This window comes from Homo sapiens, chromosome 5 (assembly GCF_000001405.40).
Source record: "Homo sapiens chromosome 5, GRCh38.p14 Primary Assembly".
Taxonomy (NCBI): Eukaryota; Metazoa; Chordata; class Mammalia; order Primates; family Hominidae; genus Homo; species Homo sapiens.
Genome location: NC_000005.10, coordinates 132,853,687 through 132,986,213, shown reverse-complemented (window position 1 = coordinate 132,986,213; position 132,527 = coordinate 132,853,687). Strand labels below are relative to the sequence as shown.

The 132,527-nt window shown below is 41.8% G+C and overlaps 4 protein-coding genes, 1 long non-coding RNA gene and 2 pseudogenes across 20 annotated transcripts, besides 5 other annotated features; 2 read left to right on the top strand and 5 right to left on the bottom strand.

The window, feature by feature from the left end:
• AFF4-DT (AFF4 divergent transcript) lies at positions 21,524-22,402 on the bottom strand. The gene is made up of 2 exons (NR_186175.1): positions 22,080-22,402; positions 21,524-21,973 (listed from the first exon to the last, which is right to left on the bottom strand). It is a non-coding gene; the product is annotated as an AFF4 divergent transcript (long non-coding RNA).
• Positions 22,286-23,125: a silencer, noted in NCBI's record as "silent region_16344". NCBI's record gives its function as "represses an Ori minimal core promoter by ATAC-STARR-seq in GM12878 lymphoblastoid cells {active_cell/tissue: GM12878}" and the evidence as "EXISTENCE:reporter gene assay evidence [ECO:0000049][PMID:35858748]".
• AFF4 (ALF transcription elongation factor 4) lies at positions 22,580-110,819 on the top strand. Of its 5 annotated transcripts, XM_005271963.6 has the most exons (22): positions 22,580-22,955; positions 48,474-48,565; positions 49,021-49,147; positions 51,273-52,067; positions 53,992-54,036; positions 59,007-59,093; positions 81,810-81,846; positions 83,727-83,772; positions 86,573-86,627; positions 87,073-87,110; positions 87,822-87,984; positions 88,974-89,891; positions 93,096-93,184; positions 93,810-94,050; positions 97,041-97,135; positions 98,054-98,117; positions 98,232-98,368; positions 98,622-98,693; positions 99,811-99,904; positions 101,095-101,138; positions 102,654-102,874; positions 105,028-110,819. In XM_005271963.6, the coding sequence occupies exons 3-22, from the start codon at positions 49,025-49,027 to the stop codon at positions 105,153-105,155; spliced, it is 3,492 nt and encodes a 1,163-aa protein (XP_005272020.1). In that variant the 5' UTR covers positions 22,580-22,955; positions 48,474-48,565; positions 49,021-49,024; the 3' UTR covers positions 105,156-110,819. The 5 variants fall into 5 exon arrangements, with proteins under 5 accessions (XP_005272020.1, NP_055238.1, XP_047273059.1 ...); NM_014423.4 differs by lacking the exon at positions 48,474-48,565; XM_047417103.1 differs by lacking the exon at positions 59,007-59,093.
• Positions 25,052-25,553: an enhancer, noted in NCBI's record as "H3K4me1 hESC enhancer chr5:132296353-132296854 (GRCh37/hg19 assembly coordinates)". NCBI's record gives its function as "activates a minimal SCP1, AML or CMV promoter by ChIP-STARR-seq in naive H9 embryonic stem cells {active_cell/tissue: H9 hESC(naive)}" and the evidence as "EXISTENCE:reporter gene assay evidence [ECO:0000049][PMID:30033119]".
• Positions 37,499-37,721, bottom strand: ATP6V0E1P1 (ATPase H+ transporting V0 subunit e1 pseudogene 1; annotated as a pseudogene).
• Positions 42,138-43,285, bottom strand: EEF1A1P50 (eukaryotic translation elongation factor 1 alpha 1 pseudogene 50; annotated as a pseudogene).
• LEAP2 (liver enriched antimicrobial peptide 2) lies at positions 111,168-112,546 on the bottom strand. The gene is made up of 3 exons (NM_052971.3): positions 112,463-112,546; positions 112,125-112,264; positions 111,168-111,804 (listed from the first exon to the last, which is right to left on the bottom strand). Exons 1-3 carry the CDS (start codon positions 112,517-112,519, stop codon positions 111,768-111,770), a joined length of 234 nt encoding a protein of 77 aa, NP_443203.1. The 5' UTR covers positions 112,520-112,546; the 3' UTR covers positions 111,168-111,767.
• Positions 117,367-119,572, bottom strand: UQCRQ (ubiquinol-cytochrome c reductase complex III subunit VII). Its single transcript, NM_014402.5, has 3 exons — positions 119,527-119,572; positions 119,179-119,345; positions 117,367-118,726 (listed from the first exon to the last, which is right to left on the bottom strand). The coding sequence occupies exons 2-3, from the start codon at positions 119,330-119,332 to the stop codon at positions 118,632-118,634; spliced, it is 249 nt and encodes an 82-aa protein (NP_055217.2). The 5' UTR covers positions 119,333-119,345; positions 119,527-119,572; the 3' UTR covers positions 117,367-118,631.
• Positions 119,094-120,293: an enhancer, noted in NCBI's record as "BRD4-independent group 4 enhancer chr5:132201613-132202812 (GRCh37/hg19 assembly coordinates)". NCBI's record gives its function as "activates an origin of replication core promoter dependent on BRD2, P300/CBP, MED14 and CDK7 cofactors, and independent of BRD4, by STARR-seq in HCT116 cells {active_cell/tissue: HCT116}" and the evidence as "EXISTENCE:reporter gene assay evidence [ECO:0000049][PMID:35650434]".
• Positions 119,234-119,734: an enhancer, noted in NCBI's record as "NANOG-H3K27ac-H3K4me1 hESC enhancer chr5:132202172-132202672 (GRCh37/hg19 assembly coordinates)". NCBI's record gives its function as "activates a minimal SCP1, AML or CMV promoter by ChIP-STARR-seq in primed H9 embryonic stem cells {active_cell/tissue: H9 hESC(primed)}" and the evidence as "EXISTENCE:reporter gene assay evidence [ECO:0000049][PMID:30033119]".
• GDF9 (growth differentiation factor 9) lies at positions 119,563-125,029 on the top strand. Of its 12 annotated transcripts, none has more exons than NM_001288825.4 (4): positions 119,563-119,615; positions 120,742-120,777; positions 121,834-122,077; positions 123,658-125,029. In NM_001288825.4, the coding sequence occupies exons 3-4, from the start codon at positions 121,945-121,947 to the stop codon at positions 124,623-124,625; spliced, it is 1,101 nt and encodes a 366-aa protein (NP_001275754.1). In that variant the 5' UTR covers positions 119,563-119,615; positions 120,742-120,777; positions 121,834-121,944; the 3' UTR covers positions 124,626-125,029. The 12 variants fall into 12 exon arrangements, with proteins under 12 accessions (NP_001275754.1, NP_001275753.1, XP_011541612.1 ...); XM_011543310.2 differs by lacking the exon at positions 119,563-119,615 and adding an exon at positions 119,635-119,700 and having other exon boundaries at positions 121,901-122,077; NM_001288828.3 differs by lacking the exon at positions 119,563-119,615 and adding an exon at positions 119,635-119,700.
• Positions 119,735-120,235: an enhancer, noted in NCBI's record as "NANOG-H3K27ac-H3K4me1 hESC enhancer chr5:132201671-132202171 (GRCh37/hg19 assembly coordinates)". NCBI's record gives its function as "activates a minimal SCP1, AML or CMV promoter by ChIP-STARR-seq in naive H9 embryonic stem cells {active_cell/tissue: H9 hESC(naive)}" and the evidence as "EXISTENCE:reporter gene assay evidence [ECO:0000049][PMID:30033119]".

The window sequence follows — 132,527 nt, the reverse complement described above, 5'->3', positions numbered from 1 at the left end:
GGAGGAGGAGCTTGCAGTGAGCCAAGATTGCGCCACTGCACTCCGGCCTGGGCGAAAGAGCAAGACTCCGTCTCAAAAAAAAACAAAAACAAAAACAAAAAACTGTGACTACTATCTATCTCCATTAAAAAAAAAAGAAAGAGTACTAACAAGGATAAAAAAAGTCATTTTGTATGATAATGTGGCAATTCATAATTTTTGTATCATTCATATATTTTGCATTATTCACATTTCACATTCATATTTTCATTTATATTCATATTTCATATTCATATTATTTTTGTATTATTACTATTTCATAATTTTGTATGGTAATGTGACAATTCATATATTAGGATATAATAATCCTAAACATGAATACACCTAATAACAGAGCTTGAAAGCATAAAGCAAAACTGATAGAAATAAAATGAGAAATAGACAAATTCACAATTATAGTGAGAGATCTCAATACTCATACTCAATAACTAATAGAACAATAGACAAAAAAAATCAGTGAAGACACAGCAGATTTGAACAACACAATAAACCCACTTGACATAATTGCCACTTACAGAACTACTCCACCCAACAATAGCAGAATATACATTCTTTTTAAAGTGTACCCAGAATATTTAGTAATGTATATTTACCAAGGTAGTCCACATTCTATGCTATAAAACAAGTCTCAATAAATATGAAAATGTTCAAGTCATACAAGATATATTCTTCGACCATGGTGGAATTAAATTAGAAATCAATAACAGAAACATCTCTGGAAAGTCCCCCACTATATGGAACTAAACAAGACACTTCTTTTTTTTTTTTGAGATGGGGTCTTGCTCTGTCACCAGGCTGGAGTGCAATGGCGCAATCTTGGTTCACTGCAACCTCTGCCTCCTGGGTTCAAGCGATTCCCCTGCCTCAGCCTCCTGAGTAGCTAGGACTACAGGTGTTCGCCACCACACCTGGCTAATTTTTTTGTATTTTAGTGGAGATGAGGTTTCACCATGTTGGACAGGACGGTCTCGATTTCCTGACCTCGTGATCCACCTGCCTTGGCCTCCCAAAGTGCTGGGATTACAGGCGTGAGCCACTGTGCCCGGCCACAAGATGCTTCCATATAATCCATGCTCAAAGAGGAAATCAAAAGGAAAATTAGAAGACATTTTAACTGAATGAAGATGAAAACAAAACATATTAATATTTGCGAAATGCTGCTGAAGTAATACGTAGGGGAAATTTATATTAGGGGAAAAGTCTCAAATCAATGACTTCAGCTTTCATCTTAAGAAACTAGGAAAACAAGAGCAAAAAATCCCAAAATAAGCAGAAGAAAGAAATATAAGAAAGGAAAGAAAAATAAAGATCAGAGCAGAAATCAATGTAATAGAAAATGAAAAAACAATACATTCAGTGAATCCAAAAGATGGTTCTATGAGAAGATTAATAAAATTGATAAACCTCTAACCAGACTGCCCAGGATAAAAAAGAGGACACAAATTACCAACATTAGGAATGAGAGAGGTGCTATTACAACACATTCCCAGATATTAAAAGAACACTAAGAGTACAGTATGAACAACTTTACTCATTTAATAAATTAGATAGGCAGAGTGCTGTGGCTTACACCTATAATCCCAGCACTTTGGAAGGCTGAGGCTGGAGAATTGCTTTAGGCCAGCAATTGGAGACTAGCCTGCACAACATAGTGAGACCCTTGTCTCTAGAAAAAAATTTTTTTAAATTAGCCGGGCTTAGTGGTGCATAGTCCCAGCTACTTGGGAGGCTGAGGTGGGAGGATTGCTTGAGCCAAGGAGTCTGAGGCTGAAGTGAACTGTGTTTGCACCACTGCACTCCAGCCTGAACAACAGAGCAAGACCCTGTCTCTTTAAAAATTAAATAAATAAATTAGATGAATGGACAAATTCCTTGAAAGACAAACTACCAAGGTTCACTTAAGAATAAACAGATGGGGGTGGGCGCCATGGCTCACGCATATAATCCCGGCACTTTGGGAGGCTGAGATTTTGCCCAGTCTGGGCAAAAAGGTGAAAGAAACCCCATCTCTACAAAAAATGCAAAAATTAGCCAGATATGGTGGCGCATGCCTGTAGTCCCAGCTACTCTGGAGGCTGAGGTGGGAGGATTCCTTGAGCCCAGGAGGTTAAAGTGGCAGTGAGTGGAGATTGTGCCACTGCACACCAGCCTGGGTGACAGCGTGAGACTCTGTCTTAAAAAACGTCCCTCTCCCGCTCCCTCTTCCCCTCCCCCTCTCCCCCCCCCCCCCACGGTCTCCCTCTCCCTCTCTTTCCACGGTCTCCCTCTGATGCTGAGCCGAAGCTGGACTGTACTGCTGCCATCTCGGCTCACTGCACCCTCCCTGCCTGATTCTCCTGCCTCAGCCTGCCCAGTGCCTGCGATTGCAGGCGCGCGCCGCCACGCCTGACTGGTTTTCGTATTTTTTTGGTGGAGATGGAGTTTTGCTGTGTTGGCCGGGCTGGTCTCCAGCTCCTAACCGCGAGTGGTCCGCCAGCCTCGGCCTCCCGAGGTGCCGGGATTGCAGACAGAGTCTCGTTCACTCAGTGCTCAATGGTGCCCAGGCTGGAGTGCAGTGGCGTGATCTCGGCTCGCTACAACCTCCACCTCCCAGCCGCCTGCCTTGGCCTCCCAAAGTGCCGAGATTGCAGCCTCTGCCCGGCTGCCACCCCATCTGGGAAGTGAGGAGCGTCTCTGCCTGGCCGCCCATCGTCTGGGATGTGAGGAGCCCCTCTGCCTGGCTGCCCAGTCTGGAAAGTGAGGAGCGTCTCTGCCCGCCCGCCATCCCATCTAGGAAGTGAGGAGCGCCTCTTCCCGGCCGCCATCCCATCTAGGAAGTGAGGAGCGTCTCTGCCCGGCCGCCCATTGTCTGAGATGTGGAGAGCGCCTCTGCCCCGCCGCCCCGTCTGGGATGTGAGGAGCGCCTCTGCCTGGCTGCGACCCCGTCTGGGAGGTGAGGAGCGCCTCTGCCCGGCCGCCCCGTCTGAGAAGTGAGGAGCCCCTCCGCCCGGCAGCCGCCCTGTCTGAGAAGTGAGGAGCCCCTCCGCCGGGCAGCCACCCCGTCTGGGAAGTGAGGAGCGTCTCAGCCCGGCAGCCACCCCGTCCAGGAGGGAGGTGGGGGTCAGCCCCCGCCAGGCCAGCCGCCCCTTCCGAGAGGGAGGTGGGGGGGTCAGCCCCCCCGCCCGGCCAGCCGCCCTGTCTGGGAGGTGAGGGGCGCCTCTGCCCGGCCGCCCCTACTGGGAAGTGAGGAGCCCCTCTGCCCGGCCACCACCCCGTCTGGGAAGTGTACCCAACAGCTCATTGAGAACGGGCCATGATGACAATGGCGGTTTTGTGGAATAGAAAAGGGGGAAAGGTGGGGAAAAGATTGAGAAATCGGATGGTTGCTGTGTCTGTGTAGCAAGAAGTAGACATGGGAGACTTTTCATTTTGTTCTGCACTAAGAAAAATTCTTCTGCCTTGGGATCCTGTTGATCTATGACCTTACCCCCAACCCTGTGCTCTCTGAAACATGTGCTGTGTCCACTCAGGGTTAAATGGATTAAGGGCGGTCCAAGATGTGCTTTGTTAAACAGATGCTTGAAGGCAGCATGCTCCTTAAGAGTCATCACCACTCCCTAATCTCAAGTACCCAGGGACACAAACACTGCGGAAGGCCGCAGGGTCCTCTGCCTAGGAAAACCAGAGACCTTTGTTCACTTGTTTATCTGCTGACCTTCCCTCCACTATTGTCCCATGACCCTGCCAAATCCCCCTCTCCGAGAAACACCCAAGAATGATCAATAAAAAAAAAAAAAAAAAAAAACAAGGCCAGGTACTGTGGCTCACATCTGTAATCCTAGCACTTTGGGAGGCTGAGGCGGGCAGGTCACAAGGTTAAGAGATCGAGACCATCCTGGCCAACTTGGTGAAAACCTGTCTCTACTAAAAATACAAAAATTAGCTGGGCGTGGTGGCGTGCGCCTGCAGTCCCAGGTACTCGGGAGGCTGAGGCAGGAGAATCCCTTGAACCCAGGAAGCACGGGTTGCAGTGAGCTGAGATCGCACCACTGCACTCCAGCCTGGGCAACCGAGTGGGACTCCGTCTCAAAAAACAAAAACAAACAAAAAACACAAACAACAAACAAACAGGCCAGGTGTGGTGGCTCACTTCTATAATCCCAGCACTTTGGGAGGCTGAGGTGGGTGAGTCACTTGAGGTCAGGAGTTTGAGACCATCCTGGCCAACATGGTGAAAACCTGTCTCTACTAAAAATAAAAAAATCAGCTGGGCGTGGTGGCGCACACCTGTAATCCCAAGTACTCTGGAGGCTGAAGCAGGAGAATCGCTTGAACCTGGGAGGCGGAAGTGGCAGTGAGCCGAGATTGTGCCACTGCTCTCCAGCCTGGGTGACAAAGCAAGACTCCGTCTCAAAATAAAAAGAAAAAACAAGCAAATAAATTTATACACCTAAAGGGAATAAACTTCAAACAGTGAGCAATGTATATGTAGGGTATACATATAGATACGAACTGGAAATAAAATTGAGTCAATATTTTAAAAATCAGACTTTAGTGTTCATTAACATTTTTTTCCTGTGTAAATTGCTTAAAATTATGGTTTGGATTGTGATAACCAGCCTTTAAGATGGTTCCCAATGATAATAATTTCCAGTTACTTATGACCTTATATAGTCCCTTTCCATATGGAATCAGAGATAACCTATGTGACCAATAGAATAGTACAAGAATAACAGTGTGTGACTTCAGAGGTGAGGTCATAAGAGGCATTACAGCTTCTGCTTTGTCTCTTGAAACACTCACAAGGACTCGTTCTGTTGCCCAGGCTGGAGTGCAGTGGCATGATCATGGCTCACTGCAGCTGCGACCTCCCTAAGCCCAGGAGATCTTCTACCCTAGCCTCCTATGTAGCTGGGATCACAGGCACGCACCACCATGCCCGACTAATTTTTTTTTTTTTTTTGAGACAGAGTTTCGCTCTTGTTGCCCAGGCTGGAGTACAATGGCGTGATCTTGGCTCATTGCAACCTCTGCCTCCTGGGTTCAAACAGTTCTCCTTCCCCAGCCTCCCAAGTAGCTGGGATTACAGGCATGTGCCACCATGCATGGCTAATTTTGTATTTTTAGTAGAGATGGGGTTTAACCATGTTGGTCAGGCTGGTCTTGAACTCGTTACCTCAGGTGATCCACCCACCTCGGCCTCCCAAAGTGCTGGGATTACAGGTGTGAGCCACCGTGCCTGGCCTAATTTTTTTTTTTTTTTTTGTAGCAATAGTGTCTTGCTGTATTGCTCACGCTGCTCGGGAACTCTTGGGCTCAAGGGATCCTTCTGCATTGGCCTCCCAAAGCGCTGCGATGACAGGTGTACGCCAACGTGCCTGGCCCACCAGAATAAATCTTAGAATATTCTGATCACCATGAAAAGAAACCCTAGCTGGGCGCAGTGCCTCATGCCTGTAATCCCAGCACTTTGGGAGTCCAAGGCGGGTGGATCACCTGACCAACATGGAGAAACCCTGTCTCTACTAAAAAATACAAAAATTAGCTGGGCGTGATGGTGGATGTCTGTAATCCCAGCTACTCGGGAGGCTGAGGCAGGAGAATCGTTTGAACCCTGGAGGCGGAGGTTGCAGCGAGTTGAGATTGCACCATTGCACTCTAGCCTGGGCGACAAGAGCAAAACTCTGTTTCAAAACAAAAACAACAACAACAACAAAACCCTGTACCCATTAGCAGTCATTACCCATTTCCAGTGTCCACCCCCCAACCACCCAGCCATAGGCAACCACTAATCTACTTTGTGTCTCTATAGATTTGCCTATTGTGGACATTTCATACAAAGGGAATCATAAAATATATTTTCCTTTGTGGCTGGCTTTTTTCACTCAGCATAATGTTTTCAAGGTTTGTTCATATTGTAGCATATATCAGTAATTCATTTCTTTTTATTACCAAATAATATTTCGTATGTACATACCAATTTCATTATGGATTCATCAGTTGAAGGACATTTGGGTTGTTTTCTACGTTTTGGTTTTTTGAATAATGCTGCAGTTAACATTCATGTACAAGTTTTTGTGTGAAAATATGTTTTGAATTTTCTTAGGTGTATACTCAGAAGTGGAATTTCTGGATCACATGTTAACTTAGGTATATTATCAGGAGTGGAATTTCTGGATCTAGTGTTTTGAGGAACTGACTCTTTTCCAAAGCAGCTATACCATTTTACAGTGTAAACCCACTAGCAATCTATAAGCATTCCAATTTCTCCACATCTTCACAACTAGTATAGTTTGGATGCTCGTATCCCCAAGCCTCATATTGAAATTTGATCCCCAATGTTGGATGTAGGGCCTACTGGGAGGTGTTTGGGTCATAGGGGTGGATCCCTTATGAATAAATTAATCACCTCACTGGTCAGGGAGTGAGTCAGTTCTTACTCTATTAGTTTACACAAGAGCTGGTTTCTAAAAGAGCCTGGCACTTCCCCTGCTCCCTTGATTCCTCTCTTAACATGTGATCTCTGCACACATTGGTTCCCCTTTGCCTTCTGTCATGAATGGAAACAGCCGTTGGACCCCACCAAAAGCCTAACAGATGCCAGCACCATGCCTCCTGTACAGCCTGTAAAACTGTGAGCAAAATAAACCTCTTTTCTTTATAAACTGCCTAGCCTCAGATATTCCTTTATAGCAATACAAACAGACTAAGACACTAGTACTATAATCAAAATCAAGTATCTGTCATTTTGATCGTAGTCATCCTAGGGGGCATAAAGTGATACCTCACTGTTTTGATATGCATTTCTCTGATGGTTAATAATGTTGAGTATCTTCTTATGTGCTTAGTGGTCATTTGTATTTGTATACCTTCTTTGGAAAGATGCCTACTGAGGGCCAGACACCGTGGCTCACCCCTGTAATCCCAGCAGTTTAGGAGGCCAAGGCGAGAGGATCACTTGAGGTCAGGAGTTTGAGACCAGCCTGGCCAACATGGTGAAACTCCATCTCTACTAAAAATGTAAAAATTAGCCGGTCGTGGTGGTGCACGCCTGTAGTCACAGCTACTCTGGAGGCTGAGGCACAAGAATCACTTGAAGCTAGGAGATGGAGGCTGCGGTGAGCCAAGATCATGCCACTTGTACTGCATCCTGGGTAACAGAGTGAGAAGACTCTGTCTGAAAAGAAAAAAAAAAGAAGAAAGAAAAGAAAGATGTCTTTTGAGATCCTCTGGCCATTTTTTATTTATTTTCATTTTTATTTTTTGAGATGGAGTCCTGCTCTGTCGCCCAGGCTGGAGTGCAGTGGCGTGATCTCAGCTTACTGCAACCTCCATGTCCTGGGTTCAAGCGAATTCCTGCTTCAGCCTCCCAAGTAGCTGGGATGACAGGCGTGCACCACCACGCCTAGCTAATTTGTGTATTTTTAGTAGAGACGGGTTTCACCATGTTGGCCAGGCTGGTCTTGAACTCCTGACCTCAGGTGATCCACCCACCTCAGCTCTCAAAGTGCTGTGGCCCTTTGACCTTTTTTTTTTTTTTTTTTTTTGAGATGGAGTCTCGCTCTGTCAGCCAGGCTGGAGTGTAATGGCACAGTCTTGGCTCACTGCAACCTCCACTGCCTGGGTTCAAGTGATTTCCCTGCCTCAGCCTCCTGAGTAGCTGGGACTGCAGGCGTAACACCACACCTGGCTAATTTTTGTATTTTTAGTAGAGATGGGGTTTCACTGTGTTGGCCAGGCTGGTCTCGAACTCCTGACCTCGTGATCCACTGGCCTCGGCTTCCCAAAGAGCTGGGATCACAGGTGTGAGCCACTGCGCCTGGCCCCTTTGACCATTTTTTAAAAAAAATTTTTTATTTTTTATTTTGCTGTTGTTGTTGTTGTTGTTGAGACAGTCTCACTCTGTTGCCCAGGCTAGAGCGCAATGGCATGATCTCGGCTCACTGCAACCTCCGCCTCCCGGGTTCAAGCTATTCTCATGTCTCAGCCTCCTGAGTAGCTGGGATTACAGGCGCCCACCACGGCGCCCACCTAATTTTTGTATTTTTAGTAGAGACGGGGTTTCACCATCTTGGTCGGTCAGGTTGGTCTCGAACTCCCAACCTCGGGTGATCCGCCAGCCTCAGCCTCCCAAAGTGCTGGGATTACAGGCATGAGCCACTGTGCCCAGCGACCATTTTTTAAAAACTGGATTGTCAGGGGCCGGGCGTGGTGGCTCACGCCTGTAATCCCAGCACTTTGGGAGGCCAAGGTGGGTGGATCACAAGGTGAGGAGATTGAGACCATCCTGGCTAACACGGTGAAACCCCGTCTCTACTAAAAATACAAAAAATTAGCCGGGAGAGTAGTGGCGGGTGCCTGTAGTCCCAGGTACTCGGAAGGCTGAGGCAGGAGAATGGCGTGAACCTGGGAGGTGGAGCTTGCAGTGAGCCGAGATCACACCGCTGCACTCTAGCCTGGGCGACAGAGCGAGACTCTGTTGCAAAAACAAACAAACAAACAAACTAAATTGTCATTGGGTGCAGTGGCGATTGGATTAAATTGTCTTAGAAATTTTGTTGAACATTGGGCCGGGCGAGGTGTCTCATGCTGTAATCTGAACACTTTGGGAGGCCAAGGCAGGTAGACTACCTGAGGTCAGGAGTTCGAGACCAGCCTGGCCAACATGGTGAAACCCTGTTGCTACTAAAAATACAAAAATTAGCCAGGTGTGGTGGCAGGCACCTGTAATCACAGCTACTCAGGAAGCTGAGGCAGGATAATCGCTTGAACATGGGAGGCGGAGGTTGCAGTGAGCCAAGATCACACCATTGCATTCTAGCCTGGGTGACAGAGCAAGACTCTGTCTCCGAAAAAAAAAAAAAAGAATTCTTGTTCAATATCAACTACTTATAAATGAGAGGTGTTTATTTCTGGAGACTTTTCTTGTTTTTCATCTGTATGTCTTTGACTGTTAAAAAGGTGATGGATGTTAGCAAAACTGTTAAGTTGTTTATTCAATGAGCAATGTTAAGTTGGAAGTGACTGAAGAATTAGCTTCAAAGAGTAGTCTCTATGGAATAAGTACATGTGAGAATATTTTCAAAGAATTTGAAATTCAGTACAACCTGAAGTGGAATCTGCTAAGATGTGTTATAATTTATGGGGTTACCAATATTTGTGGGACAGAAGAAACTTAGCTGGGCAGATTCACTAAGCTTGTGACAATGTAAGATGTTTAAATCCTTGCAGGGGGCTGGGCACAGTGGCTCATGCCTGTAATTCCAGCACTTCGGGAGGCCAAGGCATGTGGATCACGAGGTCAGGAGATCGAGACTAGCTTGGCCAACATGGTGAAACCCCATCTCTACTGAAAATACAAAAATTATCTGGGTGTGGTGGCGTGCACCTGTGGTCCCAGCTACTCAGGAGGCTGAGGCAGGAGAATCTCTTGAACCCAGGAGGCAGAGGTTGCAGTGAGCTGAGATTGCACCACTGCACTCCAGCCAGGGTGACAGAGCAAGACTCCATCTCAAAAAAAAAAAAAACCCTTGCAGGAAATATTTGAATTTATCATGTGTTATTGAGCCAACAGTGTCAACAGTGAACTTTATTTGCTCTTCTGGACTTAATCATTATGAATTCCAGGATTTTTTTCAGTAATGAAGCTGAATATCTGACTTGATCTACTATACAGCAGTTTGATGGCTTAGCAGTTGTAACTTACTATTTTATTTAAGCTCAGGGCTGAGAAGGAAAATTTTTTTTTTTGAGATGGAATTTCACTTTTGTTGCCCAAGCTGGAGTGCGATGGCACAATCTCAGCTCACCGCAACCTCCACCTCCCGGGTTCAAGCAATTCTCCTGCCTCAGCCTCCTGAGTAGCTGGGAGTACAGGCATGCACCACCATGCCCAGCTAATTTTTTGTATTTTTAGTAGAGATGGGGTTTCTCCATGTAGGTCAGGCTGGTCTCGAACTCCCGACCTCAGGTGATCCACCTGCCTCGGCTTCCCAAAGTATTGGGATTATAGGCATGAGCTACGGTGCCCAGCTGAGAAGGAAATTTTTAAAACTTGTGGTAAAATACACATAACATTATACCATCCTAACAATTTTTAAGTGTACAGTTCAATGGTATTAAGTATATTGACAATGTTGTGAAACCATGGCCACCATTACCACCATCCATCTCTAGAACTTTTCATATTGCAAAACTCAAGCTCTATACCCATTAAATAATAATTCCTCATTACCTCCCTACTCCCAACCCCTAGGAACTGCCATTCTACTTTATGTCTTTGTGAATTCGACAGCTCTTGGTAACTTATGCAAGTGGAATCATATAGTATTTGTCTTTTTTGATTGTCTTATTTCATCTTGCATAATATCCTCAAGGTACATCCAAGTTTTAGCACTTGTCCTTCCTTTTTTTTTTTTTTTTTTTTTTTTGAGGCAGAGTCTCACTCTGTTGCCCAGGCTGGAGTGCACTGACATAATCTCGGCTCACTGCAAACTCTGCCTCTCAGGTTCAAGGGATTCTTCTGCCTCAGCCACCCAAGTAGCTGAGATTATAGGTATGTGCCAACACACCTGGCTAATTTTTGTATTTTTAGTAGAGATGGGGTTTCACCGTGTTGGCCAGGGTGGTCTCGAACTCCTAACTTCAAGTAATCTGCCTGCCTTAGCCTCCCAAAGTGCTGGGATTACAGGCGTGACCCACTGTGCCCAGCTGTTCTTCCTTTTGGAGTTTGAATAATATTTCATTGTATATACATCTATACCCCATTTTGCTTATCCATTCATTCATTGTTGAACAGTCAGTTGCTTTTACCTTTGGCTATGATGAATAATTCTGTGAGATGGAAATTCTTATGAATGAGAATTGCCCTCAACCAGTTTTATTGAATACTAAGTGGTTTTAGAGATTAGCTTTTGCTGAAGATGTGATAACGTTTCTTAATACATTCAACCTAAAATTATCAATTAAAATGGTATTGATATGTGAAACTCTTACTGTGATAAAGTCGTTTTGGGCAATACATAACGTTGTTTGAATCACAAGAAATGTCAGGTTGATTTAGGCACGTCCTATGGTGTCAATTTTTTTTTTTTTTTTTTTTGAGACAGAGTCTCACTGTTGCCCAGGCTGGATTGCAGTGGCATGATCTCAGCTCACTGAACCCTCCACCTTCCAAGTTCAAGCGATTCTCCTACCTGAGCCTCCAGAGTAGCTGGGACTACAGGTGAGCGCTACCACACCTGGCTAATTTTTGTATTTTTAAAAGAGACAGGGTTTCACCATGTTGGCCAGGCTGGTCTGGAACTCCTGACCTCAGGTGATTTGCCCGCATTGGCCTACCAAAGTACTGGCATTACAGGTGTGAGCCACTGTGCCTGGCCTGGTGTCAAAGTTAAAAGAAGACCTGAGATGTCCATTATTGCACAAGTTTGCAGCATACATCTTTTCTGTGATTTGAACTACAGTGCCTACAGCATGTTTTGGCTCTCACGTATAAAGTAAATTTCTGTATTTCTTTTTCTTTTTTTTTTTTTTTTTGAGATGGAGTCTCACTCTGTCACCAGGCTGGAGTGCAGTGGCATGATCTCGGCTCACTGCAACCTCCACCTCCCTGGTTCAAGCGATTCTCCTGCCTCAGCCTCCTGAGCAGCTGGGACTACAGGTGCACGCCACCACACCCAGCTAATTTTTGTATTCTTAGTAGAGATGAGGTTTCACCATGTTGGCCAGACTGGTCTCGATCTCTTGGCCTCATGATCTGCCTGCCTCAGCCTCCCAAAGTGCTGGGATTACAGGTGTGAGCCACCATTCCCGGCTGGAAATTTCCATATTTCAAAATCAGTTTAAATGTACAATTGAGGATCTCCCATCTAATCTTCAATTGGAGGTGATTACTTTTCAATGTAATGATATGCTCAAAGGCATATATTAAGAGAACAGTCTAATACAATGTACTTATTTATTTTTTTTGAGACAGTTTCACTCTGTCACCCAGGCTGGAGTGCAGTGGCAAGATCTCAGCTTACTGCAACCTCCACTTCCTTGGTTCAAACGATTCTCCTGCCTCAGCCTCCTGAGTAGCTGGGATTACAGGTAAGCACTACCACGCCTGGCTAATTTTTGTATTTTTAATAGAGACGGGGTTTCACCATGTTGGCCAGGCTGGTGTCGAACCCCTGACCTCAAGTGATCTCCCCGCCTTGGCCTCCCAAAGTCCTGGGATTTAGGCATGAGGCACTGGGCCCAACCTCTAATAAAATTTTATAAATTTCTCTCCAGCAATGATTATTCTAAAATAATATCATATGACAGTGGATTGATAACATATTTAAGAGTACGTATCTGTGTGAAAAGATATTTTCTTTTTCTTCTCTTTCTTTTTTTGAGACAGAGACTCATTCTGTAGCCCAGGATGGAGTGCAATTGTGTGATCGATCTCTGCTCACCGCAACCTCCGACTCCCAGGCTCAAGCTATTCTCCTACCTCAGCCTCCCAAGTAGCTGGGATCACAGGCACGCACAACCATGCCCAGCTAATTTTTGTATTTTCAGTAGAGATGGGGTTTCACCATGTTGGCCAGGCTGCTCTCAAACTTCTGACCTCAAGTGATCCTCCTGCCTCGGCCTCCAACAGTGCTGAGTTTACAGGCGTGAGTCACTGCGTCTAGCCAAAATTGCTTTATTCTTATTAACAGGCCTGAAAACTTAACTACTATATTTTAAATTTTATCAATAAGCTAGGCATGGTGGCTCAACCCTGTAATCCCAGCTCTTAAGGAGGCAGAGGTAGGAGGACAGCTTGAGCCCAGGAGTTTGAAACCTGCCAGGGCAATATAGTGAGACTGTGTTTTCCACACACACACATAAAAAGTGTAAATGTTACCAATAAAATATTTATGGAAACTTTTATATTATTATGTAAGTACCTCGATGAAATCATTGATTTAGCCGGGTATGGTGGCTCACACCTGGAATCCCAGCACTTTGAGAGGCCAAGGTGGGTAGGTCTCTTGAGGTCGGGAGTTCAAGACCAGCCTGGCCAATTTGGTTAAACCAAATTGTATACTAAAAATACAAAAATTAGCTGGGTGTGGTGGCGGGTGCCTGTAATCTCAGCTACTTGGGTGGCTGAGGCAGGAAAATCACTTGAACCTGAGAGATGGAGGCTGCAGTGACCTGAGATTGCACCACTGCACTCCAGCCTGGGTGATAGAGTGAGATCCTATCTCAAAAAAAAAAAAAAAAAATCTTTGATTTTGCCACTTGACCTGCAAAGCCTAAAATATTTTACTATCTGTTTCTTACATAGAAAGTTTGCTAGGCCGGGCATGGTGGCTCACACCTGTAATCCCAGCACTTTGGGAGGCCAAGGCGGGTGGATCACTTGAGGTCAGGAGTTGGAGACCATCCTGGCCAACATGGTGAAACCCCGTGTCTACTAAAAATACAAAAAACATTAGCTGGTCGTGGTGGCATGTGCCTGCAATCCCACCTACTCGGGAGGCCAAGGCAGGAGAATAGCTTGAACCCGGGATGCAGAGGTTGCAGCAAGCTGAGATCGCACCACTGAACTCCAGCCTGGGCCACAGAGCAAGACTCCCTCTCAAAAAAAAAAAAAAAAAAAAAAAGACAAAGAAAAAGAATTCAGGGGAGTCCATCAATAGGGTAGAGTAAAAGCACGTTTATTACAGAAGAAACAAAAGAATGATACTCCATAGACAGAACAGTGACATGGGCCACTTGACTAAGTATACTTATAGTTATTTCTTGATCATATGCTAAATAAGGAGTGGATTATTCATGAGTTTTCCAGGAAAGGGGCAGGGATTTCCCAGAACTAAGCATTCCTCCCCCCTTTAGACCATATAGGGTAACTTCAGGACATTGCTATGGCATTTGTACACTATCATTGTGCTGGTGGGAGTGTCTTTAGCGTGCTAATGATTTATGATTAAGGAATAATGAGCAATGAGGACGATCAGAGGTCACTTTCATCACCATCTTGGTTTTGGTGGGTTTTAGCCAGCTTCGTTACTACAATCTGTTTTATCAGCAAGGTCTTTGTGACCTGTATCTTGTGCCGACCTCCTATCTCATCCTGTGACTAAGAATGCCTAACCTCCTGGGAATGCAGCCCAGTAGGTCTCAGCCTTGTTTCACCCAGCCCGTAGTCAAGATGGAGTCTCTCTGTTGGAACACCTCTAACAATTTCAGCAACTTTTCAAAATCGTGTTTGTATTAGTCTGTTTGTTTGTTTGTTTTTTCAGACAGAGTCTCACTCTATTGCACAGGCTGGAGTGCAATGGCGGGGTCTTGGCTGACTGCAACCTCTGCTTCCCAGGTTCAAGTGATTCTCCTGCCTCAGCCTCCCGAGTAGCTGGAATGACAGGCATTAGTCCGTTCTTGCACTGCCATAAAGAAATACCTGAGGCTGCGTAATTTATAAAGATAAGAGGTTTAATTGGCTCACAGTTATGCAGGTTGTACAAGAAGCATGATACTAGCATCTTCTCGGCTAATGGGGAGGCCTCAGGAAACTTACAATCATCGCGGAATGTGAAGAGGGACCACACACATCACGAGGCCAGAGTAGCAGCAAGAGAGCATAATGGGGGAGGTGCCACAAACTTTTTTTTTTTTTCTGAGACAGAGTCTCATTCTGTTGCCCAGGCTGGAATGCAGTGGCGTGAGCTTGGCTCACTGCAACCTCCGCCTCTTGAGTTGAAGCAAGTCTCCTGCCTTAGCCTCCCAAGTAGCTGAGACTACACGTGCAAACCACCGCACCAGGCTAATTTTTGTATTTTTGTAGAGATGGGGTTTTGCCATGTTGGCCAGGCTGGTCTCAAATTCCTGAACTCAATTGATCTGCCCACCTTGGCCTCCCAAAGTGCTAGGGTTACAGGCATGAGCCACCATGCCCAGCTGTGCCACACACTTTTAGTCAACCAGATCTTATGAGAACTCACTATCATGAGACCAGAACTAAGAGGATGGTGCTAAATTATTCATGAGAAACACCTCCATGATCCAATCACCTCACATCAGGCCCCACCTCCAACATTGGGAATTACAATTTTACTTGAGATTTGGGCGGGAACACAGATCCAAACCATATAAATGTTTAAAAGAACATCTAACTGCTCAGCTTTTCAATAGATGACTTCAAGTGACTTTATGCTCTGTGGTAGGCAGAATAATTCTTCCCCAAAGATGTTCATGTACTAATCCTTAGAACTTGTGAACCTGTGAATATACTAATATGCTTTTTTTTTTTTTGAGACAGGATCTCTCCCTGTCACCCAGCAGCAGGATCATGGATCATTGTAGCCTCCACCTCCCAGGCTCAATTTATCCTTCTACCTCAGCCTCCCAAGTACCTGGGATTGCAGGCGTGCACCACCACATCTGGCTAATTTTTCAATTTTTTAAGAGATGGGGTCTCACTGTGTTGCTCAGGCTGGTCTTGAACTCCTGGGCTCAAGTGATCCTCTTGCCTAAGCCTCCCAGTGTGCTGGGATTTCATGCATGAGCCAACCCACCCAACCTAATATGCTATTTTATTATTTATTTTATTTTATTTTGAGATGAAGTTTCACTCTTATCACCCAGGCTGGAGTGCAATGGTGCAATCTCAGCTCACTGCAACCCTCTGCCTCCCAAGTTCAAGTGATTCTCCTGCCTCAGCCTCCTGAGTAGTTGGGATTACAGGCACCCGACACCATGCCACCATGCCCTGCTAATTTTTGTATTTTTAGTAGAGATGGAGTCTCGCCACATTGGCCAGCCTGGTCTCGAATTCCTGACCTTGTGATCCACCTGCCTTGGCCTCCCAAAGTGCTGGGATTACAGGCATGAGCCACCGCGCCCGGCCCTAATATGCTATTTTATATGGCATAGGGGAATTGAGGTGGCAGATGAAATTAAGGTTGTTTATTTAGTTGACCTTAAAACAAGTAGATGAGATTCTGAATGATCTGAGTTGGCCCAAAATAATAAGAAGAAATATATATATATATGGTTTTTTTTTTTTTTTTTGAGATGGAGTCTCACTCTGTTGCCCAGGCTGGAATGCAGTGATGTGATCTTGGCTCACTGCAAGCTCCGCCTCCCAGGTTGACACCATTCTCCTGCCTCACCCTCCCGAGTAGCTGGGACTACAGGCACCTGCCACCACGCCTGGCTAATTTTTTTTTTTTTTTTGAGACAGAGTCTCGCTCAGTCACCCAAGCTGGAGTGCAGTGGCTCCATCTCCGCTCACCGCAAGCTCCGCTTCCTGGGTTCACGCCATTCTCCTGCCGAAGCCTCCCGAGTAGCTGGGACTATAGGCATGTGCTACCACGCCCGGCTAATTTTTTGCATTTTTAGTAGAGACAGGGTTTCACTGTGTTCGCCAGGATGGTCTCGATCTCCTGACCTCGTGATCCACCCGCCTCGGCCTTCCAAAGTGCTGAGATTACAGGTGTGAGCCACTGCGCCCAGCCAAATATATATTTTTATATATATAAAATAAATAATGGAGATGGAATAGAAAGTCAAAGTGATGTGATTTTAAAAGAACACAACCAGCCACTGCTTTCTTTGAAGACAGAGGAAAGGGTCACAAGCCAATGAATGAGGGCAGTCTCTAGAAGCTGGAAAAGGGAAGGACTCTCCCTTAGAGCTTGTAGAAAGCAACAGTCTTGCCAATACATTGTCTTAATCAAGTGAGACTGGTGTCAGACTTCTATTGACACAATTGTAAGATAACACATTTGTGGTGTTTGAAGCCCCTAAATTTGTGGTAATTCATTACTGCAGCAGTAGAAAACTAATACACTATCCCAGACTCTTTAAAACCCTTTTCTGGCCGGGTGCGGTGGTTCACGCCTATAATCCCAGCACTTTGGGAGGCTGAGGTAGGTGGATTACCCGAGGTCAGGAGTTTGAGACCAGTCTGGCCAACATGGCGAAACCCCGTCTCTACTAAAAATACAAAAATTAGCTGGGCGTGGTGGTGGGCGCCTGTAATCCCAGCTACTCAGGATGCTGAGGCCAGAGAATCACTTGAACCTGGGAGGCGGAGGTTGCAGTGAGCCGAGAGATCTCGCCACTGCACTCCAGCCTGGGTGACAAGAGCAGAACTCTGTCTCAAAAAAAACCTTTCCTTACTATGTCCACAAATCCCAATGTATCATGATTCTTACCCAGTTGTAATCAAGCCCCTTGAATTGAAAAACTCTCTTAAATCAGATCCCCAAACCTTATAAATATTCCAACTTTGCTTTCCCCCTTAAAGATGTTACTGAGACTGTGTTAAGGTAGTGATCTTTTTTATTGAAGTGAACAATAACTCAGTTTTGCTTTTTTTTTTCTTGAGACAGAGTCTCATTCTGTCACCCAGGCTGGAGTGCAATGGTGCAGTCTCGGCTCACTGCAACTTCCACCTCCCGGGTTCAAGCAATTCTCCTGCCTCAGCCTCCCAAGTAGCTGGGATTACAGGCGTCCGCCACCACGCCTGGCTAATTTTTTTGTATTTTTAGTAGAGACAGGGTTTCGCCAATGGGTTGTCTTGGTGGTATTTTGGGGGAGCTAGTATCTGACAATTGTCTTATCCATGTGCTTAGAACAATACCTGCTATATAGTAGATGTTTAATAAATATTTGATAAATAATGAATAAATTATCTGAGTTTCTAAAATAATATGGAATAATGTTTACGTAGCTGTAGTTGTGACTTGGTAGTTCCTATATCTAGATGTGATTTTCAGAAAATATTGGTGGAGATCATTTAAGGCCCAAATGAAACCTTGTACATGGATATTTATAGTAGCTTTATTCATAATTTTTATTTTATTTTATTTTTGGACTTCTACAATGACTTCTAATTGTTTTTTGTTAATGGAAACAACCCAAATGTTCTTCAACTGATTAATGGCTAAACAAGCTATGTTATATCCACACAATGGAATACTATTCAGTGATTAAAAAAAAAAAGAAAGTACTGATACATGAAAACAACAATGGATAAATTTCACAAGCATTATACCAAGTGAAAGAAGCCAGACTTGAAAGGCTATATACTGCATGATTCCATTTGTTTGATATTCTGGAAAAGGTAATGGTATAAGGACAAAAAGTAGATCTATGTTTTCCAGGAACTGGGGTTGAAATGAAGGGTTCATTACGAAGGGGCAAGAGGGAATATTTTGTGGTGATTGAAATGTTCTATATCTTGACTGTGGTGGTAGTTACACAACTGTATGCATTTGTCAGAACTCATAAAACTGTACATTATATACTTTTTTTTTTTTTTTGAGACGGATTCTCACTCTGTTGCCCAGGCTGGAGTGCAGTGGGAAGATCTCGGCTCACCACAACCTCCACTTACCAGGTTCAAGTGATTCTCCTGCCTCAGCCTCCTGAGTAGCTGGGATCACAGGTGTGCGCCACCATGCCTGGCTAATTTTTGTATTTTTAGTAGAGAATGGGTTTCACCATGTTGTCCAGGCTGGTCTGAAACTCCTGACCTCAAGTGATCTGCCCACCTCTGCCTCCCAAAGTGCTGGGATTACAGGGATGAGCCACCACGCCCAGCCAAGGATGAATTTTATGATATGTAAATTTTACCTTCAAAAACCTAACTTAAAAACAGTACTCAGTTACTAAGTATTGCTACTCTAACAATATACATTAAATCTTTATTTTTTTTTGAGACAGAGTCTTGCTCTGTTGCCCAGGCTGGACTGTAAATGGCACAATCTTGGCTCACTGCAACGTCTGCCTCCCGGGTTCAAGCAGTTCTCCTGTCTCAGCCTCCCAAATAGCTGGGATTATAGATGCACACCACTGTGCCCAGCTAATTTTTGTATTTTAGTAGACACAGAATTTCGCAATGTTGGCCAGGCTGGTCTCGAACTCCTGACCTCAGATGATTCACCTGCTGTGGCCTCCCAAAGTGCTGAGATTACAGGCATGAGCCACCGTGCCTGGCCTAAATCCTTTGTTAAAATCTTGCATGCTAGTAAAACAATCATATTTTGCTTTGAGATTTTTGTTTCTTTTTTTTTTTTTTTTTTGAGACAGAGTCTCCCTCTGTCGCCCAGGCTGGAGTGCAGTGGCACGATCTTGGCTCACTGCAACCTCTGAAGCCCGAATTCAAGCAATTCTCCTACCTCAGCCTCCTGAGTAGCTGGGATTACAGGCGCCTGCCACTGCCCCCAGCTAATTTTTGTATTTTTAGTAGAGACAGGGTTTCACCATCTTGGCCAGGCTGGTTTTGAACTCCTGACCTTGTGATCCACGTACCTCAGCCTCCCAAAGTGCTGGGATTACAGGCATGAACCACCGTGCCCGGCCTTTGTTTCTCTTTTAGTTTTATGGTACGTCATTTTCTGCAATTTCTCCATTCTGCACAGTAGTCTTACACTGTTCTAGAACATGAAGTTAGAGACAGAACATTCACTTTGTTAAAACAGATGTAACTTCTTAAACAAAATGATACAATATTAAAATATTAAAAACTTAGAAATAATTTTAGGAACTTTTTCTTTTATTTGCTGAAACAGAGGAAACTTTTTTTTTGAGATGGAGTTTTGCTCTTGCTGCCCACGGTGGAGTGCAACAGCAAGGTTTTGGCTCACCACAACCTCGGCCTCCTGGATTCAAGTGATTCTCCTGCCTCAGCCTCCTGAGTAGCTGGGATTATAGGCACTGGCCACCACGCCCAGCTAATTTTAGTATTTTTAGTAGAGACTGGGTTTCCCCATGTTGGTCAGGCTGGTCTGGAACTCCCGACCTCAGGTGATCTGCCTGCCTTGGCCTCCCAAAGTGCTGGGATTACAAGCATGAGCCACCACACCTGGCCGGAAACTTCTTATTTGCAGAATAATGCCAAATAAAAGGCTATACTGGCCATTCCTCCCCTTTTTGGTTTTTAAATAAGGTTTCATTTTGTATTGAAAAAGTATCACTATCCTTTATGGAACAAAAGCATATTATTATTTGCGTTAGCCAAATAACATTTACTTCAGAATAAGCAAGGAAACTTAAAGTTTGTTACATATTTTCAATTTGCACCTTAATACTCATCTTTAATCAAAATTATTATGGTGTGGCCGGGAGTGGTGGCTCACGCCTGTAATCCCAGCACTTTGGTAGCCCGAGGCGGGTGGATCACGAGGTCAGAAGATCGAGACCATTCTGGCTAACACGGTGAAACCCCATCTCTACTAAAAATACAAAAAAATTAGCCGGGCGTAGTGGCGGGCACTTGTAGTCCCAGCTACTGGGGAGGCTGAGGCAGGAGAATGGCGTGAACCTGGGAGGCAGAGCTTGCAGTGAGCCGAGATGGCGCCACTGCACTCCAGCCTGGGCGACAGAGCGAGACTCTGTCTCAAAAAAAAAAAATTATTACGGTGTAAAGTGACAAATATTCTTTTCTTTTGCCACTCTCCATCCCCTCAACCCTCCAACCTATACAGCCTTGTAAATCTTCTTAAGCAGAATTTGAAAGCAAGTAAATGAAATAGGCACAATTTCTGTGTAGGATAATTTGGTAATATCTATCAAAATTAAAAATCCTTTTGATCTAAAGATTCCAGGCTAAGGATTTATCATACAGGTATAATTTGCTCATTATATGGAGTTGTTTTTCGTTTTTAATTATTTTAACTTTTTTGAGACAGGGTCTTGCTCTGTCACTGAGACTGGAGTGCAGTGGTGCGATTAGGGCTCATTGCAGCCTTCATCTCCTGGGTACAAACGATTCTCCCACCTCAGCCTCTCTAGTAGTTAGGACCACAAGCCTGTGCCACCACAAACGGCTAATTTTTTATTTTTTGTAGAGATGGGGTCTCACTATGTTGCCCTGTCTTGTATGAGGTTATTCATTGCAGCTTAGCATGTAATAGTAATGGCTTGGCAACAAGCGGAATATCCACCTGTAGGGGATTGGTTAAATAAATTAGGATGTTTGCATAAGTGGAATATTATTCTGCCTCTAGGAAGAAAAAGGTAGTTCATTATATACTGATATGGCAGGATGTCCAAGACATTTTTTTCTTTTTTCTTTTTTTGAGACAGGGTCTCACTCTCATCCAGGCTGGATGGCAAGCTCCCGGCTCACTGCAGCACCGACCTCCTAGGCTCAAGTGATCCTCCCACCTCAGTCTCCAGAGTAGGTGGGACTATACGCATGCACCACCACGCCCGGCTAATTTTTGTATTTTTCATAGGGATGGGGTTTTGCCATGTTGCCGGGGTTGGTCTCAAACTCCTGGTCTCAAGCGATCAGCCCCCCTCGGCCTCCTAAAGTGTTGGGATCATAGGCCTGAGCCACTGTGCCCAGCCTATCCAAGATATTTGAAGTGAGAAAAAAAGGACTGAACAGCGTATATAGTGTGTTACCTTTTGTGTAAAAAGAAGTATCCCTATATTTTAATGTATTACTTACAAATATGTAGGGAAAGATACATTATTAAATGCTAAGTGATTGCCTTCCAGGACTGAAACAGCTAACAGACAGAGATGGGAGAATCAATTATTTTTTATTCTGTCATGTTTTGAGTTTTCTATTAAGACATTTCCTAATTTATATAGCTCTATAGAGAAAATGCATATAAAGAGTGAAGCTTAAAAGAAATAGTAGATGTTTAGAGGTGAAAGAAGTGTTCAGAATGATATGCTGAAGAAAAACATTAGTGGGCCGGGTGCGGTGGCTCACGCCTGTAATCCCAACACTTTGGGAGGCCCAGGCGGGTGGATTGGTTGAGGTCAGGAGTTCGAGACCAGCCTGGCCAACATGGTGAAACCGTGTCTCTATTAAAAATACAAAAATTAGCCGTAGGTGGTGGCTCCCCCCTTTAATCCCAGCTACTCCGGAGGCTGAGGTACTAGAATCGCTTGAACTCGGGAGGCGGAGGTTGCAGTGAGCCGAGATCCCGCCATTGTACTCCAGCCTGGGCGACAACAGCGAGATCTATCTCAATAAATAAATGAAAAGGAAAACATTAGTGGCAGAAGATGTTTAAATGACGAAGAAAGAGGGACGGTTTGGCTTCTTAGGGTAAGTTTACTGGAAATACCGAACAGCCTCCTGCGTCCTTTGCCTTTTTGCTGGACCTCTTGAGGACTCGAGGCTTCGACACCTGGAAGCAAGTCTAGGAAGCTCCGGGTTGGGCCGGATCCCCACCAGAGGCGAGGGGCGGAAGGCCTGGGTTTGTCACCTGAGCCCCAGAACCGGCATATCCGGTTCGGCCCGGCCCCGCCCTTCGGAACCTCACTAGCGGGCTACGCGCAGGAGGGCGTGAGCTCCCGGATGTGCAGGCCCTGTACTGCCGTGGCAGCCCTGCCGGACGCGGCCGCAGTGCCCAGAGGCTCAGGCCTATACCGCTCGGGCGGGTCCTTTGCCTGGCCCGGGTCATCAGACCCCACAGCCGGGAACGTCACCACCCCGGGCGTCGCCTCCCGGCCCAGCCGGCCCACAGACCCCCGCCCCCTACTCCCCCAGCGGGGAGGGGCGCAGAGGCATCACGTGACGCCCCGCACCCGCCCGGTCTTGGTCACATGGTGGCACGGCCGCTGCGTCAGTCACAGCCCTGGCTGCAGGAGTCCAGCTGCCGTCGCCGCCGCCAGCGGACGGGGCGGGGATCCTGGTGCCAGGTCTTCGTTAACCCGCCCCCGCCGCCTCAGTCAGCTGTCCCAGCCCGGGCCCGACCGTCATGGAGCGGTGCGGGGCCTACGCCTGTTCCGTGTGAGGCGCATCGCTGCCGCCGCCGCCGACGCCGCCTTCGTTTGTCGAGGCCTCCGGAACCCCCGCCGCCTCCCGGAGCCCCTCGCCCTTGGCAGCCTGTCACCGCCCCCTGGGCGGGCTCGAATGCGCGTCCGGTGAAGGTGCAGGCCCGGCGCCGCCACTGCCGCAGCCAGGAGATGGTTCGGGCCTAGCGGAGCCGGGACTGGAGGTAAGAAGGGCCGACAGACTGACCCAGGGCCGGGCCGGGCCGCGGGGGTTGTGGCCGGGGCCGGGTGGGGGTGGGGGCCCGCAAGTTCTGCGGGGAGCCTCGGGGAGACCCTCCGGGCTGGGGCTGCTCAATCAGGCGTCACCCCTCCTCTCATCTGCGCGTCCCACCCCACCACCTTCCCGCAAAGATAAGAAAATAAAAAAAGCTAACCCAATCCTAACAAAAATTCCCAGAAATCCATCCGTTTAGTGTTTCTCCTTTCCTCTTTCTTTCCTCAGACGTTCCATCGGCTGATTTGTTACTTTTTCATATCCTCCTCAATTTCAAATTATGTCTAATTAAAGAGAAAATAGGCCCAGATTCTGGCTAACATTACCCAGCTAGTTCTCGCTTTCCTTCTCGCGATCCTGCGCACCTCTCCCACACCCCCACCCCCGCAAAAAAAAAAAAAAAAGAAGGAAAAATTTCCGCCTTCGACTTGCGAAGGGGATTGACTAAAAATGGGAACGTGGGGGTATAATACTCGAATACCCTCCCCTACAACTTCTGAATCGGTCTGTTACCTAGTTATCCCAGTAGCTTGTGCGTGGATATTGATGTTTAGGCCTTTCCTCCAGCTGCCTGTGCTTGGGGTTAATCTCGTAATTGACGTCAGTGCTTTGTTCCTTCTACTTTGCTGTTCCTTCCACTCTTTGAGGATGGATCATGGAGTACAGGAGTTTTGGGAGTAACCTTATTGCCTTTTCGTTTACAAACAGTATTATTTTCAGGAAGTGGAAGTACGAATCTGAAATGTTTGTATATGGAGTTCAAGGCGAAGAGTTCGATTTAGGGTTCTCGTAGTTTTGTCAGTTGTAATTCAGAATTATGCGGTTTCTTCCCTGCTGGCCACATGGAAATTTTATACTAAGGCCAGTCACTTTTCCATTGACCAGTGTTTTTCTTGATGGAATCTAAGCTATAGGTGTCTGTGAATAGACTGTAAATGTAACATAAAATGTGTGCTGTTTTTCGGGCTCAGATATGAAAAGCGCAAAGCTTCGTTTCTGTATTGATTCTGCACTTCATAAAGTGCTTTTTAAAACTTAACTGGTCTTTAACTTATCAAAATTGAAATATTTATGAGAACTTTCTTAATTTGGGATTTGATAAAGAGCCTTTGTGGTCTGTGAGTCTGCCTAGAATCATCTTTGGTCATACGTGCATAAAGAAGTGTTGGCAAGTGGCCACTTGGTTTTCAACAAAGCTGGCTTCTTTAAATTTCTCAGATTCGTTTTCCTTATTATCACTGCATCTTTCAGCTCCTAAATATAAGAAAAATTCCCAGTAAGTTATTTTAAGTTATCTTTCAGAGTTAACTTACTAAAAACCTGGAAGCAGTCAAATTTTTCTTTTTTTATTACCAGCAGTTTCATTCAATTTGCGGTGGTTTGCAGGCTGGTACTTTGATTTTTGTTAACTCTCTAGAAACAGTAGGCAAATTTTACTTTAAATAAAATTTTGCTTCAAGTGGGGACAAGATGGGGTGTCTGAAAAAAGAGCCCAGCTGTGTTAATTGGAACATGATCTACAGTTTGGGAGTGTAAGGTGAAGCTGTGTAATTAAGAATTCTTAAAGATTGAATATTTTTGTTCTGAGTCACTTTCTACTTGTCAGATTCTCACATTCAGGTTGATACATTCTCTTCTGTGTACTCTTGAGTTATTGTACCCTTTTTGTAGCAATATATTCTGCAGCCGGGCCTGGTGGTTCACGCCTGTAATCCTAGCACTTTAGCACTTTGAGAGGCCGAGGTGGGCGGATCACCTGAGGTCAGGAGTTCTAGACCATCCTGGCCAACATAATGAAACCCCGTCTCTACTAAAAATACAAGAATTAGCCAGGTGTGGTGGTGCACACCTGTAGTTCTAGCTACTTGAGAGGCTGAGGCATGAGAACCAAATTAGCCAGACATGGTGGTACATGCCTGTAGTCCCAGCTACTCCAGAGGCTGAGGCACGAGAATCGCTTGAGAATCGCTTGAACTGGGAGGCGAAGGTTGCAGTAAGCCGAGATCACACCACTGGAATGCAGTGGCTCCATCTCTGCTCACTGCAACCTCTGCCTCCTGGGTTCAAGCGATTCTCCTGCCTCAGCCTCCTGAGTAGTTGGGATTGCAGGTACACACTACCATTCCCAGTTAATGTTTTTTGTATTTTTAGTAGAGACGGGGTTTCAGCAGGTTGGTCAGACTGGTCTCGAACTCCTGACCTCGTGATCCACACGCCTCGGCCTCCCCAAAGTGTTGGGATTACAGGCATGAGCACTGCGCCCGGCCAACCTAGGCGATGTCTCAAACAAGCAGAAGCCTACTATATGTTTTGCACTGTAATTTTCTTTTTTTCCCTGTCTCTTGCAGATATTGAGGGATGCATAATAATTTTCTTACAGATCTGTTACAGGGTCTTTGAGGAAGTACTATATTTATTCCTCTTTTTATCTTCCTCAGTATTTTACACAATTACTAGATTGAATTTGAATGTGATAATATTTTGAACTTGAAATTGTTGTTCTATCAACTTATCTAAGATTTCACAAAAAGGTAATGTAAAGAAAGCTGTATGAGCAAAGGATCAGTATTTGAAAGGGAAAAACCTGTCAGTTTCAGAAGATGAGACAGAAGATGAAGCTTTCTAAAAGTTATATATTTTGCCTTTTTTGAGAAGGTAAGGTAAATGCCGTAGTTTTATGTGTACCTGAGAGGAACAAATAAAACAGGTATTTCTTCCTTTGTGGCCATCCACTGGTTTAGAATGGAGTTCAAAATCTATGAGGACTTTTCTTTGTGGTATTTTTAATAAAATCAAAGAGGTATTCTTAAGTATTGAGAGCACACCTGGACAATGACCCAGAAGTACAGCATGTACTATAAAAAATTGATGACTTAGATTTTTTTTTACTTTAGCTTTATTCTACAGATATCTCACTATGAAGACTTTTCTATATGATATAAAGGTTCCCAGCTCTCCTGCATCCTTATTATGTTTTACCCATTCCCTTATTCATTTCCTCTGATAAGTTGGAACAATTCTATTTGATTTCTGGGAGGGTGTTAGCTAGTCTCAGTTATTGTGAAAGAAGGTGTAGTGACTAAAGACTGCCTAAAGCTAACCTGACCTGTTACCTTGCTGCTTTTTCCTTTGGTTTAAGAAAAGCGCTCCTACTGGCCAGGCGCAGTGGCTTATGCCTGTAATCCCAGCACTTTGGGAGGCTGAGGCTGGCGGATCACGAGGTCAGGAGATCGAGACCATCCTGGCTAACACGTCTCTACTAAAAGAATACAAAAAATTAGCTGGGTGTGGTGGCAGGCGCCTGTAGTCCCAGCTACTTGGGAGGCTGAGGCAGCAGAATGGCGTGAACCCAGGAGGCGGAGCTTGCAGTGAGTCGAGATCGCACCACTGCACTCCAGCCTGGGCAACAGAGCGAGACTCCGTCTCAAAAAAAAAAAAAAAAAAAAAAAAAGAAAAGCACTCCTACTTGTTGTTAACTCCCTATACATACCCTTCTTGGTTATTTGAAGTGATACTCTAGTACACGGAAGAGGGCAGTAATATATGTTCCAGTTACTGAGTTTTGGCACATCATCTGCATTCCTGTTTGTCTTGATGTTCATTTTCGCTGGTATCATATCTTGAAAGTTTTAACGATACTGGGGCACAGAAAATATTAGAACCTCCAAATTCAATTCCAGAGTATTCCAAAACATTTTAATACTAGAACTACCTATTCTATTTTTGAAGAAAAAAAATCTTAGCTACCTGCTTTATCAGCTATTCTTTATTTAAAAAAATCTGTAACCTTGCCGGGCCCGGTGGCTCATGCCTGTAATCCCAGCACTTTGGGAGGCCAAGGTGGGCGGATCACGAGGTCGAGAGATCAAGACAATCCTGGACAATATGGTGAAACCCCGTCTTTACTAAAAATACAAAAATTAGCTGGGCATGGTGGCGCCTGTAGTCCCAGCTACTTGGGAGGCTGAGGCAGGAGAATCGCTTGAACCTGGGAGGCGGAGGTTGCAGTGAGCTGAGATCGCACCACTGCACTCCAGCCTGGCAACACAGCAAGACTCTATCTCAAAAAAAAAAAAAAAAATCTGTAACCTGAGGAATGTTCTGACAGAAGGCATTTTATGTAACTTTTTCTCTCTTGGAGTTCTTAATGAACTGTGTTGGTGGCTTTTAGGCAAGGAAACGTAGCTTATTAGTGGATACTGTTTTAAACTAATTACTTCAATAATCATTTCCTAGGACAGGTAAAAGAACTTCATGTATTCTTTTCCCAAGGTTGTTGGGTAGGAGGAATCAGGGACTGACATGAATAGACTGCACTGGAAAGCCAGTATGGTTTGATTACCCAGAGATCTGTTCGGGGACAGGGCTGCCTGGAGTTGCTTTGGGCCTAATAGCTCTCCCAGGATTTTGTCAGTTTGGAGTTGCCTAGTGGGTTATGACTTTTCCTTTTCATGTCATCATTAGGGAAGGGACAGTTTTATGGAGAGATGAGTACCAGCCAATACTCTGTAGAGACACACCTTCTTACCTTTTTGCAGTTGCTTCCATTTCTTCCAATTGGAATATTATTTCTTCTAACTTGTTTCTTACCTGTTAAAATTTCACCGTTTTTAAAGGCCTGATTTACGTTTCATTGCCTTCTTGAAGTTTTGGTTAATTCTTCACCCCACTCCAGTTGTGATCTACTTCCTTTCAATCTCTGCATCACTTTGTAGCTCCTTTTTTTTTTTTTTTTTTTTTTTTGAGACAGGGTCTCACTCTGTCATCCAGGCTGGAGTGCAGTGATGTGATCTTGGCTCACTGCAACCTCTGCTTCCCAGGCTCAAGCAATTTTCATAACTCAGCCTCCCGAGTAGCTGGGACTACAGGTGTGCACCACCATGCCCTGCTAATTTTTTTTGTATTTTTTGTAGAAATGGGGTTTCGCCCTGTTGTCCAGGCTGGTGTACCTCTTTTAATTATTTGTTATGCAGCTACTATGGGACTATAGCCTGCTGAGTAACATCACGAAAAATGTATTAGGGAAGACACTAGTAAAAGAAGGACTGTAAGTGTTGTAATATTTCATTATGTGTTTCTAAAATATAAAGATTAAAACAATCCCAATATTATACACTAAAAAAAGTAACACGCATTCCTTAATATCATCAATATCAAGTGTTCACATTTCCCTGATTATAGTTTTTGTATTGTTTTTACAATTTTTGTGAATTAGGATCCAAATAAGGTCTGTAAATATTACATTGGGTTTAGGTAATCGATACTTTTTTCTTTTAATCTATAAGTTTTCCTCTATCTTTTTATTGTGGTTATTCCCATACAATTGGTTTGTTGAAGAAGCCAGGTCTTTGCCCTATGATACTTCTCAGAATCTAGATTGTGTTGATGAGATCCCAGTGGTTTCATGTAATATGTTCTTTTGTCCCTTGTATTTTCTGTAAATTTTGTTTATTTTATTTTTTTTATTTCTATTATTTGAGATGGAGTCTTGCACTGTCACCCAGGCTAGAGTACAGTGGCATGATCTCAACTCACTGCAACCTCCGCTTCCTGGATTTCAAGCAGTCCTGCCCCAGCCTCCTGAGTAGCTGGGGTCTACAGGCGCCTGCCACCATGCCCAGCCAATTTTTGTATTTTTAGTAGAGACAGGGTTTTGCCATGTTGACCAGGCTGATCTCGAACTCCTGACCTCAGGTGATCTGCCTGCCTCGGCCTCCCAAAGTGCTGGGATTATACGTATGAGCCACTGCACCCGTCCTTTCTGTAAATTTTAATAGTTAACATCTAGAAGTCTGATCTGATTTAGCATTAAATAAAATAACATTTTAAATAATAACATTTTAAATAATAATAATAATTATTATTTTTTTGGACAGGACTGCACTCGGTTACCCAGGCTGGAGTGCATGGGGCAGTCACGGCTCACTGCAGCCTTGATCTGCTGCACACATGTGATCCTCCTGCCTCAGCCTTCCAAGTAGCTAGGACTACAGGCACGAGCCACCATACCTGGCTAAATTTTTTGGTTTTTGCAAAGATGGGGTCTTGCTGTATTGCCTGGGCTGGTTACAAATTCCTGGCCTCAGGTAGTCCTCCCACCTCAGCCACTCAGTGTGCTGAGATTCCAGGCATGAGTTACTGCACCTGGCCATTTTTCTGTTTTTTTTTTTTTTTTTTTTTTTTTTTTTTGAGACGAAGTCTCACACTGTCACCCAGGCTGGAGTGCAATGGTGCAATCTTGGCTCACCACAACCTTCACCTCCCAGGTTCAACTGATTCTTCTGCCTCAGCCTCCTGAGTAGCTGGGATTACAGGCACCTGCCACCATGCCCGGCCAATTTTTGTATTTTTAGTAGAGATGGGGTTTCACCATGTTGGTCAGGCTGGTCTTGAACTCCTGACCTCATGATCTGCCTGCCTCAGCCTCCCAAAGTGCTGGGGTTACAGGTGTGAGCCACCTTGCCTGGCCCATGTTTACATTTTTAAATGGTGGGAGAAAAATCATTTTTTTTAGCAAGTCAATATTTTAGGAAACTCAGATTTCTTTCTCTCGCTCTCTCTTTTTTTTTTTTTTTCTGAGATGGAGTCTTGCTCTGTTGCCCAGGCTGGAGTGCAGTGGCATGATCTCGGCTCACTGCAGCCTCTGCCTCCCAGGTTCAAGTGATTCTCCCTGCTTCAGCCTCCCGAGTAGCTGGGATTACAGATGTGCGCCACCACACCTAGCTAATTTTTGTAGTTTTAGTAGAGATGGGGTTTTGCCAGGTTGGCCAGGCTGGTCTTGAACTTCTGACCTCTGGTAATCCACCTGCCTTAGCCTTCCAAGGTGCTGGGATTACAAGCATGAGCCACTGGGCCCGGCCAGGAAACTCAGATTTCAATGTCCATAAATAAAGTTTTACTGGAACACAGGCAGCACACCCGTTTGTTTTTTGTTTATGTATTGTCTGTGGCTGCTTTTGCTGCTGTGATGGCAGAATTTAGTAATTGTGACTATATGGCCTGCCAAACCTGAAATATTTACTGTGGCCCTAAAAACATTTGTTGAATCCAGCCTTAGTGGATACTTGGGTTTGAGGATTTCTTTAGGGTTGAGCAGTTAGTTACAAGGTCCCCATTTACTTGGTGGCTGTTAGGGTTTTTTGTTTGTAGAATATGTATATTTGTGTAATACATATGAGTATAATACACATATATTTACATGTATTACGTGTATTATATATTTATATATTACACATCTTGTGCATTATATTATATATACTATACTATATAGTATAGTATAATATAGTAAGTATAGTATATATTATATGTAGCATATATAATATACTCTGATGTATATTATATACTATATAATCTATGTAATACATGTATATGTATATATTTTGTGTGTGTGTGTGTATATATATATATATATATTTTTTTTTTTTTTTTTTTGAGATGGAATCTCACTCTATCACCCAGGCTGGAGTGCAGTGGCATGATCTTGGCTCACTGCAACCTCTGCCTTCCGGGTTCAAGCGATTCTCCTGCCTCAGCCTCTTGAGTAGCTGGGATTACAGGCGCCCGCCACCACGCCCGGCTACTTTTTGTATTTTTAGTAGAGATGGGGGTTTCACCATGTTGATCAGGCTGGTCTTGAACTCCTGACCTCGTGATCTGCCCGCCTTGGCCTCCCAAAGTGTTCAGATTACAGGCATAAGTCGCTACACCTGACCTGTATAGTTGTATGTACGCTATTATGTAGTACACTATGCAAGTGAGCATTACCGTCTGAGCTTTGCTTCCTATCAGATCAGATTCTCATAGTGATACAGACAGGAGGCAGGGAAATACTGGCTAGAAGTGGGTGGGGTACCTGGTGAGGGCCCCTCAAGCTTGGACCCATAACCCTAAATAAGAACTTCACATCCCTGTTTTCCTGCCTGAATGTTTCCTTTTCCATAACCACTCTGGCCCACCACGCCCCTCCACCCTGTACCCATAAAAACTCCAAGCTCCACTAGCAGAGGAACAGAGTGGTATGGCAGAGGAGAGAAGAGAAGAAGCAGAGAGGAGAAGCAGCAGCTGGACACCGGAGACTATGGGTTGGAGAGGATTTCAGCTAGGGACAGCTGAGCTCCAGGGGAAGATTATCTTCCCACTCCATCCCTTTTCCAGCTCCCCATCCTGCTGAGAGCCACTTCCACCACTCAATACAATCTCTGCATTCAGCATCCTTCAAGTTCATGTGACCTGATTCTTCCTGGATACCGGAGAAGAACCTGGGTACCAGGAGGGCAGGATGTGAAAGGCTATCACCCTGACCTTCCAGTGAGCTTAACACTTAGCCATCCGTGGACAGCAAATGATAAAAGAGCATTGTCTAGGCCGGGCGCGGTGGCTCACGCCTGTAATCCCAGCACTTTGGGAGGCCGAGGCGGGCGGATCACGAGGTCAGGAGATCGAGACCATCCTGGCTAAAACGGTGAAACCCCGTCTCTACTAAAAATACAAAAAATTAGCCAGGCGTAGTGGCGGGCGCCTGTAGTCCCAGCTACTTGGGAGGCTGAGGCAGGAGAATGGCGTGAACCCGGGAGGCGGAGCTTGCAGTGAGCCGAGATCCCGCCACTGCACTCCAGCCTGGGCGACAGAGCGAGACTCCGTCTCAAAAAAAAAAAAAAAAAAAGAGCATTGTTTGTAACACACACCCTCTGGGGCTCCAGAGGTCGTGGGCAACCACCCCTAGATGCTGCCATGAGCCGGTATGGGGTTAATTCCTGCTGGCACCCAAAAGCTTCTGCACCCACTCACCCTGTGTGCTCCCCCTCCCACAAGGGGTTTGAGCATGGCAGGTAAGCAAGTGAGCCACCCCTGTCACAAGTCACGTGATGGGGTCGAGGGAACTCTGCCGTGTCAATAGGAGCTCGAACCCTGTTGTGAACTGCACATGCAAGGGATCTAGGTTGCATACTCCTTCTGAGAATCTAACTAATGCCTGATGATCTGAGGTGAAATGGTTTTCTTTCAAAATCATCTCCCCGCAACCCCTGTCCATCCATGGAAAAATTGTCGTCTGTGAAACTGGTCCCTGGTGCCAAAAAGATTGGGAACTGCTCATATGCATGACTTTCCTGAATCTGGAATGCACACTGTGTTCAAGAACTGGAAGGGACTGGTAGAAAGTATGAGATTAATCTGATGAGGAGACAAGAGTCAGATCAAGTAGAATATTGTAAGCCATGTTGAGGACTTTAAAGTTTATCTTAAAGTAAACGGAAAGCTTATTTAAAAATTTTAAGCAGGAGTTAGGCAATCTGACCTGACTTGTGTCTTAGAAAGATTACTTTGGCTGCCGTATGGCATATAAAGAGAGACCGAGGGAAGTAGAAGTCCAATTAGAAAGGCTGTAGCGTTTATTCAAGCGGAAGATAAAATGTGGTGTGTTTTGAACGGTGGCAGTGGAAAAAGAAGTGAGGAGGGAGATTCAAAATATATTTTGGCAGTTATGGTGATGGATTAGATTTGAAGAGAGGTTGAAGGAAGAATTCAGCAAAAGCAGTTGGCTGGCTGGATGCATTACTATTAGGATGAGGATCACTGGAGGAGGAGTGGTTGGTGATAAGGGAAAGCAGATCAGAAAATTAATTTTAGATGTATTAAGATTGAGATTTTTGGGATTGGGCATGGTGACTCATTACAAAGTTCTTGTAATCCCAGCACTTTGGGAGGCTGAGGTGGTAGGATTACTTGAGGCCAGGAGTTTTAGGCCAGCCTGGGCAACATAGTGAGATCTTGTCTCTACAAAAAATTGAAAAGAAAAAAAAATTACCCAGGTGTGGTGTCATGCATCCTTTAGTCCCAGCTACTCAGGAGGCTGAGGTGGGAGGAGCACTTACCTAAGGAGTTTGAGGTTACAGTGAACTATGATTGCACCACTGTACTCCAGCCTGGGTGACAGACTGAGACCCTGTCTCTAAAAAATAAAAAATCGAAATTAAAAAAAACAGAGATTTCTTAGTTTTGAAGCCTTTGGGATTAAAAAAAGATAATACAATTTTTTTTTTTTTTTAGTAGAGACAGATTCTCCCTATGTTGCCTAGGCTGGTCTTGAATTCCTGAGCTCAAGCAGTCCTCTCACCTTGCCCTCCCAAAGTGCTGAGATTACAGGCATGGTAGTGCCTAGCCCTGATTTAGATTTCTTAGATAGCCAAAGGGCATTGTCAAACAGGTTCCTGGATGTGTGGTTTTGTATTTCAGAAGAGAAAGTGTCATGGGGAGCATATGTGGGCATTCTGGTTGTAGGCATAGAGTTGTGTTTTTTTTTGTTTTTTGTTTGAGACAGAGTCTCACTCCGTCACTTAAACTAGAGTGCAGTGGTACGATCTTGGCTCATTGCAACCTCTGCCTCCCAGGTTCAAGTGATTCTCATGCCACAGCCTCTCGAGTAGGTGGAATTACAGGCATGCACCACTATGCCCAGTTAATTTTTTTTGTTATTTTTAGCAGAGACGGAGTTTCGCCATGTTGGCTAGGCTGGTCTTGAACTCCTGACCTCAAGTGATCTGCCTGCCTTGGCCTCCCAAAATGCTGGGATTACAGGTGTGAGCCACCGCGCCTGGCCACATAGAGATATTTTAAGCTTTGGGAATGTAAGGAGAGGATATAAAATGAACGAGAATAAGACCCATGTCTGAGCACGGTGGAGCACCACTTTTGAAGACATCTGGTAGGTAGGATGGGAAGAGCCAGAGGAACTGGGGAAGCTGGGAAGGCTAAGTGTTACAGAAGCCAAAGAGTATATCAAGGAGAGATAAGTGGCTGAATGTATTGAATGGTAAGTCAAGTAAAATGATAAAATATCTGTTGAATTTAGCAATATGGAAGTTGCTAATGATCTTGGTAAAGAAATATGATGTGGGAAATCGGAAACAGAATGTTGGGAAATTGGAAACAGAATGTTGGGAAATTGGAAACAGTAGAATGTTGAATAGTGATTGGATACGGACGGCATTTTGGAAAGTATTAGTAATTTGGCTGTATCTACTAAAGTTGAAAATGTTCATCCTCTGCAGTAGTTCCACTTCTAGCTGTCTATTCTAGAAGAACTCTCACTCATTGGTACAAAGAGATGTGCATAAAAATGATCATTTAGCATTGTTTGTAATGGCAGAGAAAGGGGAAACTACCTAAATATGTGTCATCTGGAGAGTAGATAAGTAAACTGTGTGGATACACAGTGAAAATAAATGAACTACAGCAATGGATTAACCTCATAATGCTGAGGATTCAAAAAACTGAGTTGTTAAGAGTATACCTTTTTAATAATGTTGAAGAAATATGCAAAACAATTCAGTTTCTTATTTAGAGATATATACATATGTAGTAAAAGTACAAAGAAAATTCCTAGCTGGGTGTGGTGGCTCATGCCAATAATCCCAGCACTTTGGGAGGCCGAGGTGGGCCGATCACTTGAGGTCAGGAGTTTGAGACCAGCCTAGGCAATATGGTGAAACCCCATCTCTACTGAAAATACAAAAATTAGCCTGGTGTTGTGGCAGGTGCCTGTAGTCTCAGCTACTTGGGAGGCTGAGGCAGAAGAATTGCTTGAACCTGGGATGTGGAGGTTGCAGTGAGCCGAGATCGTGCCACTGCACTCCAGCCTGGGGAACCAAGTGAGACTCTGTCTGAAAAAAAAGAAAAAGAAAAGAAATTCCTGAGAATGGTTGACACCAAAATCAGAATAGTGTCTACTGCTTACAGGGGGAGAGAATACTTGGAGATGTGATCAGGAGAAGTACACAGCAGCCTTCAACTATGTTGGTAATGCTTTTATTTCCTAAGGTGGTTGTTTGATGGGTAGCACAACTGTTCACTGTATTGGTCCTTATCTTTTAGGGTAACATTTTATAAAATGAGTGGTTGCTGAGGAGGTGGAGAATCACCAAAAGTCCTTTTGAGAAGCTTGGCTGGAGAGAGATGTGGGGCCAATGAAGACTTTTTTTTTTTTTTGAGACGGAGTCTTGCTTTGTTGCCCAGGCTAGAGTGCAGTGTGGCGATCTCTGCTCGCTGCAACCTCTGCCTCCTGGTTCAAGCGATTCTCCTGCTTCAGCTTCCTGAGTAGCTAGGACTACAGGTTTGCACCACCACGCCTGGCTAATTTTTGTAATTTTAGTAGAGACAGGGTTTTGCCATGTTGGCCAGGCTGGTCTTGAACTCCTGGCTTCAAGTGATCTGCCCGTCTTAGCCTCCCAGAGTGCTGGGATTACAGCAGACATGAGCCACCATGCCTGGCCTTTGTTAAAATTTTTTTAAAGAAGAATATGTTTGAATGCTGATGGAAAGGATTCGTAGGATTCACTAGAGATGGAGAAGTTGAAGTTGTTGGAGAAAAAATCGCAACTGCTAAAGGTCTAGAAGATAGCAAAATGAGGATAATTGTTCTTTGTTAGGAAGATTCGAGTTTTTTTCCTTTGTCACTGGGAGGGAAGAGAATAGATGTAGACGCTGATAGTTTGAAAGTTGATGGTTGATTGATAAAAATATTTTTCTTCCATTGTTTTTTATTTTTATTTTATTTTATTTTTGACATGGAGTCTCGCACCGTCGCCTGGGCTGGAGTGCAGTGGCGCAATCTTGGCTCACTGCAACCTCTGCCTCCTGGGTTCAAGCGATTGTCCTACCTCAGCCTCCCGAGTAGCTAGGATTACAGGCGCCCACCACCATGCCTAGCTTGCTTGCTTGTTTATTTATTTATTTATTGAGATGGAGTTTCGCTCTTATTGCCCAGGCTAGAGTGCAATGGCACGATCTCAGCTCACTACAACCTCTGTCTCCCGTTCAAGCGATTCTCCTGCCTCAGCCTCCCAGGTAGCTGGGATTACAGGCATGTGCCACCATTCCTGGCTAATTTTGTATTTTTAGTAGAGACGGGGTTTCTCCATGTTGGTCAGGCTGGTCTCGAACTCCCAACCTCAGGTGATCTGTCTGCCTCGGCCTCCCAAGGTGCTGGAATTACAGGCGTGAGCCATCGCGCCCGGCCAGGCACGGCTTATTTTTTGTATTTTTAGTTGAGATGGGGTTTCACCATGTTGGCCAGGCTGGTCTTGAACTCCTGACCTCGTGATCGGCCTGCCTCGGCCTCCCAGAGTGCTGGGATTACAGGCATGAGCCACCATGCCTGGCCGCTTTTTATTTTCATTTGTTTATTTTTGAGACCAGGTCTTGCTCTGTTGGCCATGCTGGAGTGCAGTGGCACAAACATAGCTCACTGCAGCCTCAAACTCCTGGGCTCCAGTGATCCTTCTGCCTCAGTCTCCAAGTAGCGAGGACTACAGGCATGCACCACCTTTCCTGGCTAATTTTTACTTTTTTTTTTTTTTTTTTTTGAGACAGAGTCTCGCTCTAGTGCAGTGGCGCGATCTCTGCTCACTGCTAGCTCCGCCTCCCGGGTTCGCGCCATTCTCTCGCCTCAGCCTCCCGAGTAGCCGGGACTGCGGGCACTCACCCTCACGCCTGGCGCGCGCGCGCGCGCGTGTGTGTGTGTGTGTGGTACACATGGGGTTTCACTGTGTTAGCCAGGATGGTCTCAATCTCCTGGCCTCGTGATCCACCCGCAGGATGGTCTCAGTCTCCTGGCCTTGTGATCCACCCGCCTCAGCCTCCCAAAGTGCTGGGATTACAGGCTTGAGGCACCGTGCCTGGCCTAATTTTTACATTTTTTAAGAGATGAGGTCTCACTTTGTTGCCCAGGCTGGTCTGGAACTCCTGGGCTCAAGCGGTCCTTCCACCTTGGCCTCCCAAAGTGCGGGGATTGCAGGTATGAGCCACTGGGCCTGGCCCATTGTTTCTTAAAGCAGAAAAATAATTTATTCCAAAAGATGGCAGAGAGCCAGGTATGATGGCTTATGCTTGTAGTCTCAGCTACTCTGAAGGCTGTGGCAGGGGGATTGCTTGAGCCAAAGAATTTGAAACAAGCCTGAGCAATATGGCAAGACCCCATCTCAAAAAAAAAAAAAAAAAAAAAGGCAGAAATAAGATTTTCATCCTGAAAATGTAATTTGGTGTAGTTTTGTTGGGATCTTCCCTCTCAACATGCCTTCCTACTGATTGCCCCACTGGAGTCTTTTTTGTCTAGTAGCAGTTTTTAGACCCGTCACTGAGTCCCATGTTTTGATAAGGCAAGAGCCATCTTCAAATCTATAAATTCCAAGGGATAGATTAATATATTTCTCAGAAGAGAGCATCTTCTGTCTTGGAAGAGTCCATAAACATTGTGTGGAATCAGCACAGTTTAGGTTAAGTACACACATAATTCATCAAAGTGTAAATAAGGTCAAGGAAAAAGTACTGCATTGTGAAAAAAAATTCAAATGTGGTATGAACATTTAAGGCAGCTGATGCCCCAAACAGGCAAAGTCGAAGAAGGTGGCCTGCATTTGGAGGTGATTTTGCATCCAAAAAGGAATTCGCTTTCTTGATTTCAATGACTGAACACTGTAAAACATGTCTTCTTCCTCAAGGCCAATGATGCTTCAGATACCAGGTGGTTTCATCTTTCAGTCATGGTCTATAGAGAGGGTTGCATTGGGCCAAAATTGCAATCAGCCAAAAGAGAGTGGCAAACTGAACAGGTCACCATCATGGTGATGATAACTCCCCAGTTAGGCCGCTTAGTGACGAACTAGGGCACAAAGAAGCCAACAAAGCCCCAGAACATGCTCGTCACTGTGAGGCCATGATAACGCTGTGTTTGCTGCTGGAGCTGCCTCTCTCTGATTTTTAGTATTGTTTTTTAATCTTTGTCCATTAAGACAAGGTTATTTGTGAATGAAAATTAGGATTGTGGGGAGTCACAGAACTTCGTGAAATACTTGTGAGGAATGGGAAAGAACATTCATCAGAGAAAAACAGTACAATTTCACTTTGGGAGGCTGAGGTGGGCGGATCATGAGGTCAGGAGATCGAGACCATCTTGGCCAACATGGTGAAACCCTGTCTCTACTAAAATACAAAAGATTAGCCAGACATGTTGGCGGGTGCCTGTAGTCCCAGCTGTTTGGGAGGCTGAGGCACGAGAATTGCTTGAACCCAGGAGGCGGAGGTTGCAGTGAGCCGAGATCGTGCCACTGCATTCCAGCCTGGCGACAGAGCAAGACTCCATCTCAAAAAAAAAAGCACAATTTCTGGGAAACTTTGAGGGACGAGTTGAGAATGATTTATGAAATACAGTAAGAAATTCACATAATACATAAGGATGTGATGAAGAAAGCAAAAATGTGTGGAATTGTTATCTTTGTTTTCACGTTTTTCACTACATTATTTTAAACCTGAAGGCTATAGAAGTCTCATGACTAACTTTGGGGCAAAGGTCCTTCTGTGCTAAATATTGTCTTGGGACCTGATGTTTTGTTATTGGCTTTGATCTGTAGGTGTACAACCTTTGTTTCCCTGACTTGTAGGAAGTGACCTCTTCAGACTGTCTCATGGGTAGAGAAATTCTACCAAATGAGGCCAAGAGGGATTTATGTACTGTTGAGGCTTTGTGCTTTAGCATAGTGCATTGTGGTAAAGTTACAGTTTAATAGCAGTTGTAATATACTGGGTTTGAAAATAATTGAAATATTAGCTCAAATCTCATTTTGACTTTCAGAGTTTAAATCACTCAATAATCTTATAGTTGAATGACTCTGTTTTTCAGTAGGATAGTTATTTTAAGACACTAAGTGAAAAAAACAAAAAACAAAAAACATTGTAACAAATTCTGACCTCCACTTGAATGGGGGATGTTAGAATACACATTTTACACTAAATAGTTTTAATTTTTTGTTTTCGAGGCAGAGTCTTACTCTGTTGTGCAGCCTAGAGTGGAGTGGCACAATCTCGGCTCACTGCAATTTTTGCCTCCGAGATTCAAATGATTCTCTTGCCTCAGCCTCCCGAGTAGCTGGGACTACAGGTGCGCGTTACCACACCCGGCTAATTTTTGTAGTTTTAGTAGAGATGGGGTTTGGCCATGTTGGCCAGGCTGGTCTTGAACTCCTGACCTCACGTGATCCACTGCCTCAGTCTCCCAAAGTGCTGGGATTACAGATGCCAGCCACAACGCTCGGTTGTTTTAAATTTTTTAAAATTAAACTTGCAAAAAGTCATAAAGTGTTTTATATACTTATTTAATTTATTTGAGACAGAGTCTCACTCAGTTGCCACAAAGTGCAGTGGCATGATCTCGGCTCACTGCAACCTCTGCTTCCCGGGTTCAAGCGATTCTCGTGCCTCCACCTCCCAAGTAGCTGGGACTACAGGAGCACGCCACCACGCCTGACCTAAAATGTTTTATAACTAATGTATGTGTTTATAAAAAAATTATAGAATGCATTTAATTCCTAGGAATACACATTTAAATTTTTATTTTTAAGGTGTACTAATTTTTTTATTGTGGCAAAATATAAAATTTACTATTTTAATAATTTTACATATACAATTCAGTGGCATTAAGTACATTCACAGTGTTGTACAATCATCAATACTGTCTGTTTCCAGAACTTTTTCATCATCCCAAACAGAACCTCCCCACCTCTATTCTATTTTCGGTCTCTATGAATTTGCCTATTCTAGGTGCCTCATATTAAGTAGAATCATACAATATGTGTCCTTTTGTGTCTGACTTATTTCACATAGCATAACGTTTCAAGGTTCATCTATGTTGTAGCATGTATCAGAATTTCATTCCTTATGGCTAAATAGTATTCCATTATGTATGTGTGTATATATACCACATTTTGCTTATCCGTGTTGATGGATCGTCATCTGTTGATGGACATTTGGGTTGTTTCCATCTTTTCGCTATTGTGAACAATGCTGCTATGAACATTGGTGTACATGGATCTGTTTGAGTCTCTGCTTTCGGTTCTTTTGGATATATTCCTAGGAGTAAAATTGCTGGATCCTATGGTAATTATTTGTTAAAGTTTTTGAGGAACTGCCAATCCATAGCAGCTGCACCATTGCATATTCCCACCAGCAGTGCACAAAGGTTACAATTTGTCTGCATCCTCACCAACACGTGTTATTTTGTGTTTTTGTTTTTATCATAGCCATCCTAATGGGTGTGGAGTGATATTGTGGGTTTTTTTCTTTCACTAAACTTTACTTGTTTATTAATTTATTTTTTTTGAGACAGAGTTTTGCTCTTGTTGCCCAGGCTGGAGTGCAATGGTGCAATCGTGGCTCACCACAACCTCCGCGTCCCGGGTTCAAGCAATTCTCCTGCCTCATCCTCCCGAGTAGCTGGGATTACAGGCTTGCGCCACCACGCCTGGCTAATTTTGTATTTTTAGTAGAGACGGGGTTTTTCCATGTTGGTCAGGCTAGTCTCAAACTCCTGACCTCAGATGATCCGCCTGCCTCAGCCTGCGAAAGTGCTAGGATTACAGGCGCGAGCCACCGTGCCCGGCCTGTTTATTTTTATTTTTATTTTGAGATGGAGTCTTGTTCTGTCGCCCAGGCTGGAGTGCAGTGCAGTGGTGCAGTGTTGGCTCACTGCAACCTCCACCTCCCAGGTTCAAGCAATTCTCCTGTCTCAGCCTCCCAAGTAGCTGGGATTACAGGTGCCCACCACCATGCCCAGCTAATTTTTGTATTTTTAGTGGAGACGGGGTTTCACTATGTTGGCCAGGCTGGTCTCGAACTCCTGATCTCAGGTGATCCTCCTGCCTTGGCCTCCCAAAGTGCTGGGTTTACAGGCGTGACCCACCATGCCCAGTGTTGTTTGTTTTTAAAAGTAGGCAGTCAAGTGTGGGAGTGAGAAGGGGTCAAAGACTAGAGCAAGGGGTTCAGTCTATAACTTGACTGTGAACAATCAGTTGAGATAACTGACTACCTTCGAACCAGCCTCTCATTAAACTTTGTTTCATGGGTCTCAAAATTCTGAGACAGATTCTTGGTTAAGTCGCTTCCATTGAACAGTACTGATTTTAAAAACTAGTAATTTAAAACTGCCACATGAAAAAAACTGAAAATGGATCACAAAACAGTCATCTTTTCCTTCTGAAGATTTCACCATGCACTGTTATCATTAACCAGTCTTTTACTGTTAAACTTAAATGGCCAATCGAAACAAACAATTCTGAGACTGTTCTTCTACCATTGATTGAGACTGGGGTGGCAGGTATTAGGGATGATATTCATTTAGTCTTCCGAGCTTTCTGGGCAGACTCGATGATATTGCCAGGTCCAGGAGCCTTCTTGTCCACTGTTTTTGTTTTTTTAATTAAAAAAAATTTTTTTTTCTTTTTTTTTTTTTTGAGATGGAATTTCACTCTTGTTGCCCAGGCTGGAGTGCAATGACATGGTCACGGCTCACTGCAACCTCCACCTCCCGTGTTCAAGTGATTCTCCTGCCTCAGCCTCTCAAGTAGCTGGGATTACAGGCGCCTGCCACCATGCTTGGCTAATTTTTGTATTTTTAGTAGAGATGGGGTTTCACTCTGTTGGCCAGACTGGTCTTGAACTCCTGACCTCAGGTTGTCCGCCTGCCTCAGCCTCCAAAGTGCTGGGATTACGGGCGTGAGCCAATTTTAAATTTTTTGAGAGAGAGTCTCACTCTGTCACTCAGGCTGGAGTGCAGTGATACTACCTTGACTCATTTGAACTTCCACCTCTCAGGCTCAAGCATTCCCCAGACCTCAGTTTCCTGAGTAGCTGGGACCACAGACGCATGCCACCACACCCAGCTAATTTTTTGTATTTTTTGTAGAGATGGAGTTTCACCATGTTGCCCAGGGTGGTCTCAAACTCCTGAGCTTGAGTGATTCTCCTGCCATGGCTTCCAAAGTGCTGGGATTACAGGTGTGAACCACCGTGCCTGACCTTCTGGCCTTATCCTCTGTTTTTTTTTGGAGACAGAGTCTCGCGCTGTCGCCCAGGCTGGAGTGCAGCGGCACGATCTCGGCTCACTGCAAGCTCCGCCTCCTGGGTTCACGCCATTCTCCTGCCTCAGCCTCCCGAGTAGCTGGGACTACAGGCGCCCGCCATTACACCTGGCTAATTTTTTGTATTTTTAGTAGAGATGGGGTTTCACCGTGTTAGCCAGGATGGTCTTGATCTCCTGACCTTGTGATCTGCCCTCCTCAGCCTCCCAAAGTGCTGGGATTACAGGCTTATCCTCTGTTTTGATGACACTCACAGCAACTGTTTGTCTTACATTATGAACAACAAAACAACCCAAAGAAGGATAGTCAGAAGCTCTCAACACACGTGTGGGCTTGCCAGGAATTTTATCAAAGATGGGAGCATTACCAGATTTCAAGAATTTAGGGCCATCTTTCACCTTACCAGAATGGCAATCCGTCTTTCCCTTCAGCTCAGGAAACTTGCAGGCAGTGTGAGCCATGTGGCAATCCATTACAGGAGCATAGCCAGCACTGATTTGGACTGGGTGGTTCAGGATAATCACCTGAGCAGTGAAGCCAGCTGCTTCCATTGGTGGGTCATTTTTCCTGTCACCAGCAACATTGCCATGATGAACATTTTTGACAGATACGTTCTTGATGTTGAAGCCCCCATTGTTCCCAGGAAAAACTTCACTCAAAGCTTCATGGTATATTGCAACAGATTTGGCTTTAGTTGTAACATTGACTGGAGCCAAGGTGACCTCTATGCTGACACCAGTCTCCACTTGGCCTACAGAGATAGTACCAATACCACCAATTTTGTAGATATTTTGGAGAGACAGACACAAGGGCTTGTCAGTTGGACAAATTGGTAGTAGGATGCAATCCAGAGCTTCAAGCAGGGTGTTTATACTGGCATTTGCCATCTTTACAGGTGACTTTCCATCCCTTGAACCAAGGCATGTTAGCACTTGGCCACAGCATGTTGCCATCATTCCAACCAGAAATTGGCACAAATGCTACTGTGTTGGGGTTGTGGCCAACTTTCTTATTGTAAGGGCTGACTTCCTTAACCATTTCCTTGTATCTCTTCTGTTTGTAGGGCGGCTAAGTGGAATCCATTTTGTTAACTCCAGCAATTAGCTGTTTCACACCCAGTGTGTAAGTCAGAAGGAGATACCAGCTTCAAATTCACCAGCTGCAACAATCAGGGTAGCACAGTCAGCCTGAGATGTGCCTGTAATCATGCTTTTTAAAAAATCTTTGTCTTGGGGCGTCAACTAGTTACATAATACTTTCTGGCCTCAAGTTTCCGCAGGGAACTGTCATCAGTGCCACCACCCTCACACTCAGCTTTCAGTTTATCCAAGACCCAGGTGTACTTGAAGGACCCCTTTCCCATCACAGTAGCCTTGTAGAGACTGGGTCTCATCATGTGGCCCAAGGTGGTCTTGAACTCCTGAGCTCAAGCGATCCTCATGCCTCGGCCTCCCAAACTGCTGGGATTACAGGCATGAGCCACTGCACCCAGGTGATAAATGGTATTTTGTCAAGTGGCAGGATTAATAATATCTGACATGGGCCGGGTGCAATGGCTTACGCCTCTAATTCCAGCACTTGGGAGGCCGAGGTGGGTGGATCACCTGAGGTCGGGAGTTTGAGACTAGCCTGACCAACATGGAGAAACCCCATCTCTACTTAAAATACAAAATCATCCTGGCATGGTGGCGCATGCCTGTAATCCCAGCTACTCGGGAGGTTGAGGTAGGAGAATCACTTGAATCCGGCAGGCGAAGGTTGTGGTGAGCCGAGATGGTGCCATTGCACTCCAGCCTGGGCAACAAGAGCGAAACTCTGTCTTTAAAAAAAAAAAAAAAAAAAAGGTCAAAAGGACTGAGTTCAGGGGGCTTCCAGAAAGGTAACCTAGAACATGTTCATGTAGTGAGAGGGTGGCACACCTTTCTCCAAGGGAATTGAAGCTCCTTCACCATTGTACATCTTGCCTCTGTAACTCTTCATTTGACGGTTTATTTATATCCTTTAAAATAACATTTGTAAGAGCCTAGTAACCAGGTTTCCATTAATTCTGTGAGCTTCTCCAGCAAATTATTAAAACTGAAGGAAGGGGTTGCAGAACCCTGATTTTTAGCCAGTTGGTCAGAAGCACAGGTAAAAACAACCTGGGACTTGGGATTGACATCAAAAGTGGGGAGCAGCCTTGGGGACTGAACCCTCACTCAACCTGTGGGGTCTGACAGTATCTCCAGGTAGGAGACAGAGAACACCCAGCTGGTATTTTCTGAAGAATTGATTGCTTACTTTTTTTTTTTTTTTTTGAGATGGAGTCTTGCTCTGTTCCCCGGGCTGGAGTGCACTGGTGCGATCTCGTCTCACTGCAACCTCTGCCTCCTGGGTTCAAGCGATTCTCCTGCCTCAGCCTCCTAAGTAGCTGGGATTAAGGCATGTGCCACCATGCCCTGTCAATTTTTGTATTTTTAGTAGAGGAGGGGATTCCCCGTGTTGGCCAGGCTCATCTCAAATGCCTGACCTCAGGTAATCTGCCCTCGTTGGCCTCCTAAAGTGCTGGGATTGCAGGCGTGAGCCACCGCGCCTGGCCAATTGCTTGCTTGTGCGTGCGAAAAAAAACCCCACACATCTGGTGTTAGAAGGATGTTGTGAGAGTATTGTGTGAGAAACTGAGTTTGTTGGCTGGGCACTGTGGCTCACACCTGTAATCCCAGCACATTTGGAGGCCAAGGTGAGCAGATCTCTTGAGATCGGGAGTTGGAGACCAGCCTGGGCAACATTGCGAAACCCTGTCCCTACAAAAATACAAAAAAAGTTAGCCAGGTGTGGTGGTGTGTGCCTGTAATTCCAGTTATTTGGGAGGCTGAGGCATGAGAATCATTTGAACCTCGGAGTCTGAGGTTGCAGTGAGCTGAGATTGTGCCACTGCTTTCCAGCCTGGGAGATAGAGTGAGACACTGTCTCAAAAAAAATAAAAAAGAAAAGAAAAGAAACTGAGCTTGTTTATTCCTGTATTCTCATAGCTATAAAATAGTTTTGCCCGTTTGACAAAGATATACTTCAGATTGACTCATTTAAATTTCATGTTAACGTTGGAGGAGTTGAAATTACTGGAATTATTGCTTTTGGAGAAAACTTATTTCATCTTAGCCAGAGATAGTGATGGTAAGAGACACAGGAGGCAAAAAAAATCGAACCAATATATTTGATACAAAAAGATCAGAAAAAAATAGAGAATAAGCACTATAACTGGTATATTAATTTTTTCTTTTCTTTCTTTTTTTTTTTTGAGATGTAGTTTCGTTTTGTCACCCAGGCTGGAGTTCAGTGATGCAATCTCAGCTCACTGCAACCTCCGCCTCCTGAGTTCAAGCTTTTCTCCTGCATCAGCCTCCTGAGTAGCTGGGATTACAGGCACCTGCCACCATGCCTGGCTAATTTTTGTATTTTTGGTGGAGATGGGGTTTCACCGTGTTGGCCAGGCTGGTCTTGAATTCTTGACCTCAGGTCATCCGCCTGCCTCGGCCTCCCAAAGTGCTGGGATTACAGGAGTGAGCCACAGCACCCGACCTAATTATTACAGTGAGTTAATTTAGTTCTTAGCTTCCTGGTAGCCTTATAAGTGTTCACTTGTGTGACTTTGATTGTTTAAAAAACCAGTTTCTTTGACATTGAATTACAGAAAGAATTTTATTATAGGAATCACCTATTTTTACAAGAGATATAGAAATACTTCTTGAATGATTATTTCAGTGCTGCTCAATCTATAAAATAAAATCATACTTTATTTTTTGTTTTTATTTTTATTTTTTTTTGAGACGGAGTCTCCCTCTGTCGCCCAGGCTGGAGTGCAGTGGTGCGATCTCGACTCACTGCAAGCTCCGCCTCCCGGGTTCACGCCATTCTCCTGCCTCAGCCTCCCGAGTAGCTGGGACTTCAGGCGCCCACCGCCACGCCCGGATAATTTCTTTTTATATTTTTAGTAGAGATGGGGTTTCACTGTGTTAGCCAGGATATCTCAATCTCCTGACCTTGTGATCTGCCCGCCTCCGCCACCCAAATTGCTAGGATTACAGGCGTGAGCCACCGCACCCGGCCTTTATTTTTATTTTTTTGAGATGGAGTCTTGCTCTTGTCACCCAGGCTGGAGTCCAGTGGTGCGATCTTGACTCACTGCAACCTCCGCCTCCCAGGTTCATGCAGTTCTCCTGCCTCAGCCTCCTGAGTAGCTGGGATTATAGGCACCTGCTACCACGGCAGGCTACTTTTTTGTATTTTGTAGTAGAGATGGGGTTTCACTGCATTGGCCAGGCTGGTCTTGAACTCCTTACCTCCAGTGATCCGCCCGCCTTGGCCTCTCAAAGTGCTGGGATTACAGTTGTAAGCCACCGCTCCTGGCCTTAAGCCAAAGTTCAGGCTCATGCCTGTAATCCCAGCACTTTGAGAGGCCAAGGCAGGCAGATCACCTGATGTCTGGAGTTTGAGACCAGGAGTTTGGCCAACTCGGTGAAACCCCATCGCTACTAAAAATACAAAAATTAGCCGGGCGTGGTGGCAGGTGCCTGTAATCCCAGCTACTCAGGAGGCTGAGGCAGGAGAATCAATTGAACCTGGGTGGTGGAGGTTGCAGTGAGCCGAGATCGTGCCATCGCACTTCAACCTGGGGGACAAGAGCGAGACTTCGTCTCAAAAAAAAGAAAAAAGAAGTTGCAGATCTTTCAGGATTTAAATTTAAGGAAACTGGTAGTTAACATATTCCTTAGTCTCTCAGGTATAAATAACTTTGTATGTTGGCAGAACCATAGCCCAAGAGGCCTATTTGAAGCCTGGTTGTTAGTGATATAAAACTATTACTTGGTTCAAATGTGATGGAGTATAATATGTTCTTTGGTTTTGTTTTATGAATACTTAAGTTTTGTGGTATTCTTTAAAGATTGAAATAGAGTTCTATAGAGTGCTAAGTATTAGCGAAACCAAAGAAATCCTGTTTAAGCTTATTAGAAAATTGTATACATTAAGCTTATTAGAAAATTGTATACATACAAAACAATTTGAAAACATATCTGAAACACTTAGAACATTCTTTTTTTTTTTTTTTTGAGAAAGGGTCTCGTTCTGTCTCCCAGGCTGGAGATCAGTGGCACAATCATGGCTCACTGCAACCTCTGCCTCCTGGATTCAAGTGATTCTCTTGCTTGAGCCTCCCGAGAAGCTATTACAGGTGTCCACCACCACACCTGGCTAAATTTTATTTTTAGTAGAGATGCAGTTTTGTCATGTTGGCTAGGCAGGTCAAGCGATCCTCCCACCTCGGGTCCCTTTTTTTTTTTTTTTTCTAAACATTAAATTGCCTTTTTTTTTTTTTTTTTTTTTTGAGATGAGTCTCTCTCTGTCGCCCAGGCTGGAGTGCAGTGGTGCCATCTCAGCTCACTGCAATCTCTGCCTCCCGGGTTCACGCCATTCTCCTGCCTCAGCCTCCTGAGTAGCCGGGACTACAGGCGCCTGCCACTGCACCTGGCTAATTTTTTGTATTTTTAGTAGAGACGGGGTTTCACCGTGTTAGCCAGGATGGTCTCGATCTCCTGACCTTGTGATCTGCCCACCTCGGCCTCCCAAAGTGCTGGGTTTACAGGCGTGAGCCGCTCAGGCCGTTAAATTGCTTTTATTGCATGACACTTAGTATGCAAATCAGGAGGTTTTAATTTTAAATGTTTGCTTTCACTAGTTCTAACCACTGATTAAAGTCCTCAAAAGTACTTGGTTGCTCTCATGCCTGTAATCCCAGCACTTTGGGAGGCCAAGGTGGGAGGATCACTTGAGGTCAGGAGTCCAGCCTGGCCTGGCCAACATGGTGAAATCCTGTCTCTACTAAAAATAAAAAAATTAGCCAGCCATTGGCATGCACCTGTAATCCCAGCTACTCAGGAGGCTGAGGTAGGAGAATCGCTTGAACCCGGGAGGCATAGGTTGTGGTGAGCTGGGAGATCGCACCACCGCACTCCAGCCTGGATGATAGAGCAAGACTCTGTTTCAAAAAAAAAAAAAAGAGTATAATACTGCTTTGTTACTAATTCTAATTTTATAATTATAGTTTCTGATGAACTTTAATTTTCTGATTTGATTTATGAATTATAGGCCAGAAATGCTCCACACATATAACCTGATTGTTTCTTTCTGGGCTCCAGTGAGCCTTTTTTTTTAAAAAAAAAAACAAAACCAGGTCTGATTATTTAATCTGTCTCCAGGGAAGAGTGTTGCAGATTCCCTGGTAATCCCTAGTGCCAGAGTTTGCCAGCCTTTACTACCATTGTCTGTTTAATCAAAATCCTTGCTGCTATAAATTGGCTGTATTTCTCTTGGTTTGTTCTAGTGAAAATAAGACAAACTGTCCTGATTATAGAGATGGGACTTCCATTTTCCCCTCACTCCAAAGACTTCCTTTTTCAATACAAGTTTAGTTGCTGTTACTAATCCAAGTTAATTTTTGATTCTATCACTGAAAACCTGGGTTTTGCCATTTATTGAGGTGTTAATTGAAATATTAATATATTTAGAGCAGAAATGTCGTTTTTTAGGGAATCTAGAGCAACAGCAAAGCTGAGGTCAAACTACCGTAAGGATGGACACCAAGGAAGCTGTGTTTGGGACAAAAAGAAATCAAGATAAGGTAGATGCAAAGTAGAGAAAAGAACTGGACCCTGGGGGGAAGGGTGGTAGTTGGGAGTGGGTTATATGCTTCTAAGGGCAAAGAATAGGCAGATTTCTGAAGAGGAGGGCCCAAAAGGAAATACTGAGGATTTGTGTTCAAATACTACGTTCCCTCTGAATGTACAAGTTTTTGCTTTTAGCTAACAGAGTACTTCAAACATTGATAAGGTTAAGTGTTTTGTTGGGGTGGGTTCTAATATTCTGGGCTAGTGTTTCCTTGGAATAGTTGTGGAAGACACTATTGGTATTTGTTGATAAAACCATTACCAAAACCCAGCTTCAGCACTAATGCCTGTTATTACTTGGAGGTCAAAAGGGAATCTGTGATTGAAGTGTTAAGCTGACAAAATCTGTACAGAATATTTAATTTTTCCTTTTATTTCTGTGATACAAAGATTGTGTTTCTTTTCATAGCAACATGAACCGTGAAGACCGGAATGTGCTGCGTATGAAAGAACGGGAAAGGCGGAATCAGGAAATTCAGCAGGGCGAAGACGCCTTCCCACCTAGCTCTCCTCTCTTTGCAGAGCCATACAAAGTTGTAAGTTGCCCTTCTGTGAATGTTTTTTTCCCATTAGCATGACATTTTTGCTTTTAAAATGTTTCACACTTGAATGTTTATATTAGAAAAGAATTACTATGAATACCACTTAACATTTTTTTCCTGTCCTTTACATAGAAGATATTTTTTGGGGATAAACTTTTCTTTGGAGTATATTATGCTTACAGAAAAATACACAACATAGGTATTATGGCTTGAAGAATTTTCACAGCATCAACAGCTTCATACAACTCAGATCAAGAAATAGAGCATTACCAGCACCCTAAAAGTCGTTTTCCAACCCACCTCCTATTGCTGTCCTGTGTTCTTAAAAATGTGGTCTGAGTTGGCTCATACATTTACCTCTATTTTCCTAGTTGTGCTACTAACCATCGGCGGGTACTTCACCATTCTGAATTTTGAATTAAATTAGAATTTTGTAACTCAATTTGCATTGTTTGATTTTTCCTAGGTGTTCTTTAAGTGTGATATCAATAAAAAATGAATATTTCATAGATGCTTTTGTTTCTTCTCACTGCCATTTGCTACTTAGTTTACAAAGTTTCAGAGATTATTAGTATGTTTGAATAAATGTGTCTTCAGTATCAGTCTGATTTCTTTTTCTGTTGTTATAGACAGTCATTTGGGTATCACTTTTTTCATTAAATTTTTGTTTCTGCTTCTAACTATAACATTGAGTTATGAGGAATATAATATTTTCATAAACTGCCAAAATACGAATGTTAGCTAATCTGCTGGACTGTGGAAGTTAATTTTTTTTTTTTTTTTTTTTTTTTTTTGAGACGGAGTCTTGCTCTGTCGCCCAGGTTGGAGTGCAGTGGCGCGATCTGGGCTCACTGCAAGCTCCGCCTCCCGGGTTCACGCCATTCTCCTGCCTAAGCCTCCAGAGTAGCTGGGACTACAGGCGCCTGCCACCATGCCCGGCTAATTTTTTGTATTTTTAGTAGAGACAGGGTTTCACCATGTTAGCCAGGATGGTCTCGATCTCTTGACCTCATGATCCGCCCGCCTCAGCCTCCCAAAGTGCTGGGATTACAGGCCTGAGCCACTGTGCCCAGCTGGAACTTAATTTTATAAAGGCAGATTACTTTTCTGTTCTTCAAAAGTTTTTTTTTTTTTTTATGAGAAGGAATCTTGTTCTTTCGTCTAGGCTGGAGTGCCATGTCATGATCTCGGCTCATTGCCACCACTGACTTCTGGGTTCAAGTGATTCTCCTGCCTCAGCCTCTCGAGTAGCTGGGATTACAGGCGTGCACCACCTTGCCGGGCTAGTTTTTTTTTTTTTTTCGGAGATGGAGTCTTACTGGAGTGCAATGACGCAATCTCTGCTCACTGCAACCTCTGCTTCCCGGGTTCAAGCGATTCTCCTGCCTCAGCCTCCTGAGTAGCTGGGATTACAGACACCCGCCACCACGCCTAGCTTATTTTTGTATTTTTAATAGAAACGGGGTTTCACCATGTTGGCCAGGCTGGTCTCCAACTCCTGATGTCAGGTGATCCGCCCACCTTGGCCTCCCAAAGTGCTGGAATTATAGGTGTGAGCCACCATGTCTGGCCACACCCGGCTAACGTTTGTATTTTTGCTAGAAATGGGTTTTCACCATGTTGGCCAGGCTGGTCTGGAACTCCTGACATCAGGTGATCTGTCCGTCTTGGCCTCCCAAAGTGCTGGGATTACAGGTGTGAGCCACTGCACCTGGCCTTTCAAAATACTTTGTGTATTTAAAAGACAGTCTTGCTATGTTACCCATGCTGGAGTGCAGTTGCTCTTCACAGGTGAAATCATAGTGCACTGGAGCCTCAAAATCTTGGAATTGAGCAAACCTGCCTCAGCTGCCCAGAGTAGCTGGGAGTACAGGCACGTGCCACTGTGCTCGGATTATATTTTACTATGGTTATTTTTAGGCACTTTTCAATGATTTTTTTTTTCACTACAGAAATGATATATTTGGAGTTTGCTTCAAGGTATTAACGTTAAGATATGAGGTAAAGCCTCCCTTTGAAAAGCCCCTTTCCATTCGAAGTTTGGAAAATTAGTTCAGAATTATATTTTATTTCTGATTATGCTCATTTTATAATTTTATTTTATTTTATTTTTTTGTAGACTAGCAAAGAAGATAAGTTATCAAGTCGTATTCAGAGTATGCTTGGAAACTACGATGAAATGAAGGATTTCATAGGAGACAGATCTATACCAAAGCTTGTTGCAATTCCCAAGCCTACAGTACCACCATCAGCAGATGAAAAATCTAACCCAAATTTCTTTGAACAGAGACATGGAGGCTCTCATCAGAGTAGCAAATGGACTCCAGTAGGACCCGCACCCAGCACTTCTCAGTCTCAGAAACGGTCCTCAGGCTTACAGAGTGGACATAGTAGCCAGCGGACCAGCGCAGGTAGCAGTAGTGGCACTAACAGTAGTGGTCAGAGGCACGACCGTGAGTCATATAACAATAGTGGGAGCAGTAGCCGGAAAAAAGGCCAGCATGGATCAGAACACTCCAAATCACGTTCTTCCAGCCCTGGAAAACCCCAGGCTGTTTCTTCATTAAACTCTAGTCATTCCAGGTCTCATGGGAATGATCACCATAGCAAGGAACATCAACGCTCCAAATCACCTCGGGACCCTGATGCAAACTGGGATTCTCCTTCCCGTGTACCTTTTTCAAGTGGGCAGCACTCAACTCAATCTTTCCCACCCTCATTGATGTCAAAGTCCAATTCAATGTTACAGAAACCCACTGCCTATGTGCGGCCCATGGACGGACAGGAGTCCATGGAACCAAAGCTGTCCTCTGAGCACTACAGCAGCCAATCCCATGGCAACAGCATGACTGAGCTGAAGCCCAGCAGCAAAGCACATCTCACCAAGCTGAAAATACCTTCCCAACCACTGGATGTAAGTCACACATTTAGAGCTTTTAACATTGTGACTACGTGAAGCAATTGACTGATCATGAAATTACGATTGAACTTGAACACTGCTTCCTTGCCTTAATAGTAAGGAATGTAAAAGTTGAAAGATGAAAAAAATGTAAAGACAGACTTGTGAGTTACTCCCAAGTGGATGCGTAGATCTGTTAACTCGTCCTCTTGGGAAATGGAGAAAATGTCATTCACAGTTTTCAAATACTTAGATGACAAGTCAGTTATAGAATAAAAGAATGACTAATTGATATCTTAGATTTCTGCATTTTGATTTTATAGAACAATATACCTTTGTTGTTGTTTAAAAACAAAATTAACTTTTCTATGCTTAGATTGATACTAATGAATGAGATGCAGGTGATGGTTTATGGTTATGATAAATGGGACTTTTGGGTCTGTGGAAATAGTAATATTGTATACTTTGAATGCTATGATCCTTTTCTCTGGTTATACTTAAAGGATTAAGACAGCTGCTCCAGGTTCATAGTGATGGTTTGAAATTTAAATTGAATTGCTTACCAAAGCATTTTGGAACATTTCATTGTGAAATAGCTGAAATTATATCTTTTTTTTTCAAGATGGGTGTCTCATAATGTTGCCCAGGCTGGTCTGGAACTCCTGGCCTCAAGCGATCCTCTCATCTTGGCCTTCAAAGTGCTAAGGTTACAGACATGACCATCATGCCTGGCCCAAATTTTATCTCTCTCTTTTTTTTTTTTTGAGTTGGAGTTTCGCTCTTGTTGCCCATGCTAGAGTGCAACGGCACGATTTCGGCTCACTGCAACCTCTACCTCCCAGGTTCAAGCGATTCTCCTGCCTCAGCCTCCCGAGTAGCTGGGATTACAGGCATGTGCCACCATGCCCGGCTAATTTTGTATTTTTAGTAGAGATGGGGTTTCACCATGTTGGTCAGGCTGGTCTTGAACTCCTGACCTCACGTGATCCGCCCGCCTCGGCCTCGCAAAGTGCTGGGATTACAGGCGTGAGCCACCGCGCCTGGCCCCAAATTTTATCTTTTAATGTAGTTTGTGCAATAAAAAAAAATTTGGAAAGTGACGTCAGTAGCCAAAAAATTACAACTCTTAGCTCAAAATGGTGGAAGGAAGAATCTGCGTAATGTAAAATGCTGTTTTGCAAACATTTAAAACATCTTTCCAGTGGCCTTGGGAAACTCATTTTGAGTGGCATTTGTTATCTGATTACTCCTCTCAAGAGAACAGTAAAATGGTAATTTGTTCTTTCCTTAAACAACATGATCTTTAGAGTTTGACTTGAGTTCGGCTCTCTAATTCCTGTTTGTGCCTTAGAATAAGCAATTTGGTTTTTGTGACTTAGAAAGACTATGTAAAATGTCCATGTTCCAGACTAGTAATCTTTCAGTAATACTTGTTTAACCCATTTATGCTTGGTGTTCCATTATTGGAATGCTAAGCTCGTAGGAGTTACTTACGTCCTACTGCTCAAGGTCATCGCTAAGGTACGATTTTTCACACAAAAAATTTGCAGCCTCTGGCATAAATGGGTTAACTTTGTTTATGTGAAATGATGTATCTCAGTATCATGATATGTTTTATATATAGGTAAGATTAAATTTTTAGACAAGCTGCACACCTGAAAAATTACATTCTAAAAATTATTTCTAATCTAAAATATAGGATAAAAAACTTAAAACCTTTGAAAACTATAAAGTTCCCCCAGCTTTGTATAGTTTGGTGATTAAAATTTTCTGGTGCTTGAAAAATTTATATTTAAGGAAATTAATCCAAAGATTCTAACCAGTGTACTGATTTAGAGTAGTGGGGTCATAAATACTTTTAATAATGTTTTTAAATCTGTGAAGCAAATACTAAAAATCTACTGATAAAAATCTAATGTGTGCTGCTTTTTCTTTCAAGGCATCAGCTTCTGGTGATGTGAGCTGTGTGGATGAAATCCTAAAAGTAAGTTTTTTAAAAAAAATCATTTCAATTTCTTTAATTTTTTATGCTCTGCCACCTTCTTACCCTCTTTCTACCTGTATTTCACAAAGGATCTGAAGCAACAGATTGCTTATATTTGTAACTTGATTATGTCCATCATAAATAATTTACTCTCTTCTTTGTTTACCATTTGCCTTCAGAGAGCTAGTTTTGTTCTTTGTGTTTTTTTTTGTTGTTGTTGTTTGTTTGTTTTTTGAGATGAAGTCTCACTCTGTCGCCCAGCCTGGAGTGCAGTGGCGCGATCTTGGCTCACTGCAACCTCCACCTCCCAGGTTCAAGCAATTCTTTAACCTTAGCCTCCTGAGTAGGTGGGATTACAGGCTCCCGCCATCATGCCCGGCTGATTTTTGTATTTTTGCGGAGTTGGGGTGGCCAGGCTGGCCTGGAACTCCTGACCTCAGGTGATCCACCTGCTTCGGCCTCCCAGAGTGCTGGGATTACAGGTGTGAGTCACCGCGCCTGGCCGCGTTCTTTGCTTTTAAGTAAAATAAATTTTAATCTTAACACTTACTTTGCCTGGAAAACATTAACAAGCCAATTATAACTGTACTTTCTCATGCTTAACTGTTAATAATTTGAAGTGCAAAAAACTCAGTAGTTATCAGTCAAACCATTATGATCAAAATACCTTGCTTTGGTTCATCTTGTACATACTGGTCAAATCTTACAGTAATAGATTTCCTTCCAGTTTTGCACATTTATTTTTTCTTGATATGGAGTCTCACTCTGTTACCCAGTCTGGAGTACAGTGGCATTATCTAGGCTCACTGCTACCTCTGTCTCCTGGGTTCAAGCAATTCTTGTGCCTCAGCCTCCTGAGTAGCTGGGATTACAGGTGCCCACCACCATGTCCAGCTAATTTTTGTATTTTTAGTAGAGATGGGGTTTCACCACTTTGTCCGGGCTGGTCTTGAACTTCTGACCTCCAGTTACTCCCCACTCCCCCATCCTCCTGCCCGGCCTCCCAAAGTGCTGGGATTATAGCCTGAGCCACTGCACCCGGCTGCTTTACACATTTTTTTTTTTTTTTTTGAGCCAGAGTTTTACTCTGTCACCCAGGTTGGAGTGCAGTGGCGTGATCTCAGCTCACTGCAACCTCCGCCTCGCAGGTTCAAGTGATTCTTCTGCCTCAGCCTCCTGAGTAGCTGGGATTATAGGCATCTGCCACCATGCCTGGCTAATTTTTTTTTTTTTTTTTTTTTTTTAGTAGAGATAGGGTTTCACCATGTTGGCCAGGCTGGTCTGGAACTCCTGTCTGCCTGCCTTGGCCTCCCAAAGTGCTGGGATTATAGGTATGAGCCACCACGCCCAGCCAACATTTTGGGTATTTAATGACACATGTTTAAAATTGACACATGACCAAAAAGTACATTACTCTATTGGAAAAAGAGAAAGTCCAGTGAATTAGTGAATGACAATGACTACTTTTTGCTTAGTAGAGAAAACTGTCAGTCACATATTACTTGTATTTTCTTTTTTATTTTTTTTTGTGAGCTCCTGAATTTGTGTCTATACTTAAATTCACTGTGAACACCTTTGAAAGACTACCTGCATTGGTTGCTTCCACTCTTTTCTTTCCCATTCCTTCCTTTAGCCCACTATAATCTCCCTTTTACCTCTGCCATTTTGCTGAACCTGTTTCTCTATGGTCATTATCTTTCTCCCTCCATCCAGAGGCATCATTTGAGTTCTTTTTTATTCTTTCTGCTATGTATTTTTTCCTTCTGCAAACATTCTTCTTTCCTTGACTGTTTTTATGCTTCATTGTTTTTATTTGCCTTCCACCTTTCTTGCCTCTCTTTCTTTGCCCTTTTTGGAACCCTTGTGCCTTCTCTTGTTTCTTAAGTGCAGGTGCATTCTTCTAGCCTCTGCTCTTTGACTTGCCTTTTCCACCATTCTTGGCTTTATCTCTTAGACAGCTATTTAGTCTTTCTGTCCTACACTGGCCTTTGGGTTTTGGTTTGTCTCTTAATTGCTTCTTAGCTGAGTTTCCATTTGGATTTATTTCTCTTTGCCTCTTCAGACTCAACATGTCTAAAGCCATACTTATCAGACTTCCTTGGATTAGTAGTACACCGTTTTCCCATGCTTGTAACTGTAGAATCCTAAATATCTCTAATTTCTTCCTCATGTTCTATGTAGTTGCAAAACTAGATGTAGACTTTAAAATTTTTGCTTTTTAAATATCCATTCCTTTCTTCCCGTTTCTGCCGCCTTGAGCTTCAGTAATTATAACAGAGGCCTCATTCAGCCTTTCTGCCTCCAGAATCTCCCTACTCATATGTCTTTTGCATTGCTACCTGATTCTTTACTTCAGGCCCTGTGGTCTTCATAAATTAATTTTTCCCTAAAAATTTTCAGTGGCTCTCTAAGATTATAGAAAGAATAGTATCCAAATTTAATATCCGCAGGCCAATCCTAACCTCTCTCATTACTGACTGACCGCTTTTGCTAAACTGGTTTCCCTAAGCCACATACATTCTTTCTCTTTTACCTCCTTAAATAAAGTAAGCTTGGAATGTATTTCTCCTCCCTCTTCAGTTATATATAGATTTTTTTTCCCTGTAATCCCAATGAAATACTTCTTCCCCCGTATCAGATTGTGAGACCACAGTGATAGCTCTTTCATTTGAATCTCATTCATTTCTTAGTTGCCATGTATATAAAAAGTGTAAGGGAGCATAAATATTTTCCTCTGAATCCTCAACAGTTCATAGAATTATTAGTATGTGGAAGATTTTCTTACATTTAATGATCTCTTTAATGTTATTGACATCCATATTTTATATGTGCAGGGGCTTGGCACTTGGCCTTTAGTTAATAGGTGCTCAGTCATTCGATGATAATTGGAGAATTAAATCAAATTTTCAGTTGAGAGTTTTGATATTTGAGATATAAAATGCCAATGTTAAAAACCTGAGTTTATGAATTTTTGTTTCCTTTTCCCTTTCCTGTCTGTAGTATGCAAGGAACTTCAGGTGTGTGTTCCCTTCATGTTTTCTTTGTATTTGTAGTCATATCATTTTTAGGAACCCCATCATGAACTTAAAAAAAAATTCACTCTAAATGTATATTTATTGAAAAAATGATTTATTCAAGGCATGCTCATTAAGCACCTACTTTGTGTCAACCACTGGGAATACAGTGGTCATAATGTTATGCCTTTGAGCTGATATTCTAGAGCTGGATGTAGGAAGCAATCTATTACATAATATTATTTCAGGAAGTGAAATTCTATTAAAAATCAAAGCATTTTAAGGGAATAAAGAGCAATTATGTGCAGGTGGCTGTTTTAAGAGGTTCAAGTAGTAATATATCAAGTGCCCTTGTCTCTTCCTTCTGTCATTCTGTTGCCCAAAGCTAAACATTAACTAGGACGTAGACTGATTTGTCTTTGTCACTTAATAAAATACTGTGGACATCATTACATATCAACAGTTAAATTTCTCATTTTAATGTCTGGTGTTCTATTTTATAGATGTCTGGTAATTTATTTAATCAGTACTGTGTTGGTGTCAACCTAAATAACAGAGGCTCTCTGAAAGAAAAGATGATGGGAATAGAGCATTGCAGTGGAAATACATGTGCCATAGTAGTCTATGGTCATATTCAAAGAGGTAAAGAGAGACAAAGGTTTTTGAAGGAAAAAATGAGGAAGATTACATAATTGTTTTTGAAATAATTATCCTTGGCTACAAAGATCACTAGTAAGGATGACACCAGTCTGAGGTCGGACAAGCTGGACAGATGTCCTTGTGGAAATATTTTTTTGGTTTAAGGTTTTGATGACCTTTGTGCAAGGTTGTGGTTTTTGTAGATTTTTTTGTTTATCAGGCATACAAGCATGAGAAGCCTTTCTTCATGGTCTTTCCCAGCTCAGGGTGTTTTGGGTTTTTTTTTGTTTGTTTTTTTGTTTTTTTTTAAATATATAAACATTAGTGACTCCATTTTGATTCTCACAACTTTCACATTGACTACCTAGGTTGTTTCAGTTTTTGAAGTGTGAGCCCCTTATACGTATATCTTTACAAAACTGTGTGGATATTGCTATGGGATAAATTCCTAGGTGTTACACCACTGTTAATTTGTTGCATTTCCTTAATTTACCTGATGGCTTACTTTGAACTAAATGCCAGAAATAATATACTCTCTCCTTATTCTGATACTTCTGTCTCCTTGGCTTATCTAACATACACATTGTAATCTTACCAGACCTCACCCAGACATATTTGGCATTAAGATTAGGCAGAAGGCATTGAATGAAATCAAACTTAGGGTCTTGCTTTTCTGTTTTCCTCCTCATGTGCTTTTGAAATTTCTCTTCTGATTTCTTCCCCTGACAAAATTTTTCTACGAGTATATATAGGCTCTATAGCCAGACTTTTGAGGATGAAATATAATGTTCATTATTTACTAAGTGTATGGCCTTGAATAAATAACTTTTGTGCTTCAGTTTCATCCTAAATAGAGGTAGGATAATAATGGTATCTACCTCATAATGTCATTGTGAGTACTAAATGAGTAATAAACATGTAAAACACTTAGCACAGTGTCTGGCCCATTCAAGGTACACAGTAAATGTTAGCTGTTTTCCTTATCATTGTCCCTTCCTCCCACTCTCCTAGCAAGCTCTTCCTGATTAGCGTTTTATTATGTGCCTTGTATTTGATTACAGGCTGATTTCTGTAACTATTCACAGGTTTCATAATTTGAATTGTAAACTCCTCAAAGCCAGGGAGCATTTATTAATCTTCTTATTACCTACACCATAGTGCCTAGCACACAATTGTGCTTAATATTTATTGACTAAGTATGTAGAATTTTGGAGGAGCTGTCATGAAACCAGTATTTATAAATACAAATCTGGTTTTTAGCTGTATAATTTTTATCCTTGACCTGGTTGAAAACAAACTGTAATAATTACATTTCAGGAGATGACGCATTCATGGCCTCCCCCTCTAACGGCTATTCATACACCATGCAAAACAGAACCTTCCAAATTTCCTTTTCCAACTAAGGTAAGTAAATAAAATGTATCTTTCATAATGTAAGAAAACTCTAAATGGCTTGACTAAAATCATATGGATTAAAAATTGTCTTGCCATTCCTATTCTAGTGGGAGACAGACAGTAAATAAGTGAATAAATAGATAAATTCAGATAGTGACAACTGTTATGAAGATAATTAGCAGGGTAATGGAACTGAGAGCATCTTGGATCAAGAGGTATTAAGAAAGCTTTGAAGGCAATATGCGAGAGAGATTTAAAAGACATTAATACAGCCGGACACGGTGGCTCACTCCTGTAATCCCAGCACTTTGGAAGGCTGAGCCAAGAGACTCTCTTGAGGCCAGGAGTTTGCGACCAGCCTGGTCAACATAGCAAGACCCTGTCTCTACCAAAAATTGGAAGGAAAAAAAAAAAAAAAAAAAAAAAAAAGCTTGGCATAGTGGCACAGGCCCGTGGTCCCAGTTACTCGGGAGGCTGAGATGGGAGGATCACTTGAGCCTGGGAGGTCAAGGCTGCAGTGAGCTGTGATTGCACCACAGCACGCCAGCCTGGGAAACAGAGCAAAATTCTATCTTAAAAAAAAAAAAAAAAGACAGTGGTATTTATTGCAGACTATTATGGTATTGTAGGCCAGAGGTGGTAAGGGCTTCTCAAACTGTTGTTTTAAGAACCTGTTTCCATAAGACATAGCAACCATACTTGTCCCGTGGAAAGAGGTTCCTCAGATAACAGTTCCAAGGTTGTTTAAAATCAGCAGATTGACTTTTTTTTAAACTTATACTTAACAGTATTAATTTACACTTAAAACAAATAATACAGAAATACATTCTCCTTGTGAAAGTTTTACCAGTCCCCCTAATAATAGCCTTTCCCCAATTCCGTCCCCTTCATCCCAACAGAGCTCCTTTCCTAAGTACCTTTGCAAGTCTTTTTTATATTCATGTAATACATATATAATCATTACATGTAAGCATTTTCTTATTTATTTCTACGCAAATATATTGTTCTGTATCTTTCATCAGTCAGCAGTAGGTCTTGGGGACCTGTCCATGTTACTGCATGTAGAGGTATTTCGTTTCTTTTTATTGCATCTTTAGTGTTAATATATCCTAGTTTATTTAGCCATTTCTCTTTGGTATTTAAGCTGATAGCAAGTTTTCATTTCTATAAATGTTTCTTCAGTTGGTATCTTTGTTGGTGCCTTCTGTGTGCATGTGATTTTCTTTAGGGTAGAAAGCAAAAAGTAGAATTGCTGAGTGTTGAGAGTATATATTTAATACATACACTCACAAATTCCTTCCATAGTTCTATTACAGGATTTGTACCAGCCAGTATTCCCACTTGTATTACCTGTTGTTTCACACATGCACACCACCATTTGATATTATTAAACAGCAGTGTTTTGAGTAAAAATGGCATTCCATTTGCTTGATTGCTAGTGAGGTTCATCATCTTTACATATTTGTTATCCATTTGGTTTCTTTGTGGGTAAATTTGCTTATTCTCACTGTCCTTTGGGTTGCATTTTTTACCTATTGAGTTTTAGGTGGTCTTCCTTTTTTGTTTTGTGTTGTTTTGTTTGAATTGTGGATTCTAATAATTTCTTATACATGCTGAAAATTTATCTACCAGTTAGATTCTTGTCTTTTTATTGTCTAAAGTTTTTAATTTTTGATGAATAAAATATATCTTTCTCTTCCTTTATAGTTTTTGCTTTTAATGTCTTGTTAAAGAAGACTTTTCTTTCTCTAGGATCATAAACATACCCTCTTATTTTTATTTTAATGTGGTTTTTAGTTTTATTTTTTATGTTTACCTTTGTGAATGATGTCAGGTAGATTTAAAAATTTTCTGTCTATATGTGTGCCATATCACTCTTACCTTTTATATCTTTGTTTACATATACAAAATGCACCGGTATTTATTTATTTATTTATTTATTTATTTATTTTTCTGAGATGGAGTCTCCCTTTGTCACCCAGGCTGGAGTGCAATGGTGTGATCTTGGCTCACTGCAACCTCTGCCTCTTGGGTTCAAGCGATTCTCCTGTCTCAGCCTCCCGAGTAGCTGGGACTACAGGTGCCCGCCACCACGCCCAGCTGATTTTTGTATTTTTAGTAGAGACAGGGTTTCACCATGTTGGCCAGGCTGGTCTGAACTCCTGACGTCAGGTGATCCACCCGCCTTGGCCTCCCAAAGTGCTAGGATTACAGGTGTGAGCCAACGCACCTGGCCAATGCACTGTTATTTAATGTGCAGTTTGAGTTTTGTTTTTTGTTAGTTTGTTTTGAGATGGAGTCTTGCTGTGTCACCTGGTGCGATCTCGACTCACTGCAACCTCCGCCTCCTGGGTTCAAGCGATTTTCCTGCCTCATCTTCTTGAGTAGCTGAGATTACAGGCACACGCCACCACGCCTGGCTAATTTTTTGTATTTTTAGTGGAGACAGGGTTTCACCATGTTGACCAGGCTGGTCTCGAACTCCTGACCTCAGGTTATCCACTTGCCTTTGCCTCCCAAAGTGCTGGGATTAACAGGCGTGAGCCACCGCGCCCAGCCTGCAGTTTGAGTTTTGATAGATATGTGCACCTGTATAACCACCACCATAATTAGGAATTAGAACATTTCCATCACCCCCAAATTTCTTCATGTTCCTTTGTAGTCTCCCTCGCCTCCACCACTGTCCCTATGCAATTTCTGATCTATTTTATGTCACTCTAGATAAGTTTTGCTTTTTCTAGAATTTCATGTAAATGGAATCAGTACATCATGTGCTTCTTTTATATATTTACTTTCTTTTGCTCAGTATTTAGTTTTGTAATTCTTCCATGTTCTTGATTATATCCATGGTTTCTCTTTTTCTTTTTCTTTTTTTTGAGACAGAGTCTCAGTCTGTTGCCCAGGCCAGAGTGCGGTGGCATGATCTCGGCTCACTGCAACCTCCGCCTCCTGGGTTCAAGCGATTCTCCTGCCTCAGCCTCCTAAGTAGCTGGGATTACAGGCATGCACCACCACGCCTGGCTGATTTTTGTATTTTTAGTAGAGACGGGGTTTCATCATGCTGGTCAGGCTGGTCTCAAACTCCCGACCTCGTGATCCACCTGCGTTAGCCTCCCAAAGTGCTGGGATCACAGGCGTGAGCCACCACGCCTGGCCCAGTTTTTCTTTTTTTATTCCCAATCAGTATTTTATTATATGGAAACACCAAAATTTGCTTCCTGTTGATGAGCATTTGGGTTATTTCCAGATTTAGACTGTTAAGAATAAAGCATCTATAAACATTCATGTTTTCTTTTATCCTGGGTAAATACTGGGTCACATAGTAAAAAGTAGAATTGCTGGTTCATAGGGTAAGTGCATGTTAAATTTTACTTATTTATTTTATTTTAATTTTTTAGAGACTGAGGTCTTGCCTAGGCTGGTCTTACCTAGGCTGGAGTACAGTGGTGTGATCATATAGCTCACTATACCCTTGAACTCCTGAGCACTAGCAATCCTCTCATTTCAGCCTCTTGACTACCACGCACTACAGGTGCTTACCACCATGCCAGACTTACATAGAGACGGGGGTCTCACTCTACTGCTCAGGCTGGTCTCAAACTCCTGACTTCAAGCCATCCTTCTGTTTCAGTGTCCCAAGCACAAGCTACTGTGCCCACCACTAAATTTATAGTAAACTGAAAACTAACTCACTCACTCACTGACTCCCTCCCTCCTTCCTTCCTTGCTTTCTCTCTCTCTCTCTCTCTCTCTCTCTCCTTTCTTTCCTTTCTTTCTTTGCGACAGGGTCTCACTTTGTCATCCAGGCCGCAGTGCAGTGGCGGGATCATGGCTCATTGCAGCCTCGACCTCCCAGGCTCAAGTGATCCTCCTGCCTCAGCCTCCTGAGTAGCGGGAACTACAGGCATGCACCACCATGCCTGGCTGACTTTAAAAAATTATTATTATTTTTTTGAGACAAAGTTTTGCTCTGTTGCCCAGGCTGGAGTGCAGTGGTGCAATCTTGGCCCACTGCAGCCTCTGCCTACCAGGTTCAAGTGATTCTCCTGCCTCAGCCTCCTGAGTAGCTGGGACTACAGGTACGCACCACCACGCCCGGCTACTTTTTTGTGTTTTTAGTAGAGGCGAGGTTTCACCATGTTGGCCAGGATGGTCTCAATCTCCTTACCTCCTAATCTGCCCACCTCGGCCTCCCAAAGTGCTGGGATTACAGATGTGAGCCACTGTGCCCGGCCCCCATTCTTTTTAATTACTAAGGTAATATTCAGTTATGTGGCATCATAATTTACCTAATTATCTACTAATGGACATTTGGGTTGCTTCTAGTTTTTGGTTTTTTTTTTTTTTTTTTGAGATGGAGTCTCGCTCTACCGCCAGACTGGAGTGCAGTGGCGTGATCTTGGCTCATTGCAACCTCCACCTCCTGGTTTCAAGCAATTCTCCTGCTTCAGCCTCCCAAGTAGCTGGGACTACAGGCACGTGCCACCACGCCTAGCTAATTTTTGTATTTTTAGTAGAGACAGGGTTTCACCATGTTGGCCAGGATGGTCTTGATCTCTTGACCTCGTGAGCCGCCTGCCTCGGCCTCCCAAAGTGCTGGGATTACAGGCATGAACCACTGAGCCCAACCTCATTTTTGGTTATTAAAAATAAAGCTGATGTGAATATTTGTGTATAAATCTTTGTATAAATGTATACTTTTATTTCTTTCTTTTTAAGACAAGGTCTCTGTTGTCCAGGCTAGAGTGCAGTGGCATGATCATGGCTCATTGCACTCACGAACTCCCGGACTCAAGCAGTCTCTCACCTCAGCCTCCCAAGTAGCTGGGACTACAGGTGCATGCCACTATGTCTGGCTGATTTTTGTATTTTTTTGTAGAGACGAGGTTTTGCCACATTGCTCAGGCTGCTCTTGAACTCCTGGGCTCAAGCGGTCCTCCTGCCTTGGCCTCTTAAAGTGCTGAGATTACAGGCGTGAGCCACTACATCTGGCCTGTTTTTATGTCTGTATTATAAATGCCTATTAGTGGGGTGGTTAGGTATATGGTAGGTGTCTATGCCTCACACCTGTAGTCCTAGTACTTTGAGAGGTTGATGTGGGAGGATCACTTGAGTCCAGGAGTTTGAGACCAGTGTAGGCAACATAATGAGACTCTGTCTCCACAAAAAATTAAAAAAAAAATTACCCAGGCATGGTGGCACAGGCCTGTAGTCTCAGCCACTCAGGATGCTAAGCTGGGAGGATTGCTTGACTGCAGCTGGTTGAGGCTGCAGTGAGCAGAGATCATGCCACTGCTCTCTAGCCTGGGTCACAGAGACTGACTCTCTCTGGGGGGGAAAGAAAAAATTAGAAAACAACTGTCATGCTGGGCGCAGTGGCTCACGCCTGTAATCCCAGCACTTTGGGAGGCCAAGGTGGGTGGATCACCTGAGGTTGGGATTTGAGACCAGCCTGACCAACATGGAGAAACCCCATCTCTACAAAAAATACAAAATTAGCCAGGCATGGTGGCGCATGCCTATAATCCCAGGTACTTGGAGGCTAAGGCAGGAGAATCACTTGAAGCTGGGAGGTGGAGGTTGCAGTGAGCCGAGATCGTGTCATTGCACTGCAGCCTGGGCAACAAGAGCGAAACTGTCTCAAAAAAAAAAAAAAGAAAAAAAAAAGAAAACAACTGTCATACTATTTTCCAAAGTGGTTGAACCATTTTTTATTCCTGCCAATGGTATATGAGAGTTCCACTTGTTCCATGTCCTTACTAACACTTGATATTGTCAGTCTTTTAAAACTTTAGCCTTCTAGCAGTATTATAGTGGTACCTCATTGTGATTTCAATTTACATTTCTCTAGAGACAGAGTATCTTGAGCATCTTTTCATGTACTGATTTGCCATTTGCTTATCTTCTTTGGTGCAGTGTCTGAATATTTTGCCCATCTTTGGTGCAGTGTCTGAATATTTTGCCCATTTTTAAATGGGCTAAGATTCTTTTTTTTTTTTTTTTGTGACAGAGTCTCGCTCTGTCGCTCAGGCTAGAGTGCAGTGGCGCGATCTCGGCTCACTGCAAGCTCCGCCTCCCGAGTTCACACCATTCTCCTGCCTCGGCCTCTCGAGTAGCTGGGACTGCAGGCGCCTGCCACCATGCCTGACTAATTTTTTGTATTTTTAGTAGAGACGGGATTTCACCGTGTTAGTCAGGATGGTCTCGATCTCCTGACCTTATGATCTGCCCACCCCGGCCTCCCAAAGTGCTGGGATTATAGGCGTGAGCCACTGCGCCCGGCCTGAAATGGGCTAAGATTCTTACTGCCATTATCATATATGTGATTTGAAAATTTTGTTTTCTTGCTCTGTGGACTACCTTTTCATTCTCTTAATAGTGTCCCTCTAAGAACACATGTTAACTTTTATAAAGTCCACTTCTTCAGTGTTTTCTTTTACGGGTCATGATTTTGGTGTCTATGAAATCTTTGCCTGGCTGGGTGAGGTGGCTCTTGCCTGTAATCCTAGCACTTTGGGAGGCCAAGGTGGGTAGATCACTTGAGGTCAGGAGTGTGAGACTAGCCTGGTCAACAAGGCAAGACCCCACCTCTACAAAAAATGTAAATATTAGCCAGGCGTGGTGGCATGACCTATAGTCCCAGCTACTTGGGAGGATGAGGTGGGGGATCATTTGAGCTTGGGAGGTTGAGGCTGCAGTGAGTCATGATTATGCCACTGCACTCCAGCCTAGGTGACAGAGTGAGACCTTGTCTCAAAAAAAAAAAAAAAAAATGTTTGCCCGCTGGGCTGGTGGCTCACACCTGTAATCCCAGCACTTTGGGAGGCTGAGGTGGGCAGATCACTTGAGGTCAGGAGTTCGAGACCAGCCTGGCCAACATGGTGAAACTCCGACTCCACTAAAAATATAAAAATTAGCCAGACATGGTGGCGGGCATCTGTAATCCCAGCTACTCGGGAGACTGAGGCAGGGGAATCACATGAACTCAGGAGGCGGAGGTTGCAGTGAGCCAAGATTGCGCCAGTGCACTCCAGCCTGGGCAACAGAGCAAGACTCCATCTGAAAAAAAAGAAAAAAAGAAAAAGAAAAATCTTTGCCTAACCCAAATCCTCCTATGTTGTTTCCTAGACTTTTTTTTTTTCTTTTAAATAAGAGACCAGGTCTCTCTGTGTTGCCCTGGCTAGTCTTGAACTTGTGGGCTCAGGTGACCATCCCACCTCCTCTGCTTCCTGCATAGCTGGGACTCTGCTCTCAGTTATCCTAGGCTTTCTTTTCTGTTTTTGAAAGAGTCTCACTCTGTCACCCAGGCTGGAGTGCAGTGGTGTGATCTTGGCTCACTGCAACATCTGACTCCTGGGCTCAAGCGATTCTCATGCCTTGGTCTCCCGAATAGCTGGAATTACAAGTGCATGCCACCACACCCGGCTAATTTTTGTATTTCTAGTAGAGATGGGGTTTTGCCATGTTGCCCAGCCTGGTCTCGAACTCCTAAGCTTAAATGATCCACCTGCCTTGGCCTCCCAAAGTGCTACAGTTATAAGCATGAGCCACTGTGCCCAGCCTTTCCTAGTTTTTTTATAGTTTTAGGTTTTACATTTAGATCTATGATTTATCTTAAGCTAATTTTTCTATATTGTTACAATATATGGAATGAAGTTTTATCCTCTTGTATGTACATATCCAATTAGCATCTTTATTTAAAAGCCTTCTCTTTCCATTGAATTGCCTTTGCAGTTGTAGTTGACTCTGTATGTGTGATGCATTTCTGACATTTTATGTTTCATTAACCTGTTTGTCTGTCATGGTGCCAATATGAGCCTGTCTTGATGATTTGACTTTGAGACTTACTGTAAAGTCACTACAATGTAAATCCTCAAATTATATTAGTGTTTTTCAAAGTAGATTTGACTTTTCTAGGCTCTTTGCATTTTCATAAGAATTTTAGGCTGGGCACAGTGGCTCACACCTGTAATCCCAGCAATTTGGGAGGCCGAGGTGGGTGGATCACCTAAGGAGGAGTTTGAGTCTAGCCTGGCCAACATGGTGAAACCCCGTCTCTACTAAAAACACAAAAATTAGTTGGGCACGGGGCATGGTGGTGCACACCTGTAATCCCAGCTACTCAGGAGGCTGAGGCAGGAGTCTCTGGGAGGCAGAGGTTGCAGTCAGCTAAGATGATGCCATTGCGTGTGCTCCAGCCTGCGTGACAGAGCAAGACTCTGTCTCAAAAAAAAAAAAAAACAAACAAACAACACCTTGTCAATTTCAACATAAAAGTCTTGTGGGATTTTGACAGGGATTGTGTTGGATCTATAGATCAATTTGGGGAGAATTGACGTCTTAGCAATATTGAATCTTCTGACCCATGAGTCCTTATTTCTCTCTATTTTGGTCTAATTTAATTTCTTTCAGTATTGTTTTGTAGTTTTCAATATGTAGATTTTGGACATCTTTTGTTAGAGTTATCTTTTTGTTTTTTGAAAGAGTGTCACTCTGTCACCCAGGCTGGAGTACAGTGGTGCTCAGTGCAACCTCCGCCTCCTGGGTTCGAGCGATTCTCCTGCCTCAGCCTCCCAGGTAGCTGGGATTACAGGCGCCCACCATGATGCCCAGTTAATTTTTATATTTTTAGTAGAGACGAGGTTTTACCATGTTGACGAGGGTGGTCTCTAACTCCTGACCTCAACTGATCCACCTGCCTCGGCCTCCCAAAGTGCTGGGATTACAGGCATGAGCCACTGTGCCTGGCTGATTTTTTTGTGTGTGTGTGAGACAGAGTCTTGCTCTGTCACCCAGGCTGGAGTGCAGTGGCACGATCTTGGCTCACTGTAGCCTCAGCCTTCTAAGTAGGTGGGATTACAGACCAGTGCCACCACACCCAGCTAATCTTTATACTCTTAGTAAAGATGGCTTTTCACCATGTTGGCCAGGATAGTCTCGAACTCCTGGCCTCAAGTGGTCTGCCCACCTTGGCCTCCCAAAGTGCTGGGATTACAGGCATGAGCCACAGTACCCGGCCCTGTTTGATTTTTTTAGTGCTATTATAAATGGAATTTTATAAAAATTTCAGTATTTGATTTTTCCTTGCTAATTTATAGAAATACATTTCATGGGCTGGATGCGGTGGCTCATGCCTGTAATCCCAGCACTTTGGGAGGCTGAAGGAGGATCACCTGAGGTCGGGAGTTCAAGACCAGCCTGGCCAAGATGGTTTAGTAGAAACCCCATCTCTGCTAAAAAAATACAAAAATTAGCTGTGTGCGGTGGCACACACCTGTAATCCAAGCTACTTGGGAGGCTGAGGCAAGAGGATTCCTTGAACCTGGGAGGTGGAGGTTGCAGTGAGCCGAGATTGCGCCATTGCACTCCAGCCTGGGCGACAAGGTGAGTCTCTGTCTCAAAAAAAAAAAAAAAAAAAAAAAAAGAAAAGAAAAGAAAAAGAAATACCTTTCATGTATAATTTTATGTTTCATCTTGTAATTTTGCTAAATTTACTTAATAGCATTTTTGTAGATACCATATATTTCCTAGACAATCATTTCACCTGTGAATAAAGATTTTATAATGTTTGTTTCAAATGGATGCCTTATTTTATATTCTTGCTTTATTGCACTAGGTAGAATCTCTAGTATGATGTTGAATGCCAGTAGTGAGATTAGACATTCTTGCCTTATTTTTTATCATAGAGGAGAAAGTATCCAGTCTTTCATTATTAAGTGTGATGTTAGCTGCAGGCTTTTTGTGGATGTCATTTATTACATTGAGGAAATTCTTCTATTCCTCTTTGCCTAAGAGTTCTCATTAGGAATGAATTTTGAATTTTGTTGAATATTTTTTAAATCTATTGGAATGATCATAAGATTTTCCTGTTTTGATTTGTATTAATATGGTGAATAACATTGGTTAAATTTGGCTGGGCGTGGTGGCTCACACCTGTAATCCCAGCACTTTGGGAGGCTGAGGCAGGCGGATCACCTGAGGTCAGGAGTTCGAGATCAGCCTGACCAACATGGAGAAACCCTGTCTCTACTAAAAATACAAAATTAGCTGGGCGCGTGGCACATGGCTGTAATCCCAGCTACTCGGGAGGCTGAGGCAGGAGAATCGCTTGAACCCAGGAGGTGGAGGTTGCGGTGAGCCAAGATCACCCCATTGCACTCCAGCCTGGGCAACAAGAGCGAAACTCTATCTCAAAAAAACAAAAAAAAACAAAAAACGTTGGTTAAATTTTAAATGTTAAATCAATATTACATTCCTGATGTAAACTCTACTTGGTCATGATGTATTTTTTTATAGTGCTGAATTTGATTTTAAAAGTTTTTTCTAATTTTTGCGTCTGTATTCCTGGGCTATCTTGGTCTGTATTGTTCCCTTCTTAAATCTGTAACCATAACAGGTCTGTTGTCTGATGCACACAGCAAGTCAATAACAGAGACACTGGGTTGCTGCAGAGAAGGAGTTTAATTATAGGGCCTCCAAACGAAGAGATGAGAGGAAACCTCAAATCTGTCTTCCCAAGGAGTTGAGACCATGGCTTTTAAGGATTTTGGAGTGGGCTGAAGTATTAAGATCATTGATTTGTCAAAGAATGCTAGGTGAAATTATGGGATAGGAAGATGTACAAGCAGTATTCTCATGCTGATTCTGTTCCCCTGTGGAGATCTTTAAACTGGTTGGCTTCAGCTGTTCCACTGTGCTTAAGCAACTCTTGATTTTAAAAAAAAAAATTTATGGAAACAGGGTCTCATGATGTTGCCCACGCTGGTCTCAAACTCCTGGGCTAAAGCAATCCTCCTGTCTAAGCCTCTCAAAGCACTGGGTTGATAAGCATGAGCTATTGAGACTGTCCTGCTTAAGTGATTCTTTTTTTTTTTTTTTTTTTTTTTTTTTTGAGACAGCATCTTACTCTGTCACCCAGGCTAGAGTGCAGTGGCATGATATCAGCTCATTGCAACCTCCGCTTCCCAAGCTCAAGTGATTCTCCCTGTTTCAGCCTCCTGAGTAGCTGGGATTACAGGTGCCCGCCACCACACCCAGATAATTTTTTAGTAGAGACAGGGTTTCCCAGTGTTGCCCAGGCTGGTCCTGAACTCGTGATCCACCTGCCTCACCCTCCCAAAGTACTGGGGTTACAGATGTGAGCCACCACACCTGGCCTTAAGCAATTCTTAAACAAAAGCCTTAAGTTTCTAATGTCAGAAATTCTATCTATAGGAACAATGGGGATGCTGATGGTCAGTATCTAGTGTTAGTGACTTCCTGTTACAAAGAAGTGAGTCAGCCGGGCGTAGTGGCTCACTTCTGTAATCCCAGCACTCTGGGATTACAGGGTCAGGAGTTCAAGACCAGCCTGGCCAATATGGTGAAACCCCCATCTCTACTAAAAATACAAAAATTAGCCGAGCGTGGTGGTGGGTGCTTGTAGTCCCAGCTACCCAGGAGGCTGAGGCAGGAGAATCGCTTGAACCTGGGAGGTGGAGGTTGCAGTGATCCGAGATCGTACCACTGCACTCCAGCCTGAGTGACAGAACGAGACTCCATCTCAAAAAAAAAAAAAAAAACCCAAAAAAAAGAAGTGGGTCAAAGTGCAGTATAATTAATGCTTAATTATAATTATATTTCTGTCCAGAATTCTGTTTAACCCTGTGAGGGTGGTTTCATATCCTTGCCTTGTTTTGGTATCTGAGTAATGATGGCCTTATAGAATGGATTGGGAAATAATTGCTTCCCCTTCCATTTTCTGGAATAGTGTGTATAGAAATGGTATTTTTTCTTTTTTCTTTTTTCTTTTGAGACAGTCTTGCTCTGTCACCCAGGCTGGAGTGCAGTGGTGTGATCTCGGCTCACTGCAAGCTCCGCCTCCCGGGTTCATGCCATTCTCCTGCCTCAGCCTCCTGAGTAGCTGGGACTACAGGCATGCGCCACCACGCCCAGCTAATTTTTTGTATTTTTAGTAGAGACAGGGTTTCACTGTGTTAGCCAGGATGGTCTAGACCATCTCCTGACCTCGTGATCCGCCTGCCTCGGCCTCCCAAAGTGCTGGGATTACAGGCATGAGCCACCGTGCCTGGCCAGAAATGGTATTTTTTTTTAAGTGTTTGTTAGAATTTATCTCTGGTTATGAGCTTTCTTTGTAAGATGGTTTTTAAGCAAAAATTAGACTTCTTTAGTAGCTATAGGGCTACTCATGTTATCTATTTCTCCTTGAATGATCTTTCGTTGTTTATATCTTTCAAGGAATTTGTCCATTTTATCTATGAATTACCAAAGTTAACAAATTGCTGTAAGTTTTTTATAATATTCTCTTATACATATAACATATTCTATTATGATAGCACTTCTCTTATTCCCTATTCCGGTAATTTGTTTTCTTGTCTTTTTCTTGAGTGTCCTGGCTAGAGATTGTCAGTTTTCTTGATAGCTGTTTTTTCTTTCTCTGTTGTTTTTGTTTTTTATTGCACTGATTTCCACCCTGATCTTTCACTTTTCTGCTTTCTTATGGTTTAATTTGTTCTTCTTTTTTTTTTTTGAAATGGAGTCTTGCTCTGTCTCCCAGGCTGGAGTGCAGTGGCGTGATCTCGGCTCACTGCAACCTCCACCTTCCGGGTTCAAGCGATTCTCCTGCCTCAGCCTCCTGAGTAGCTGGGATTACAGGCACATGCCACCATGCCTGGCTAATTTTTGTATTTTTATTAGAGACGGGGTTTCACCATGTTGGTCAGGCTGGTCTCGAACTCCTGACCTCATGATCTGCCCGCCTCAGCCTCCCAAAATGCTGGGATTACAGGCGTGAGCCGCTGCGCCCGGCTTGCTCATCTTTTTAACAGATTTCTTGAGGTGGAAGCTAAGGTCATTTAATTGAGATTTTTCTTATTTTCTTATTTTATTTATTTATTTATTTTTAGATGGAGTCTTGCTCCGTTGCCCAGGCTGGAGTGCAGTGGTGAGATCTCGAATCATTGTAACCTCCACCTCACCGGTTCAAAGGATTCTCCTGCCTCAGGCTCCCAAGTAGCTGGGATTACAAGCATACACTACCATGCCTGACTAATTTTTGTATTTTTAGTAGAGACTGGGTTTCACCATGTTGGTCAGGCTGGTCTCAAACTCCTGGACTCAAGCGATCCACCCACCTCGGTGTCCCAAAGTGCTGGGATTACAGGGGTGAGCCTCCGTGTCTGGCCTAATTTCTTGTTTTTTGGATTATATCTAACTGTGTTGGTTCCCAAATATTTGGAGATTTTCTGCATATTTTCTGTTTTGATTTGTGATTTAATTCCATTGTGGTCATGAAGCATACATTGTATGAGATTGAGACTTATTTCATGTTCCAGATTATTGTCTTTTTTTGCTAATGTTTTGTGTACACTTGAAAAGAATGTGTATTCCAGCCAGTGTGGTGGCACACGCTTGTAATCCCAACACTTTAGAAGGCTGAGGTGGGAGGATCCCTGGAGGCCAGAAGTTTGAGACCAGCCTGAGCAACAGCCAGACCTCATGTCTGCCAAAAATTTAAAAATCAGCCGGGCACGGTGGTGGGCACCTGCAGTTGCAACTACTCAGGAGGCTGAAACAAGAGGATTGCCTGAGCACAAGAGGTCAAGGCTACAGTGAGCCATGATCATGCCACTGTACTCCAGCCTGGGTGACAGAGAAAGACCCTTTCTCAAAAAGAAGCGTATTCTGCTGTTGTTGAGTGGAGTGTCCTGTTAGGTCAAGTTGGCTTATAGTGTTATACTAATCTTCTATATCCTTACTCATTTTAATTCTATCAATTATCTATTATTGAGAGTTAACTCCAACTATAATTTTGGATTTGTATATATGTTCTTGCTTTGTTTCTTCATGCTTTCTCAAACTCTGTTTTTAGGTGCATAAACATTTAGGATTGTTACCTCTTAATGAGTTGAGTCTTTATTACTATGAAACAACCCCTTTTAAATCTTATAATATTCTTTGCTGTAAAATTTACTTTTATATTAATATGATCAGCTCCAGCTTTCTTTTATTTAATGTTAGCATGGTATAGTTTTTTCCAACCTTTTGCTTTTAACCTGTTTATGTTCTTATACTTAAAATGCATTTCTTGTAGGTAGTATATGATTTTGTTGTGCTTTTTAAATATAATCTGACACTCTGCTCTTTAATTAGGGTGTTCAGACCACTTACATTTAATGTGATTATTTATACAGTTGGGCTTAAATCTACTATCTTGCTTTTTGATTTCTCTGTCTCATCAGCCCTTTTGTGTGTGTGTGTGTGTGTGTGTGTGTGTTGTGTGTGTGTCAGCCTCTATCTTCAAGTGATTTTATACCATCCTTTTCTGCTGTATAAGACCCTATTGTCATTATACTTGCATTTCTCCCGTCGTAGAATCTGTATGATTGTTGTTTATGTTTTACTTCCACATAAAGTATAAATGGCACAATATTGTTACTATTTTTTATTTAAACAATATATTATCTTTTAGGCTGGGCGCAATGGCTCACACCTATAATCCTAGCACTTTGGGAGTCCGAGGAAGGAGGATCACTTGAGTCCAGGAGTTTGAGACCAGCCTTGGCAACATAGTGAGACCCTGTCTCTACAAAAAATAAAAAAATTACCTGAGTGTGGTGATACGTACCTGTGGTCCCAGCTGCTCAGGAGGCCGAGGTGGGAAAATAGCTTGAGCCCCGGAGGTCTTGGCTGCAGTGAGCCATCATCACTCCACTGCACTCCAGTCTGGGTGGTAGTGAGACCCTGTCTCAAAATAAGTAAACACAGTTTGTTATCTTTACTTTTTTTTGAGACAGAGTATTGCTCTGTCACCCAGGCTGGAGTGCAGTGGTGCAATCTTGGCTCACTGCAACCTCCACCTCCCTGGTTCAAGCAATTCTGCCTCAGTCTCTGGAGTAGCTGGGATTACAAGTGCCTGCCACCACGCCCTGCTAAATGTTTTTTTTTTTTTTTTTTTGTATTTTTAGTAGAGACAATCTCGAACTCCTGACGTCAGGTGATCCGCCAACCTCCACCTCCCAAAGTGCTGGGATTACAGGTGTGAGCCACCGCACCTGGCCCATTTTACTATTATCTGGAGGACTTTCTTTAATATTTCTTTTAGTACTTTGAAAAAATCTTTATTTTGCCTTTCCATTTTTATTTTTAAAGTGTTTTTGCCAGCTATAGAATTCTAGATTGAGGACCTTGCCCCCTTGCAACTATCTGCCAGCTTGCATTGTTTTTGATATGTACATTGTTGTCATTCTTTTTTTTGTATGTAAAATGTCCTTTTTTTTTTTTGGCGGTCTTTAAGTTTTTTTTTAATCATTGCTTTTAATCTGTTCAGTTATGATACGTTCTCCTGTAGTTCTCTTTATCTTTCTCGTGCTTGAGGTTTGTTCAGCTTCTTGAAATTTTGGTCTTATAGTTTCCATCAAATTTGGGAAACTTGCTATTACTCAATTTTTTTTTTTACCCTCTTCTCCCCTTTTGTCGTCGTCTTCAAGGACTCCAATTACATGTATATTAGGCCCCTTAAAGTTGTCCCAGAGTTCACTGATGTTCTGTTCTTTCTTTTTTTTTCTTTTTTTTTGTGGGAGGTCTTATACTGTATTGCTCCATTTTGCATGGTTTGTATTGCTGTGTCTTTAGGTTCACTAATCTGTTGTTCTGCGATGTCTAATCTGCTGTTAGACATTTAATACATATTTTTATGTTAGACATGTTATCAATAAAAATTTGATAGTGCTTATATATTTATTAATTAAACAGATATTTATTAACTTCTTACTATGTTCCTGGCATGAGATTTGACAACTTGTTCTTTATTAATGACAAAGATTTTTAGTAGAAAGATGAGGGTAAAAGACTAGTTGTACTAGTCTCAAAAGATATCAGAGTGTCTTTTGAAGCAAACAGAGAATGTGATACCAAGAACTGTATGGTGATGTCGGGGAGTGTTTTTATAAGATGAAGATATTTTGTTATTTTTATAATGCTGATGGCTTAGTAGAAAGGGAAAAACAAATGATCCATGGGAAAGAGAAGAGGTAACCTTAGGAAATCTTCACAAGAGTGATTGAGATTCAGTGCCCAAGTAGAGGACAGTAGCTTTAGAATAGAACACCACTACTTCATTGGCACCAGAGGGAAGCAGAGAATATGGGTATAGTTGGGGATAGCTTGGGAGATTTTCCAGTGATAGTTTGGAGAATATTAAAGATTTTGATTGCCTTTGCACTTACTCACCATGTTTGGAACAACCTCCAGCAGTGTTCTTGACACTGGAGATAGAACGCTGTACAATTTAAATGTTCTTGCTCTAAGATGGGTATTTAAAGAACATAGGAAAACGCTGTGCCAATGCTTAGAATAGTTCTGGCACAAAGTAGCTGTTCAATGAATGTTTGTTAACTGAATTTGGATGTATATACTCAAGTAACAGTGTTTAGATTTTGGTGTTTGTGAGACACCTCAGCTACTGACTGACTGTTGCTAAGGTGGGTTGCTTCTTACCGATAGCTTATCTCATTCTCCAAATTTAAGTGGGTACAACTTCATGTGTAATATACCTAAAAGCTCTGTGTGATACTTTAATAGGTACTTACTCTCCATGTGCACTAACTATATGTACCAAGTCCAATGAGAGGACAGAGAAGGGAGAAAGTTGTTATACCTAGGGAATTTGGGGTTAGCATCCTACAGGAGGTGACACCAATTAGAGTTTGAAGGAGAAGTATAGGAGTGCTAGCAAGATGTGGGTTGATAAGGAACACATCAGAAAGCACTTCACACCATTGACGAGTCTGAAAGAGCAGTTCACAGGCGGCAAATGGTGCTAAGTTTAGGATCATATTGGGGAGCTGGTTTAGTATATTCATCTCTCTCCTTGAATTGGTCCCATTTAAAAACAAAAACAATTCAATCCCTCTGTTCCATGTGATTCATCAGTCACTCCTTTTGTTTAGAATAAAACTTACTAAAGATTGATTCATATTTGCTATTTTTCCCTGGTATTTTGCTGGGTGTTATAAGGAAGTGTGAAACAAGAAATGTGTTTTGCCTGTACCAAACATTTGGTTGTAGAAATCAATAATACAAAAGAAAGCAATAGGAATTATTTATTAGTGTTTAATTGGATGTGTAGTTGTGTGCATCACACTTAGACGTAAGTTGTCTTCTCTTTGTATTCTGTTCTTTACCTAGAACCTCTTTACCTAGGTGCTTCACAAATCTTATCTTCTCCTCCCCATCTCCTTCCCTCTTTACCTTCCCCTTCCACCTGTTGATACAGTAGCTGCTTTAACAGGAATTACAAAAAGGAACCCAGGACAAGGCAAGAGTAATGGCAAAAGTGCAGTTTATGCACAGTTGCAGTGTTGGAACAATGATGTTGAAGCCAGAAATGTCTGGAACTGTGAATATCTTCAACTCAGTTATAGAATCATGCTCTGTACAATATATTCTGTAATGAAATGAGGAGTGAATCTGAATATTTTTTACACTAACATAGAAATTGTTTCATGATATCAGTTATCCCACTTAAAAATGAGTTAGACACCTCTCTCTTTTTAATCTCTCTATCTCACACACAGATACACACACACACACGCACACCACCACGAAATATGCTATATGTATCTTTTCATAATGTATTTTTAAAAAATAATTAAACCCCCTTCTCTCTTCAGAGTAAAGATGATGTTGGCCTATTGTGGTGGCTCATGCCTGTAATCCCAGCACCTGGGGAGGCTGAGGCGGGTGGATCACCTGAGATCAGGAGTTCAAGACCAGCCTGGCCACCATGGCGGCCCCATCTCTACTAAAAATACAGAAATTAGCTGGGCGTGGTGGCATGCGCCTATAATCCCAGCTACTTGGGAGGCTGAGCTGGAGAGTCATTTGAGCCCAAGAGATGGAGGTTGCAGTGAGCAGAGATCATGCCATTGCACTCCAGCCTGAGCAACAAGTATGAAACATCCTACAGGAGTGTGAAACTCCATCTCAAAAAAAAAAAAAAAAAAAGATGATGTTTTAACAATGAATGAAGTAACCGCTTCCCTAAAAGATATGCTTGAGCGGCTGGGTGCGGTGCCTCATGCTTATAATCCCAGCACTTTGAGAGGCCAAGGTGGGTGGATCACGAGGTCAGGAGTTCGAGACCAGCGTGGCCAACACAGTGAAACCCTGTCTCTACTAAAAATATAAAAATTAACTGGGCGTGGTGGCAGGTGCCTGTAATCCCAGCTACTTGGAAGGCTGAGGCAGGAGAATCGCTTGAACCTGGGAGCTGGAGGTGGCAGAGAGCCGAAATCACACCACTGCACTCCAGTCTGGGTGACAGAGCTAGATTCCGTCTCAAAAAAAAAAAATATATATATATATATATATGTATATATATAGTGTATAGATTATATATGAGTGTGTGTGTATATACATATACATACATTCAAGCTAGGAAAATAACAATAATATTGTCATTGTTTATGTATTTTTAGTTTTTTGTTACCAAAAAACCACAGTTCTAATATGAATACTGTAAAGAGCTGAAAAAAAATTTCTAATCAGTGGTTTGAACCTATTTGCTAAAAATAATAAAATGCATCCTTCTAATTTATTTTTCTAAATGATTTACAACAAGGAACATGGAAATCTAATTCAACTTCAATAGAATTCTTTACATAATTAATGTATAGGACTGAAATTTTGTTACTGTGATTTAATAAGCATGGTATTTCTTCCATGAGTATAACTATATCTTTGTGGCATCCAGTGAAACCAGATATCAAAAATAAGTCCATCTTAGCGTCATACCTTTGAAGCATTATATTTTTGTGTGTAAGAAAGGTTTTGTTGTCATTCATAAATATATTTAAAAATTACTCTAAAAATGGTATTTAATTTTTGTTATGCTTTTGAAATTGCAGTATTTTAATCTTATACATAAGTAGTAATGCATATTCTATACATATTTTGGAGATACAAATGGAAAAATTTCTTAGTAATGGAGTATATGATTAAAAAAAAAAAAGCTGGAAGACAAACTTGTTTAAGCTGTAGTTATCTCCTACTGGTACTACTCCAGTAACCTCATTTTGTATCCTTAACTCCATTCTAGCTTTCTTAAAACTGTTCTCCACTTAGTAGGCGAGATGATCCTCACAATGTGCAGATGTAGTTGTGTAACTCTCCTACTTAATAAGCTGCACACACACAGGTCTTTAATATGGTCTATAAGTCTGTAAACTGTGTGATCTAGCATTTTAGGTCTTCAGTCTCATATCTCACCACTCTTCCACCTTTACTTTTTCCTCTCTGTGGGCTGCCTTTAAGTTCCTTGTACAAGCCATGCTCTTCCCTTTAAGCTGGACTTTACACATGTTTTCTCTCTCCCTATGGCACTTAGCCTATCTCTTCCTTTCCCAGTTTATTTCCTATATATCCTTCAAATTTCAATCTGAATGGCAGTTCCTCAGGGAAGCCTTTGCTCATCTTCCTGGCTAGATCATACACACACACACACATATGCACACATGCATACAAGCACACAGGTACACATGCATGCACAATTACAAACTCAATATAATTATGTGTATTTGCCCTTCATTGTGTTTATTACAGTTGCCATTTTACTTTGATTTGCGTGAGTACTTGCAAAGGTAGTAATTATTGACATTCAAATAGGTGTTAAGCTCCATGGGGGCAGGGCCCTTGTCAGTTTTTGCTTATCATTGTTTTCTCAGTACTTTGATACATGAGTAAGTGTGTTGCCAGAGAGTTTGGGTTTCATCCTTAGGAAAAAACAAAGAGTCATTGGGAAGTTCTATGAAAAATAGGAGAGCAGTGATGACGCATACTAAGACTTGGGCTGTAGAAGGGTAAACTTCTACAGGCTGTAGAAGGGAGGCTATAGCTGAGTAAAGGAGATAAACTAGAGCTAGGAAGATCCATTAGAAGGCCATTGTAGGTAAACAAGATGAAGACCTGAAGTCTTTCCGGTTCAGATGGTCTCGCCTTTGGTGGATGTTTAAGAGACAGAATCCAGTAGTATTTGTGGACCTGCTGACTATTGTCAGATATAAGACAAATAAATCAGATTATTTGGAATATGGGGCTATTAACTTTTAGGCCATTTACCAAGTAAATGAATATAAGACAATAAACAATTTGAGGGGGTAAAGGAATCTTCATTTTATTTTATTTTTATTATTTGTACAGATAGGATCTTGGTATGTTGCCCAGTCTGGTCTTGAACTCCTGGCCTCAAGCTATCCTCATTGCTTAGCCTCCCAAAGTATTGGGATTACCTGCATAAGCCACCACACCCATCCTGGAATCTTCATTTTAAACAAAAGTCACAAAAGTGACCTCTTGCCCACTGCTCTATATACAGTTTTTTAACAGCAGTACTGAGATGTGATTCACTTACCATGTAATTCACCTACTTCAAGTGTAGAGTTCAGTAGTTTTGAGTTTATTTATAAATCATCAACTCAAAAAGAAACTGTACCCTTTAGCTGTTATCCCTCTTTCCCTCTACCTTCCTAGCCTTAAGCAACCACTAATCTACTCTATCTCTATAGATCTCTCTGTTCTAAACATTTTATATAAATAGTATAATGTAGTATGTGGTCTTTTGTGACTATATTCTTTCACTTAACATTATGTTTTTAAGATTCATCTAAGTTGTAGCATGTAACAGTACTTCATTCCTTTTTATGGCCAAATAATATTCCAGTGTATAAGTATATATCACATTTTGTTTATACATTCATCAGCTGATGGACATTTGAGTTGTTTCCACTTTTTGGCTGTTATGAATAATATTGCTATAAACACTTATGTAGAAGTGTTTGTGTGGACATATGTTTACATTTTGTTTGGTTGTGTACCTAAGAGTGGAATGGCTGGGTCATGTGGTAACTCTGTGTTTACTTATTTGAGGAACTGCCAGAATGTTTCCAAAGCAGCTGTACCATTTCGCATTCTTACCAGGGTTCTGATTTCTTCACATACTTGTCAACACTTGTTACATCTGTCTTTTTGATTCTAGTCATCCTAGTGGTTGAGAAGTGGTATCTCATTGTAGATTTGTATTTCCGTGATGACAGGTGTGAGAAATCTTTTCATCTGCTTATTGGCCATTTATATGTCTTCCTTGGGTAAATGTTTATTCAGGCCCTTTTCCTGTTTTTTAATTGGCTTGTCTTGTTATTGAATTGTAAGAGCTCTTTGTAGTATATTGTGGATACCAGCCCCTTATCAGATACATCATTTGCAAATATTTTCTCCTATTCTGTGAGTTGTCTTTTCACTTTTTTGATAACAATCTTTGAAGCACAGAAGTTCTTAATTTTGATTAAGTCAAGTTTATCTTGCCAAATCCCAGGTCATTTAGATTTGGCATTGTGTTTTTTTCTAAAGATTTTATAGCTCTAGCTTTTACATTTATAGGTCTTTGATCCTTCTTGAGTTTTTTGTTTTGTTTTGTTTTGTTTTTAATATGATGTGATATAAAGGCCCAGCTTTATTTTGCCCATGGATATTCAGTTTGTCCAGCACCGTTGTTAAAAAGACTATTCTTTCCCATATAATGGTCTTGGCATCCTCTTGGAAAATCAGTTGAGTGTAGAAATAGGTTTTTAATGTTTTTTAACCGCAAAACTATATTTTAGCTTTCTAACTATTTGGATTGTTCTTTCACAGACAATTCTGTAACTAAAGGAAGATTATGCTTATTTTTAAGTAAGCTTTTAGGAATATTTGTATAATTTTAGTGCTACATCTTGTATCCAGATTTAATTTTGAGAAATGCATAGTTTGCACATATGGAACAGCTGTTCTGGTCATGAAAATTGAGTTTGGAAAGCCATGTTTCACTAAGGGTGACATTCTGGCTTCTTTCTATTGGTGCTTCCTGAGTGCTGGACACTATGCTGTTATAGGGCTTACATGGAAGTAAATGACCATCTCTTCCTCACGTTGCTAATGTATATAAAATATTGGGAGCAGGGAGAAGGAGGGAGTAAAATGACATGGAAATATCCATATGGGATTTTTTTAGTCCATAAAAGTGGTATACTTTTTTTTTTTTTTTTTTGAGATGGAGTCTCGCCCTGTTGCCAGGCTGGAGTGCAGTGGCGCGATCTCGGCTCACTGCAACCTCCGCCTCCCAGGGTTCAAGTGATTCTCCTGCCTCAGCCTCCCGAGTAGCTGGGACTACAGGTGCACGCCACCACGCCCAACTAATTTTTGTATTTTTCGTAGAGACGGGGTTTCACCATGTTGGCCAGGATGGTCTTGATCTCCTGACCTCATGATCCGCCAGCCTCGGCCTCCCAAAAAAGTGGTATACTTCTAATGGATAAAGGTTATACAGCTATCTTCACCTGGTACACTGTCTTCGGTATTACCTTTAGTTTTAAATGAAGTGTTTTCTTAAGACCAAGAATTTTAAATTGAAATTAGTTATTTTATAAAGGGCTCTAAATAAGGATATGACTACAATGGATGCTGCTGAAAGAATTGAATGATAAAGATTATTAGGTGGCTTAATGCTTTTTGTATTAATCTCTGGGAAAGTCCATTATTGATCCCAAAATTGCCAAGGCTGATCAGACAGGATCATTACATTCTTTCTGTGCTTTTTCAAGTACTTGAAGTGTTTTTATGTAATTTAAGCATTTTTCACTAATCTTTCTTTTTTAGTGTAACTTTGTATAATTTTATGTTCCTTTTTCTTAGGAGTCTCAGCAGTCCAATTTTGGCACTGGAGAACAAAGTGAGTATTTCTTTCCCTCTTTGTTTTCAAATTAAGCTATTTATTGAACATTCAGTTTTCATGGTCACACCATATATAACTTTAGTAATACCTTTACATGTCATATCCTTTTTCATTTTTGTTTTCTTTTTTTTTTTTTCTGGAGTGTAGTGGTGTGGTCGTAGCTCACTGCAGCCTCGATCTCCAGGGCTCAAGTGATCCTCCTGCCTCAGCCTACTGAGTAGCTGGGACTGTGGGCACATGCCACTATGCCTGGCTGATTTTTTAAATTTTTAGTAGAGATAGGGTCTCACTATGTTGCACAGGCTGGTCTCGAACTCCTGAGCTCAAGTGATCCACCTGCCTCGCCTCCCAAAGTGTTGGGATTACTGGTGTGAGCCACCATGCCCTCGTATCCTAATTTTTATGATCTAATGGGTAGTAGTGGGTTGAGCTGAAAAATTGTTATGCTTTAAAAAATTCAAGAACTGTAAGTCATTGGAGATCAAAATACACTACTTTTATTAAGCATTTGAACTAATAGTTCATGAATACAATTTGATGGGCACCTCGTAAACTCAAGAGTTATTCTTCTTTCTTTTAACTTACTTCATGAAGATACTTGGCTCTATGATGATAAAACTCCGCACAAGAAGGGTCATTTTATTTAGCTGACCATGGCCCTTTTCTTCTTATATTTGTACAGTCCCTGTTTTTTCTTCCTTGGTTTTCTGATCTGGGTAGAAAATCTGCTGCCTGCTATACCCTCACCTTTACCCTTACTCTCTTGGCCTGTCAGAAGAATTCTAGGGAAGATAGTCTTATGGTCCCAAGAGATTGTGGTTGTGTAGATTGAGAGTGGTAAGATCAGGAACCAATGCAAATGTCTGGGCTTTACCGTATACCTCTGTAACAAAACAGGTATTCTTTTTGCCAAGAGCAGTAACTTCTTAATTAAGGTAGATTTGTACTAGTCATAAGGTATTTTGGAAATGAAAATGTGGAACTTTTTGATCCTTAGTTTATCTTCAGTGATCTTAATGCAGGGATAAAACTAGAAGAATACCTCTTTTGATGTTATGCTTTCTTTATCTGTCTATCAATTTCTTAGTTCCACCTTAAAGGCCGTAGCTTACAGGAAAAAGGGATTTGACATTGTTAATTATGCAGAAAATGTTAAAATGCAGAAAATAGCTAACTATAGGCCAGAGAATTTACATTTTCTCTCTTCTTTTTGTTTCCTTTTTTTTCTCAGCTTGTTTTCCCTAGTCGTCATCTTTTAAGAATGCTTCATCCTTCTACTCTTCTCTCATTCTCTTTTCTGAAAGCTGTTCACAAATGGGATCATAAGCTGCCTCTACTCATTATTTGTGTTTTTCACTTTGTTTTAGAGCTATTTCTATATCAGCATAAAGCTCTAGCTCATTGTTTAACCTTAAAATTATGTTATAATATGAAAATATCTTAATTTATTTCACTAGTCCCCTATCGATGGACATTTTTTTCCAGTTTTTGCCATTACAAACCAGGCTATAATAAACATTCCCAAGTGTGTGCTTGTGTGTTCGTGTATTCCTCAAGATTATACCTGTAATGTAAATTCCTTTCATTGGAATTATTAAGTCACTTAGCAATATAATTACAGTACTGAGAAGGTATTACCAGATTGCCCTTCAAGAAGATCGTATGAGTTTATAGTCCTACCAGCAACATATGCACATGCTTATTTCCCCTGTAGTCACCAGTATCTCATATTATTGGGCTTGAAGGTGTTACCAGTTTGGTGGTTGAAGAATTATATTTCATTGTTTGATTTACATTTATTTGAGGGTATTTTACATAGACATTTTACAGTCTAAATAGCCATCCTTTAGTTGCTCACTTCATTCTTTTTGTTCCAGAAAGATATAATCCTTCTAAAACTTCAAATGGGCACCAGTCTAAATCGTAAGTTTATTGCTTAATGAGTTTAATATTTATCATTTTTGCTAAAAGTTACCTGTAATATCTAGGTATTTTGAACAGTATTTAGAAATATTGAGGCTGGGCAGGGTGGCTGACACCTGTAATCCTAGCACTTTGGGAGGCCAAGGCAGGCAGATCACGTGAGGTCAGGAGTTCGAGACCAGCCTGGCCAACGTGGTGAAACCCCTTCTCTACTAAAAATAAAAAAATTAGCCAGGCGTGGTGGCGAGCGCCTGTAATCCCAGCTACTTGGAAGGCTGAGGCAGGAGAATTACTTGAACCTGGGAGGTGGAGGTTGTAGGGAGCCGAGATCGTGCCACTTCACTCCAGCCTGGGCCACAGAGCGAGACTTGATCTCAGAAAAATTAAAAAATAAAAGAAATATTTAAGGCATGAGCATGCAAATTTTTATGTAAAGGGTCAGATAGTGAAATATTTAGGCTTTCAGAGCCACATAGTCTGTGTTTTGACTGCTCAGCTCTGCCATCTGTAGTATGAAAGCAGCTGTAGACCCTAAGTGTGGCAGTATTCCAGCCACACTCTTTAAAACAATGTGGTAGGTTGGATTTGGCTTGTGGGCCACAGTTTGCCCACCTTTGCTCTGAGATCATGGTTTTTTCTCATCTGAGAGTTGTATGTGTATGTTTTTGTGTGTATATTCCTAATTTATATTTAATAAGTCATAAAATAAAGACAGGATTCTTCTTTAGGCCAAGCCCTTCATTTAACCACTAGATTAAGTAACATACATAGTTTGTACTGTCTTTAAGTTTTCTTATTTTTATTTTGTTGGTAGAAGCAGGAATATATATAAAAATGTAACAGGGTAATGTATTGGATGAAAATAAATTCCAACTTAAAGAATGAACTCCTGAACTCCTGAGACCACAAGTTAACTCAGTGATTAAAGCAAAGTTCTAAAGAAGCAGTGACTACAGTGCCAGCTTTCTATGCCATAGTCACAGACTATACTGTGATGACCCTAGCCTGGTAGCACTTCAGCTGAATATAAGAACTAAGAATGAAAATACATGAACACAAGAAGTACCCCCTTCACTGCTGAAAAATTCAAATTATACTCCTATTCATCATACTTATTTATATGTAAAGAACGGATGTGGTCTTACCATATATATACCTATCACTTTGATTGTGAGGGAACAAAAGCGTGCAGGGCCCTGAGCAGTCTGGTAAAAGCTTTGACATATTCACATGTGTAAACAAGTTCATTGAGCTGCCATTGTTAAATCATAAAGGCCGAGAGAATTCAGACTAAGTACATTTCCTTAGAGGAAAATCAGTCGTAGAGATAGATGCACTAAGCCCCTGTCTGAAAGAAAACTCTTTTTTCCCTGTTCTGTTTAATTGGGCCAGTCTTAAAAATCATCTGGTTACTTTATTTCAAGGTGGTGTTTAATATGTAATATTTTGAACTTAGGGTCAGATATAGAAATGTTGGTTAAACTTTGAGGAGGAAAAGTACAAGTAGTTAATAGAGTGAAAGAAGATTTCCTTCTCACTGATTGGAGATTGTAATGAAATTTTAAGAAAGGTAATGGAATTACTGATAATGAGAAATTAGACATTTTCCTAGTTGTAGTTCTCCCTAAGCTTTGTATTAATTTTTCCTCCCATGTAAAAAGACAAGGAATGTTTTGTGGACTGTTACATAGAAAATTTTAAGTTTAATGGTTTTGATTTTATGGCCTTAAAAGAAAATTTACATCTTTAATTTTGCTTTCAAAAACAAATTCCAGAAACTGTCAGCTTATAGTATTTGTGTGTATGTGTTTTAATTGATTTGAAGTTTGATCAACGGAGATTTTGGAACTTGGGAGTTTTTTTTGTTTTGTTTTGTTTTTTTGAGACAGAGTCTCGCTCTGTCGCCTAGGCTGGAGTGCAGTGATGGGATGTCGGCTCACTGCAACCTCCAGCTCCCGGGTTCAAGCAATTCTCCTCCTACCTCATCCTCCTGGGTAGCTAGGATTACAGGTGCCCACCACCACGCCAGGCTAATTTTTGTATTTTTAGTAGAGACAGGGTTTCACCCTGTTGGCCTGGCTGGTCTCGAACTCATGACTTCAGGTGATCCGCCAACCTCAGCCTCCCAAAGTAGTGGGATTACAGGCATGAGCCACCGCACCCAGCCAGAACTTCAAAGTTTTAAAAATATATACATAGCCATTTCTGCTATATAGCCAGGACTTTTACCCAAAATATTTATTTCTACAGAGGGCACTTTGTTTCATAGCAAGGCATTTATGAACTAGAACTTTGGCTTAGGAAACCGTTCTGGTTTTCACAGTTACCCAGTTGTCAACAGTTATACTAACCTCTCTTTATGGAACATGGGGGACAAAGGAAGAATTGCTTGATGCTTTCATTTTATCTTCCTTCTTTTTAGGAATTATATCTCTCTAGTGGATTGTTGGGTATGACTTTGTTAATTTTTAATAATGAATGTGTGTGTGCAACTAGGGGAAAAGTTAGAGATTACAGAACTGAATTATGAGAGTTTATAGAAAGTAGCTTTTGTTTAATTAGAAAAGGTGAATATTTTATTCATGGGAAGGATAGAGCTTAGGAATGGTTAAATTCCTCCATTCTCAATTTTGAGATTTTGAACCAAACCAGATAGAATAAGACTTACTGGTGTTTTGTTTTTTGGTTAAATTTTTGGCTACCACAGTGATTATTTCTAGAATTTTTAGTAGATATTTAGTACTCTGGCATACCATGTAAACTGTTCCAAAAATAATAATTCTTTGTCTTTTCCCTCTAGTATGTTAAAAGATGACTTAAAACTAAGCAGCAGTGAAGACAGTGATGGGGAACAGGTGTGTCTACTATTGTATTATTTTGCCAGTCTCATATAGTATTTTCATTGTATTTTATAAAAATGATAATTGAATAATGCATTTATTACTTAAAATAAGTTTCTTATAAGCTTTCTGACACTGAAATGTTGTAGTTTTCTTCTCTGTTTTTAAATCTCCATTTTTTTCTTATTTTTTTAAAAAATTGGGTTTTCCTCAACATTTATTATGGATCAAAACATACTCATGAAGCAGTAGATTATTGACAATAATAACTATTAACAAAGCTTTTGATCTTATTCTGGCAATTCAGTTACTCTTCAGGTAAAAACAGTATAAGTGCTAAATATTGTTGCATACATTAGAGAATCCAGTTTTTTCTGTTAAGAGTTCAGATATTATTCACACTAAGCAAATAGAATACTGTTTATTCATTCACAGATTCTTTCTTATGTTTTAATTTTAGGATTGTGATAAGACAATGCCGAGGAGTACACCAGGAAGGTGGGCATCCTTTTCTTTTCTGTTTTATTGGTAAGAGTTGGGTCAGCCTGATAACATTGCAGGGATATAATAAGTGGCCTTATAAGTAAATATTAATTTTGATAATGGTTGTACAATTCTGTAAATTAAGTCATTGAATTATACACTTAAAGTGGGTGTTTTGTGTATTATACCTCAAACTGTTTTTAAAAGGTGAGTATTAATAGCTAAGTAGCACATCAGAAACTTTAAAAAGAATTACTCATTTCATTTACAGTGAAGCTCTGGATTCATAGAATTATAGCAGTCTAACACATAGTAAACATTTTAAAGAAAGTTGCAGCCGGGCGCGGTGGCTCACGCCTGTAATCCCAGCACTTTGGGAGGCCGAGGCGGGTGGATCACCTGAGGCCAGGAGTTTGAGACCCACCTGACCAATATGGTGAAACCCCGTCTCTACTAAAAGTACAGAAATTAGCCGGGCGTGGTGGTGGACGCCTGTAGTCCCAGCTACTTGGGAGGCTGAGACAGGAGAATTGCTTGAACCTGGAAGGCGGAGGTTGCAGTGAGCTGAGATCGTGCCACTGCATTCCAGCCTGGGCCACAGAGCAAGACTCCGTCTAAAAAAAAAAAAGACAAGAAGAAAAAAAGAAAGTTGGTTGTCGATTTGGATGTTTTCCTGTTGTCAATGTAAAATAAACTTTGGACATTTGTATATTTCATCTCTTTTAGTAACTCTGAACCTTCACACCATAATAGTGAAGGAGCAGATAACTCCAGGGATGATTCTAGTAGCCACAGTGGATCTGAAAGCAGCTCTGGATCTGACTCAGAGAGTGAAAGTAGTTCCAGTGACAGTGAGGCAAATGAGCCATCCCAGAGTGCATCTCCCGAGGTGAGACAGAGGCGGTGGGGTACCTTCCACAGGCCCTCTCAGGGTCCTTGGTGATGTCCATTTAAAACCTGATCCAAATATAAAAGGAGAAGGAAAGAAGGTTCCATAGTCTGACAAAAAGAAATTGTACTGTGTACGTTGGAGGAAATCTAGATGGTTCCTTGTTGTTTGAACAAATTCGGTCTAGATTAGGAACTGCTTGGCATATTACAGGTCACTAAAATACTGTGTACCTTTAGTTTGGTCTTTTATTTTTATGACTCAACATGGTAATTGATGTTCTGTGGTTACAAAGAACATCATGTTGTTGATAAAAAGAGTCTTATGTAATACAATTTTGGTATAGCTTGTTAAATTGCAGTTAAAAATCTCTTTGTACCTACATCATTTGTTTACTTTCTAGAATTAAATATTCTGTACGGTAATTTGTAATTATGCCTTTGAAATTGGATTCTTGAATAGGAATATTTGCTATTTAAAGGTCATATATAACATTAAGCTTATCTTTTTTTTTTTTTTTAAGATGGAGTCTTACTCTGTCACCCAGGCTGGAGTGCAGTGGCTCAGTTTTGGCTCACTGCAACCTCCGCCTCCCGGGTTCAAGTGATTCTCCTGCCTCAGCCTCCTGAGTAGCTGGGATTACAGGCGTGCGCCACCGCATCTGACTAATTTTTGTATTTTTAATAGAGACAGGATTTCACCATGTTGGTCAGACTGGTCTCAAACTCCTGATCTCATGATCCGCCCACCTCAGCCTCCCAAAGTGCTGGGATTACAGGTGTGAGCCACCGTGCCTGGCCACTTATCTTCTTATTCAGATGATAAGAGCTAATAGTCAATACTCAGCCCTTTGCTTTGGTTCATAGAGAACCATTTGCTTTTGTTGCATTAGGCATTGTGGTTTTTCCTCTTCTTTGAGGTTGTAAAGGAGGGAGAACGAAAAAAGCATTCAGTATCGAAAAAAGCATACATATTTCTCTGTTTTTCAGCCTGAACCCCCGCCAACAAACAAATGGCAACTTGATAATTGGCTGAATAAAGTGAACCCACATAAAGTGTCACCCGCCTCTTCAGTGGACAGTAACATCCCATCATCTCAAGGCTACAAAAAGGAAGGCCGAGAGCAGGGCACTGGGAATAGCTACACTGATACAAGTGGACCTAAAGAAACGAGTTCCGCTACTCCGGGACGAGACTCCAAAACCATCCAAAAGGGATCAGAAAGTGGGCGTGGGAGGCAGAAATCTCCTGCACAGAGTGACAGCACAACACAGAGAAGAACTGTAGGCAAAAAACAACCCAAAAAGGCTGAGAAGGCAGCTGCTGAAGAGCCTCGTGGAGGCCTGAAGATAGAAAGTGAAACCCCTGTAGACTTGGCTAGCAGCATGCCCTCCAGCAGACACAAAGCAGCCACCAAAGGCTCAAGGAAACCCAATATAAAGAAGGAGTCTAAGTCTTCCCCTCGACCTACAGCAGAGAAAAAGAAATATAAGTCAACAAGTAAATCTTCCCAGAAATCAAGGGAAATCATAGAAACAGATACCTCATCCTCAGATTCAGATGAAAGTGAGAGCCTTCCTCCTTCCTCACAAACTCCTAAGTACCCCGAGAGCAATAGGACTCCTGTTAAACCCTCCTCAGTGGAGGAAGAAGATAGCTTTTTTCGGCAACGAATGTTCTCTCCTATGGAAGAGAAGGAACTTCTTTCACCCCTCAGTGAGCCTGATGACAGGTACCCACTTATTGTGAAGATTGACCTGAATCTTTTGACTAGAATACCAGGAAAGCCTTACAAAGAAACAGAGCCGCCCAAGGGGGAAAAGAAAAATGTGCCAGAAAAGCACACGAGAGAGGCTCAGAAACAAGCCTCAGAAAAAGTTTCCAACAAAGGCAAGAGGAAGCATAAGGTTTGTGAAGGGTTTTTGTTGTTTGTTTTGAAACATCAGAATCTGAAATGCGGTGGAAATCTCAGTAAGCCACAAAGTAACAAGGTGGGTCATAAGCTGTGAAGGAAAATAGTGGGTAAACCCAAGGCCCAGGCGAGGCTACATGTGGAACAGTCTCTTGAGGATTTCTGTGCTTCTGCCTGTGTCCTTCAGTAAAGCAGAATAGTTGCTAATGAAATAAGAAATGAGTCAGTGCTTTTCAGCATGTGCTGGCCAGTGTAGAGGTTAGAGAGCAGCAGCTTGCAAATTGGCATTTGCAACATTCTCAACATTTTGGTTTTAGGTGTTTTTAGTTTGGATATGTACTCCCCGTATTGTTATAATCCCTACCATTCTCTTCTGATGTACACCCAGACCAAGTCACACTTAAATAACTAATCTGCTATGCACCTCTATGCCCCAGCTTATTTTCCTTAACAAAGGTCAGAACTAAAAATATTGCTGGCTTATAGCCAGCTGTCATCCCTAAATACTTCCAAGATAATTTTGGATATAGAGGCAAAATTTGTATATTTAAGGTCTGCTTTTCTTAGACTAAGGAAATGTGAAAACTCACGCATGTCTGTGATTGGAGGATAATAATCGTACAATGAAGAGATCTGAATCACTACATATATAGAGACTGTGGGAAAAACAGCCTGATCTTTTCAGCTCTAGTGAGGAATTTACAGGAGAATGTAAAGTTTTAAGTAGTCTATATCAAAGAATACTATAATTTCTTCCGATACATGTCTATGATTGTGAAAGACCAGAAGTTAAGCTTGAGTAGGTGAACAGATAGGTACCAGAATGGCCTTACCAAGTAAGTAAACTTAGAACACAAACACCACTCCAGTTGACCTGAGAATCACATATACTACAGGGAGAATAGAGCACTTTCTTAAAATGGAGTGAGATATTTTCCTCTCTCCTTTTCATAAAACCACAGTGCCACGTGCAGATGATATATATTCAGACAAATTAGAATAATACATGACTTCTTTTTTGAATCTTTAAAAATTGAAATTGTCCACATTATTTAAATTTTTAGAAAACCAAAGCTTACTACTCTCTATACTATACCTAATGAGTTTCCATTATCATAGTATAGAGATGTTTTGCTCAACTAGTAAGCTGTTTAGGGCTGCTGGCCCCTGTAGCCCACAGCCTCAGATCGCTGGACTTGGCTGTGGGATTTAATTCATAGAATAATGTGGAATAAGAGCTTGTGTATGATAGACTCTGCTCTTTTGGAAGCTAGGACTTTTTTTATGGAATTTTAAAAAATGGTCCTTTTGTGCTTAAAAAGTATTACTTTTTTTGTAAGATTTTATTTTATTTTTCTTACTTTTAGAGACAGGGTATTACTCTGTCACCTAGGCTGGAGTGCCATGGCATTCATAGCTCACTGCAACCTCAAACTGCCGGGTTCAAGTGATCCTCCCTCCTCAGCCTCCCAAGTAGCTAGGACTACAGGCATGCGACCCCACACCTGGCTAATTTTTTATAGAGATGGTATCTTGCTATATTGCTCAAACTGGTCTCAAACTCCTGGAATCAAGCAGTCCTCCCACCTCAGCCTCCCAAAGCACTGGCATTACAGGTGTCAGCCACCACACCTGGCCCTTCTATAAGGTATTCAGACATTTAAAATATAAAGTGTCAAGGGCAGTACCTGGAGGTAAAGCAGGTAGTACTAAGAGAAGACCCAGTTAAGGGTAATAAAGGATGTAGATTTCTTTTTCTCATGTTTTCATTTGTCTGTCTTTATTCATTTGTATAGGGGAACAGATTCTTTTGTTATGGTAGAATATTTGCATTCTCGTGCCCTGATATTTGAAGCAAAAGGAAAACTTAGATTCACTTAGAAAAGTAACATTGGCAATGGATGGGCCCACCACTTGTGTTTTCCATCAGAAAGTTTTTTGAGTCACTAGGCTGTGCTATGATCAAAAGTATGGACCATAAAAAATGTTGGCAAAGTTGTGAAAAAGTTGGAACTTTGATATGGTGCTGATGAGAATAGAAATGATACCACTGCTTTGGAACATAGTTTGGTAGTTACTGAAAAAGTTAAACATAGAGTTACCTTTTGATCTGCAGTTGTACTGCTAGTTATATATCCAAGAGAAATGAAAACATGTCCACACAAAAACTTGTACTTGAATGTTCATAGTAGCATTATTCATATTAGCCAAAAAGTGGAGACAACCCAAATGGCCATCACCTGATGAATGACTAAACGAAATGAATAAATTCTATGCAGTGAATACTATTCAGCCATAAATGAGAATGCAGTACTAATCCATGCTGCAACATGGATGAACCTTAAAAATGTTACACTAAATGAAAGGAGCCACAAAGGCCACATATATTGAATGATCCATTTTCCTGAAATGTCTAGAATAGGCAAATCTATAAAGATGAAATGTGATTGCCAGTGTCTGGGGGAGGAGGAGATGGGGAGTGACTACTAATGGGTATAGAGTGTGTTTTCAGGATAATGAAAATATTTTAAAATTCATTAAGCCGGGTGCAGTGGCTCACACCTGTAATCCCAGCACTTTGGGAGGCCAAGGCGGGCGGATCATGAGGTCAGGAGATTGAGACCATCCTGGCCATGGTGAAACCCCGTCTCTACTAAAAATACAAAAAATTAGCTGGGAGGCTGAGGCAGGAGAATCGCTTGAACCTGGGAGGTAGAGGTTGCAGTGAGCTGAGATCGTGCCACTGCACTCCAGCCTGGGCGACAGAACAAGACTCCGTCTGAAAAATAAATAAATAACTAAATAAATAAAATTAAAATTTCATTGTGGTAATGGTTGTACAACTCTGAATATACCAAATGTTATGGAATTGTGCACTTCTAAAGAGTGAATTTTATGTTATGTAAATTATATCTTAATTATAATTTCACAGATACTACCTCCCAAATCATTACATTGAAAAGATGCCATCTTAGAGACTGTAGGAAATGCGTTTCAGTCTCTGGGTTTTGTGTATCTAAAATAGGCGACCTCAGCCTTAAAACCTCATCTTCTTGAATATTATTTAAATGAATTATAGTACTTCTCTTTTATCTTCTTTCTGATGCCTAATCATGGATAAACTCTTTGTGGGTAGCTAGTGCTGGAAGCTGAAGTTAGTTGAATAAAAATCAGACCACGGTTTCTATTTTTCATCTAGAATGAAGATGATAACCGAGCCAGTGAGAGCAAGAAACCCAAAACGGAGGACAAGAATTCAGCAGGCCATAAGCCATCCAGCAACAGAGAGTACGTTCCCAAAACATGTTGCATGCCAGTGTTGTTAATATATGTATATCATTTGATAGTGGGTACTTTCTGACATGCTCTGAGTGTTCCTTTTAGTAAGCAAGTGTTATATAAATGCATACACATAACATATGCCAAATAGTGGGAGCTTTCACTTTTAGCTAATAGGGATGGAAAACATTTAACATTTAATTAGTTCTTCCTTTATTCATTTTTTATTGGGGTAGGGGTGAGTATGGGGGGAGAATTAAAGTAAAGCTATGCCACTTTCTGGTTAGATGGCAAACTTATCTGTAATTTCCAAGAGACTGGTTGCCAACTTAAAAGTGGTAATCTCTTCATTCACCATTCATCAATTTGTTCAATCATTCAGCCAATATTTATTGAGTACTACTGAGTGGTAGGTCAGTTTTTGGCCCTGGATTTACAACCACGGGAATAAAAACAGAGAAGATGCCTACCTTCATGGAATTTACAGTCTTATTTTGTTTTATAGAAATCATGTGTCCTAGTAATCAAATGGGGAAAAACAGATTTGTCTTGAAAGCAGACAAAGAGAAATGGAAAAATCAATTACCCCTGTATTACTGTGTGGAGAAATGAAGGCATTCGTTTGGTTTGGCAGGTCATCTAAGCAGAGTGCTGCAAAAGAAAAGGATTTGTTGCCTTCTCCCGCTGGGCCTGTTCCTTCAAAAGATCCAAAAACAGAGCATGGCTCTCGGAAGAGGACTATTAGTCAGTCTTCTTCCTTAAAGTCAAGCAGTAACAGCAACAAGGAGACGAGTGGCAGCAGCAAAAACAGTTCCTCCACATCAAAGCAGAAGAAGACCGAAGGGAAGACTTCCAGTAGCTCCAAGGAGGTTAAGGTAAAGTGTTGGGGGCCTGGGGCTTTTGAAAATCATTCAACTTGCCATGTGACTTTTCCAGGGTGACACTGTGCTTTGAAATTATTGTAACATCTCAGTAAATATATAGGCCTATGTCTTTTACCCTCTATATGTAATAATCCTGATAAATGAATACAGTGATATAAGACTGTGAAGGTGGTAAGTCAGCTGGTCACATACATATTGAAAGAAAAACCCTTGGGTACAGTGGCTCATACCTGTAGTCCCAGCTATTTGGGAGGCTAAGATGGAAGGATCATTTGAGGAATTTGAGTCCAGCCTGGGCAATGTGGTGAGACCCTGTCTGTAAAAGAACTTTAAAATTTAAAAAAAAAAAAAAAAGATAGAAACCAGTCATTGGAAAAGTTGGTTATGGAAGCTTTTAAAATAAGAACTAAGTGGTTCTAGTTGCTAAGATTGAGTTGTTGTATATTGTTTGAAATAGGCTTTGAGTTTCTCAGAATTATACTTTACAAACAAGTTATATTACGTAAAGTGACAAAGCAATCATTTGACTTTGATTCATGAAATAGAAAAAGAAATCTTTAGCTAAGTTAGCACTGAAATTATTTCTAATTATTATTCCTAGGATACTCACAATGCAGGGGAGTATTCTTCATGTTTATAGTTGGAGATTTGGATCAAAGGAGCTTTTTCAAGGCTGTACTTTAATAGTCACTCAACCTCAATTTGTTTACCAGGTTGTTTGCTTTCTAAACTGTTCTGATCAGGAGCAAATTTACTTAAATCAGAAAATACCTATTATTTAGTAAGCAAAGGTTTGAGAGTTGAAAAATAAGACTCCTTAAAGCTATTATATTTATTAACTGGTAAAATTAAAATTTTTTAAATTGAGATTATTTTAATTAAGAACTTCTCAAATTAAAATACACAGAAAGCTTTTTCTCTAGCTGAACAACCTCTTTCTTTAGTAGTTTAGTGTTAGCACAAGGTGCTTAGGACCTTGACTTTTATATTGGCCTGCTTTATTGCTCCAGTTCTCCATCTGCCTGCTGATGGTTTTTCTCCATTTCCCATCCTTTAACTGTAGGATTTGAGGCCTCTGTGCTTGCTTCTTGAAACCTGCTATTGCTTTTTTAAATTATTATTTAATTTAATTAATTAATTTATTAATTAATTTATTTATTTGCTTTTAAATAAGTGAGCTCTCCTGCTCATTTGGATTCTGCTATCTCGTAGGTAAAAATCACTGTGTATGCTTCTATCACACGTAAGAAAGGAGTTTCTTCAAGAAGTTCGTCAGCTTCTTGAAAGCAGGCATTTGTGTCTTATTTTGTGTTTTATCCGGTGCTTAACTTGCTGGGTAATGAGGAAATATTTGTTGGATCAAATGTAGTCATTTGGTACTCTGTTGTTTTCAACAAAATATGGAATAGGGCCTTACCACTTTGATTTCAATAGCTCTTGGCACTTAACAGTTACTGAAGTTAGTATTTGTTAGTCTTGACAATTTCCAAGTTAGGCAGTGACATTTGAGTTTATTAGAGAATAATCTGTAATTTAGTTAGGAAATATGCTATTTTTTATTCTATCAACTAAAGAAAAAATTAGATCTGGAAAATCAACATTGCACATAGTTTTTATATAAGAAAACTGTGTTTAAATATTTGGAAACTTATTTTCAGAAATCCTCTGAAAAGCAAATCTGAATGTAGGTCCTTATGGGTCTATTTATAAAACATAGAGGGGGCCAGGCATGGTGGCTCACGGCCTGTAATTCCAACACTTTGGGAGGCTGGCTGGAGGATCGCTTGAGCCCAGGAGGTTGAAGCCACAGTGAGCCATGATTGCACCACTGCACTCCAACCTAGGCGACAGAGTGAGACCCTTTCTCAAACAAATAAATAAATAAAACAGAGGAAAAGCTATCCTAGTAATGTTACAGTACAACATAATATTCAGAAAGCCATTTCAAAGTATAATTATATATTTAAAAATTTTATATTTTTATATAAATATAAAAAATTTTATATGGGGTAAATAGGTAAAGTAAAATTATATATTATTGAGTTTTCTAATGTTGAAACATCCATGCATTCCTGGAATAAATTCCACTTGTTTATGGTGTTTTATTATGGAAAAATGTATATTCGTTTTATTAAAGATAGGGCTGGATGGAAGGCAGTTGAGAGAGAGTCATAGCTCTTTCATAAAGGGCTATATTGATAGGAGGCAGAATAGACATATAGCCAGGTGCAGTAGTACATGCCCATGGTCCCGGCTACTCAGGAGGCTGGGGTGGGAGGATCACTTGAGCCTAGGAGTTTAAGATCAACCTGGGCAACATAGCAAGACTCCCATCTCTTAAAATAAAAAAAAGACATGTGGATGAGAGGCAGAGTAAAGTTTAAGAAAGTAACTAGGCTTTTGAAGTCTGGCAATTCTGAATTTGAAACTCAAATTCCAAGAATGCCATTTAAAACCTGTTTGAACTTAGGCAAGTTACTCAACCTCCTTGAGACTGCTTTTTCATTTTATCTTAATAGCAGTACTTATTTCATAGGTTTGTTAAAGGATTAACAATAATGCTAAGTACTTAGTTAACTTAGTGCCTGGTAAGTAGTAAGCACATAATAAATATTAGATGCTATTAATATTATTGCTGTTTTCATTGACCAGTAACTACCAATAAATGTTGCCGTAAGTAGTGCTGCCATTTTCATACTAGGCTTTTGTCTTCCTTATGTTTTAACAACTGCCTAGGCCAGTGCCTGGCATATAGTAGACCCTTATATAAATATTAGAATGAATATTTCAGTTATATAAAATGGACCCTTTTTTTTTTTAAAGTTTACATTATGAAGTTTATAAAAGTTTTGTAACAAGGAAATTCATTATGAAAGGCAATGAAATTTTGTTTCCTTTTTACCAGTGGCTGAAGAAATGCTATTAGTTTCATTTTTAATCTCCTTACGGTTTTCATTGTAGTTATATATTTTTTTGGTCAGGAAAAGGCTCCAAGTAGCTCCTCTAACTGTCCTCCATCTGCACCAACTCTTGATTCTTCTAAGCCTCGGAGAACAAAGCTTGTCTTTGATGACAGGTGAGATAATATGATTTTTTGTATCTGTATTTAAGAAATGATTCCAGTCAGCATATAAGAAACTCATTTTCATTTCTATCATTGGCCGGGCGCGGTGGCTCACGCTTGTAATCCCAGCTCTTTTGGAGGCCCAGGCAGGCAGATCACGAGGTCAGGAGTTTGAGACCAGCCTGACCAACATGGAGAAACCCTGTCTGTACTAAAAATACAAAAATTAGCTGGGCGTGGTGGTACACACCTGTAATCGCAGCTATTCAGGAGGCTGAGGCAGGAGAACTGCTTGAACCTGGGAGGCAGAGGTTGCAGTGAGCCGAGATTGTGCCACTGTACTCCCGCCTGGGCAACAGAGCGAGACTCCGTCTCAAAAAAAAAAAAAATCTATCATTGATCAGAAGGATATATACTTACGTATGATCTGCAGAATATTCAGGTTTCAATTTGAAAAGTACCCACTAGTCCAAGTACGGCTCCTTTAGCTTAACTCCATGACTCCCATGAGGGATGTGAATGATCTGCCTTCCAGTAGAAGAATCTTACTACTGCTGATATCACTGTTAAAATGGAGGGTTTCTTAAATGAGGAAGAGCAATATTGTTTTTTCCTCTATTTTAATAAAAGGTAATTTCTCCTACTCACATTTTATTTATGCTTAATCTTACAATCAACTTGAGTAACTTAGTATTTGATACTAGGGAGCTTGATTTCTGTTTTCCTAATTAGGTTTGCCATGAGTTGGTCAAAACAACTTATGCTTTTAACCTGATATAAACATTTGTCAGAAAATACTGAAACAAATTCTTAGTAACAGCTCATTTTCTTTGCTTGAGGACATAAAAACTGAGGGATACTAGATACTGAAATGAACTAGTATTATGAAAATATTTACTATTCTATTTATAATGAAAATTTGTCTTGCAGAAATTATTCAGCAGACCATTATTTACAAGAAGCAAAAAAGCTAAAGCACAATGCAGATGCATTGGTATGTAGATATTCTCCTTACACTTACGTATTTAATCAAATTAACTTAAGTAATCTTCTGATGTTTGTAGCCATAGTAGATCATTACTCATTACTTGCATTCTCCTTTCTTCAGTCTGATAGGTTTGAGAAAGCTGTATACTATCTTGATGCTGTGGTATCTTTCATTGAATGTGGGAATGCATTAGAGAAGAATGCTCAGGAATCCAAATCCCCATTCCCTATGTATTCAGAGACGGTGGATCTCATCAAGTAAGTGGAAAAACTTGGCAGATCATTGGCAATAACATTATTTCTCTGGTCCATCAAGGAAGAGGCTGATATATAGTAAACTGAAGAGGGTGTATAATCCTTTAATGTCCTTGGATAAAGGAGAAGTAGATACTTCAATGAGTATTTTTGCTTTTATTTAGGTTTGAAATTCTAATGTTTTGAGGACAAGTGAAATCATAAGATCAAGGTGAAGTATTCTGTTTGTCATTTGTTTGTTATTGTAACTCAACAGATACACTATGAAGCTAAAGAATTACTTGGCACCAGATGCTACAGCTGCAGATAAACGACTCACAGTACTTTGGTGAGTTTTCTGTGTTCTAGCCTCTGCTAGATACAGGAAGTTCTATAATAAATAGTGCTGTGTGTGCTCTTCTGAATGTTTTCCTTGAATCAGACTTCTGTAATCCTGTCTTAAATCTGTTCCTGATGGGTCAAGCAGGAAGTAACTCAAAATTCCTACTGAAAGGTTTGAGTTGTTGTCAGTCTCTGATCCATTTCCCTCTTGATGAAAGCCTTGGCTTTGTGAGACTGATAGTAGAAACCTCCATGGTCTTGAATAATCACTTTTCCACACTCTTCATTTGGTACCCGCTCTCTCCATTCACATATACTTTTCCTTAGGGAGCAAGCATCTAGTTTGTTCAGAATAAAGGATGTGACTTGTTTGCTTCATCCCAGTGAGATATTATCAGTTCGATTGTTACAGGTCTTTACTTTACCTGGCACTGTGTTTAACACTGGGAATGCAGCTAAGAAGAAGACTAACACAGCCCTATTCATCATGGAGTATAGTCTAGTGTGAGAAGACAGAAATCAAATCATCATACAAGTCCATATGAATTAAGTATTTTGAAAGAAAAGTATATGTAACTGTAACAGTAGAGGGTAGGGAGACCTACTCTATTTAGAGGGAACAACATGTACAAGGGCTGGATGGTGGAAAGGAATGGGAAACTTTCAAGGAACTAAAAGAAGACCAGCGAGAAGTGGGTGTGACTGGAGAGATAGGCAGGGATGATCCTGCACGGTCTTTATAAGCTATGTTGTGGTTTGTAATATTTGCAGTTCAGTTTCCTAGTTTTTGTTTTTTAATTTTAGATTGTTTACACTTTGGTTTGGAAATTCTACCCCTTCGTAATTTTTAAAACTTCATGACATGTTGGTGTCCTATGGATAAGGTTTGGATTTTGGAATGTCAGCAAATAATGAGAGCCTAGTCCTAGGCTTCTTAGCCATCTTCCCCTCCCTAGGATGTGTACCACAATAAGAACACATCTGTTGGTTTTGCCTAACGGTTAATGTTGTGGCCTATGCCATGGTCACATGAGCCAGTCTCCTGCACAATGCAAAGGCTGTCTGTGCAAATCTGGCCAGAGTTTGCTGTCCTGGTAAATAAGCCGCCCTTTTCCATTGGCTAGCCTGCGATGCGAGTCTTTGCTGTACCTGAGGCTGTTCAAACTGAAGAAGGAAAATGCTCTGAAGTACTCAAAGACACTGACAGAGCACCTGAAGGTAAGTATGCAAAAGCACAAGGTCCGTTTCCTAGGAGACAGAATTTGTAGTCTCCCATCCCCATCTGAGAACTGCCCTCATGTTTATGCAAAACACACCAGGGGAGGAGCTACTGTTTGGGACTTTTCAAATAAGTTTGAGGTTTCTTTGAGTTTTTTAATCTACGTGTATCTGATTGTAGAACTCTTATAGCCATGTGCAGCGGCTGTATTTACTTTTTAAATGATCTTTTGTTTTCGGCCGGGTTCGGTGGCTCACGCCTGTAATCTCAGCACTTTGGGAGGCTGAGGCAGGCAGATCACGAGGTCAAGAGATTGAGACCATCTTGGCCAACATGGTGAAACCCCATCTCTACTAAATATACAAAAATTAGCCAGGCATGGTGCCACACGCCTGTAGTCCCAGCTACTTGGGAGGCTGAGGCAGGAGAATCGCTTGAACCCTGGAGGCGGAGGCTGCAGTGAGCCGAGGTCATGCCACTGCACTCCAGCCTGGTGACAGAGAGAGAGACTCTGTCTCAAAAACAAACAAAAAGTCTTTTGTTTTCATGCCATCCTTTTCTGACTACTATCTTAGTTTCCTAAAAGATTTTCCTATGTTTCTTCAGGCCAGTACCACATAAATCCTCCTAAAATCTGCCTCTGATTATGACTTGGAACCCTTCAGTAGTTGCCTGCTGGGTCAAGTTTAAACTCCTTACCCTGGCCCCAAGGGGTCTCTTGTTCCTTGTCTAAACCTCTGCTTTAGGCAAACTGCATGGGGCACATACACTGTCTTTTCTGCAGCCTTTGTGCATAGTATGATTCATCTCTCCCCTCTCCCCACCCACCCACCCACCCACCCCTTTTTTAAGAGGGAGTTTTTTAAAAAAAACGATCATGGCTCACTGCAGCTACTCCCAGGTAGCTGGGAGTAGCTGGGATGTATCCCCCTTCCCTTTATCCATGTGTTACTCATTATTTCCTTGCCTCTTCTGTGAAGTCTTCCAGAACACCCAGCTCTCACCTAATAATTTATTTCTTTTGTACTTTTACACACACACACACACACACACACACACGTATTTTGGTGTCTTAAATATTTACAGCTGCTCACGATGAGCTCTTGCCCAAAGCTTTTAAATATATTTAGAACTTCTTAAAGTAGTGGTGGTTTTTGTTGTTGTTAAGTACATTTTACTTTTTCCACAGAATTCTTATAATAATTCTCAAGCACCATCGCCTGGCTTGGGAAGGTAGGTAAAATTTTATTATGTAAAATATTATTGTGGCAATAAAAGTGAAATGAGTATGGTCCAATTTCCAAAAATGGAAAGATGACTACTTTTTAAATAAGTAAAACCATCTCTGATAAAATATTTTTAGAAGTTATAATTTTTTCTCTGTATTTTTTAGGAATTGAAAATATAAATGAACATAATCATAAAGATTAGATATGAGACGTTTCACCTGTTAAGAAATCTGAGTTTTTACTAGCACTCAACCCTTTTCACAGTTTGATTTCCATAGTTACTTGGACTTATCACAGCAGGCTTATCTTTAGTCAGATCTTGGCACTGCCAGAATTTAGTAACAATGACATGATTGTGATTTCTCCTTCATCTCCACGTCACTTTCATCCCACCTATCTCCCAAAGGATAAAAAACACCATGGAACCTTTTAAATTGTATCTGTTCAGTTATTATGTTTATAAGAATTGACATTCTTTGTCCTGTGTGTATTTTCTTACATAAGTTTATAATGCTAAAAGTGCAGATAAAAATACAAACAAGCCGGGCATGGTAGCTCACGCCTGTAATCCCAGCACTTTGAGAGGCCGAGGTGGGCAGATCACAAGGTCAGGAGTTCAAGACCAGCCTGGCCAACATGGTGAAACCCCATCTGTGCTAAAAATACAAAAATTAGCCGGGTGTGGTGTCGTGCGCGCCTGTAATCCTAGCTACTCTGGAGGCTGAGGCAGGAGAATCATTGGAACCAGGGAGGCGTGGAGGTTGCAGTAAGTCGAGGTCATGCCACTGCACTCCAGCTTGGGTGACAGAGCATGAGTGTCTCCAAAATATGTATATATGTGTATACACAAGTTTATTTTTACCCCAACTTTTGATTTTTCCTTTCTTTTAGTGTGTGATCATAGTCTTGAACATTTCACAAATTTTAATACTCCTGAAATGAACCTGCCAGATTTCAACATGTATGTTTTCTAAGAAATATTTAATTGGCAGGAAGCTTGGGGTGATTACAGTTGCTTGAGAGAGCTGTACCTCTTTGTTACCTCTGAGTAATTTGGTTAAACTAGGAAAGTGTCAGAAATTGTGGAGTTCAATAAAAGATGTTCCCATCTTCTACCACAGTTTTTTAGGTTAAATGTGAATTCCACCAAACTTTCTACAAAACAGTATAAAAAATATGTAATTATATGCCCGAACAGATGGAAAGTGTTGAGCAGAGAGTGAGGGGATCTGGCTTTTAAGTCTTTGAACTGTAACAAGGTACATGACTTCTTCAGTTATTGTCCATCTCTTGTTTTGTTGTTATTCATTAAAACAAAGGCTACAGATTCTAAGATAACAAGATTATGAATTACAAGATTATAGTACTTATTTAGAAGAAATTGTAGCTCTCTGAAAACCCATCTAGTTTAAGAGAATCTTTACATTTTAAATGCTTTCATGTAGAAAGAGCTAGTAGTACTTGATTTTATAATGCTTACCATGTCCATATGAACAAGCTTCCTATTTCTGTTGTGTAGCAAAGCTGTGGGGATGCCTTCCCCTGTTTCTCCAAAGCTGTCACCAGGCAATTCAGGAAATTATTCATCTGGGGCCAGTAGTGCTTCTGCAAGTGGTTCTTCAGTGACCATTCCACAGAAGATCCACCAGATGGCAGCCAGCTATGTTCAGGTCACATCCAACTTCCTCTATGCCACCGAAATTTGGGACCAAGCTGAACAGCTTTCCAAAGAGCAAAAAGGTAGGTAGGTTTCTGGATAAACTTCAAGGGATGGAATTGTTAGAAGGAACTTTTATAATTTAGTTAAGTAAGCGTTTAGTCTGTATTTAGTTTTATTATTTAGAGTTAATGATAATCTGTTTGTTAATAGTCTTCATTGCTTAGCAGTTAAACAATAAATGAAACTGAATTTGGTCAAAAGATACCTCTCATGATTCTGGTGACAAAACTAAACTGAAAATAGTTCTTGGACTAAGACAAATGTGCTTATATTCTGGCACATTAAATGCAGCTCATACCATAAAAGTAATAAAATATATGTCCTACCCTAGGATGGTTAACAGTAAATTTGGCAATAGGCATAAGATTACATCCAAACATCTGTACATCTGAGAAGGTTAATGTATAAGAAAGCATGCTCATACTGGATTTTTAGGTATATTGGAAGAAACCTGTGAAATAAAGGAGACTAGGGAATGAATAGAAATTTTTTTTTTTTTTTTTTTGAGATGGAGTTTCGCTTTTGTTGCCCAGGCTGGAGCACAGTGGCACGATCTCGACTCACTGCAGCTTCCACCTTCCGGTTTCAAGTGATTCTCCTGCTCAGCCTCCTGAGTAGCTGGGATTACAGGTGCCCGCCACCATGCCCGGCTAATTTTTGTATTTTTAGTAGAGATGGGGTTTCACCATGTGAACCAGGCTGGTCTTGAACTGCTGACCTCGTGATCTGCCCATCTCAGCCTCCCAAAGTGCTGGGATTACAGGTGTGAGCCACCACGTCCGGCCAGAATTCTTAACATTCTTTAAAATTAGGTTGTTTGAGGCTTTGCCCTTTAAAAGTTTATTATTTCCCAAACCAAGGACATGGAGAATTATAAAGTCTTTGAAGACCTTAGTGGAAAGTACTGTATAACCACCATTTTATTTAGTAGATGTTATTAGCAAATATGTGCATGCAGCTTCTCTTTAGGCAGATCCTTTACAGAGAAACACTACATTAGCCAATCAAGTGTCATTTTGTCACAGAGTACATTTAAATACTTACAGCGTGAACAGGTAATCAGATGAAAATGAAAGATTCCTATCCCTAAAGAGAGGCAATGGTGAAAGGTAAAAGTGGAATCCCAACTTTTTTTTTTTTTTTTTTGAGACAGGGTTTTACTCTGTCACCCAGGCTGCCCAGGCTGTGGCACAGTCACAGTTCACTGCAGCATCTACCTCTTGGGCTCAAGTGATCCTCGTGCCTCAGCCTCCTGAGTAGCTGGGACTACAGATGTGTGCCACCACACCTGGCTAATTTTTCTACTTTTTGTAGAGATAAGGTCTCATTATGTTGCCCAGGCTAGGAATCCCAACATTCAACATAAAGCTGTATTTATAAAAACATAATTTGTGGCCGGGTGTGGTGGCTCACACCTTGTAATCTCAGCACTTCGGGAAGCCAAGGCGAGTGGATCACCCAAGGTCAGGAGTTCGAGACCAGCCTGGCCAACATGGTGAAACCCCATCTCTACTAAAAAAAAAAAAAAAAAACTTTTTTGTATTTTATATTTGGCTGAGGCAGCAGAATCGCTTGAACCCAGGAGACCAGGGTTGCAGTGAACCGAGATCGCGCCACTGCACTCCAGCCTGGGCGACAGGGAGACTGTCTAAAAATAAATGAAAATAAATAAAAACATGGGATTTAGTTATCAGTTGGTTCATGGCATATGATGGTAGCCGAAAGTTTGATATAATCTTAAGTGTCTAACCTCACAGAGGCTGTTACAGGAAACAGGCAAAGAATGTCCTCCTTTTTGTGTCACTTGCTTCTTATACAAAAGCAATGCACAAAATGTTTTGAGTAATCAGTAGCACATTATGGCATTAAATCTTCATTTTAATAATATCTACTGCATAATAGCAATTTATCATTTCCATTCATGGAATCCTGCTTATATATAACACTTAATTTCTGACCATACATTCTGTTTAAAATGTTGCATGACTTAGGGAACAAATGTAACTTGAGAGACTATGGAATGATTTGCTCTAAAACATGGACAGTAAGCATTTTAGTGTAGGAGGAGGTATTTTTTGAGTTTATGAATGCTGTTTTATAATCTCTACTCATAGTTTTAAAGCAGTGATTCAAAAGAGTATATATCATTTAATGAATGTTTTTGGTTTTCTAGAATTCTTTGCTGAACTGGATAAAGTAATGGGCCCTCTCATCTTTAATGCAAGCATCATGACAGATCTAGTTCGTTATACCCGGCAGGGACTGCACTGGCTTCGCCAGGATGCCAAGTTGATATCTTGAACTGAACACATTCTCGTTGCCTCTGATTTTCTCCACAACACTGTGTCACATCACGAAGGAAAACTGCCATAACATACCACCTAGTCGACACTAAGAATGAGGAATAGTTTTCTCCTCGTTGGTTCATGTGTTGTTGTTTTTGATAATCCAAAGCGATCATGTCAGTTGGCCCTTTAATATTTCCAATGTGAAAGATTATTTAAATGCTTTTAAATCTGCAGCACATTGATAAGATGGTTTCCGTGAGCTATGATAAGATTGAAATTCCAGTTGCAATTCATAACTAATGAATTGAAATTTTATTTATTTTAATTTTTTTAAGTTCCCAGATTGGGGCTAGTTTAAGACTTAGTTATTTCTGCCTATAAATTTACTCTGTTGAATATTTAGCATAAATTTAATGTAGACATTTTTATTTATATACCTTGGGAGCTTTATTACCTAATATCTTTTTGTGGTAGCTGTTCTAAGAGTAAGAATTGGTTCGTCTAAAATAAGGACATATTCTTTCTACACCTGCTACCTGACCTGATATTTGAAATCTTAACTCCAATTTTATTATTGTGGAATTTACAGTTAGTATTAAGGATATTCTTCTACACATGAAAAAATCACTTAAATATGAGAAAATGGCATTCTACATGTATGTACTATGAAATGTGTCTGATTTGGTATGCATTATTTCAAAAACTGTGAATGTGTGTTAATAACACTACAGCAATCACACAGTGACTATAGCTTGCATTTAATGCATTACAAAAGAGGGAGGACAAACTTTCTAGAAGAAGCATTTCATGTTGAAGGGTTTCATAAAAGGACAATCCTGAACGTTACGGATTTTATTAAAACCATATGTTATTTTTTGTTGCTAATCATTTGACACTTAATCGAAACAGAATAAGTTACTGTGGAAAAAAGGATGATCCAACTCCTGAGGATTGCCGCCTGTGTGTCTTTAATTGATTATCTTTGATAGTTAGAGTTATTTTTCAGATTTTTCCCCCTCATACTGGATTGTGATGCTCTGATATGAGCATGCAATGACTGATACAGAAATAGGCTGGAGCTTCGGTGTGTGCTTTTGCTATACAGCTTACAGTTCTAATGCCTGATGTAGAGATGATGAATTTCTCCTTTTTAAACCTATCTTCTGTTTACTCCTTTTGCATTATGAAGGCCCTCTTCAATGATGTATGTTTCTGATGGAATCAGAAAATTTCACACTAGAAAAGTGTACCTAACTTGATTCAGTGTGAGCTCTTGGGACAGGGAGTGGAGCCAGGGGTAGAGCTTAAAGAAGCTGGCTCTGTAAGAGTTGTATATCAAAGTACCTTTTGCTACAAGGTGCATATAGAAGTCTAAGATAAGAAATGTACCCTCTATACTTTATTTTTCATGCCCCTATCATGTTTGGTGTGCCTTAAATCTTACCTTTAAATGAAGACTCTATGGATTGTTTACAAATGAAGTTTTACACTAGGACCAGATCGTCCATACATGATTGGTCTTCTACAATAATAATGTTCAATTCTTTCATTTTAAATCTTTCTTTAGGGTCATATAAAGATTAGTTCTTTCAGAAAAGCTATTGCTTTGGTACATGACTTAGTCTAACCAGTTGGGTAATGCTGCTTTGAAAAATAGTTTGTCCCTCTCCCCATTCCAAAAATGAATCCATTCAGTCAGAAAAAAAGATTATCCTACTATTTGTAGATGATTGCTAAGGCTTGAAATAGGAAAGGGGAAAGAAGGGATAGAAAAGTTTCAAGTCCAGTAGTGCAGTGAATCCTTTGTGTTTGAGACTTTTTTACACTTATTTCTGAAGTTAGTGAACTTTCATTGTCCCTGTGGCCTCATATTTATAGAGCTTCTTAACTGTTTTGTACCTCAGATTGTTTTTAGATGTCATTGAAGATTGAGATGTACAAATTATGTTGAATTTAACCTGTTTCTCTTGGAGAAATTGCCTCTGATATCTTTCTAACTTAATCTTAGTGTGTTCTAGGAACAGTTTTCCATAAGAGGACAACTTCTCAATGATCATGATAGTTATTTAGTAAGAAATAATGGTTGTTAATCAAATACATGTTATGTCTTGTCCTTCTCTGATTTTTCTGACTTGGATTCCTTAATTTGCAGTGATGTCTTAGAAATGGAAAAAGTATCCTCTGGGCTTTCAGACTTTCAGCAACAACAGCCAGTGGGATACCTCTGAGTTCTTGTGTTCTAGTCTCTTGTATGTCCTGAAAGGCAGCAGGAGCATTTTTGGGGTCACACTGATATTTTGTTAAAGCAGAGTTTCCTGCATGGTTTATGGTGCTGCTCTAATATTTTCTCTTTAAAACTGTGTCAATTTTTGGAGAATGAATTTTTCAACCTTTTCATTGTGGAGGATTTTTCCCACAAGGTAGTAATGGGCAATGGATCAAAATCCTATCATAAATGATTGAATTTTCAATGTCATAGTGTGTGGAAATACTACTCCCTTTCCTCCATGTCTATCTTCTTAGATGTTCTGTCTTTGTCATCATCTGCTCCAGCACATACTTTGGACTCCTTTACAGGTGACCTTCCCCCCTCCCTCCTCAATAGGTGTCCTCAGTGTTTTCTAAGCATTTAAAACTGAATTTGACAAGTGGCTAAAAACTTAGTCTGAGACTTGTACTTAGTATATGGTTAATTATAGAAACAACAACTATTTTAAACAGTTACTCTGTTGACTGCTCTTTATGACTACACTTGTATGCCAGGAGGCAGCAGCCTATACACCATTAGACTCTTTACAAGCAACCAACGAACCAATTGCAGTGGTTGCAGTTGTCACAGTAGTCTTGCCTGGGCCAGACTGGGCTGGGCTGTGGGAAGCATTCCCCTTCAGGGGAGTTTCCACAGCTCAGCCCAGGCTCCAGTCTGGCTAGAGAGCATCCAGCCCATTCCTTGCCTCAGTGCCACCTTTTTCTGGGCAAGTAGCCAAGAAGTGACTTTATATGCAGTGAGTACTTCAGATAAACTTACAGCTACAGCTGCCGAAGAGTGGAGAAGGTTGACCACCATTTATTTAATTCTCTAGTGTAAAAACAATTGAGAGCAGTGTGCGTGAGCCCACAGACACCTGTGTTTCTGGGAGCTCTGGCAGTGGCGGATTCATAGGCACTTGGGCTGCACTTTGAATGACACACTTGGCTTTATTAGATTCACTAGTTTTTAAAAAATTGTTGTTCGTTTCTTTTCATTAAAGGTTTAATCAGACAGATCAGACAGCATAATTTTGTATTTAATGACAGAAACGTTGGTACATTTCTTCATGAATGAGCTTGCATTCTGAAGCAAGAGCCTACAAAAGGCACTTGTTATAAATGAAAGTTCTGGCTCTAGAGGCCAGTACTCTGGAGTTTCAGAGCAGCCAGTGATTGTTCCAGTCAGTGATGCCTAGTTATATAGAGGAGGAGTACACTGTGCACTCTTCTAGGTGTAAGGGTATGCAACTTTGGATCTTAAAATTCTGTACACATACACACTTTATATATATGTATGTATGTATGAAAACATGAAATTAGTTTGTCAAATATGTGTGTGTTTAGTATTTTAGCTTAGTGCAACTATTTCCACATTATTTATTAAATTGATCTAAGACACTTTCTTGTTGACACCTTGAATATTAATGTTCAAGGGTGCAATGTGTATTCCTTTAGATTGTTAAAGCTTAATTACTATGATTTGTAGTAAATTAACTTTTAAAATGTATTTGAGCCCTTCTGTAGTGTCGTAGGGCTCTTACAGGGTGGGAAAGATTTTAATTTTCCAGTTGCTAATTGAACAGTATGGCCTCATTATATATTTTGATTTATAGGAGTTTGTGTCTGGGTCCCAGGAACATCTACTGGGGATGACTGTTAGGCAGCTTGTGATGATGTTTTTTAAAAAACCTAAGTAACTTGGGGAGACAGAGCATTTCAAACCCATATAGACACCTATCATACCTGTATATCCCCTAATACATGGAACATAAATTTCATTTCAGCTTTATGCATTAATGTATTGAAGAGGCAGGCTTTTTTTCCAGTAATAATACTGTACATCTAAGGTTGCTATTCAGTAAAACTAATAGAAGAGATAATTATTGAATACCTTGGAATATGTAGTGAGAAGAGGCCAAATTTTTCATGTTTGTGAGCATGTCTTTCAGATACTCGCTAATGGAGAAATTCACTTTAGACCTCTAGACCCCAAAACCAAGTTAGCAAGTGACAAAAAGTAAATTATTAATAGTCTGTAAAGTGGATGCTGGTCTTACAAAGCTCCTATTCACATGAACCCTATGGTTAATTAGAAAGAACTTGCTGTCTCCAGAAAAGGGAATGGAAATAATAACTATGTATCTTCTTTTCATGTAATTTGGTCACAGAATAAGGTATTCAAGTTAAGTCTAATCCAAGTCTTAGAGATCTTTAAGTATCCTAAAATAGCAGCCTAAGTAGTCATCATGTAAAGAAGTTGACTTTCAGGAATGTCAGCATTGACCTCTCCTTGCCACTGTTACTCAGCTAAACATAACTTGCCATTCTTAAAAATAAAAAAGCTCCCACCCAGAAACTCTAGTGATACTCAGTTTTGACCTCTTACTGCTTCCATGTGGGACTTCTTTTCAGCTTTTAACCATTGGAATTTTCTACCTGCTATGTTCCTCTCTGGAAAATATCAATTTGGAAATGCTGCCTTTCAAATCAATGCCATGATCATCCATATTGTTGAGTTTGTTGTTGGTGTTCCAGAAGTGTCCCCATTTTACAACTTTATGCACACACCTGGCAAATCATTAACATGAGCATTCAACAGTACTGGGATGGGTGGGGTGGGGGTAGGGGGCTCACCAACAGAACTGGCCAGTTGACATTGCCTGAAAAGGCACCACCTTTAAGGGCCAGTTGTGGGGTTGGTAAGCACAGTTATGAAAATTTCTATCTAGCCTCCGTTTTGAATGGTTTTAAGAAATTTTGTATATGGAGGATGGAAATGCTTATATATTTATTGAAAATCCTTTTATTTGAAATTAAAATTATTTGGTATATAATTGTTTGATATTTGGGGAGGGTTTTGGAGGGGAGATAATGTCACTGATAAATTAAAAGCCTGTTGATTTTGCAGAAAGGTACTGTTAGTGACTGATAAGGATGCCTTTGTTTTGTACATGAACCAAATCTTTGTTTTACATTTCTTTTATCCAAAATATTTAGGCATCTGACATTTTCAACCAGAATTTCAATTATATACTGTGATTTTTATTTGTTGCAATACATTACAATTTCAGAGGTACTTTGGGGCTCAAAAGCTAGGATTTCTAAGTCAGTATGTGCATTTCACACGATAAAGCTGTTAATGGTGAGCAAAGTATTATATACTAACTAGATTTTTCCACATCTGTATAGTATATTATATGTATTTTGTGGTATTGAGAGTATAGAAAGTTTAGAGTGTCAAACATGCGTTTAATGTGTATTTTTAAACAAATTTATGGCAATTAAAATATTTGGAGACAAGGGTATCACATTTCAATTTGTAAAGATCTTTTTAACTCTACTGTGTCATTAAGATGCTTTGTACAATGCCAAACCATAGTTGGAGAAACTAAGTTTAATAAATATCAAATAGATTTTCTGTATTAAAGTTACTGAACACTGTACTCTTTATATTTCTTCAACTCTGAGCCCTTTTCATGCAATTCCTGTTTTGTGTCTTAAGGTCCGTTACTACTCTTTAAAAGTCTGTTCCCACCAGCTGAGGTCTCATTTTCTGATTACAGAAATTCTGAACTTGCTGGCCATGGGTCCTTGTGCATATGTCAAAATTCACCTTGTCCCAACAGAAATCTTAAATCTCTTTTGGTGCTTTTGGTGGCTTGGGCTTTCATTGCTTTATTAAACTAGATTTTTCTCTCTGTTCTGCCTTATCTTCAGACAGCCATAGACAAACCTGGGTGCTTCATTAGATGGCAAGTGCTTGACCATCTTTTTTTTTTTTTTTTTTTTTTGAGACAGAGTCTCTCTATGTCACCCAGGCTGGGGTGCAGTGGCATGATCTTGGCTCACTGCAACCTCCACCTCCCAGGTTCAAGTGATTCTCCTGCCTCAGCCTCCCAAGCTTGACCACCTTTGACACCTCCCTGAAGAGTATGGAGTGAAGGGATCCAGGGCCACAGCTTAGGAACTTGCTGAAGTTGATTACGTAGCTATTGATTATGTAGCTCTCACTACACTTTCCAGATTGAGAAGTTAACACATTATTGGGCAATGCTGTTTTTTTCTTTAGTATACAAAATGAATCCTTCTTTCCCTCAAAAGCTTGAATTCCAGACTGCTAAAATTTCAATTTGAGACATTTAATAGTATCCATAGAAAAATAAACTCTAAATTGACAAGTTTAGTTATGCTTATCCATATATCAACATTCTAAGAAGAAATGGAGACCAATTTAAAGCGTACATCTGCCTTTAAATATTAAAAATACAAGATTGCTTCACTTGGGTGTCTCCAGCCAAAATGCAGTTAATCAATATTCCATAGAACGGAGCATTGTCGGAGGTGACTGCTGTCCTTTCTTTCCCTGGTATGTACATCATTCCTGGGCCACACTTAAGGAACAGCGTCTTTTTCTAGGGGAAAAGAAAGGGTAGTTTTTTAAGACTGGGTCTAGGAATGACCAGGGCCACCTATGCTGCATTTCCTTCCTCTTTGCTTGATCTGTCCAGTCTCAGGAAAGACTGAAGAATGGAAAGGCACCACTCTTTCATGGTACCCACATAGAGCTGTTCTTGGCTCCTAACTCCTAAGGGATTTTCCATGGAGCTCCCAGTCTCAGTCTAGAACTCCTCCATCCCAGCTTTATTCTTAGGTTCATGTGTCCCCTTGTCACTCCTCTGCCCAGCTTCCCAGGGCTCTCTGGCCCAACCCTGCTCCCAGGTTCAGGGAGTACCTGCATAGCCTTGTGATACACTCAGAATCATCCCGGCAGGAGGCTCCAATAGGCCTGAGGGAAACCCCTCTCCAAAATGGGGTCATTCTCCGTGGCCTTCTCTTTGCCGAACTCACTTCTGGTATTGGGGAGCCATCTATCTGTAAGGGCAAAGACATTCAGATATGAAAGTGTTGACACCCTGCTGCACACCTTGGAAGAGTGATCATTCCATTCCGCAGATGCTGTAGACTCAGAACAGAGGAACCATTCCTCAGGACTGAATCTAGCTTTCAAGTTCCACCACCACTATCATCTCCACACTCCACACACACACATAAGTATCCTTCCCTCCTTACCTGGCCCAACAGCAACAGGAAGATCATGAGGACTGCACAAAGTTTGAGGTGCCACATCTTGACAGGGGGAGGATGTTGGAGCCTGAAAGCCAGGGACAGTTCCTACTTCCTTTTATAGACTGACATCAACTCTTGCATTGTTACTGGGTGAGATGGGGGCAAAGTTTATATTTGTAATCAGAATCAATTTAATAAGTTAATGTCTACCGGAGGAATGTGCTCAAGGGCCACCTTTCAGGCACGTTGTATTTACTGATCCCTCATCTGGACTTTGAGTGATTGTGTTGCTGGCATGGACCCTTTCGCCCATTTTACCAAAAGTCAGCACTGCCCTTCCTTCCCTTTGAAAGCCACGTGAAACCATTGAGGGAGGTCAGGCAACTAGCCACATTTCTATTCCAAAATAGCTCAGTGAGATCACTCCCATAGAATTCCAATAATGAAGTCTTCAGAAATAATGTTGGCCCCTTTCAGCCTTGTCTAGGAAAGAAGCACTGATCTATTGTGTACAGCCAATTGGATAAGGCCCTTATCTCCTTTCTGTGGGAGGATGCTTCAGCAAGGCCTACAGTTCCCCAGATCGTCCACTTGCTTAGATGGACTGTCACCCTAATCTGCACCTCTTTATCTCACTAGTAAAATGAAGACCCAGCTGTGGAAAGTTCAAAGTCTGGCCTCCTGCCCTCTCAGGGGAATGGCTGGATGTGAGACTTATTTGGACCACAGGTGAATTGAATAATTATAGGTTTCTTTTTGTTTTTAAGCACATGTAGATGAGGAGGTAACAAGATCTCCTAAATCAGAGGGAGAGCTTGTGTAGTGACTGTATTAAAAGCCTTGAATTATGGGCTTTCTTCCCAGTAGTTGAGTGGGGCCTTTCCTTCCGGCAGCTTCAGGGCAACAGGCATAGGGATGAGATACCTCCAAAGCCCAAAGCATCCATCAGTTTAAGTAGGAACTGCTGCAGATTTCTAGACCAAGGGAGGACATGTATCTAAACGATGGGTAGTTATGGGTACTCGTGAAATGACATGGGCATTTTAAGTTTGAGGGGAAAGCTGTGAATTCTGAGTAAGGAGACTGATTGGACTTTAGATCTTCCTATGACCTGGGAGGATAATAAGCTTAAGACAAAGACAACAAATTCTTTCTGCCGGGCATCATACTGAAAACTTGGCTAATACCTCTTCCCAAGGGCCGTCTCATCTTCACAGGTTGGGTATTTGGATAAGAACCTGCTTGTTCCTTTACTCCAGGAAAACGTGGAGGAGATGCACAACAGCTGAAGGTAGAAAAGGATGGCCACTGACCCTGCTGCCAGTCAGACAGAGGGAGCTTCTTGCCAAGGGAGAAGCAGATGGTTTGATGGACCTCAGAGCTGGAATTGGGCAGGATGTGACCACAGATCTGACTGTCCTGATTCTAGTCCTCTCAGAATCATGGAGCCAGGCCTTGAGGGGGATGCCACTGCATGCACTTTAGGAACATTGAGAAGAGACCTATATACCAACGAACCAGTTGAGACTAGTTCTCTGCTCCCTCCCTTCACCCCTAAGCTTGGATACTGGATGATCCCAGACAGGTGCCTAAACTGGGAACTTTTGCTGGGAGGGGAAGTGGCTATGTGGGTGACCTAGTGAGCACTGGGTAAGAACACAAATGATTAGATAAGCAAAGGACTGAACAACGTGATGTCCTAGAGCCAGTTGGGTCTGTGGCCTCAGTGTCAGCCTCCCCTTTACCAGTCTAGAGTGATGTGCCAAATGGGATTTGGAAACTGTTCATCCAAAAGATGAGTAATTCTCCTAATCCTCCATTTCTGCCTTCCTGTACTTCTAGCAGGATCAAACTAGCATGGTGTTAATTTGTAAAGCTGATAACACAGTCAAGGAAAGAAAGAGCTTGAAGCCCTTGCCCCTCTGTGTGTAGGCGGAAAGGACCATTCATCCTCATGAGTGTGACAACATTGCAGAGGCCTTTGGTTCAAGCCTCTATGTTGTATGCCACCCTCTCCCCAAAAGAAAAAACCATTAGTCACTGTCTGTGGAAGGAACCACTGTTGGGGAAGGGGAAAGTATTTTAACATGTCTACGTGAATGCTAGTTGTTTTAGTTAAGTATGGAGCAAAAATCAAACTCAAAGCAACATCCAGGCAGCAGTTAGCTGAATTGGCAGTATTTGTCCACAGCCATCCCATACTTGAGAGACTGTGAAGGCCTCTTCTTGAAATTAAAAAAAAAAAAATTTCATGGATTCTACAATCAAGTATTTTGCTCAGTGAATATACACGTAACTGCATGCTCCTTCATCCAATAGAAAGGCCTAAGTAGCCTTTAACAGTTGCAGCCGTAAGAAGGTAGAATGCTTGGCTGGTAAGCAGTAGCCTGGGGTCTACAGAGTGCAACTGCCCATAGGCCAGCCCTTCCCCTTTTTGGGCTTTAGTCTCCTATTCTGTCAGTTTGGGGGTTCAAATGACTAATTTACAAGAAGAAAATGAGACTGAAGCAGATTTGATAGCTGAGAGCTTGGTAACTCTGGATACAACTCTCAAGAGATTTTATGCTTCTGAGGCAAATGCTTAGGATGAAATGGGAGAAAGAGGGTATAGCTACATGAGCAGCTGTTTGAAACACATTCCAGGTCGATCACTAGGAGTTGGCAGTAATTGGAAACTTTTTGCTGTCCCTAAGCAGGAGGTGCCTAATAAAAGATGAAAGACTCTGAAATGGAAAAACTTTACCAGGTAAAATTTCAACAAAAGGTCAAGGTGTATTTGCTTTTTTGCTAGCTGGAACTGGCATAGACTTTTGGGCCTACCTTAGGCCTGCATTTTGAGGACTGCCTGCAAACTAAAAGAGCAAGGGCATTCCTTTCATCAGACTCTGCAGCCCATAGATAAAAACGCTTGTGGGGGCAGGAGCATTTGGAAAAAGAAAGGTCAAATGGAGCAAATGGTTGTGCCAGAGTAGCAGGTAAGGGATCCATACCCAGGACTGGAGGCTCCAGATGGGTTACCAGCACTGAAGCCCACAGCAGCTGTCTTTCCTTCAAAGGTTTTACTCAGGTTCTCCTCTGAGGATTTCTGCAAATGTCCCCTAAAATGATCCCAGGTCATGTATAGGAGCACTGAACTACTAAAACTCACCACATTCCACACACCCACCACCTCAGCACTCCTGCCACACAGGTGAGATCCATTTCCCCAAGCTTAGAGAGGGAAGCCCTTTGATGAGACACAGGCTTAAAGCAGACTAATTTCATCCAAAGCAGAAGCTCCACACATCACAGGGCTTACGGCAGAGTCATCTCAGTAGAGCACTCCTGGAATAAAAAGAATAGGCTTGGTGCCTGGTTTGGGCTGAGAAAAGGGATTTGGATCTTTTGAGCTGGTCTCTCCAAAGGAGTCAAAGAACCAGGGAGAAATAGTCTAAGTGTAGAACAAGGTGAGCAAGATGGGAGAGGGTGGCCGTCTACTTCGGCGGGTTGGGGCAAACACCAGAGGGAGAAAGACATTAACGGCCTCTCAAAGCAGTGGTCCTCCTCTGGGCTGTGAACTCTTTGAAGCTATGCAAGGTAAGGATGGGTCCACAGTTTTCATCATTCTCAAGTCTATGACCCAAATATGTTGCAAGACCTGGGAATAAATCTGGACAAAGAGGCAAATGGGAAAATTGGACTGTCTTTTGGGGGTGAGGTAGAAGAGTTCCTCAGTTAGTTGCCCTGTGTTAAGCCCGTACCATCTTGCCAGACACTTGTCACTCATTTCACCATCACCACAACCCAAGAACTTTATAATATTTCTATTTTATGGGTGAGAAGCTTAAGGCTCATGAAAGTAGGTTTCTTGCCTATATCACATAATGAGGAAGTGACGGGCTAAGAGGACGAGCCCAAGACTGTAAGACTCAGCCTTTTCCCCGTATCCTGCCTCACAATGTAGTTTATCTTTTAGGTTTTGTTTTGAAGTCTCGCTCTGTCACCCAGGCTGGAGTGCAGTGGCACAATCTTGGCTCACTGCAACCTCCACCTCCCAGGTTCAAGCGTTTCTGCCTCAGCCTCCTGAGTAGCTGGGATTATAGGCGTGTGCCACCACACTCAGCTAATTTTTATATTTTTAGTAGAGACAGGGTTTCACCATGTTGGCCAGGCTGGTCTCAAACTCCTGACCTCAAGTGATCCATCCACTTCAGCCTCCCAAAGTGCTGGGATTACAGGTGTGAGCCACTGTATCCGGCCATGTTTTGAAGTATCTTAACTTTTGATTCTTAAAAGGCAATAGCAGTAATTAGGATAATAAAGATACAGTCTGGCCAGGCACGGTGGCTCACACCTGTAATCCCAGCACTTTGGGAGGTCGAGGCAGGTGGATCACGAGGTCAAGAGATCAAGACCATCCTGGCCAACATGGTGAAACTCCGTCTCTACTAAAAAAAAAAATAAAAATACAAAAATTAGCTGGGTGTGTTGGTATGCGCCTGTAGTCCCAGCTATTTGGGAGGCTGAGGCAGGAGAATCACTTGAGCCCGGGAAGCGGAGGTTGCAGTAAGCTGAGATTGCGCCACTAAACTCCAGCCTGGTGACAGAGCAAGACTCCCATCTCAAAAAAAAAAAAAAAAAAACACAGTCTGACCCAGAATCAAAGTTGCTGCTAGCAGGAAGAGTCCTTAGAAGAGTTTCTAAAAACGGATCTCAGATCCCATAGCATATACTGTACTGACTGAGCTATGACAACTCATCATATTCCACATACCTGCTACCACAGGTGAGATCCATGTCCCGAAGCTTAGAGAGAAGCCTCTCTAAGGAACTAGAGGCATAAAACTGCCAACCACACCTACCCCCACCATCTCTCGGTGGGCGAAGGGAAAATGGTATCTTTAATACCAAAAAGATAATTTAAAGGCTTTAGATCAGGGGTAAACTTTATTCATAAAGGGCCAGAGTAAATCTTTGAGGCTTTATGAACCACATATGGTTGAAAACATTGTTGGCCTCCTGGCACAGAAACAGAAAACTGCTGTGGAGGCTAAGAGATCACCTCATCCGTTTTATAGCTGATATCCCCTCAGGCTAAGGCCTGCCTTAGGAGGAAAGGCAGTAGAGCAAGCTTGTCCAACCGCAGTCCTGGGCAGCAAGCAGCCCAGGATGGCTTTGAATCCGACCCAACAAAAATTTGTAAACTTTCTAAAACGCTGAGGGTTTTTTTTGCCATTTTTTAAAGCTTATCAGCTATTGTAATGTTAGCGTATTTTATGTGTGGCCCAGGGAAGCTAAAAGATTGGACACCCCTGCAATAGAGCATAGTTTTAAGAGCATCACTTTAGTGCAAGACTCCACCATTCACTGCTGTATAATTTCTGGCAAATTACTTAATCTCTCTGTGCCCATTTCCTCATCTGCCAAATGAGGATACGTTAAAGGTGCTTGTGAGGTTTAACAGTTCATTTGTGTAGCTAAGAAGAGTATTTGAGGCCCAGAGCACCATGGCTTACGCCTGTAATCCCAGCACTTTGGGAGGCTGAGGCGCACAGATCATCTGAGGTCAGGAGTTCCAGACCAGCCTGGCCAACATGGTGAAACCTGTCTCTACTAAAAATACAAAAAATTAGCCAGGTGTGGTGTCCTGCACCTGTAATCCCAGCTACTCGGAGGCTGAGACAGGAGAATCGTTTGAACCCAGGAGGCACAGATGGCAGTGAGCCGAGATCACACCACTGCACTCCAGCCTGGGTGAGAGAGCAAGACTCCATCTCAAAAAATAAAAAATAAAAGCGTCCCTGACACATACTAATTACAATATAGTTAGTAGACTTTATTGTTGCTATGGGAGCAGAGGGCCAAGAACCAGCACTCGCCATAGCCCATGTCACCCACAAATGGTTAGATGCAGGAGTACCTGCAGCTACTTTCTTGTAGATAATGGAACAAAGGGGGAGCCCTGCTCTTTCACCAAAACCCGAGACCAGGCAAAACTTCAAGACTCATGCTGAGGAGGGGCGCTTCATGAACTTGAATATTAGTGGTCACACAGGATTCTACTCACAAAAATGTAATATCACAACAGTGCAGACCATAGGAAGTTTATTGTGTCTTTGAGACACTACAATGCAGACTCCTCTTCCAGAGAAAGGTCTTTCAGAGACAGGGAACCGTCATCCGGATGCGTTGCTCATTTGTCATTTTCATAGGCAGCTGGATTCTTCCTCTTGGATCTCTCGAACTCTTCAGTCCCCCATGTGTAGATAAGATAAAACACTACAAACTCTTTAAAAATTAAGAGAGTAAACAGAGAGCACACATATAAGACATATAGAAGAAAAAAAAAGGTCTCAGTCCTCTTGTCTTCTTTAAAGCATACACTTCAGTAGTTCTTAGCATATCCAAGGCCATGCAACTATCATCACTATCTGCTGCACGTTTAACACAAAGCATTTCACCACTGGTAAGAACTAAATAAAGGTGACCTCAGAGGAACATGCTGGAATCACCCGAGTGACCTTGGGCCAGTCATTTCAGTTCTGTAGCTCAGTTTTCCCCGTGTAAGATGGGGAGGATAATATGACCAGCTTAAGGGCGGTCAGGAATATTCAATGAGAAAGGTGTGTACGGCAAGTTACAGAGCGCCTGCCCGGCCGCCAGCGCTCAGAGGGGAGGCGCAGTGACTGCTGCTGCTGCTGGGGTCCAGCCTCCCGCTCCCGCGGGCCCAAGGCACTCACGCGGCACCACGCGAAAGAAAGACTCCCGAATGCGGCGCAGAACATTGGGGATTCCTTTAGTGAAGACGTGCGGATAGGCGCGCTGCTCGAACGGTGACAAGCTGTAGCTGATCACATGCCGCATCCGCGTCAGATTCCCAAACTCGCGGCCCATTGTGGCGGCGGCCCTGCAGGACCGAGGGTGGACAGGCGCTTGGCTCGCTTTCGCGAAGCGCCGCAGTCCCCGCGGGGGTCCATCCCCAACCCCAGACTCCTGCCCCTGCACTCCTTATCCTTTCCCAGCCCAGCGGGGCGCCCCTAGCCTCCCAGGGTCCACGAACACTGCACAACCAGACCCCACTCACGCACAGGGCTCAGCTCGCCCTCCACAGTCACCGATCCGGTTGACTCGTTCGTCATTTCCGGCAAGGTTGGAAGCCGCTCTTGGAGGTCGTGAGGTAACTTCCGGGAGATACCATTTTCCTACTGTCTCTAAGGGATGACGCCTTTGTCCCAGAAAGAAGTGGGCTGACTGGGTGACCCGTAGGTGGGAGGTGCCTTGGAGGCCCTGCCCGGGCCGGTGGGGTGGAGCCTAGCGGAGGACGTCGGGGATTGAACTGACTTTGGGGGACAGTGGACAGGCGGAGGCGCTCACACTTCTCCTCAGCCCTCGGCTTTTCTGTGGAATCCCAGTCAGGAAGCGGCCGAATGCGGGAGGCGGGGGAGGGAACAAAAAGGTGACGAGGAAGGGGCCTGCCGACCTCCGGGGCAGCGCTGGCCAGGAGCTTGGGGCCTGCGAGTCTTCCCAGCTGTAGACAGAGCGCCTCTGAGCCCCGAGGCCGGGCCGCCCCACAGCAGAGGAGCACGAGGTTTCATTTGGCCTTGGCCAGTAGCTCAAAGGGGGCTTCGTTATTTTCAGGCCATGAGCGACCCCAGCACCAAAATCAGGGACACACATCGAAGGCTTCTCTTGGACTCTGTTTTAGAGTCCCCTGGCAGGCTGTTAACGTTCCCAAGAGATAATACAAACGTTTCGTCAGTTTCAGCCACAAAAATAATCAAATAATCGTCAATTGATGAATGCTGAGGCCGCCTCGACAGCAGCCAGCGTCCTCCCCAGATGGTTTGCGTGGGGTGGGGGGAATCACGATGCCCCAGTTCTTTCTTCTCCCCACGTGAGAAGCAAGGAAAGTCGGGTGAGAGGCCTTATTATGTTTTCCCTGAAGTGCATTCTGCTTGACGATGCTGTTGTCAATGTACAGCTCGCCCTGAGGTGTCTTGTCAGTGTTTTGTTAATGGAATTGCTGGCCATATTTTATCTAGGACTAAGCTCTCATTCAACAGTTGGCTGTGTTTTATAACACTACTTACGGACCACGGAGGCTCGGCAGGCAGTCAACTTGTATTTTGCAGACATACCTTAGTTTTCTCATGTAGGTACTGCACAAACTGGCTTCGTATCTTGCACTATGAGTGTAGGCTGACTCTTCCAGCATAGTCTCCTTCGGGGTGGCGCTGAATATCCCCTCATTTCAGCTTTTCATGGTGCTCCTTTGCCTCATTTTTTTAAACCATAATGTCTAGCCTGGTCTCAGCTCCAAGGCAAGAACAGAAATACAGGTAAGGACAGAAATATTGTGGCAAATTCTACCACCATTTGGATGAATAATAATAAAACGTTCATTTATTTTATAGCATCTGCAAACATCCCAAAACCTTTCAACCAAAATATGTATAGATGAGTGTGCAGACCAAAGTAAGGACATCAGTATGTTACATTTAAAAATAAGTCAAGGTTAAAGGCGGTGTCCTCTTTTAAGAACATCGCAAATACAATTCCAGTACTCCAAGTACGTATTCTGTACCCAGCCACCTGGGAGGACTGAGAGACCTAATGGTTTTCTGCTTTCTGGAACTTCTATGCCAATTGTGACTTTCTCACCCAAATTTGTAAATTCGCAAATTAACATGCAGCGAATAATTACAATTGTAAACACCTGGAAGTGGAAAAGGCCGTGAGGATAAATTGAGAGGAAGAGTAAACCTAATACCATAAGTTGCATACCAGCAGATCTGAGTATCGTCATGAATAATTGGTTAGCTTTTCCACATGCCTTAGAAGTTTCAGCAAGCACCTAGCGAACATCTTAATCCAAATTTCTCAAAAAATGAGAGATTTTATTTAAGATCATTCCTCAATTTATCTTAGACTTTCAGCTACATAGTTAGTCCGGTAGTGTAACAGTAACGGGTTTTACGTAAATGCCAGGGGAAAAGAGAGGAAAGCTAAATAACCAAGTAAATCTGTATCTAATTAACAAATTGGCTAAATAAGGTGTTATCAGCTGCTTGATATAGAGCTGATAAAATCTTCAGCTAGGCATACTTGAGGCCTGATTACAGAAGTGACCGTAGTCCACCCACACACCTGAAATTTATTTAAGAGACCAAGCTAGGCTCTTCCTGGCCTTTAGGAAGAGGACTGGCATGGAGAAATATGTTCCTCACTAGTTCTCCCAAGCCATGGCACGTCCCAACAAATTCCTCCTTTGGTTTTGCTGCTTTGCCTGGCTGTGTTTTCCTATTAGCCTTGGTTCTCAGGCTTCTGGGGGAGAAGCTCAGATTGCTGCTAGTGCTGAGTTGGAATCTGGGGCTATGCCTTGGTCCTTGCTGCAGCATATAGATGAGAGAGACAGAGCTGGCCTCCTTCCCGCGCTTTTCAAAGTTCTATCTGTTGGGCGAGGTGGGTCACCTAGGCTGCAGCCAGACTCCAGAGCTTTGCACTACATGAAGAAGCTCTATAAGACATATGCTACCAAGGAAGGGATTCCTAAATCCAATAGAAGTCACCTCTACAACACTGTTCGGCTCTTCACCCCCTGTACCCGGCACAAGCAGGCTCCTGGAGACCAGGTAACAGGTATGTGAAAGCAGATTGGTTAACTGGGTGGAGGGAAGATGATAGACACTTCTGCATTTCAATTACAGAAAGGAGCTGAGCCTAGTTCCTTGAATTGTATTTTATTTTGCATAAAACTCAATATCCAGTTGAAACAAATCTGGGACTTGAGCTTATTGTTTATTCCTAACGCTCTCATTGGTTAAGGTGGGCTAATATGATGGAATTTTAAAGCAACACCAGAGACTTAATGGCTTTCAAGGCTGAGCGGAAGTGCTGCTAGAGAATGTTAGCACCTCTTTCTGTTCCACCAAGCTTTTGGCCCAGAAATGGACCTTAAACATCTCTTACAGCTATTGGTGTGATGTGTTAAATAGGATATTTTTCTCTTGTTTGTTACTTTCTGTGAGAGAAAAGCTTAAAGTTCCCGTTTTGAACAGTTGGCCCTTACAAGAACAAAGTATCAGTCCACAGTTTGACTCAGCAGTTGGGTGTGGTGCTTTAAAAAATTATAACATGGTGAAACCCCGTCTCTACTAAAAATACAAAAATTAGCTGGGTGTGGTGGTGCATACCTGTAGTCCCAGCTACTCGGGAGGCTGAGGCAGGAGAATCGCTTGAACCCAGGAGGCAGAGGTTGCAGTGAGCCAAGATCGCACCACTGCTCTCCAGCCCGGCAACAGAGCGAGACTCTGTCTCAAAAAAAAAAAAAAAAGTATATATCTACCAGCTCTTGATTTAAAACCATTCTAACCCAACAGGGCAGTTGTATCTGCTTCCTTAATATCCTATTTTAATATAGTGGTTTTAGAGCATCTGTTTTTAATCTCAAGTGTTCTAAATTAACTAGGACCAATTACATTGTTTTAAATTGACTTTCTTCACTAGGGCTTAGAATGTCATCTTAGTAAGTCTGATAAGTGTTTCTATTATGGTTTTCCCTCTAGAGATTATCCAAGAGAAAAATACTACTTTCCTTATCAGCTCAGCTGCTTCTGTGTTTGGAGCAAATTACTCAGAATGAAGCTTCAGGCTGAGCACAGTGGCTCATGCCTGTGATCCCAGCACTTTGGGAGGTTGAGGTGAGAGGATCGCCTGAGCCCAGAAGTTCAAGACCAGTCTGGGCAACATGGCGAGACCTTGTCTCTACAAAAACAAAAAATCAGCTGGGCATGGTAGCTCATGCCTGTAGTCCCAGCTACTTGGGAGGCTAAGGTGGGAGGATCAGTTGCACCTGGGAGGTTGAGGCTGCAGTGAGCCATGATGGTGCCACTGCACTCCAGCCTGGGTAACAGTGAGACCCTGTCTCAAAAAAATAAAAAATAAAAATGAAACTTCAGAATGTAGTGATTCCCTGTTACTTTGATTCACCACCAAATCTGACTTTCTGGAGATAAAATGTCCAGTAAGGTTGCTGGGAATTAGTAATGATACCAATTGCCTTCCTTTTCTATATTAACCCCCATTTTTTTTTTTGAGGCTTGAGAAAGTGGGGAAAAGAGAAGGGAGAAAGCATATTATGAAGTACTAATTCTTTGACTTGACTGCCTGTTGTGTTGACTGATTTTCAAGCACTACTGGTAGATTTTTTTTCTTCTTAGGAATCCTTCCATCAGTGGAACTGCTATTTAACCTGGATCGCATTACTACCGTTGAACACTTACTCAAGTCAGTCTTGCTGTACAATATCAACAACTCAGTTTCTTTTTCCTCTGCTGTCAAATGTGTGTGCAATCTAATGATAAAGGAGCCAAAGTCTTCTAGCAGGACTCTCGGCAGAGCTCCATACTCATTTACCTTTAACTCACAGTTTGAATTTGGAAAGAAACACAAATGGATTCAGATTGATGTGACCAGCCTCCTTCAACCTTTAGTGGCCTCCAACAAGAGAAGTATTCACATGTCTATAAATTTTACTTGCATGAAAGACCAGCTGGAGCATCCTTCAGCACAGAATGGTTTGTTTAACATGACTCTGGTGTCCCCCTCACTGATCTTATATTTGAATGACACAAGTGCTCAGGCTTATCACAGCTGGTATTCCCTTCACTATAAAAGGAGGCCTTCCCAGGGTCCTGACCAGGAGAGAAGTCTGTCTGCCTATCCTGTGGGAGAAGAGGCTGCTGAGGATGGGAGATCTTCCCATCACCGTCACCGCAGAGGTCAGGAAACTGTCAGTTCTGAATTGAAGAAGCCCTTGGGCCCAGCTTCCTTCAATCTGAGTGAATACTTCAGACAATTTCTTCTTCCCCAAAATGAGTGTGAGCTCCATGACTTTAGACTTAGCTTTAGTCAGCTGAAGTGGGACAACTGGATTGTGGCTCCGCACAGGTACAACCCTCGATACTGTAAAGGGGACTGTCCAAGGGCAGTTGGACATCGGTATGGCTCTCCAGTTCACACCATGGTACAGAACATCATCTATGAGAAGCTGGACTCCTCAGTGCCAAGACCGTCATGTGTACCTGCCAAATACAGCCCCTTGAGTGTTTTGACCATTGAGCCCGATGGCTCAATTGCCTATAAAGAGTACGAAGATATGATAGCTACAAAGTGCACCTGTCGTTAACAAATGGTCCTCTTAAAACCTTGAGCCTATTTGGCAAAGTAACTACTGTGTGCCTATGTGTGCCTTCAAGAGAAAGCTTCATATATTAAGTCTCTAAATGTAGCATATGTTATATAAAGAGGAGCCTGTGTAGGTTAGTACCTTCTATGGCATCTATCAGGATAAAGGGATAACATCAATTGTTGCTACAGAGCCTTTTTTTATTTCCAAATTTAAATGAAATATAATTATTGTGGAGAACTTTACATTTTTTTCCTTGAGTGATTTTTTTTCTTTTCATAGGAGTCTTATTCTTGATAGGGAAAAAACCTTAATTAGCATCAATCCTGGATGGACTTGCAGCTATAAATAGGCAATTCAGATTGCTGTAGTCTTAATAGAAGAATAAATTTCTGTCAATGGCATAAATTTTGTGTGTGTTTTATTAAATATTGCTTTTAAGCTGATCATTTAGTGGGGGAGAGGAAGTGTCTAAAAGCTGGCCATAGCTCGACTTTTGATCCTTTTTCAGAGTGAAAGGGAGGCTAATGTCACCGAAATTCTCATGAAGTTAAGACTCACTAGGACTAGAGAGCAGGCAGTGTAACCCATTTCCGTTGCTTTAGTGTGATTGGTGAACAGTATACTAATTCTCCTTGTTAACTAGCATATATAAATCAATCGAGTCACACAGAACAATATAACATTTGTCCCATTCATGTAAAGGAAATTGCCTTGCATGTTTTTCCAAGAAAACCTACGTACAAGACTTTGTAAGTGTATTTTTTTCTTTATATATTTAAAACCTCTGACCTTATGAAAGGCAGCCAGGGAAGGTTTTTTGTTTTGGTTTGGTTTTTGCTGATTTGCTTAGCTCCCTCCACTCCACCCCCACAGGTTTTTTTCCAGATAGATTTATAACTGTTCCTACTAAGCTTGCAGTAGTGACTGGTTATGTTATTGACTGGGTCTTATGTGGATGCTAGGGTTTTTATGTAGGTTTTCAATATATCTATTTTGAGAGAGCCCTGGAGGCACAGAGGTAGGGTTGATATCGTGATTTTGTGTTTGAGTTTCTAAAACCTTGATGTATAAACCAAAAGTAACTCCTAGATGTAATAAGTACTTTTTATTCTTGTAAATGATCTTTTCTTGGTGCTATTTTTAGCTTCATTAAATATGCACATACCATATAATTTACCCATTTAAAGTGTACAATTCAGTGGTTTATAGTATATTTATAAACATAGAACACCATCACCATCATCAATTTTAGAACATGTTCATCACCTCAAAAAGAAACCCTATATGCTTTAGCTATTACTCCCATTTCCTGTCTTGCCCCACTCCCAGCCCTAAGCAACTACGAACTTATTCATAGGTTTCTGATTCAGGACTTTCATATGAATGGAATCATAAAATAGACTGACTCCTTTCACTTAGCATGTTTTCAAGGTTCATCTGTGTTGTAGCATGTATCAGTACTTCTTTCTAGTGACTATATTTCGTTGTATGGCTATACCAAATTTTGTTTATCCATTTGTGGTTGGACATTTGGGCTGTTTCCATTTTTTAGCTATTACAAATAATGCTAATAAAATTCATGTAGAAGTTTTATTTCTTTGGGGTACATACCTAAGAGTGGAATTGCTAGGTCATATGGTAACTCTACATTTAATCATTTGAGGAACTGCTAGACTGTTTTCCAAACCAGCTGCACCATTTTACATTCCCACCAGCAGTGCACGAGGGTTCTGATTTCTCAGCATCCTTTCAACACTCATCTGACTTTTGGGGGATGTTTTTATTTTCTATGGGTACATAATAGTTGTACATATTTATAGGGTACATGTGATATTTTGGTATAAGCATACAATGTATAATGAACTTACTGTTTTATTCTAGCTATCCAAGTGGGTGTGAAATGGTATCTCATTGTGGTTTTGATTTGCATTCTCTTGATAATGATGTTAAGCATCTCTTCATTTGCTTATTAGCCATTTGTGTATCTTTTTTGAAGAATGTCTATTAAGATCCTTTGCCCATTTTCTAATTGTTATGTTTATTGAGTTGTAAGAGTTATATATTCTAGATATGTTTCTTACACAATTTTCAACTATTTTCTCATTCTATAGGTTACCTTTTTGTTATTTTTATTATAAAATATATATAACAACATTTTACTATCTTAACTATTCTTAAGTATACAAGTCAGTGGCATTAAGTACATTCACATTGATTTCCAACCATCACTACTATCTTGAACTTTTTCATCATTCCAATCTGAAACTCTACCCATGTAGAGTTAAAAAAAAAAAAAAAAATTCACAGCCTGGGCAACAGACAGAGTTTTGCAGTTACCCATGAAAAAAATCCCAGTCTGGGCAACATTGCAAAACTCTGTCTCCACAAAAAATACAAAGATTAGCTGGGTGTGGTGGCATGAGCTGTAGTCCCAGCTATTGGGGAGGCTGAGGCAGGAGAATGGCGTGAACCTGGGAGGCGGAGCTTGCGATGAGCCGAGATCGCGCCACTGCACTCCAGCCTGGGCGACAGAGCTAGATTCCATCTCAAAATAATTAATTTAAAAATCTTCATTTCTTTCTTCTAGTAACCACTATTCTATTATAGCTCTACAAATTTGCTTGTTCTAGGTACTTCCTATAAGTGAATCATTCAATATTTGTCCTTTTATCTCTGACTTACTTCACTTAGCATAATGTTTTCAAGGCTCCTGCAGGTAGCATATATCAGAATTTCATTCCTCATTAAGGCAGAATAATCCATTGTATTCATACCACATTTTGTTTATCAATGGACACTTGAATTGTTTCTACCTTTTAGCTATTGTGAATAATGCTGCTATGAACATTGGTTTACAAATATCTGTTAGAATTTCCACTTTCAGTTCATTTGGATCTATTCCTAGAAATGGAACTGCGGGATCACATGGTAATTCTTTGTGGCTGTGGCATTTTACATTTCTACCAGCAATTTACAAGTATTCTAATTTCTCTACCTCATAGCCAGCACTTATAATTTTATTTGCTTTTTAAATATATATATATTATATAAAATAGCTATCCTAATGGCCGTGAAATGGCATCTCATTGTGTGTGTGGTTTTTTGTTTAGTTTATTTATTACTTTTAGAAAAGTAAAAGAATAGTTACTCCATAGGCAGAGTAGCTTCATTGTGGTTTGGATTTGCATTTCCCTGATAATTGATGATGATGAGTATTTCTTCATGTGTTTACCGACCATTTGTGTATCGTCTTTGGAGAAATGTCTATTCATTCTCTGTCTGTCACCCAGGCTGGAATGCAGTGGCGCCATCTTGGCTCACTGCAACCCCCACCTCCTGGGTTCAAGCAATTCTCGTGTCTCAGCCTCCCGAGTAGCTGGGATTACAGGTGCATGCCACCAGGCCTGGCTAATTTTTGTATTTTTGGTAGAGATGGGATTTCACCACATTGGCCAGGCTGGTCTCAAACTCCTCACCTCAAGTAATCTGCCTGCCTCAGCCTCCCATAGTGCTGGGATTACAGGCGGGAGACACCACATCCAGCCCTGTCCACTTTTAAATATATTTTCTTACTCTTTGGGTTACCTTTTCACTATGTGTGTGTGTGTGTGTGTGCACACGCGTGTGTGTAGAGATGGGTTTCACCATGTTGCCAGGCTGGTTTTTTTTTTTGAGACGGAGTCTCACTCTGTTGCCCAGGCTGGAGTGCAGTTGCGTGATCTTGACTTACTACAGCCTCTACCTCCCAGGCTCGGGTGATCTTCCCACTTCAGCCTCCCAGGGAGCTGGGACTATCGGCAAGTGCCACCACTCCTGGCTAATTTTTTTTTGTATTTTTAGTAGAGATGGGGTTTCACTGTGTTAGCCAGGATGGTCTCGATCTCCTGACCTCGTGATCTGCCTGCCTCGGCCTCCCAAAATGCTGGGATTACAGGCATGAGCCACCATGCCCGGCCAACCAGGCCGGTCTTGAACTCCTCAGCTCAAGGAATCTGCCCTCCTCAGCCTCCCAAAGTGCTGGGATTACAAGTGTGAGCCACTGCACCCAGCCCCTTTTTGCTCTCTTGATAGTCCTTTGCACAAAAGTAGTCAATTTTGATTAAAACATCCATTTTCCAATTTTTTGACTATGCTTTTGGTGTCATATCCAAGGAATCATTGCCAGATCCAATTTTGGGTTGTAAAATCAATGTCATGAAGATTTTTCCCCTATGTTTTCTTCTAAGAGTTTTCCAGTTTTAGCTTTTACTTAAGTCTCGAATCCATTTTGAGTTAATTTTTGTATACGGTATGAGGTAGAGGTCCAACTCTTACTCTTGCATGTGATTATCTGGTTGTTTCAGTACCATTTGTTAAGATGACTTTTTCTCCTGTTGAGTTATTTTGGTACTCGTGTCAAAAAATAGTTGACCAGGCTGGGAGTGGTGGCTCACACCTGTAATCCCAGCACTTTGGGAGCCAGAGGCAGGAGGATTGCTTGAATCCAAGAGTTTGAGACCAGTCTGGGCAACAAAGTAAGACATCATCTCTACAAAAAATAAAAAATTAAAAAAATTAGCTGGGTGTGGTGGTGCACACCTGTAGTTACAGCTATTCAGGAGGCTGAGGCAGGAGGATTGCTTGAGCTCAGGAGGTTGAGGCTGCGGTGAGCTATGATTATGTGCCTGTACTCCAGGGCGACAGACAGCAAGGTCCTGTCAAGATAGATAGATAGATAGGTAGGTAGGTAGATAGATAGATAGATAGATAGATAGATAGACACTTTTTTTTTTTTTTTAAAGAGCCAGTCTCTCTCACTCTGTCACCCAGGCTGGAGTGCAGTGGCATGATCTCGGCTCCACTTCCCAGGTTCAAGCGATTCTCGCACCTCAGCCTCTGGAGTAGCTGGCATTACAGGCAGGTGCCATCACGCCTGGCTAATTTTTGTATTTTTTGTAGAGACAGGGTTTTGCCATGTTGGCCAGGCTGGTCTCCAACTCCTGGCCTCAACTGATGTACCCACCTCGGCCTCCCATAGTGCTGGGATTACACGTATGAGCCACCGTGCCCACCCAAAACCATATGAATTTTAGAATCAGTTCATTAATTTCTGCAAAAAAGCTAGGATTTTGATAGGGATTGTATTGAATCTGTAGATCAGTTTTGGAAGAATTGCCGTCTTAACAATGTTGTCTTCCAGTTCATGAACATGAGATGTTTTCCATTTGTTTAAATAATCTTTAATTTTCTTTTCTTTTTCTCTTTCTTTCTTTTTTTTTTGAGACAGGGTCTTGCTCTGTTGCCCAGGCTGGAGTGCAGTTGCGTGATCTTGGCTTACTGCAGCCTCCACCTCCCAGGCTCAGGTGATCCTCCCACTTCAGCCTCCCAGGGAGCTTGGACTATTGGCAAGTGCCACCACTCCTGGCTAATTTTGTGTACTTTTAGTAGAGATGGGGTCTCACCACGTTGTCCAGGTTGGTCACAAACTCCTGGGCTAAAGTGATCCTCCTGCCTCCCTCCCAAAGTAGTAGGGTTACTGGCCAGGTGCAGTGGCTCATACCTGTAATCCTAGTACTTTGGGAGGCCGAGGCAGGTGGTGAAACCCCGACTCTACTAAAAATACAAAAATTAACCGGGCATGGTGGCATGTGCCTGTAATCCCAGCTACTCAGGAGGCTGAGGCAGGAGAACTGCTTGAACCTGGGAGACAGAGGCTGCAGTGAGCCGAGATATCGCACCACTGCACCCCAGCCTGGGCAACAGAGTGCGACTCCATCTAGAAGAAGGAAAAAAAAAAGTGGTAGGGTTACAGGCATGAGCCACCATCCCTGGCCAATTATGTCATTCTTAAGAGTTAAAAAAAGGCCAGGCATGGTGGCTCACGCCTAATCCTACCACTTAAGGAAGCTGAGGTGAGAGGACCCCTTGAGTTCAGGAGTTTGAGACCAGTCTGGGCAATATAGTGAGACCCCTGTCTTTAACAACAACAACAACAAAAAATCAGCTGGGCGTGACGGCTCCAACCTGTAGTCCCAGCTCTTCTGGAGGCTGATATGGGTGAATTACACGAGCCTGGGAGACGGAAGCTGCAGTGAGCCATGATTGTGCTGTTGCACTCCAGCCTGGGCAATGGATGGAGCGAGATCCAATCTCTAAAATAAAAAAAGTAAAAAAGTATCCGGAATGGGCTAGGCACAGTGGCTCATGCCTGTAATCCCAGCAATTTGGGAGGCCAAGGTTGGCAGATCATTTGAGGTCAGGAGTTCGAGACCAGCCTGACCAGCATGGCGAAACCCCATCTCTACTAAAAATTCAAAAAATTAGCCAGGCGTGGTGGCGTGTGCCCGTAATCTCAGCTACTTGGGAGGCTGAGGCAGGAGAATCACTTGAACCTGGGAGGTGGAGGTTGCAGTGAGCTGAGATGGTGTCATTGCACTCCAGCCTGGGCAAGGAGTGAAAGTCCATTTATTTTTTGCATGACCTAGTTCTGTGCTTGAGTGTGAATGTGGTCTGAAATCTGAAGATTTTAAAAAGAAGAAAGCAGGGGAGTTGGAAAAGAAAATGAAGGGATAATTTTGATAGAAGTTAAGTATTAGGGTCAATGCCAAAATTCAGGGGCAGAAAAATTTTTGGGCATTCTTACAGGTAAGTTCTAAAATGTACTTACCTAAACTTTTTTTGCATAGTGTTTTGATGCTACAGGTGAGTAATGATAGCTTGGCATTTAATTTTTTTTCGTAGACTTTATTTGTAAATCTAGTCTCACTCATAGGACAGTGTTAATATTCCTGTAATGTGTCAAGGCTGATAGATCTTTTAAATTTAAACTTCAAAGTTTCTCTTACACACTATTGAGAAGGGTATACTAATCACTCAACTCTCTCTCCCATATGAAACCTATTTTCTTTAGTTACTCTTATAAAAGCTGCCACTCTAGAAAACAAATGAGAAAGGACAACAGTGATTTAAATCTGGAAATTTAAGGATGAAGCTACATCTGCCTTAAATAGATGCATTCAGCTTTGGTATTTAGTCCAGATGAGATATGAGGTCACTTAATGTGATGAGTGCCTTAGTATGCCAAGAAACAATGGAGTACGTCAGGAGCTGGTTTTACCTTCAGCTCTGAATTTCCTGCCCTTTATCAGTTTAAATCAGCTCCCGTGTTATGTTGAATACTTCGTGTTTTGCTAATCAGCTTCAAGGGCAGCAGCTACTGGACTTGGTTTAGAGTGCAGTTTAGACAGTCTGTGGGAAAAAAAATTGCTCTTTCATGGGGTAGAAGGGAATGAAAAATGTTCAGACAGAAGAACTTGGTTTATATAAAATTTTATGTAGTCAATTTTAATGAAAAATAAAAATTTAAAAAACAAAAAATTTTTATGTAGTCAATTTTAATGTTTAACTTTGTAAGGATTGTAACTTATAAAGTAATAAATGAAGTGAATTAAAAATTTTAAGATGTTCTTTTAGAGGATGTAAGACCCAAAAATATTTTAGGTATGTAGATTAGCTAAATGGATAACAATAGACAATATACTGCTTAACCCATTAACTGTTCTCTAAATAGAAACAAAATATAAACACAACCAGGAGATGCAGGCACTTCATCCTTTACCATCATTGAGAAGTCAAATAGGGCCTCTTCATGTGGGTAGCTACTTCCTGATACAGTTGTCCTTCCCAAACCACACATTTACTAGTCGATTTTTGGAAAGGGCTTGTTAATAAGACCAGGACTATTTCAGTATCTATTTAAAGAGCAGGATTTTATAACATGGCCTACCAGAGTATTTCCTTGTCCTACCTTAGTATGTAATGCAATTTGTATCAAAGAATTTTATTTTTAAAAATTTTTGTGTATCAAAGAATTGAGTAACTAGACATAAGTGGATAAGTGTCAACTGTACATTTTGGGAA

Excerpts from the sequence above, each read along its gene's own strand:
- AFF4 (NM_014423.4), top strand. The coding sequence starts at position 49,025 with ATGAACCGTGAAGACCGGAATGTGCTGCGTATGAAAGAACGGGAAAGG. Across the intron at positions 83,773-86,572 it reads AATGGGCACCAGTCTAAATC|TATGTTAAAAGATGACTTAA; the intron begins GTAAGTTTATTG and ends TTTTCCCTCTAG. Across the intron at positions 97,136-98,053 it reads AAGCTTGTCTTTGATGACAG|AAATTATTCAGCAGACCATT; the intron begins GTGAGATAATAT and ends TTTGTCTTGCAG.
- LEAP2 (NM_052971.3), bottom strand. The coding sequence starts at position 112,519 with ATGTGGCACCTCAAACTTTGTGCAGTCCTCATGATCTTCCTGTTGCTG. Across the intron at positions 112,265-112,462 it reads TCCTGTTGCTGTTGGGCCAG|ATAGATGGCTCCCCAATACC; the intron begins GTAAGGAGGGAA and ends TTGCCCTTACAG. Across the intron at positions 111,805-112,124 it reads TGTATCACAAGGCTATGCAG|AAAAAGACGCTGTTCCTTAA; the intron begins GTACTCCCTGAA and ends CTTTTCCCCTAG.
- UQCRQ (NM_014402.5), bottom strand. The coding sequence starts at position 119,332 with ATGGGCCGCGAGTTTGGGAATCTGACGCGGATGCGGCATGTGATCAGC. Across the intron at positions 118,727-119,178 it reads TTTCTTTCGCGTGGTGCCGC|AGTTTGTAGTGTTTTATCTT; the intron begins GTGAGTGCCTTG and ends TAATTTTTAAAG.
- GDF9 (XM_047417094.1), top strand. The coding sequence starts at position 121,681 with ATGGCACGTCCCAACAAATTCCTCCTTTGGTTTTGCTGCTTTGCCTGG. Across the intron at positions 122,078-123,657 it reads TCCTGGAGACCAGGTAACAG|GAATCCTTCCATCAGTGGAA; the intron begins GTATGTGAAAGC and ends TTTTCTTCTTAG.